Raw genomic sequence first — 107,126 nt, forward strand, 5'->3', positions numbered from 1 at the left:
TAACAGCTACTTTTAACTGCTGAGCCATCTTTCCAGTGCTTTGTTTGTTTGTTTGTTTTATGTTATGTATTAATTTAATCTGAGAGTACGATACAGTTGTAACACTGTCTTTTTGCAATCTCTGATAGATATAGACATTAATAATCCAAGAGCACTAATGTTATAGAAAAAAGAAATAAAAAGAGAAAACAGATCCATAGATGTTTCCTGATAAAGAGCACAGTACCATTACAGAAGTAGCTCCATCCCTAGCAGCCCCAAGTCAAATCTGAATCAAAGTCTATTCAAATATATTCCATGTGTCAGCAATTTATAGAAAACACAGAGGATATTAAAGGGTGTTGTAGAAGTAATAATAATCAAGATTCAGAGCATGCACCTTATAGAACAAAGCAATTCAGTCTCCTCCATTGAAAACGGGGCAATGGGAGAGGTGTATGAGAAAAGAAAACCTTAGAGAATATTTCCATATCCCCAGTCTCTAGTAGTGAGCTGTTTTGTTGCGTATAACTGTCCGTGACTCCCAGAATCCAAAATGACATTATTCAGCATCTCAATGACAAAAGGTTAGAGTATCAGTTTTATATTGGTCATCATTCAAAACTTCTCTTAAAACTGCCCACATTTGTATCCCTAAAGCCGAACTTTGAAACCCTGCTCAGATACGTCTGCCTTATGAAGCATTAGGGGCGTCTCTCATACAAATAAGTATCACACAGGGACATACTTTAATCACAGAGAAAATTATACCCACAGGAAAATTCCATAACATAAGAGAAAAATACCAAAAGACAGTTTCTGAATGCTATTTCAGCATTATTAATTAATTAATACCAGCACAATTAACACACACAAGTATTCTATACATAAGGGTAAATCATAATAGGTCAGAATACCTTATCATCAAAGTTCTGCTATGAGACAGAATCAAATTTTCAGGGCCATCTGCCCAATCCAGGCCATGCACTCCCTGCCTAAGGCAGTCAATACACAGCATCCCCCAACTGTAGCCACAGGTTCAGGAATCAACATCTGACTATCACTGTCAAAGAGGCATTAAATGTGTTCATACTTAAGGGACAGAAGCAATTAAAACTGTGAGGCTCTGAGATCTGAAGCTGCTGCCGACTCATCCCTAAGGACAGAACTTGTCAAAGAATGCAACCCAAGAGGAAAGCAGAGCTCATAGATGAAAGAAACTCTAGCCATCCTTTCATGGCCTAATTAAGTAAATGAGCATTCTATTATGATCCCTCCATCAATTAGTTGCATGTTTACCAGTTTGGTAGAAGCCAACTTCACCTTTTGACACAACTGAAAATTTCCTAAATTATACTAGGATACGGGATATATGACAGCAGATGTTTACCTTAGCAAACAAAGGTCTGCCAAGCATTATTCCAGTCCAGCATCCCACAGTGGGGACATGGGAAGATAAATCACAGAACTGTTATGGTCATGATGCATTTGGAGAAAGAAGCTACCAGCATTTAGCAACTTTGTTCCTTACACGAGTATCTGCTATCATATCAGAATTAGGTGGAATTAAAATTATGCCTTTAATTCTAGCACCAGGGAGACAGAAGCAGGTGGGTCTCTGGAACTTTGTGAGTTTGAAACCAGCCTAATCTACAGAGTAAGATCCAGGACAGCCAAGATCTCTAGTGTTGCTGTAACAAGCCATTACAAACTGGACAACTTAAAAGAACGGAAATTCATCTTCTCAAAGTTAGGGAGCCAAGAATTCCAAACTCCAGATGTCAGCAGTACCATACTCTCTCCATAACCTCTAGGAGAAATTCCATTCCTAGCCTCTTCCAGCTCTTGGGTCTGTTAGGCATGCCTGGAGTGTGGGCTGATTTCTTAGAGCTGTGCCTTCAGAGCAAATCTCTCTCTACTGCCTTCCTACAAGGATTAAGATCTACTTAGGTAGTCCATGATGACCTATCCATTTCAAGATATGTAATTCTACCTACACAAGATGTTTTCTAAATAGAATATGGACATACTTGGGGGGGGAAGCACTCAGCCCAGTATAGTAATTAATCGTTTTATAATTCCATTTCTGAACATAAAGCATCTTCATGAGAAAATGGTCTTTGGCAAAGGGGTTCACAAACAGCTTACAGGCTAGGAGCACCTGAGAAATTCCCAGTGTAGCTGGTGACTGAGGCCGACCAAATTATAATGCCTGAGCATAAATACCACACGCCAGAGACAGACAGCAGTGACATTGGGAAGTCACACTGTGCACACAGTAGTTCTTTGTTCTGCATCCTTTCACCTTGAGTTCAAAATTCTTCAGTTGACAGTTTTTTCTGTCAAGATCATTCAACAAGCTGTTAAGCCTGACAACCATATTGAATAACCAAGAGCCACAAGGTAGTGGGAAAGAACCAACTCCCCAAATGTGCTCTGACCACATATGCACCACAGTGCACATACCCACACACGTGTAAGACATAAAAAAATACAGTAAAAATAATTAGGCCTTTTCTTTATGGTATCTTTATCCATATGAAGTAACTTTTAAGAAGAGAAAAACATCTTCGTGTGTGGGATTATTTTTTAACATACCTGAAAGTAGGGACCAGTCCACCCTTTTCAGGATCAGTCCACCAGTCACATGATGCATTGGGCACTGACTCTCCCACCCACGGCTCCAGCAGGCAGGCACTCAGACACAGCACGCTGCCTCTCAGCACTCCCCAACTCACGACCCACATGCTGCCATTCAGCACATTACGCTCCAGCACGCACACCGCTGCCTGCAATCCCCACAGCAGGCACAGTTGGTGTGGGAGAATTGTCTGTATTCTGTCAATCATATTTTAATAAAACGCTGATTGCCAGGCAGGCAGTATAGGCGGGAAAGCCAGACAGGAAGTAGAGGTGGAGCAAAGAGACTGGGAGTATTCTGGAAAGCAGGAATCTCCCTCCGCAGTTCTGCCCAGACCACCGGAGAGGAAAGATGTAAGCTGCCCCGCTGGAAAAGGTACTGAGCCATGTGCTAACGTAGATAAGGATAATGGGGTAACATAAGTTATAAGAGCTAATAAGTAGCCTGACCTAATGGGTCAATCAGCTTTATAACTTATAGAGATCTCTGTGTGATTGATTTTCTCTGGGACTTGCCGGCTATGGGGTACTGGGCGGGAACAGATACCCCAACAAGCCGGTCCGTCATGTTACACACAGTCCGTGACTCGCACTGACAGAACACTTTGGGTTTTCTCTTTATCCTGGTCACCAACCCTCAGAACTGCTTTGATTGCCTTAATAACTGCTCTTAATTTGTTAAACAAAGCATATTTTTCAGTACCTAAGTAAGCCACATGTGCTATTTGCTCTCAGCCACACGGCTGCAACTGTGACACCTGCTGGCCGAAAACAATTATTACACCTACTCCAATTCGTTGCAATTGCCTTACAACAGGTAAGATCTGAAAAACTACAAAAATTATTGATAACATAACTATCCAGGAGTTCAATAATTATTTTGTTTATGCTATGGATGGTATTCTGCAGGGCTTATGTGATTTTCCTTCTACAACCCTTTATTTTATTCTAGGGGTTAGTTTTGTTTTTCATATTATCTCATTAAGAAAATGGTTTGGTAACAGGGACAAGAATGAGGCACTTTTAGAAATGATACAGTCTTTACAGATTAATAATGGACAGCTAGTTGAAAAGATCAATACTACAGAGATGTATAGCATCAATTTGACAGAATTATCTGAAATAATTTGTGCTGTTGAATTTAACAAATGGAATCTGTTGGAAAGTTATAATAGATTAACAGATAAGGTATCTCTCCAGGAAAGTAATATGCATGCCATTGAAATTATGTCCAAGAATTAGATATTATCTTTAGTGGACAAATTTGATTCCTTGGAATCCTCAATGAAGGTATTATGATAGAACACTGGACAGGAGAGTCTGACTATATAAAAGGCAGTAGTAAAAAATTTGAAAAGATTGAGAAATTTATCAAAACTGATGAGCAGGGACAGAAGGTACAAGGTTCCTTCTTACAACTCTCTGGCCAGAACACTAAATAAGAACTTCAGAAAAGCCCTATTGACTACTCAGAGACCATTTGCAATTATACAAAGCAGCAATCTTGAAACTTAACCATCATTTTACTTTTACAGGATTCCATAGAAAGAATATTGCACCCATGACAGCTGGAAGCAATTCTAGAAGATGACATCCCTCTCCCAATGAAGTTTGTCCTTAGGGTTTGGGATACCATTTAGGGGTTGATTATTGCTCATATAGGGTTGGGGATTGGAGTAGAAATTATGTAGGCCCAGAGATCTCAAAAAAGAGAGAGGGAGGAAAACTAAATGGGATAATAGGTAGATTAGTGTGAACTTACTCACACTAATAATAATAATAAAGAGTAATAGAGTGAATTATTGTGAGCTACTATTTATGGACAATTTACCTTGGTATAGATGTTTGTATATCAATACAAGTTCAAATTATATTTGTTTTATTAAATGTGGTCTTATTTCTGTTTATAATATTTGTACACTTGTGCAAATTTATTTTGTCAGGTTGTCTGAATGCATGTTTCTACCTCTGTTTTAGACATTTTTTATATTGATACAATTTTAAGATATATTTATCATATTGCATTATACATTTCTACCTCTGGTCAATACATTGTTTACATTTTGAGGTCATTGCCCTCTTTTACTGCACAGTTGTTTAAATATTGTTTAATATTCTGATATGAAGTCTTATCTTTAAGTTATATAGGTATTACGTATTATAGGTTAATAGTCATTAATATCTGTTATACTTTTAGTCTAATTAGATTCCTTAGATACATAGAGATTGTATTCTACATAGATAGATAATCTTCAACCACTTCAAAGATCTGTAAAACATGGCATTTAAATAACTTAGGATTCTGATGACATAAGACACTGTTGCTCCTGGCAGCACCAATCTATTCCCAAGAGAATGTTGAGCACCAACAACACTCCACTTGGAGTTTGTTTTCTTCTTGGCACAACTGGCCTTTGGGCAAGGAACTGCCCATGCCTCAACCATTGACAAAGTGCACAATGTCTGAACTGGACAAGCAGGATATAAGGAAAAAGACTGTCAAACCTTGATAAGACAGAGTAAGACAGTTCTGAAATTTTTCCTGCCTCTAAAAATGGTCTGTCAGTTACTCTAGGCCTTAGCTAAAGTTGGTTGCTTTAATATTGCAAATGAGATTTGGTGATTCCTCAGGTAGCCAGTTGTTTCTGTCATCTACTGCACATTTTGGAAGCTGCTTAATGGCACTTCCTGCCTACTCAAGTAATATTATCTCCCTTCTCAGTCCTTCAATGGAGTTGAAGATTAGATATTCATAGTTACCTTTCTCTTATGATCTAGCCAAGCCATTTCCAATACAAGACTTAGACTCCTTAGGATAGAATGTTTATTAAAACATTTAGCATATGTTCCTTGCTTAATATTGTTTATGCTGGTTGTAATTCTAATCTTATACTGGCTATCTGTTCCTAGTGTATATAGTGTTGTATTGGGTTTGGAACTCTCTTATTTAAACAAAAGGAGGAGGTGCTATGGGAGCTCCTTTAGCCAATAGCCTTTAAGATACCAGCCCACTTGGGCATGGTCTCTTATACTATAAATGCAGCTAGAAAGTGTGAAGTGTGGGTTCTTTCTCTTTCTCTCTCTCTCTCTCCTTCTCTCTCTTTCTCTCTCTCTCTCACTTCTGGCTGCTGGATTCAATTCCTGTTACCTGTTCATGCAGAACACTGTGATCTGTGAGTCTACCCCAAAATAAATAACAATTTATTATATGTAATTCTGAGCTAGTGTGGGATTATTCTGCAATTTCATCATCTTTCATGAATATTTGTTTGATTTCCCTTTGCTCATGATAATTTATCAACCCCCCTTGACCCAGAGACAAACAGATTTTCTAGGTCCTGCCATATATGTCTTTGCTAAGGACCAAAGGAATATGTCCTAGATTTAATTTCTTTGAAGAACGTGTTTTGCCTATTGAATTGAATGTTATTTTCAAAGAATTATGATAAAAGGAAGGATCAAATATTAGACATTTTAAGTTTCATAAGTATTAGCCCTAGGAAAGAAAAGGGAGAAATGGATTTTCAAGTTTCTATTGTGATAATATGGAGAAAATCTATTTATATTCCCCATATTTCAATAATAGAGATGGATTGGGATTCTTTCAGATGAGGTCAAAGTCTTGAGGAAGAAATTAGTCACTGATCCAATGACACTGTATAGCCAGGAAGATTGCTGTTTTCTCTAATAAGTGTAATGTAAACCAGCCACATAAGGTAGCCCTAGGCACTGAAAGTGAAACTGTGACCTAACTTATTTATGAATATGGTTTGAAGATGATGTGATTCCTCAAAAGGCTTGTGTGTTCAAGGCTTGGTCCCCAGCCTCTAAGTTAGTTATTTGTTAATGCCTCAATACATTCATACTGAATGGTCTAGTGAGGCATTGCTGCTTAGAGGAAGTAGTTTGCTGGGGGCACAACTTTGAAGGGCATATCTTATCCTTTCCTGCTCCCCTCTTACTTTTCTCTCTAGACCGACTTTCACCACATACAGCCACCACCATGATGTTCTTCCTTGCTTCAGGCCCAAAAAGATAGAATCAACCAAATGAGAAACAAACCTCTAGAACAGAGGGATAAATCCATCTCTTTTTCCTTTTAAATAGTCTTAGGTACTCATCATGGTGACAAGAACAATGAGCTAACATATCATCCCATTAACTTTTAAATAAAATTTACTATCTTTCCACACAAATATTTGCAGTAAAAGATTCATCAGTATGCATATCTCCTTACATTGACTCTAAGTCCCCTGCCATAGCCCAAAGTCATTGCATAATCTAAAAGACTGAGCAAATTAGAACATAGCAAATGTTTAAAGAACAATTTTTATGTAGATTTTCAACTTCTCAAACTGATTTTTCCCTACAGTATAAGCCTGATACAACTAATGAACTATTATAAGCTAGCTCATGTGAACATATATTACAGTAGGCTGATATGACTTTTTATTTTATACTTTAATATGTGCTGAAAACTTTAATCAACCCCATAGAAATTGCTTCCTGTGCTCTTGAGAGAGCTGGCGGGAGATGGGGCGACCCGGCTGTCCTAGTAGCCTGACAGAAATCTAAACTGAGACAGAGCTAAACAAACAGTCCTCAGAAAAACACAGCCTTCTGCTGCTCATTAGGCATCCCAAGGCCACTTCTGCTGACTCAGCAGACCTCTAAAGCTCCTTTGGCTCAGCAGGTGCTCCTCAGACTTCTGATAACTTAAGATAGCTCTCCTTACCCTGTTGCTGGAAGGCCCCTAACCATTAGGACCTTCCACCATTCAGCCCCCATATTAATCTTTCCTCCACCAATCAGCCCCAGGTTAATTCCTCCTCCCTGAAATTCCCCTAACTCTGCTTAAAAGAAGCTTGTGACCTTCTTTGGGGGGTCACCAAATGCCACCCCAATATTGGAATTAGTAAAGCACTCTTGTTATTGCGTTCGTGGACTGTTGGTCTTCTTTTGGGGGCTTCTCTCAAACCCTAACACTCCAAAAACTCATAGCCAAAGGATACAAGAGGCTCATTTTGTGTAGTGTAGTTTTCTAGTAGTAGGATATCAAGAAGATCAATGCCATTCATACAGCAAAGATTAATTTGAGTCTTGAGTGGTGATCAAGAAAGTTTCTGGCAAATAAAATCATTAGGAGAAAGAGAACACAGATATAAAACTGAGCCGCAGCAGCAGATAGCCGACAGTTGTCTGCTTCATTTTTAATTATTTTATTATCTTATTTTCTTCAATAACATCCAAACTTCCTTTAGCAATCCATTCTTCTTTGCTCTTAGCTTGCCGCAGCTTAGGGATCCTGAGAAATGCATTAAACTCCTGGGTTAACAGACAAGAAGACAGCTGCTTATCACAAGAGGTATGTCACAGAGCACACATTTCCTGGTGCCAGTGCCAAAGCCCCTTCCCAACATGCAACAGCAACAGATCCTAGCAGTGCATGGTGTGTTACAAGAACCAAATGTTTCACAATGATCAGTGGACATACTTTCAAAGGAGAACTGTATGTGGGTTATGCAATTAGTCAGCTAAATGCCACCTGGAACTGCAGATACCAACACAACAGTGACCATAAAAACAAAAAGCCAGATCTTCATCCGGTACGACAAAACCATACCTTAGAAAAAAAGCATGGACACTTTGCTGAGAAATTTTATCCTAGACAGCAACTTCCACACTTTAAATCTGAGAAAGAGCCAGCACTCTGAAGAATGAGCATCCATTTCAGAAATAGGCAGTTCTTCACTGAGGTAGAACATACAGTGTCTTCCGCCTGCTGTCAATCACTTATTCATGGGTCAGGTCACTTTCAAGCTATCTCAATGACAAGGTAAATGTGCATCTCTGGAATCAAAGCATCCTTTCCTTTATTTCTGATGAAAAAGCAAAGGGTAGCACTTGCATCTAAAAGAGGTAACTTTAGGATAAATAATATAAATTTCTTGTTGGCAATGTGGGCAACAAGCTGAGAGAGCTGATTACCTTTAGAAAAATGAATCATTCAAGTAAAGTTTTTCAAAGTCTTGGACAGATTCATGAATGAGAAATGTCTCAGGCAAGGATGCCATAAAACAGTAGCCTAAGACTAGGTGGCTGAAATGACTGAAATGTCACTCTCTCCTCTCTGTTCTTGACTTTGCAAGTCTGAGACCAAAATGTCAGGATGGTTAGGCTCTGGCAACAGTCCATTTCCAGGCTTGCACATGGCTGGCTTCTCTGGTGTCCTTATGTGATAGTAAACCCCTCACTCTTCCTTCAGACAGGCAGACAAAGCATATATACAGATTTTATAAAGCTGTCTTACAACTCTTCTGATCCTGTGCATGAGCACTGTCTTAATCACTGTTCTACAGCTACAAAGAGAAACCGTGACCAAGGCAATTCTGATAAAAGAAAGCCTTAACTGGAGGCTTGCGTACAGTTTCAGAAGGACAGATCATTATTATCAGGATGGAGAGTATGGCAACAAGAATGGCACCGGACAGTAGCTAAGAGCTACATCCTTATCTGCCAGTGGGGCGGGGGGAGAGACAGACTGGACCTGGCATTGGGCTCTTAAAACTTCAAAATCCACCCCCAGTGACACAATTTCTCCAAGAAGGTCATACCTCCTAGGCCTTCTAATCCTTTTTAAATAGTGCCACTCCCTGATGACTAAGCATTCAAATACATGAACCTATGAAGGCCATTGTTATTCAATCCACCACAAGCACCTACCATCTAGCTGCATTTTAATTCAATCTATTACTCTGTCTGCCATCATACTTTGAACTGTCTCTTTTAAAGGCTGTAAGGCAGAGTCCCAGATCAACAACATATAAGAGACAGATGTGGCCAAATTCTGCCTGAAGTTTCCAAAATATGTACTGTACCGAAGATGTCCAGGCTCCTTCCTATTACCCTCAGTGGCCACATTTGTGTGGGCCAGGAATAAGCTTGGCATGGAAGGAAAGGGTTTGAAAAGGGTCTGGAAAGGGTCTGGTGTGTCCTCTGGTTTCCTCTGACCTCTCCATCAATTTCTATGGCCCAACTGGCTCCTTCCCCTTTTGCCAATATTTACGCTTACCCTTGCACTATAAGCTACGTGTTGGCTTGGATGCCGAAGGCCTAGCAGTCTCCTCAGTTTACCCAGTCCTAGAAGGCTGATGCATATAATCCTCCCCAGCTGCTGTTCTGCATCCAACGGTTCTACTGTGGCTTTCCCCCTTCCAAACCCCTCAGCCCAGAGCAAACACCTTTGCTAGCCCCTTACCAAATTCTGTCCTTCCATAAAAGGATCCTGGAAAGTGCTGGATCTTGTCTGGACTGCCAGTTAACCAGTTATAAGCTCTTTGCTTAGAAAAGTAGGAAACACAGAATGCACAGAAAGTTAAAGGAGAAAAGTACCTCAGCTCTATTCCCAGCTGCCTTTTATTACAAAGTACGTGACATTTATTTATTTACTGGGGGACAGAGAAGCCTGTGCACGCTGGAGCCCATGTGTGGAGTCCAAAGGACAACTTATGCAGGTCAGTTCCCTCTTTCCGCTATGTGGGGCTCCAGAACTTATGAGGGTCAGTCTTCCCTCTTTCCGCCATGTGGGACTCCAGAACTTATGCGGGTCAGTTCCCTCCTTCTGCTATGTGGGGTTCCAGAACTTATGCGGGTCAGCTCCCTCTTTCCACTATGTGGGGCTGCAGAACTTATATGCAGGTCAGTTCCCTCAAGAACTGCGAGGAGTAGAGGAAGCCTTGAGTGACTGAATAAAAGTTGGATAAAGTCCTAGGTGACTTGTATTGTTGACACGGGCACAGCCAGTTAAAGCCCAATGCTTCAGACCCATGGGAAGCTGGCAAAGTTTCCCCCTGGGTCAGGTCTGGAAAGTTGGACAAGTCCAAGTTTGAGTGCTACGAATGATTAACCAGTGTGTTCAAAGACTAGCAACTGCTGCTTCTTTTATATAGACACAATAAAGCTTATTTAACCATAAAAATTAATGAAATTATGTAATTTTCAAGAAATGGATAGAACTGGAGACCATTATGTTGTGTGAAGTAAGTCAGACTCAAAAAGACAAACATCGCTTTAAACTCTCAAATATATGGAGTCTAGATTTTAAAATATACCTAAAAAATGAAAGAAGAAGAGACCATTTAGGAGAGTGATAGGAGAGAGACAAGGGAAATTAAATGAGGGGTAAGATAAGAACGGTATAGGCTGGGCATGGTGGTGCACACCTTTAATTCCAGCACTCAGAAGACACAGGCAGGTGGATCTCTGTGCATTTGAGGCCAGTCTAATCTAAAAAAAGAGTTTTGTAGGACAGCCATGACTGTTAAACAAAGAAAACTGTCTCAGAAAAATAAAAAAAGATGAGAACAGTATAATGCAATATGTGTATGAAATGCCTTAATGAAACTCATTGGTCCCCAAAGGGAGTGGCACTATTAGGAGGTGAGGCCTTGTTGGAGTAGATATGGCCTTGTTGGAAGTGTGTCACTATGGAGGTGGGCTTTGAGGTCTTGTATATGCTTAAGCTACATCCTGTGCCTCAGACTACTTCCTGTTGCCTGTAGGTCAAGATGTAAGAACTCTCAGCTCCTTCTCGTGCACCATGTTTGCCTGCATGTTGCCTTGCTTCTTGCCATGACGATAATAGAATAAATCTCTTAACTGTAAGCCATTCCCCGTTAAATTTTTTCCTTTATAAGAGTTTTCATGGTCATAGTGTCTCTTCATACCAATAGAAACCATAAGACAATGGTGTACACTAAAATATTAGCAAAAATATAAATCTTCCCTTAAATTTTAAGGAATTGTGTTGTGGATCTGTAAAACATGGAGAAGGAACAGGGAGATTTCTGAAAATTCTCTTATATCCAAAACAATATTGAGAATATGCCTTTCCACTATGGAGCCTTTTCAGTGTCTACCCAAAAAACTGCGATGTCTGAAAATGCATGCAACAGCACCATCTAGTGAGCAGAATGTGGAAACACTGGCAACAATTAACCAAGGTAAATGTGAATTAAGTTTAACTTCCTAGGCACTATTCAACATTTTGTAGGTTGTGAACCCGCTAGAGAATCCATAGAAGTTATGGATCCTTCAGAAACACCAAAGACACAGCAAAGATGTTTCTACACATGGTTTACGGAATTACTGGCCTGAATAGCTCCCTTCCAGCATCCGTGGGCCAATTTAAAACCTTCCATGAAACACATGATTCTAATCATGGGGCCAATAAAAAGGATCCTAGAATCACACATATCTAATGTCTTTTCAAATAAATCTGGTCATAATCTAACGCTCCTGTTTCAGGGATAAATGAATTAAGAAGGGTGACCTTCCATGGCAGAAAAGGCCAGTTCCTGCTTTTCTCCCTACTTGGAAATAAGGGTGCCAGCTTGATCGCACATTTGTTCTCATTAGCCTTTGGGTTTTGAGAAAGGATGGCAAAAGCATATAAAGTGAACAATGGCTGAAGAGAGAGGAATAGCAGCAGCAGAGACCAAAGGCAGCAGTTATGGGGGGGATGCTGGACTGAACTTTCATCAGTTCAAATTCCATCTCCACCAACACTCATCCAATTACTATCTGGCTTTTCAATCTCATTGATTGTGGCCTGCTTACATCCTTCCAATAGACCCTTTTACTGCTTAAGTCAAAACCTGACAGTTACAATTAAATGACACCAGAACTCTTGATGGATATGTGCACTAAATATTGATGTTTGGTTGTTGTTTTGGTTTTGTTGTTGTTTTGTTTTGTTTTGTTTGAGACAGGTTTCTCTGTGTATCCCTCCCTGTCCTGGAACTTACTTCATAGGCCAGATTGGCCTCTAACTCAGAGATCCGCCTGCCTCAGCCTCCTGAATGCTAAGATTAGAGGCCTGTACCACCACATCCAGCTAAAGTTCTAGTTTGCTGGCTGTTGCTGTGATAAAACACTAACCAAAAGCAACTTGGTGAGAGAGAGGAAAATTACTTGCTTTACAGGTTACAGTCCTTCGTGACAGAATTCTAGGCAAGGACCTGGAAGCAGGAAATGAAGTAGAGAGCATAGAAGGATGGTGCTTACTTCCTCCTCCCATCCCCATCTTGCTTAGCTTGCTTTCTTATACAGCCCACGCCCACCTACCTGGGTATGGCATCACTGGCAGCAGGGTGGAGCCTCCTTCACCAATCAGCAATCAAGAAAATGGACTTGCTAATCTGATAGAAGCATTTCTTCAATCAAGGTACCCTTCTTCCAGTACTATCAAATTGAGAATTAAGATTAACCATCACAAGTAGATCTCTAATTGAAGAGAACATACTTTAGAGGTTAGAGAGATGTCTCAAGAGTTAAGAGCAATTGTTGCTCTTGCAGAGAACCTAGGCTCACTTCCCGACATTCACAACCATCCATAACTCCAGTTCCTGGGGATCCAGCTACTTCTCATGACCTACCTGGGCACCAGGCACACATATGGTAGATAGATATATTATGTGGGCAAGTACTCACACACATAAAACAAATAAATATAAAAACACATGGCATATTTTATCATTTGTTTAAAAACATGTTAGAGTAAACAATTTAAATTCCCAGAAGCCACTTCTCAGAAGATGAGAGCATAGGGAGCACGCTGACACATAATCCAGCCTCCCTTACATGTTAAACCTACATGTCACATCTCAGTCCCTAGATCTAATCTATTAGAATCCCAGTCTTCATGGAACTCAATACTTTATATATCTGCATACTAGTATGGGGCCTAATTATTAACCAAGTTATGCTATATAAATCCATAAAATAATGTCTTGTAAAAAGTAAGTCCTATGACTGAATAGGTGACTTGCCTCCCAAGCCTGGATCCCTGGATGACATATACAAGCCACACGCAGTGGGGATCACAACACTCCTATGGTGAGATGGGCGAAAGAGACAGGACAGTCTTTCAGAGACACAATGGTCAACTAGCCTTGAGTATGTAGCTAAGCAGCAAACACGGTGGAAAACACAGCATTTGGGAGGCAGAAGGAGATGGATCTTGATGAGTTTGAGGCCAGGCTGGTCTACAAAATGGGTTTCAGGACACCTAGAGGATACCACAGAAAAACCCTGTTTCAAAAAATCAAAAAAAGAAAAATAGAGTGGAAGAAAAAGTTAGTCCTAACAGTAGGATTTTTTTTTTGAAGATTCACTAATTATACAGTGTTCTGTCTGTATGTATGTTTGCAAGCTCGAAGAGGGCACCAGATCTCATTATAGATGGTGTGAGCCACCATGTGGTTGCTGGGAATTGAACTCAGGACCTCAGGAAGAGCAGTCAGTGCTCTTAACCTCTAAGCCATCTCTCCAGCCCCAGTAGGATTTTTAAAAAACAAATTACAATATGAAAAAAAATGTTTTAAACATGATGTCTTTTTTTCAAACCCAAACAATTTCCCTGAAGAAAAACAATTGCAGGATCTGAATTATGTGCAGAAGCTGAAAATGTTGATTATACAGAAGAAAAATAATAAAATATTACAAGCCAGAGTAGAAATGAAAAGGGATGCCTGAAAATAAGTACTGGTGCTGGTTAGTCTCTTGCCAATTTGATGCAAGTTAGGATCATCTGTAAAGAGAAATCCTCAAAGGAGAAGAATCTCTCCATAGAATTGGCCTGTAGGCAAGTTTGTGGGGACATTTGCTTCATGAATGAAAGATGTGGGAGAGTCCAGCTGTGGGCAGATGGTTCTGAGTTGTACAGAAAACAAGCTAGTGAACCATGGGAGCAAGCCAGTAAGCAGCATTCATCTGTGGCCTCTGAGTTCCTGCCTGAACTTCCTTGAATGGAGAATTGTGATTAGGAAGTATAAGCTAAAGAGGCTAGAGTTAATGCCAAAGCAGTGTTTTAATTAATACAGTTTCTGTGTGGTTAGGGTTAGGGTTAAGGTTAGGGTTAGGGTTAGGGGTTACAGATGTAATAGGAAGAGCAGGCTGCTTGTCGTCCCGACAGCCTGGCTAGCTTAGCCCCCAAAATAACCACACAGAAATTGTATTAATTAAAACACTGCTTGGCCATTATCTCTAGCCTCCTGTTGGCTAACTCTCACATCTTGATTTAACCCATTTCTATTAATTTGTGTTCACCACTAGGTCGTGGCTTACCAGGAAAGATTTAGCATGTCTGACCTGGCATCTCCATGGCAGCTCTCTGTCTGCCCTTCTTCCTCCCAGATGCTAGGAGCATCAAATGAGAGAGAACATGCAATATTTGTCCTTTGGCATGTGAATTATCTCACTTGATATGACCCTTTCCTAGTTCCATCCATTTGCCTTCAAAGTTCATGATTTAATTTTTCTTTACTGATAAATAATATTCTATAGTGTGTGCCATATTTTCATTATCCCTTTAATTTAAGAATATTTAGGTTGTTTTCATTTCCCAGCTAATTGTAAATAGAACAGGCTGAGCAAGTGAAGTTCGACAGTGAGTTATTTGGGTATATGCCAAGGGTGAAAGAGCTGGGTCATGTGTAGATTTGTCTTTAGGTTTTTGAGAATTATCCACACTGATTTCCAATTTGCAACTCTACCAACTCTCACCAATGATGACAGAATCTCAAAGTTATCTTGATTTGCATTTTCCTAATTGCTAGAGGCAATGGATATTTTGGGGGGGGTGGAGAGATATTTCTTAGTCATTTTCTTCCTTCATTTGTGAAATCTCTGTTCAGTTGCCCAGTCCATTTTTTAATTGATGATTTTTTTAATTCTTTTTGTTTGCTTGTTTTTTTTATGTATTCTGAATATTACATAGCTGGCAAAGATTCTCTCCCATTCTGTGGGCTTCTCCTTTACCTGGTTGATACTTTCTTTAGCTGTGCAGAAGCATTTTAATTTTATGCAGTACTACTTGCCAACTGTTGGCCTTAAATCTTGTGCAAAAGAGTCCTATTCAGAAAGTCCATTCCTACACCTGTATCAGGTAGGGTACTATCTATGTTTTTGTCTAGCAGCTTGAGTGTTTCAAGCTTCACATTTAGGTCTTTGAAGCATTTGGAGTTAGTTTTTGTGTCAAATGATAAGCATAGGTCTAATTTCATTCTTCTACATGTGGATATCGAGTTTTCAAGCACCATCTGTTGCTTTCTTTTCTCCAGCTTATGTTTTTGAAATCTTTATGAAATATTAATGGGCCGAAGGTTTATGTATTCATGCTTAGTTCTTCCATTTTGTTTTATTGGTTTACATATCTGTTTCTGTGCCAGTAATACATGGTTTTTATTGTTATTGCTCTGCAATGTATCTTAGGATCTGGAATGCTAATTCGTCTGGCATTGTTCTTTATGTTCAGGATTTTTTTTGCTTTGTTTTCTTTCCTATCTGGAGTCTTTTGAGTATCCATATAAATTATAGGATAGTTGTTTATATTTCTGTGAAGAATGAGATGAGTATTTTGATTGGGATTATATTGAATCTGTAAATAGTTTTTGGTTAAATCATTTTCACAAGGTTAATTCTGTCAGTCCATGAGCACAAGAGGTCTTTCCACTTTCTTGTGTCTTTCCTTATCTCTTTCTTTAGAAGTTTACTTTTCATGTTAGAGGTCTTTCATTTCCTTGATTAGGGCTATTCATTCATATATATGTATATATGTGCTCCTTCTGTTTCTATTTTATTTTGAATAATTTAATAAGCATTAGCTGCAGATCTTCTTTGAAAGTCCTTGTAGAATTTTGTTGTGAATCCATCTGGCCCTGGGCTCTTTAACTGTTCGGTGATTTGATTAAATCTAGAAATTCACTTCTTGTTTTATTTTTAGATTTTCTAGTTTAATGGAATGTAGGTTTTTAAAGTATTTCCTTATAACAGTCTGAATTTTTTTGGTATTTGTTGTAATACTTCCCTATTCATTTCTGACACTGTAAATTTAAGTCCCCTCATTCTTTCTTTTGGTTAGTTAAGCCAAGAGTCTGTCAGCCATGTTTATCTTCTAAAGATCCAACTCTTAGATTAGTTGATTCTTCATATTGTGCTGTTTCTTTAATTTTTTAAAATTTAATTTTTAAACATTTTTTTCCTCATTTTATATACCAATCCCAGTTCCCATTCTCTTCCTGCCTCCTGCTCCCTCCACCTCCCCAACCCCATCCACTCCTCAGAGAGGGTAAGGCTTCCCATGGGGAGTCAACAAAGTCTTGCACATCATTTTGAGGCAGGACCAAGGCCCTCCCCACTATATCTAGGCTGACTAAGGTATCCCTCCAAAGAGAATGGATTCCAAAAAGACAGTTCAAGCAGTAGGGATAAATCCTAGTCCCACTGCTTCACAGACTGCCCCAGTCATACAACTGTCACCCACATTCAGAGGGCCTAGTTTGATCCTATGCTGGTTCCCCCACTGTGAACCTGGAGTCAGTGAGCTCCCATTGGCTCAGGTAAGCTGTTTCAGGGAGTACCCACATCATGATCTTGACCCCTTTGCTCATATTATCGCTTCTCCCTTTCTTCTGGACTTTGGGAGCTTAGCCCAGTGCTTTGCTGTGGATCTCTCAATTTGCTTCCATCATTTGCTGGAAGAAGGTTCTATGATAACAATTAAGGGAGTCATTAATGTGATTACAAGGGAAGGTCAGTTCAGGCACTCTCTCTACTATTGCTTTGGGTCTTAGCTGAGGTCATCCTTGTGGATTCCTGGGAATTTCTCTAGTGCTAGGTTTCTTGCTAGTCCCATAATAGCTCCCTCAATCAAGATATCTCTTTCCTTGTTCTCCCTCTCTGTTCTTCCTGCATTTTGACCATCCCATTCTCTCATGCTCTCCTTCCCCTCCACTTCTCTCCTTGCCCCTTTCCGCCCTTGTCTTTGATTTGCATTTCCCTGATGGCTAAGAATGTTGACCAGTTCCTTAAGGATCTTTCAGCCATTTGAGATTCTTCTGTTGAGAATTCTGTTTAGATCTATACCCCATTTTTAATTAGATTAGTTGGTACTTTGATGTTGCAAATGGGACTTTGGGTGATTGCTCAGGTAGCTAATTGTCTCCATCATATATTGCTTGCTTTGGAAGCTGCTTGATTGCATTTCCTGCCTGCTCAAGTAATATTACTTCCCTTTTAGGACTTCAATGAGGTTGAAGATTAGATAATCATAGCTATATTCCGCTTATGATTTAGTCAAGCTTATTTCCAATACAAGATTTAGACTCTTTGGAAAAGAATGTTTATTAAAACATTTGTCATGTGTTCCTTGCTTAATATTGTTCATGTTGTTTGTAATTTTATACTTGATATTTGTTCCTATTGTATATAGTTTTGTATTGGGTTTGGATTGATCTTGTTTAGACAAAAGAGGGAGATGATGGGGAAAGCCTTGTTAACTAATAATCTTTAAGGGGTGGAACCTAGTTTAGGCGAGGCTTTCTGGCAGTGGGAGATAAAAACCTGTGCACAACCTAGGTATGTTCTCTGGGTAGCTTTCCCAGTGGTCAAGCAGAGCCTGGATCTTCCCTTCCTGTTTTGTGAGTTTTCCCCTTATAATAAATATAGTATAATTGTTTTATCCTTAGCTAGCTTGATTATTTCAACAGATAGATTTTCATATGTTGAAATTCCTGCATCTCTGAGATGAAGTCAACTTTATCATAGTGGATGATCTTTTTGACGTGTTCTTGAATTCAGTTTGCCAATATTTTATTCAGTATTTTTGCATCAATGTTCTTGAGGGATATTGGTCTGTAATTCTCTTTCTTCGTAATGTCTTTGTGTGATTTGGGTATCAGGGTAACTGTAACCTCATAAAAAGAATTCAAATGTTCCTTCTGCTTCTATTGTGTAAAACAATTTGAGGAGTACATGTATTAGCTCTTCTTTGAAGTTCTGGTGAAATTCTGCCCTAAAACCATCAGACCCTGGACTTTTTATGGTTAGGAGACATTTGATGACTACTTCTATTTCCTTAGGTGTTATTGGTCTATTTAAATTGTTCACCTGGCCTTGATTTAATTTTGGTATGTGGTGCCTATCCAGAAAATTGTCCATTTATTTTAGATTCTCCAATTTTATGGAAAACAGAATTTTGAATTATGACCTAATGATTCTCTGGATTTCCTCAGTGTCTGTTATGTCCCCCTTTTCAGTTCTGATTTTGTTAATTTGGATGCTCACTCTCTGTCTTTTAATTAGTTTGGATAAGAGTTTGCCTATCTTATTAATTTTCTAAGAACCAACTCTTTGTCTCATTAACTCCTTGTATTGTTTTCTTTGTTTCTAATTGATTGATTTCAGCCCTCAATTTGACTATTTCCTGACATCTACTCCTCCTGGGTGAATCTCCTTTTTTTGTTCTAGAGCTTTCAGGTGTGCCATCAAGTCACTGGTATGAGATTTCTACATTTTCTTTATGTAGGCACTAAATGCTATGAACTTTCCTCTTAGCATTGCTTTCATAGTGTCCCATGAGTTTGGGTTGTTGTGCATTCACTCTCATTGAATCTAGGAAATCTTTTATTTCTTCCTTGACTTGATTCAACTGAGCACTGTTCAATTTCCATCAGTTTGCAGACTTTCTGTAATTAGTGTTGTTGTTAAATTCTAACTTTATGTCATGATGATCCAATAAGATTCAGGGGATTATTCCGGCCATTTTGTGGTGGTGCACGTCTTTAATGTCAGCCCTCGGGAGGCAGAGACAGGCAGATATCTGTGAGTTCGAGGCCAGCCTGGTCTACAAAAGCTAGTTTCACGACAGGTTCCAAAGCTACAGAGAAACCGTCTTGGAAAACAAAACAAACAAAATACAAATAAACTGGATTATTCCAATTTTTTTTTGTATCTGTTGAGGTTTGCTTTGTGACCAAGTATGTAGTAATTTTAGACAAGGTTCCTTGGATTTATGCCCTGATTTTTACTATGTTTTTCTGTCTACTGGTTTTGTTGTTTATAGACAGGGTTTCCCCTCATAGTCCTTGCTGTCTTGGAATTCACTGTACAGATGAGGCTGGCCTCAGACACACAGAGATCTGCCTGCCTCTGCCTCCTGAGGGCTGAGATTAAACGCATGCACCATCACACCTGGCTTCAACTGGGTTTAGATTTGGTTTCTTCATTTTCCAGATTGTCTAGTAACAACATTAAGTCACTTATAACTCATTCTGATTATTTAATGTAGGCAATTAGGTCTACAAATTTCCCTCATAGAACTGCTTTCAATGTGTCCTATAAGGTATTTTGTGATATGTTTTCATTTAGCTCTTTTTTTCCTTCATTTCTTTTGTTCTTTCTTTCACCCATTCATCATTCAGTAGTGAGTTGTTTAATCTCTGAGTTTGTATATGTACTAGAGATTTGTTTGCTGTCAATTTAAGTTTTATTACATGGTGTTCGGATAGGCCATAGGAGTTATTTCAATGCTTTTGAATTTGATCTGTTTTGAGTGCCAGAACTAAGACTTTATCTTGATGGATATTTCCTGTAATGAGTATAAAGTGTCCTCTATTTCTTCTGATTGATTTTAGTTACAAATCTGTTTTGTTAGATATTAGGAGAGCCAAACCCACTAGATTCTTAGGTCCATTTGATTAGAAAATTTTCCCCAACTCTTTACTCTGAGGTAATAAATGTCTTTGAGGTTCAGGTTCATTCTGCTTGTAAGCCTTTTGAGCTTCCTAGTTATTGGATTTTTCAATTCCATCTTCATTTCACCCTGAGTTCTCTTTAGTAATTTTTATCACTTTACAGAACTCTTTATTTATTATTTTCCTTAAGTTATTTCTCCTTCATTTTATTGAGTTGTTTCTTTGTGTCTTATTTTAATTCTTTGAACTGTTTCTTAGTGTCTCCTTTAATTTCCTTGAATTCTTATGTGTCCTGGGGTTCAGATGGTTAGCTTTCATTGGCAAATATTTTGACAGGACTGTTGGGTTTTAGAGAAAATAATGGCTCAGTCTTTCATATTATTTGTATTTTTGCAATGAGATTTAGACACGTGAACCTTTCTTTGTTAGTTCTAATGTTGATATTAATCAGGAAAGTTAGGGCAGAAGAGAATATGTGGATGTGTTGGACCTAGGGGTTGGAAATGACTTGAGTGAAATAAAGTCAGATAGACCGAGAGGACTGAGTTGATGTATAGGATGTGCCTCCTGGTCTAAGGCTGGAGTGATGGGGGTGGGATTGGATTGGGTGGAGACGTTAGGTGTACCACAGGCAGGAGTGGCAAGACTAGGCCAAGGCAGGAGCACTGGATGTGAGATCAGAGCTAGATTTGCTGGGCTGGGGAGGGTCAGAGAAACTCACAGGCCTAGACCCTGGAAAAAGATGTGGGAAATCTGGCTAGGTGGAGAGGCTGGATGTGATATGGGAGGGACCTGGAAGATGTGACAGATAGGGAAATTTTGGAAGCCATGCAATCTAGACTTGGATCAGCATATGAATACCTGTCCGGTGGGTTTCCAAGGGGCAAGGAACCTGTGGAAATGGACTCTCACATGGCAGGGACCACAAGTCCATTGGATAGGATAGGAACTTGCAAAGTTAGTGCAGCTTGCAGGCTCTTTTCTCTCCCATTATATTGGTGATTCTTTGGGCAGTTGTTAGTTTTGTCAGTCACTCATGCAACTGCTGTAGTTTTCCATTGAAAACCTGTTCTTTTCAAATATTTTTCCCTAAGATTCTAACAGGAGGCTAATGTTTCTCAATTCTCTTATCTGGAATCACTAACTACAACTCCTAATTCTGAGAGTTTTACTGACTCAACAGAAACAGATATGTATGAGAAAACCACATTTGGAACACTAACCATCTCTCACAGTCCTGGAAAGAAGAGTATGACATGCATACACAAAATAGGGGGAAAACCCTCAGGAATACACACAGTGCCAACTGTTGAGGGTAAGTTCCCTGGACATCAAGCATATAGAATCAATGATAATATCAGTATATTCTGATGGGAATAATACAATGTAAAGTATGGGATAGATAGACCCATCTTTACTATACATAGGAATTTGTACTGGTGGAAAAAACTGTGATATGCGATGGGAAAAGAGTGCTTTATCAAGGTCTGCCTTTTACAGAGAGATTGAGACATGGGACCCTCTTGTAGAAAAAGGAACTATATAAAATATATATCTTGCAACATGAAATAACTGTTTGGATTGGAATATTGTCCTTAAAGCATCGTGCCCATGTTTATTACTTTTAACTTTGTAACCGCAAGAAGCTGCCACTTTTGAATAGCTAATTTGTAGCTAACCGAGTTTATGCTAAAGTATTTTTAAGGCTTTTTGTTGTTGTTGTTTTGTTGTTGTTGTTTTTTCGAGACAAGGTTCTCTGTAGCTTTGGGCCCTGTCCTGGAACTAGCTCTTGTAGACCAGGGTGGCCTCAAACTCACAGAGATCTGCCTGCCTCTGCCTCCTGAGTGCTGGGGTTAAAGGGGTGTGCCGCCACCACCACCCAGCATTTTTAAGCCTTTATACTCAACAAATTCTTAGATTTTTGCCACTGGAAGAGCAGGTTATTGATACACATGAATATTCTTCAAGGTAACTGAAATTCATTGATATATCAGAAAGCATTATCAATTATGGCTACTTTAGTCTTAGTACCAGAAGTATGTCTAAAGCAAGCTTCAAACAAGACAAATATAATGATTATCTTGTAAGAAATTTAAAATGTTACATGGGACAAGGGAGCTCCACTGAGGGAGCAGGCCTAAGCCAGAGACCTCTGTGGGAACAGGCCTGAGCCAGCAGCCCAAGGCAGTAACCTTGACAGGAGCAGGTACAATGGAGCCACCACTGAGGGAGCAGACCCAGCAAGAGACCTCTGCGGACCAGGCGTGAACGACCTCTGAGGGAGAAGGCCAGAACCAGCAACCTCCCCTGGAGCAGGCCTGAGCCAGCAACCTATGCCAGATCAGGTCCAAGAAAGCAACCTCAGCAAAAGCAGCACCAAACAAGCATGGAGATAGGAGCAGGCCAGAATGACGTCCAGAATTGCAGAGCAACCCCCAGAAACACTGAGTGACCTCCGAGAACAGCGAGTGACCTCTGGGGTGACTGGAACCTTGGCTCTGACTGCATCACAAGAAACAACCATCTGAGCCTTAGATCCACTGGTACCTGGAAGACTGATCATCAGCAACACAGCCGCAACTACACTAATAAATGAAAAATAAAAATAGACAAGGTAAGAACACAGTCAACACCACAAAGAGCAACGTGACACCAATAAAAACTAGTGGCCCTACAACAGAAAAACATGAACAAGCAAATAAAGATGAGAAGAAAAATAACCTAAAAAAAAAAAAAACTTCTTTTTTTTTTTTTTTTTTTGGAGACAAGGTTTCTCTGTAGCAGACCAGGCTGGCGTCGAACTCATAGAGATCTGCATGCCTCTGCCTCCCGAGTGCTAAGATTAAAGCTACCACCTAGCTAAAAAATAACTTTAGGAGAATGTTTGAGGCCCTTAAAGAGGAAATGAAAAATTCCCTCAAAAAAAGAAAAAAATGGAGTGATCCCAAAAATTCTACCAAGGAACTTCTACAACTCATAAACACTTTCAGTAACATAACAGGTTACAAGAATAACTTAAAAAAAAAATCAGTAGCCCTCCTTTACACAGATGATAAAATGGGCTGAGAAGGAAATCAGAAAAACATCATCCTTCACAATAGCCACAAATAGCATAAAATATCTGGGAGTAACTCTAACCAAACAAGTAGGGAGACCTGTATGACAAGAACTTTAAATCTTTGAAGAAAGAAATTGAAGAAGACATTAATCCACACATCTATGAACACCAGATTTTTGACAAGGAAGCAAAAATTATACACTGAAATAAAAGAAAGCATCTTCAATGAATGGCGCTGGCATAATTGGATATCAACATGTATGTTGGGCCTCATGAGGCCAGGGCGTGAGGTCCGTGTAACTTCCTGAGCCTAACTCAAGTTTGGTGACCTGTCTCTGGCCATAACTTCTGCATATGAGTGACTCAGCTCAGTCCGACCTTAACCTGCCTCTGCCCAGCCACTGCTAACATGGCAGGATATTACTGGCCCTTATTCCTTACTCCACCTCACCCAATCCCAAGACTCCTATCACAACTCTATATAAGCTTCTGCCTAATACAATTAAAGGAGATCCTGCTTCGACAGACTCCCGACTCAGTGCGTTTCTCTCCAGTGGCCACGAGGGAGGTCTGAGTCATCAACACTCACCATCTCGATCAGTCCCAGGGAGAGATCAGTACCAGCTCTGTCTCAGCCCTATTTGCCAGAGAACCTGGCATTCTAGAATGAAAATAGATTCATATCTATCACCATGCACAAAACTCATGTCCAAATGGATCAAGAACCTCAACATAAAAAAAAAAAAAAACTCACTGAACCTCATAGAAGAGAAAGTGGGAAGTGCATTTGAACACACTGGCACAGGAGACCACTTCCTAAATATAACCCCCAGAAGCACAGACACTGAGAGATACAAATAATAAATTAGGACCTCCTGAAACTGAAAAGCTTTTGTAAAACAAAGGACACGGTCAACAAGACAAAACATCAGCCTACAGAATGGGAAAAGATCTTCACCAACCCCACATCAGACAGAGGGCTGATCTCCAAAATATACAAAGTACTCAAAACTGGTCATCAAAAGAACAAATAATCCAATTTAAAAAACGGAGTACAGACCTAAACAGAGAACTCTCAACAGAGAAATCTAAAATGGCTGAAAGACACTTAAGGAAATGCTCAACATCCTTAGTCATCAGAGTAATGCAAATCAAAACAACTCTGAGATTCCATCTTATCCCTCTAAGAATGGACAAGATCAAAAATTCTGATGACAACTTATGCTGGAGATGATGTGGGGTAAAGGGAACACTCTTCCACTGTTGGCGGAAGTAGAAACTGGTATAGCGCATTTTGATATCAGTATGGTAATTTCTCAGAAAATTAGGAAACAACCTTCCTCAAGACCCAGTAATACCACTTTTGGGTATATACTCAAAAGTTTCTCAATCATACCACAAGGACATGTACTCAACTATGTTCATAGCAGCATTATTTGTCATAACCAGAACCTGGAAACAACCTAAGTACCCTTCAACTAAAGAATGGATAAAGACAATGTGGTACATTTACACAGTAGAGTACTACACAGCAGAAAAAAATAATGATACCTTGAAATTTGTGGGCAAATGGATAGATCTAGAACACATCATATTGAGTGAAGTAACCCAGACCCAGAAATACAAATATTATATGTACTTACTCATAAGTAGCTTTTAGACATAAAGCAAAGAAAACCAGCCTACAATGGTTCACAATCCCAGAGAATCAAGACAACAATGAGAGCCCTAAGAGAGACATACATGGATCTCTAATCTACATGGGAAGTAAAAAAAGACAAGATCTGCTGAATAAATTGGGAGCATGGGGACCATGGGAGAGGGTTGAAGGGGAGGGGAGAGAAAGGGAGGGTACCAGAGAAAAATATATAGCTCAATAAAAACAATAAAAAATAAAATAAAATGTCACATGGGAAGGAGGAAGGCTATAGTACACAATATCTGAACAACTTCATAGAATTTCATTTAATAAGTATATTTAAAATTCATTTCTTCAAAAGACAGCATTTTAAGTACATTCAAATTATATTCACTCTACCAACAAACTCATCATTTATTTATAAGGCTAGATATTAGAAAACAGATGAAAATTTAAACAAGTTTTATTTTTTGAAAGTCCCTCCAAATTTAGTATCTTGAACATTCTACATATATACTTGAAAAGAAGTATACGTTAGAAGGAAAACTAAGTTTTCTGAATAGGAATAGAAATGTAATACACATACAATGAAGCATAATTCACTTTGGCTCAGTTTATAGGTATGCCTCAAAGTGTGTGAGTGAGTGGGTGGATAAGTGTGTGTGTGTGTGTGCACATGTATGCATTCATATATTACATATTTATTTACATAACACAATTTTTAGTACAGGCAAAAGTCACAGCATATATAGTAAAGCAATGTACCAATATGTTTTCTGAGAGAAAGTAGAAGAGTTCTCAAGATTTCATGCTGATCCATGATTTTCCAAATCTTTGTTCTCAAATATAGAACCAGACATTTGTTTTCCTTTTATCTTTAAATTAAGTACATTTTATAATAATGACTCAAATGCCATGAAAGGTACCGCCAAGCCTGCTCTATTAGAGCTCAGTAACAAAGACGTGTTTGTTGTTTCTGTCCTGTCCTTCTGCTCTCTCTAAGTCTTTAAGGAAATCTTTAATATGTGGAGGAAAAGACATCAAACAAAGTTATTCTGAGATGGTAAAGAAATATGAGACTTGGTATCCACACAGACTTAGAAAAATAAATGTGGATTTATATGAAACAGGTGAGAAAAAAAGATTGAAAAATAAATGGAAGAAGACAAAGAACTGTGGTCCTTGTGAGCTTTAGTTTCAAAGATATACAGCAACCAATCTACCAATAACTGCTGAGCATTTTTTAAAAACTTGTATAAATTTCCATAAATTTTAGTTTTTCTAAATTGGGTTTCTGTAGCAAAACAATGATGCCATAATAGTAATAGTGTGTGATGGCTGTTTCACGGGAAGGAGAAGAAGAAAAGAATAGGTATACTGTACATCAGTGAAAAGGGGCAGGGTCAGAAAAAAAATTAAGGCTGGTCTGATTAAAGGCAGGGAGAAACTACCTTTCTTTAGATTTTATCTCATTCTTTAATCAGAGAAAAATAGTATCTCATTTGTTTACTTCTTTACTAAAACCCAGACTAAAAATAACAGAATGAATAGCCCTTATAAATACACTAGTTCTAAAACAGATAATTTAAATGTTTAGTTTTTCTGGTTGTCTAATGATAAAGCTAAAAGTTCACTCTTCTAGAAAGTTGCTTAGATGTACCGATATATTTATGCCTTTCCTGAATTAAATAGTCAGCAGTAAGAGTTTGGCATTGCTGGGCAGTGGTGGCATGTGCCTTTAATCCCAGCACTCAGGTGGCCGTGGCAAGCAGATCTCTGGGAGTTCGAGGCCATCCTGGCCTACATATAGAGCTAGTTCCAGGACAGCCAATGCTACACAAAGAAATCCTGTTCGGAAAAACCAAAACTATCCCCTCCAAAAAATAATAATAATAATAATAAAATAATAAAAAAATAAAAATAAAAAGGTTGTCATAATCAACTGAATATTTTAAAGAAATCTTTACATTTAAATTAAATTAAAATAAGTGCTGTTATATCAAATATCAAAATTACTATTTCGTTATCAGAAACATATAATTAACATTATATAGTCATTGCCTAAAATCATTACAAAAATTTAAATGATCTTTTTCTCTACATGAAAATGATGATTCTGAAGGAACACACTAAGTTACAAAACCCATTCACAACACACAACACCTCATCAAGGTTTTCAACAAGTCAGTGCACTCAGTAGTTACAAGAGGCATAATGCTCTTCCACAGCCAGGAGTTCTGAAAAAGTAAAAAAGAAACGAAAAAGGTAAATAATCTGAAAGGCATCCCTAAGGATAACAAATACTGCAAGTAGTCCCCAAGCCAAATATCGGCTAACCTGAATGTTAATGTCAATCAGCTGTCGTTTTCTCTCCCAACGGAAGACGTTCCCATAACTGGAGCAACTGTTCACCAACCTGAGGTTCTAGCTCCTAGATAAGTCATAAGTTAAAATAAACATTAAAAAATGGGCTGAGTGTTTTTTTTTAAATCAGTAAAAAAAAAAGTGAATAAAAAGGCAAAAAAAAAATCACTTTAAATTTCACATTTAGAAAATCAGATCATGTTAGTATCAAACAAAGCAGTACATACTATTTCTAATTCTCTGCTTTTAGAGATAGAGTTGATATTCAGATTTAAAATTTCTACTTAGTGTGAAAAATCTTGCAAATTTTGTAATGAAATAGTAACAGATTTCCATGTAATCAACAAATTTGACTTTAATTGGAGATTCCGCAGAAGCACTCAATTTGAACTTGTGAAGGTTTGAACCTAGATGTTCTGAGGCTTTCTCCCCAAGAAAGCATCTTAAGTGATTACATATTCCTACAGTAGAAATTATTTAAATTAAAATTAATAAATTAAAATATTATGATATGAATAAAAAGAATGCCACTTTTTCATCCTCCTGTGGCATGGATGATACTCTAAAGATTACCTAGAAAGAAATCAACTCTTTCCCAGGGTAGTTTGAGGTAGTAAGCCACAAAACTTCAAATAAATTACTGGATATAACGTTCAAGTAAAACAAACCCCTGAACCTACTTTCTCCCATGTAAACTGGGATGAATAGCTTACTGCACTGTTAATAAGAAGAGATTACATTATGCTACTAGTACAATAATTTGGCACTATTCATTAATTCTCATCATATTGCTAGTTTAAATGCACAGATGCAGCATCCAAACAGCAAAGGTGGCAGAAACAAAGCAAGGCATTAGAATTAAAAGGCTACTATTTATACAATGTGCTTAAACAACAGGGATGCTGACGATGCTGTCAGCTTGAAACTGCAGCCAAATCACGATGATAATCTGCTTCGGTCAATGCGCCACTAATAAGACAACAGAAAACTCTATGAAGTGACTTAGGAAAGATTTCATACAGCAAGAAAACTTTAAGAAAATGTCTTAGAAATCCATAAGACATTTGCAAGCAGACTTTTATGCTCTTTATAAATCAAAACTAGTTTTGTTCATGTGTATATGGCATATGCAATTGATATTAATACATATTCTCCTCTGAGCAGTAACAACCAAAAAAAAAAAATCAAAAGAAAAAACTTAAGATGCCAGCATATACCTGCCCATCTCTGCTTATCTGCACTTTCTTGTTGTCATTCCAAGGATTGAGCAAATGGTGTGCAAACTGAAAGGGCAGGCTTTCTTTGCGTATCCACTCTACTTTAAATACTCCACCTAGTCCAGCTGAACCCCAGTCCTGGCTCTTCTCTCTTCCTATCTCAGAAGACATCCTAGAAAATCCCTGTATAAAAAAAATGAAAGGAAAAGGAAGCAAAGATGATATTAAGATGTCTGTATATTTCTGATAGGGATAATAATAATTTTAAAGAATTTTAAATAAAAGATACAATGTTAAAATAATACAAATTTATCAAGAACCAAAAAAAACCCTTCTTTATCAAGCTTTGGAAGATAAAAAAATTCTAGCCTAATGTAATTTCAAATATCAATAGTTTCTAATGTATCAACAGTTGAAAGCCAGCATTTATTATATAAAAATAATTATCAAACTTGTAATTTTTATTTATGAATACTATAAATATGAAATAATTCAATAGTTTAATTCAATGATTTGCAAGTTAAGTCAAAGGTAGTTAAGAAACCATCTCTGAGAAAGAGATGGCTCAGTGGTAAAGAGCATTAGCTGGCTCTTCCAGAGGAAGAACCCACCGCCCATATGGTGGCTCAGGACCATCTATAACTCTGGCTCCAGGAGAGCTGATTCTCTCTTCTGACCGCTACAGGTACTGCATGCATGTGATGCCCAGACAGACATTCAGGCAAAACACCCATACGATAAAACATAATTTTGAAATTTCTTTTAAAAAGAAGCAGGTCTTTTCATTGTTCATAAATTTTCAGTCCACATAAACATTTTACAAAGGCAAAGTTTTGCGGCATTTCATCCACTACCAGATGCAAAGCTGCTGTAAGCAGGAAGGATGACTCATCTGGAAACACTCTAAGTCAAGGGAAAGCACAGTTCTGTCACTCCCTTGCAGAAATGTGAAATCAACCTCACTTCCAGTCACACCACAGACAATTCCATTATGCCCCAATACAATAAAATGCTAGGATTTGGTTTTGGTTTTCTTTGAATTTGAGAGTATAACATACAGGTAAAACAAATGCCATTTTATTGATTCAGGATGGCTCACCTGGAAGTGTCCAGATCCTTGAACAGAAAATACCAAGTAAACCATGCTGCTCTCCCAAAAGGCTCGATTTAGCTTCCGTTCATTACTAGGAGTTGTAGACCAGATACCCTTCTGTTGAGAAATTTCCAGGTTTCTCAGATTGCTACTCTTCATTATGAAGTAACGAACAGGCATGTTTGGTCTTGGTGAAGGAGATTTTGAGCCCTATAAAAGAATGCATACGTTCTTGAAAGGTATTTTGACCTTTCAAAGCCAGTAGGCTCTCATAAATAACATCTTCACAAACACATAAACTTTACCAAATATTCAACAAATGTAAAAAGTTGTCATGCTTTAAAACCTTTACAAGTCTTAATCAAACTGAGGTTAAAAAGCCAAAATGAAGCACTTATTTCCAAGTATCCAAAATGCCTTGCATCAAGTGAGGAACTTTATTAATTTTATTTTACACTTAGAATAAATTTTCAGAAAATGTTTCTAAAATTTACCAATTCTAGTAACAAAACTAAAATTGCTCCAGTTTACTGTCTGGAGATTTCAAGACAACAGGGGGGATCAGTTCAGTACTCTCACTGAAGCTTAGACAACAAAGTGACTAGAGTAGGCACAGCAATGTAAAACGGAGTTGCATAAAGAGCTCCAGAAATTGCAGAAGGGTCTCCAAAAGTGAACAGCTAGGCAGTGATCTGACCAAGAGTTCAAAGAAATGTGCCAAGAGTAGGCAAAGAATGGATGGAAAGCAGTACACCAAATAATTCCCATGTCTTCCACATGGATGGGAATACTTGATATCCTCAGCCAGAGCAGACACATTATAAAACACAGTGTACCTGCCCTTAGAAGGGTCAAACCTAAGTACTAGGAAAAAAACTAATACCAGAACAAAGATCGCCCAGGACCCTACTGTAACACTTCTTTCAATCAAACCTCAAAGGGATTAAACTGGCAAGATAGCTCAGCAAGGTAAAGTGCTTGCCAAGAAAACATGATGACCTGAGTTTGATCCCTAGAACCCACGGTGGAAGAAGAGAACTGATTCCTGACAGTTGTCTTGGCATGTGAGTGCACACATGTACATGCATATACACGACCACACACACAAATAATTTTTATAAGCTAAAAAGTATTAAACTAATTGTAACTAACCTAGATAAAATAGAACAAAGTCTAACACTATTCAAAGAAACACACACACACACACACACACACACACACACACACACACACAAACAAACTAGAAGCCAAACAAGTTGATAAGAAATGCAAAGAAAATAAAGGCTAGGACCCATAGCCAGGAAAAAAAAAATCAATACATATAGACTCACATGGCAGATTTCAGAAACAGTAGACAAGAATGGTAAAACACCTATTATAAATTGAACAATGTTTAAGAAAACTAAAAAAAAAGAATACTAGAGAGGCATTTTTTAATGGCAGGAGATATTAAAGACACATGGGGAAACGAGACAAAATAGTAACTGCAAATAATAGCATTACAAAAAACAAAAATAGTTTACACTCAAAATAAAAATGTCACCAAATGAAGTGATAGCAATAAAACTACCTAAAATGAAGCCAAGAGGGAGAAACGATTAGAAAAAAAAAAGTACCACAGAACTAGAAAATACTGAATGTCTTACATATACATAAACAGATGTAAATACACACATAGACATTTAGCAAGAATTCCAGAAAAAAGGGGACAAAGGGTAGATATGAGAAATAATAGACTTAGATTTTCTAAGAACAGATGGAAATTACAGATATATAAATTAAAAACAAAGAGGACCTGAAGAAGCACTATCAAGATCCAGTTCCCCAAAATCAGTGATTAAGGAGAAAATCCTAAGTGCAGCTAAAGAAAAGCAGACATAATAGGGACTAAGACATGAAAACGATAGTGAACCTCTCAGTTCCTGCGTTCTAAACACTTTTCCTTACACCCACAGTAAGGGTAGCGCTCATGCCACATCAAAGAGCTTTTGGTAGTAGTCACAGGCTATTATAGAGATCCACAGCTGGTTAAAATGCAAACAATAGCCATGGGATTCCCAGCCACAAATGGCACATATACAATGCAACACCTATCTCTAAAGCTCAAGGAGTATCACTAGAGGGGACAGAAAGATTCTCAAAGTAACAGGAGACCATGGTACCTGCTGATAGATATTGCCTTATAGACATGACAGGGAATCTGCACCCATGAAATCTCAACAATATGGTTACTCAAACAAGGCCTGCAGAAACAAAGCACTAGTTGACATGACTATGTAGAAAGGGGGTAATTTTGCAAGCCCTTGCCCCTAGATGAAGGGCTATGGGCAATCAAAATGACTGATAAATGAAGGAGAATCAGTTTTCTTCAGGGACCAAGCCCCTGATAGTTATGCAATCCCAAGTGGTCAACTCTAGCAGAGTAAGTTATGTGTCTGTAGGTATATGTGTACATATGTGTAACATTAATCATAGAAGAGAACATGAATGTAAGAGGGAGTGGGGTGGGCACAGAAATTGATGAACAAGGAAATGTTAGGGATAGAAATGATTTAAACATAGTACTCTTGAATGAAATTCTCAAAAATAATTCAATTATAAAATGGCTTTACTGGCGAGTTCTACGTAAGCATAAGGAATAAACAATACCAATTCTACACATGGATTTCAAAATTGTGAAAGTGATTATTTCACAACTAATCTCATGAGACCAGCATTAACCTGGTGTCTTAGTTATTGATCTAATGCTGTGAATAGACACCATGACCAAGGCAACTCTTAAAAAAGAAAGCAGTTAACTGGGGGTCTGCTTACAATTTTAGAGGTTTAGTCCATTAGAATCACGGTGGAGAGCATGGCGGCAGGTAGGCATTGCGCTGAAGTAATAGCAGAGAGCTTTACATCCTGATTCAAAGGTAGCAGACAAGAGAGAAAGAAACTGGGCTTGGGGCAGTCTTTTGAAACATCTAAGCCCATCCCCAGTGACACACTTCCTCCAATAAGGCGACACATTCTAATCTTTCTAATCCTTCTCAAACAGTCTGTCCACCAAGTGGGGATAGGCATTCAAATATATGAGCTTATGGGGGGTCATTGTTATTCAAACCATTACACCTAGTTTCAAAACTCTACAAAAGTATCACAAGAAAAAAAGGGTACTAAACAATATCCCCCATGAACAATACTGATGACAAAAATCCCTCGCAGCAAAAGTTTTGATTCAACAAAATCAAATCCAGCCATATACAAAAAGGCTGGCATGCCTGAAGCACTGTGGTGGTTTGAATATGAATGATCCCCATACGTTCATATATTTGAGTGCTTGGGTCAATAGGGAAGGGACTCACTTGATAGGGATTAGGAGGTGTGGTATTGTTGGAGCAGGAGGAAGTATGTCACTGGGGGTGAACTTTGGGGTTTCAAAACCTCAAGCCAGGTTCAGTGTGTATATCTCTGCCTACTGCCTACAATCTAGATGTAGAACTCTTGGCTACCATGTGGGCCTGTGTGCCGCCATGCTCGCTACCATGAAGAAAATATATTAACCCCCTAAAATGTAAGCCAGCTCTAGTTAAATACTTTCTTTTTATAAGAGTTGCTATGGTCATGGTGTGTCTTCACAGCAACAGAACACTAAGACAAGTAAAAGTGTCATAAAATGAACAAAATCTACCATCTACAAATGATTCAGACAAAACATGTAGAAAGAACACTAAACTTAATTTTGATTCATAATCAAAACCAAGAAACTAGATCTAAAAGGAAATATTTATAGTTACAGTACATCAAATGGTGAAATGCTTAATGACTTCCTGCTAAGACCAAGGCAATGGTTACTTTTCCCAATACTTATACAACATTTTACAAAAAGGTCTTTGTCAGAGAAATAAGGGAAAGAGGAATAAACAGGAATTAGATTGAAAAGAAAAACTTGTGGAAAGTAAAGGTAAAAATTATTGGAAAGTAAAATTACATTTATAGATGTAAGTCATGAAAAAGGCAAGGAGATACACACACCTACAGTCAGAGCTGTTTAGGAGAAAAAAGTGACAGGTCAGAAAATGAACACTAACTACAAGTCTCATCACACTCTATGTAATCAAGACAGTGTACAACCGACAAAAGAAAAACACTTACCAATGAAACTCAGTAGAGTCCAACAAAAAGATCACATATTTATGATCAAAATATTTATAACAAGTCATTTAAGGAAATGGTGATCTTTTTGGAAAATGATACCAGAACAATTATATAAATATGAAAAAAAATTAATCTATGTGACAAAAAGTGACATGAAATAGTATCACATACCTAAATGTAAGAGCTCTAACTGTATAATTTTTAGAAAAGATAATATTTTTGTTATATTAGATTATGCAAAACCTCCTTAGTACATAAAAAGTAAGTCATAAGTAAAAAAAAAAACTGACAAAATAGATTCAGTCAAAACTAGAAACACTACAACCCCAACACTAGCAGTCTGATCTCTGTGAGACAAAGAACAGCAGCCTAGTCTGAATAGCAAGTTGAAGGTCAGCCAGGACTACACAGTGAGAACCTATCTCAAAGCAAATCAAATAAAAAAAAAATCTATAAACAGTTGTTCTTCAAAAGAAGGTTTTAAAAAAGCTATAGGTTATAGAAGAAAAACAAAACATGTTAAAACAAATGCCCTGAATATATACAAAATTCGTATAACTTAATTTAAAAAAAAAAGTTAACCAGGGACCTCTCAGGGAGTAGGCCAGAACCAGAGACCTTTGAAAGACTAGGCCCAAGCCAGGGACCTCCCCGGGAGCAGGCCGAGACCAGGGACATTTATGAAAACATGACTGAGTCAGCAACCTAGGCCAGAGCAAGCCTGAGACACCAACACCACAGAAGAAGAGCAAACCTCAGGAGCACTAAGTGACCTCCAAAAACACAGAGTGACCAACAAGGTGACTGGAACCGTGGCCCTGATTGCACCACAAGGAGCAACCATCTGAGCCTTAGATTCACTGGCACCGGGAAGATTGATCACCTGAGAAAGAGACAGCCCCAACTACACCAAATTAGAGGAAAAGATGGGTAGACAAGGTAAGAACACACATAGCACCATAAAGAGCAATATGACACCAGTAAAAACTAGTGGTCCTACAAGAGCAAAACTTGAATAATCAAAAATAGATGAAGCAAAAGAAAATGACCTGAAAAATAACTTTAGGAGAATGTGAGAATGTTTGAGGCCCTTAAAGAGGAAATTAAAAAATCACTCAAAGAAATAGAGGAAAAGACAAACAAAAAATTGAAAGACATCAACAAATCCCTTAAAGAAAATTTAAAAAAAGCTATCAAACATGAAAGAAACTATTTAAGATTTGAAAACTGAAATAGAGACAAAAAAAAAAGTCAAGGGAATTATAGAAACAGAAATCATAAGAAAACGATCAGGAACCACAAATGCAAGCATAAACAGCAGAATACAAGAGATGGAAGGGAGAAACCCAGGCGCTAAAGATACAATAGAGGAAACAGATTCATCGGGTCAAAGAAAATATTAAATCTAACAAAAGCTTAGCACAAAATAGCCAGGAAATACGGGACACCATGAAAAGACCAAACCTAACAATAATAGGAATAGAAGAAGGAGAGGAAATTCAACTCAAAAGCACAGAAAATATATTCAACACACTCATTGATGAAAACTTTCCCAACCAAAAGAAAGATAGGCATATGAAGGTACAAGAAGCTTACAAAACACTAAATAGACTGGAACAAAAAAAAATTCCCCTCACCACATAATAAAACACTAAATATACAGAATAAAGAAAGAATATTAAGAGCTGCAAAGACAAAGGCCAAGTAACATATAAAGGCAGACCTATCAGAATCACACCTAACTTCTCAATGGAAACAATGAAAGCCAGAACACTGATACAAAAATAATAAAATACTGGCAAGCGAATCCAAGAATACATCAGAAATATCATCTACCATGATCAAGTCAGCTTCATCCCAGAGATCAGGGATGGTTCAACATACGAAAATCTGTCAATGTAATCTACCGTATAAATAAACTGAAAAATAAAACCCACATGATCATCTCATTAAATGATGAAGAAGTCTTTGACAAAATACAACAATCCTTCATGATAAAGGTCTTGGAGAGAGCACAGATATAAGGAACATACCTAAACATAATAAAGGCAATAAACAGCAGGCCAACAGCCAACATCAAACAAAATGGAGAGAAATTCACAGACATCCCACTGAAATGAGGAACACGACAAGGTTGTCCACTTTTTCCATATCTATTCAATATAGTTCTTGAGGTTCTAGCTAGAGCAACAAGACAACAAAAGGAGATCAAGGGGATACAAATAACAAAAGAAGTCAAACTCTCACTATTTGCTGATGATATGATAGTTTACATAAGCGACCCCAAAAATTCTACCTAGGAACTTCTACAACTCATAAGCACTTCCAGTAATGTAGCAGGATACAAGATTAAGTTGAAAAAAATCAATAGCCCTCCTTTATACAGATGCTAAATGGGCTGAGAAAGAAATCAGAAAAATATCGTCCTTCATAATAGCCACAAATAACTTGGAGTAACTCTTATTAAACAAGTGGAAGACCTGCATGACAAGAACTTTAAATTTTTGAAAAAAGAAATTGAAGAAGACACCAAAAAATGGAAAGATCTCCCATGCTCTTGGATAGGTAAAATTAACATAGTAAAAATGGTCATCTTACCAAAGCAATCTACAGATTTAATGCAATACCCATCAAAATCTCAGCAAAATTCTTCAGACCTCGAAAGAACAGTACTCAACTTCTTATGGAAAAGTAAAAAACCCAAGATAGCCAAAACAATCCTGTACAATAAAGAAACTTCTGTAAGCATCACAATTCCTTGCTGTGGGAGCATATTCTGCTCCTTTAGCCAATAGCCTTTAAGATACCAGTCCACTTGGGCGTGGTCTCTTATAGTTTTAAAAAGCCTGCTCTCTTGCTTCTGGCCTTTCTGGCTGCTAGCAAGACTCTGTTTCCTGTTTGCACTCAAAGGACTGTTGTTTAGAATGGTGATCTGTAAGTTTTTCCCCTTAAATAAATAACCCTTTTTATAATCAGTAATTCTGAACTAGTGTGGGATTGTTTTACGACATCAATTCCTGGCTTCAAACTCTACTACAAAGCTACAGTACTAAAAACAGCCTGGTATTGGCATAAAAACAGACAGGAAAACCGAATCGAAGACTCAGATATTAATCCACATACCTACAAACACCTGATTTGTGACAAAGAGGCAAGAAATATGAAATGGAAAAAAGAAAGCATATTTAACAAATGGTGCTGGCATAACTGGGTATCAACATGTAGAAGAATGAAAATAGACCCATATCTATCACCATGGACAAAACTCAAGTCCAAATGGATCAAAGACCTCAACATAAAGTCGGCCATACTGAAACTTACAGAAGACAAAGTGGGAAGTACACTTGAACGCATTGGAACAGGGAACCACTTCCTAAATATAACCCCCAGCAGCACAGACACTGAGAGAAACAATTAATAAATGGGACCTCCTGGAACTGAAAAGCTTCTGTAAAGCAAAGGACACAGTCAACAAGACAAAACAACAGCCTACATAATGGAAAAAGATCTTTACCAACCCTACATCAGAGAGAGGACTGATCTCTAAAATATACAAAGAATGCAAGAAACTGGTCATCAAAAGAACAAATAACCCAATAAAAAAAAATGGAGTACAGACCTAAACAGAGAACTCTCAACAGAGGAATCTAAAATGGCTGAAAGACACTTAAGAAAATGCTCAACATCCTTAGTCATCAGAGAAATGCAAATCAAAACAACTCTTGAGATTCCATTTTACACCTGTAAGAATGGCCAAGATCAAAAACACTGATGACAACTTATGCTGGAGAGTTTGTGGGGTAAAGGGAACACCCCTGCATTGCTGAAGGGGGTGCAAACTGGTATATCCCCTTTGGATATCAGTATGGTGATTTCTCAGAAAATTAGGAAACAACTTTCCTCAAGACCCAGGAATACCACTTTTGGATATATATCCAAAGGATATTCAATTGTACCACAAGGACATATGCTCAACTATGTTCACAGCCGCATTTTTTGTCATAGCCAGAACCTGGAAACAACCTAAATGCCCCGCAACCGAAGAATGGATAAGGAAAATGTGGAAAATTTACAGCAGAAAAAAAATAATGACATCTTGAAATTTGCAGGCAAATGGATGGATCTTGGAAACATCATATTAAGTGAGGTAACCCAGACCCAAAAAGAAAACATCATATGTAATCACTTATAAGTGGCTTTCAAACATAAAGCAAAGAAAACCAGCCTACAATTCACAATCCCAGAGAACCTAGACAACAATGAGGACCCTAAGAGAGACATACATGGGTCTAGTCTACATGTGAAGTAGAAAAAGACAAGATCTCCTGAATAAATTGGGAATAGGGAGACCATGGGAAAGGGCTAAAGGGGAGGGGAGATAAAGGGAAGGGAATGAAGAAAAATATATAGCTCAATAAAAACAATAAAAAATTAAAAAGATAACCAATAAAGACCAGCATAAATGAATAAAAATTTGAATAGATAATTCACCAAGGACTATATACAGAATGGTATGTGAACACAAGACACTTGGGAAATGGAAATGAACACGACAAGGAACTGTCACTATATAACCCACCAGAATGACTAGGTTATAAAATGAAAATTCTTGCCAATATAAAACAAAGAAGTACTTATACATTGTTCCAGAAAATAGGAACTTTTTCAGACATTTTGAAAAGCAGTGGGGAAACTTCTTGCAAAGGTAAACAAGCATTTACTATACAACCTACAATCTCATTCTTAGGTATCCAACACCAAATAAAAAACATCTACATACAAAGGCTCCATTCTAATATTACAGCATCTTTAGTATAAATACAAAGTAGAATAACACAAATGCCCACATCAACTGATAAATGAATAAACAAATCATGAAATATCCATACAACGGAATACTACTCAGAGAAAGAAAAAGTAATACACAGGCCTACATTCTTCAGTATAGGTGATTTCAAAGCACTGCATTAAGTAAAATAACTAGACACAAAAAGCACGATTCCACTTACAAGCCACTTAAGAAAAATGAGCAGGGGTTACTGGTGCACTAGGGTAGCAGAAATGTTATGTATATGACTATAGTATCATTATAGTTATATACACTTGCCAAAATTTGCACTATTGTTTAGTTTAAACTGATCATCTTTCTATTACTTATATTTATTAGTGTGTGTGTGAGGAGGGGCATGTTCATATCACAGCATACTCGTGTGAAAGTAGGAGGACAACCTGCAGGACTCCATTCTCTCCCGCCACCATCTTGGTCCCAAGAATCAACCTGAGATCATAGGATTGGTGGAAAGCAATTTTACTCACTGAGCCATCTCAGTGGCCCATAAACTAGTAAGTTCTTTCAAAAATATACCTTAATAAAGTGGTTTAAAATACCCCACAAAATAAGACATAAGAATAGAAATGTAATCTTTCTTAGCAGGTGTTCAGCAGACATTGTTCACTAACACATAAGGATCTCATAAATACTTTCTTATCTATGTACTAGTAACACAGATAAAAAGAAACATGTCCTGAACATGTAAAGCCATTCACATCATCATTTTTTAAAAGTTTTCACTTCCATATCAAAATTTTATATCTTCTATATTTTATTTTTTGATTTTTATCTTGTTTTAAATAATCATTGAAGCACAGAAAACACCTAAATTATAAACCAAAATTATTATCAAGGTGGTATTTTTGTTCTAACCAAAAAGTTCTATAGAAATAAAGAAAAAAAAATAAGCTGCATGTCTGTCTGCCATTAATAAATAATCAGATTTAAAATACACTAAGTGCTAGTAATGAGAACACAGGCCACAGTAACAAAAGTCCAAGTTTTATAATTCTGTATAACTATGTAGACGAGATGTGCTGTGAACCCACTGCTGATCACACAGCCCACGGGCCCTACCTTCCCTGAGGATGGAGGGGAAGGACTAGCACAAGGACTGGGGTAACTGCTGCTGTCTGTAGATTTCACAGAAGATTGATCTGATCGGTCATCAGTGCTCCGTTTAGGATGTAAAATTCCTCTGTCTTTGTACTTCTGGGGTGGATGTAAGGCTGGAGATGGAGATTTCATCAGTACTCTTGAGCAAGAAGGAAGCACAGGTCAGTTATACATGAGTTTATAGTGCAAAGGGAATGCTATTTCAATCCAAAACCCCAATGACATACAATGTAAATAGTACTTTAAGGGAATTTCATTTTTCTATTTATATTAGTAAAAAATAACGAACTAGAATGGGCTAGGAGTGTAACTTAATAATATAAAACTTACCTAGTATGCCTGAAGTCTTGGGTTTGATCTCCAGCACCCCAATGAACAAATAAACAAATATGTAAACAAATATATATATATATGAATGAAACAGTTAAGGGGTGGGAAGATGGCCCAGTTAGTGAAGTGCTTGTTGCATGTTGAGATTTGAATGCAAAATGTCCCCATAGGCTCTTCTGTTTGACAACTGGTACTCAGCTGGTAGTGCTGTTCAGGAAGGTTATGGATACTTTAACAGCTGAGCCTTGCTAGAAGAAGTAAGCCACTGAAGACAAGCTGCCCTGAGGCTTTATAGCCTCGCTACCCTTCTTGTTCTTTAACAAAATATGACCAGTCAACTTTCTGTTCTCACATCCATGCCTGCCATGCCTTTCCTCTCTGTTGTCATGTCTTTCCCACTATGGGTTCTATTCATCATGGAAATGGAAGTCAAAATAAACCCTCTCTCCTCTAAGTTGTCTTTGTCAAGTATTTTATCAGAGCAACACAAAAGAAACTAATCTACCATGCAATTATGAGGACCTGAACTCAATCCCCAGTACCAACATAAAAAGCTGTTATAATCTTTTTATTACAATAAATAATGTGTGTGTAATCTCAGAACTACGGGGCCAAACAGGGGCAAATCCTTGGATCTCGCTCTCTAGATAGAGAAAGAAGTTAGGTCTAAGTTCACTGAGAGCCCTTGTCACAAAAGTGAAGGTGGAAAGCTACTAAGGAAGATCTCCAATATCAATTTCTGAAACTGGCACACACATACATATTTGTGTGTGCACAAACACACACACACTCACACACACTCCAAAACAACAACAAAACAACCACAGACTATAGGATACATTTAAAAAATGAGGTAAAACCACATTTTGAAAAAATCAGAAACAGTGTTGTGTAAAGCAGACTTAAAAGTGACAAAGAGACTAAATCTATATACAGGAACAACACTAAATGAGAATACACCCTGTGCATGACACTGGACTTTACTTGCTAAATTAAAACGTTATCTTAATGAACTCTAAGATTCTTCTAAAATTCTACAAATACCATGTTATTTAAGTTTTTTTAATTTTTAAAAACTGTACAGTATGTACTGTAGTACAATCAGACAATATATTCTGGTTTCAGTGTAAAGTTTTCAATACCATCTAAAAATGCTCTTGCTAAAACAAGGGATATAATCAAACCTTGAAGTTAACCACGAATTTACACAGAATAAACAGAGTATAAGATTTAATGATGCTGGCTGAAATCAGACAAGTCCAATATATTGGACATCTCACAGAAACACTGACCTAATTTATTCCAAAAGGTCAGGGGAAATACTCCATATGGCAATTTATTAAAGAAGCTTAACACCCTACCTATTACAAACCCTGGACTCAAATGAATATACAACTGACAGTAAGTGGGAAAATTGCGGTTTTGCAGGAATGAAGAAAATAATACCTGCTTTCTTCACTGTTGTTGCCCACACATCGAATAGGCACTCAGTGCATCACTGAATAGGTAGCTTGTTCTTCTGTAGGAATGCTAGCTAGAGGTACTGACAGTACATAATGATATACAAAACCTGATCCTTAAAGAGTACTGCCAGCATTTCCTATTCAGCATGTCTAGGAAAAAATGTCATTTGACATGTGTCCACTAAAATGGATCACTTTAGAATTTATTATCTTCATAAGAGACCTTAAATTTATGAATTCTGGGTATGTAACATCTTCAGTTTTTTTCTTGAAAGAATGACCTTACTAAATAATTCACACTCCTTTAGTACTTACAAGAGATATCTTAAAATAATAAACTCCATTTTATTGTGATGTTTTACATACACTACATTATGTGTGACTATGAAGTAGTATAAACAGTTCATTGTCCTAGAGAAAACATACCCATCTAAATAACATGCCATATTCACCTTTCTGCAGTAGTGGATCCATCAGCAAACTCGGTGTCAGCTGAACTTTTCCTACTGTTATTGGATCTCCAAGAGGAAGCCAAAGGAAGTTCTTCTGAAGACATGGGTCTTGGCCTCTGGCCAATTCCAGATGGTTGCTGTAAACCTGCAGACTGTTCTTCAGTGCTTAAAACAGCTATAATTGCTCGTATAGTAGCTTCATCGACTTGAGACCAAGGTTTAGATGGAGCTCTCATTCGGCGTAAAAACAAGCTATGCCATTTCTGTCTGAGCTGCAGCAATAAACTGGCAGCCTGTAATCAAAGCATCCTCAGTTCAAATACAAGTAAAATGTGTATCATATATGTAAGAATGTTCTTTACATTAGTTATGGTCTGTAACTGTTTGTATAAGGAACTCTCTTACTTCAATATAATTTTCCATTCCTTTTATTCATTCTGTTACATATATGAAATTTTTAGCCGTCATACTCTAGGCACTATAGACACAGACGGAAACAAATAGCTTAAAAAGGCGACAGTAAACACTGCAGGTGGTAGTGTGTACTTAATACTGGAAAATAAGGTAATAAGTAAGGTAAATAAGGGAAAAATGACTTAGACTATTCATATTATACTTTAGCATCTACAGAGCACCAATTGGTGGCGGCCAGCATGCAAATGGATGCATAAGAAGGCCTAATCTAGAAAGAGACTTGAGAGACATAAGTGCCATCAGTTCTAAATCTAAAGAGAAATAAAGTTATCAGGAATGTGTAGAGTGAGGGTGAAGAAAACAGCAAGGCACTTGGAAGGTGAAATTTTAGTTAAGGCACAAGTACCTAAAATTTAAAGCAAAGCACACATGTAAAAAGAACTGATTGTAAAGGAAGAAGAATGAAAAAGGATTGACTTTATTTAAGACAAAGAATTTGGAGAGGGTTCAGGAGGGAAAATGGAGAGGGGCAGAATTAGAAAGGAGAGGTGATACACAATAGTGCTAAGTGGGATATAACATGGAAATGCAGCTTCAGTGAAGGAAAGGACGGATGTGAATGGGAACCAGACTGCAGTATGCTCATGTGATACATACATGAATAAATGGAGTGATGATTAACAGAGAGCTAGCCAGTGCTGACCACTGACAGCTCAGCTGTGCCCCTAGATGAACAGAGAATGATTATAAAAAACAGACCCGGAATAATGAAAAGCTGGGTCAAAGAAATTTTAAAATTAAAAAACAAAAATTTATCTCTCCCAATTCAGTTATGAAAACAAAATGAACTCATTTTTCCAAGAAATGGCAAAAATAAATGGTGCCCTGTAACTCAATACTCAACAGTTACATATCCAAAAATACTAAAATATTACTACTGTGGCTTAAGATGGTTTTGGTCCCTCTCAAAATTTAATGTTGAAACTTTGTACTCAATGCAACAGTACTGGGAGATGTGATCTTCAGAAAATGACAATGGTTAGTTAGATATCCTTCTAAAGAGAAGACCGAGTCTATGTCTTATGTCTTTCAGCTTCCCATCATACATGGACACACCATTCTTCACTGCTGAAGACACAGGGTTTAAGCTGCCATCTGGTTAAACAAAGTAACCCGCACCAGCACCCTGATCTTAGACTGAGGACTTTCTGATTTTCAAAAATTATTCAGCTCACAGAACTGTGTTACAGCAGCACAAACAGAGCAGACAACAGTCACACATAATGCAGGGCTGCATCTGTGCTGTTCTAGTCCTCGGACAGAAGGAAAACCCAGTGTGACGGAGAATGCATGAAAGCTCTATGAAAACTGAAAATCAAGCCACAGGTATTTTCTAACATTATGGGATCAATATTAAAGATAAAAATTTTAACATGCTACTTCAATTCATATTAATTACAAAAAATATATGTCCTATTAAAAAGCAACTTACCTCTGGCTCTAGTTTGAAATTAAGCCACTCATCAAGTTTCAAAGCAGCCAGATTAGCCGTGGTTCTGTCCTCCATTTCACTGTCACTGCTGTCATTGGGAATGCCATCCGCTGTCACAACACACATGGAAAAGTTCAATCACTTTACTTTCTTACAAAATAGCACAACAAAAATTCTTATGTGCAAAACTCCCTTTTACAGTCTAACAATTCATTTAGGAAGTTCATCTAATCAAAAATATTGTGTTTAATCTAAATATATAAAATATGGGCCAATAAAATGGCTCAGCACTAAACAAGCATGACATGTTGTTTGATGTCCAGAACCACAGTGGAGGAAAAGAACAGACTCTAGAAATATGCCCAATCTTTATAAAAGCTATCAATATTGCTTAAGCTAATATAAGGTATTGTTTGATAAAACATACTGAACTTCCTGAAAGAAAACAATAATTAAAGTTAAAAAAAGAGCTGCTGCATTCAGAAAGGAATACAAAAAGACAAAAGCAGGGACAATTATCAAAGAATACTTTAGCAATATAAAGGCAACTAGTTACAGGTAGGTCCTTCATTGACAGATACTGAATTTATTGGTAAATAAAAAAACTAAATGAGTGTTCAGTATAAATGTAATAAACAGTTACATTAAAGAAAATAAAAGAATATACTCAAAATTTACATAAAGATTCCAAATTTAATAGGCATTTTTAAGCATTCTAGAAAATGATACACAAGTATTATTTAATAAGTGGTACAAATAAAGGAGAAACATTCCCCAAAGAAGAGAGGGAATACATTAAATCAAATCTACCTCATTGAGAAAAATAAATCTAAAATCCAAGTTAAAAAAATAAAAATAATATTCATGGAAGCAACAGAAAAATTACACTTTTTCAGCTCTGAAAGTAAATAGTATAAGATTAATCAATCTGAATATACAGTAATTGAAACAACTTTTGTGTGACAAAAAAAGGCTAATACCTTTAAAGCTATAAAGCCATATTCCTAGGTTGGGAGGATTAATACTTTAAAAATACCTATACTGTTAAAAGCAATCTACAGATTTCGATGCAATATCTATCAAAATCTCAAGGACATTCTTTATAGAACTAAAGAAAAATATACTAGAAGTCATATGGAAACACAAAAAACTATGGGCACCAAAGGACTTTAAGCAAAAAGAGGACAGCTGAAATTTCAACATTACTTAACCTCAAACTATACTAGGGAGCCATAGTAGTAAAGACAGCATGGTACTTTCACAAAGACAGACTTGTAACAGATAACCAAAGGAATGTAACAGACAAGCAAGCCAGGGATAAACTCACACAGTTCTGGACAATTACCTTCTGACAAAGGTAACAACAACAACAACCAAAAACCACTTGAAAATAGAAAGCCTTTACAGCAAATCTTGCTTACAAACTTGGTATCTACTTGCAGAATGAAATTAGATATGTATCTCTCATTCTGCACAAAAATCAACTTAAAATGAATCAAAGATCTTAACTTAAAACAAAAACCTCTTAGAATATTAAATAAAAAAAGAATAACAGGGAAGGCACTTCAAGACACCTGCAGTCCTAGAGAGAGTCCCGACAGCGCAGGTGTGACTACACACAATCACAACTTCCACATGCCAAGCAAATGACCAGAGTCAGCAGACAGCCTTCAAAAGAGGTAACTTTCTAAAATAAATAAAGAACTTAAAAAAATTAAACACAAAACAAACTACTGCCAATCAATATTGGCTAATAATCTGAACAACGTTCTCAAAAGAAACAGCACAAACAAGCACTAAACAGTTTTAAAAGTGTTTAACATCTAACTATCAGACAAATGCAAATAAAAACTACACTCAGAGTCTATCTCACCCTTGTCACAATAGGCACCACCACCAAAAACAAACAAACAAACAAACAAACAAACAAACAAAAAACAATAAATGCTGGCAGGAATGAACAAAAAGAGGAACCCTTATTTAGAAAGACCACTGTGGAAATCAGTATGTTGGCACCTCAAAAGTATAGATTTAGTATACGCCCAGTTATACCATCCCCTTTGTATGCTGTCAATATTATTGGTTAATAAAGGAACTGCTTTGGGTCTATAGCAGAGATATAGAGGAAAAGAGCTAGGCAGGGAAAACTAAACTGAATGCTGGGAGAAAGGAGGTGGAATCAGAGAAAAGCCATGTAGCCCAGTCGAAGACAGACGCCCAGAACTTTTGCTGGTAAGCCACAGCCATGTGGCGATACACAGATTACTAGAAATGGGTTAAATTAAGATATAAGAGTTAGCCAATAAGAAGTTAGAGCCAATGGGCCAACCAGTGTTTTAAATTATATCATTTCTGTGGGGTTATTTTGGTTCTGGGTGACCAGGATGAACAAGTGGCCTTCCTCCAACAGCATTCTTCTGTAGAGATGTGTTTATATTATTCTTTTCACAAGGGTAAGGAAGTGGAATCAGCCCCATATGCATCAACAGATAATAAAAAATATGGTACATAAATACAATGGAAGTCGTTCAACCACAAATAAAAATGAAATCTGCAGAAAAATTAAATTTGCAGAGAAATCTGTGCAACTGGAAAACATTTCGTTAAGTAAGGTGAACCCAGGCTCAAATATCAGTCTCTACGCAGATCCTGGCTTCTGTTATCTAAATGATAGTAAATGGATAAAGGCCATGAAACTAGAACTTAGCCTATTTGGGGAACCAAAAAAACTGCCTTGATGGGAAGAGGATATGGGAAGACAATACAACAAAATGGAAGGAGAAACCAAGGGACAAAGGGGGGCAGAGAGATGGGAGGGCACTAGGAATGCAGAGAATCAATGAAATATGTATGAAGCCCCCATATGGAAGTCAATATTCTGTAAGCTAATTTATAAAATAAAATAGTGATAATTCTTAAAAATTAACATATAATTCAAGTTTTATAGAAAAATAGCAATATCTAAATAAGCAAATAGGCAAAAGATGAAATAAACTCAATTAATAAGAAAGAACTGTAAGGAGATTTATCTCTTGAAAAGAACAGAATCAAAAGGACAAATGAAATCTTTAATGTTTAAAATAGCATTCTAAACACTAACTCCTAATAATAGACATTTACTCTGCATGGTCTGGGTATAAGGAAGAGCCATAAATAACATTGACATGTTTTTATCAAGTAATTACTTGTTAAATTTTAAGCCAAGGAAACTATTAAATGAAAAAAATGAAAGATGTCAATAAACCAAAAATCCCACCATAGCAACTCTCTTAGGAGTTACCTGTCCTACTTTTTTAGTTTGTTTGTTAGTTTGTCCAAATTTTTTGAAATGGCATCTCATTGTGTAGCCCTGACTACAACTCACTGTGTAAACCAGACTGGCCTTGAACTTACAACCATCCTGCTGCCTCTACCACCCAAGGACTGGAATTACAAGGGTATACTACCACACTGGGTTCCTATCATATAAATTCAAAACTCACCATGAAACTCAATCTCCTCTGAACCAATCATGTCACTGACACTATTCTTGATAACATCATTGATAAAGGTCTATTGTCAAACACAATTTACAATTTTCAGTCTCAATCTTTATCTTTTCATTCAAAGTAACGGTTAACAGAGCCAACCATTCTTAAATCATATTTACCTTCAGTACTTTCTTCTTCTTCTCTAAAAACATTCTCATGCCTTTAAAATATTTACAGTCTGGTAGTCTTGAAATGTGTACATCCCGATGCATCTTTTCTGAACTCCATGAGATACATATAACCAAATGCCTTCTAAAAACTCTTCACTATTATGGAGTCCTAAACATCTCAGTCTTAAGCATATTTAAAAAGACCTCTTGATTTTTAACCTATGTAGCTTCTAGGTTTAATCTACTCCTAGTTTTAGAATCTCAAATGCGTAGCAGCAAGGGTTGAAGAGATAGCTCTATGGTTAAGAATGTTTGATCCACAATCACAATGCCAGAGTTAGGATGCCAGCACACATATAACATGCCAGGTGTTCTGGCCACAAGAGAATCACAGGGCCTTCCTGGCTTCCAGCCTAGCTGAGAAAGCAACAAGTCGCTGGCTCAGGGAGAGAGCCTGCCTCAAATGACTAGGCAGAGTGGGTGACAGATGAAGACACCTAATGCCATCTTCTGACATTCCCCTAACATTTGCACATTTACCAAAACAAAATAAATAAAAAATGGGCATCATTATCTAGCAACCTACTATAACCAGAAATCTGGAAACGTATAAAGAATAGCATTAGAAAAATAATTAAAATATATAAGCAAAAAATATTAAAAATATTTGTATAAAAATGAGAATATCAGTTACTTTTCAAATATTATCTTTATTTATATGATCATTTAAAAAGAAACCAACAAAGCCAGGTGGTGGTGGTGCACGCCTTTAATCCCAGCACTCGGGAGGCAGAGGCAGCAGAGGCAGGTGGATCTCTGTGAGTTCAAGGCCAGCCTAATCTACAAGAGCTAGTTTCCAGGACAGGTTCCAAAGCTACAGAGAAACCCTGTCTTGAAAAACCCTAAAAAAAAAAAAAAAAAAAAAAAAAAGAGTAAAATAACCCAACAACATGTTAACTGAAAATCACTCATCAAACGTGGTAAATCTTATTCCTGTCTTAGTGCCCCAAATATGCCCTAGAGCATTTCCTAGTTGTCTCCCTATACAACTATACCTTAGTACTCCCTAACTATCTCATACAAAATACATTTCCTAGTTGTCTCCCTATATCAAATATAACTCAGTATTTTCTATTTCATGTTATAAACAAACCACATATACTTTCATATTTTTATGTTATTGGTTTATCTCAAACAGATTTTTACTTCTTCATACTCCATTTACCTCTAAAGGATGAAGGTTCCTGAAGAGCATTACTTGCCAGCCTTGCTGGTCCACAGAACACCAGGACAGTAACAGGTGTGACTGCTGAACAACACCTGATATTAGCAATCCTATGGGCTCTGGTCATCTCATCATAAATAAGCCAATCTGTGGGCAAGGCCTGAATCGCTGCAGCCTGACCATTGGCTGGAGGAATCTATGAAGACGGTTAAAACAAAGTGTTAATTACTTAACTTATCGGGAATACTTTTAATTTCTTTAGTGAAACAGATGATGAACTCTAGTAAAAATTAAAGCAAGCCATTGATCTTCTGGTTTATCAGATTTTCTCACCACATTTCCAATGTTACCTCTGCTATTTCTAAGATTTAATGTTTCATTAAACATTAATTTTTGGCAAATTAATTTGCTAAAGCATAGGTAGTTGGAATACTGGAGTTTTTTTTATCTTCAACTACCTAAATTTGGTTCACCACAAGGTCTAAGAGCAATAAAAATGTTTTACCTTTTTATACTGAGGCTGACTGAGAACTGAAGTGGGATGAAATCGTACTTTTTTTTCCTTTGGCCCTGTCAATACTACATTCTCTCTGTCCACATGGACTAAATTAGGATACATGCCTGCTACCAATGCAGCTTTAACAACGGCCCAGTTCTCGGAATTTGTGTTAACATCTCGAATGTCACCACCACCTCGTGCTCTAACAAAACCTGGATGGACAAAAAGAGCACACCAATCTTCTCTACTATGCAAAGGCACTTTAACAATTGTGTACATTTGGCAACAAAAACTATAACCTCCTATAAAGCTAACAATATCCAACTCCATCATCAATACAATCCATTCTAGAAAATGTAAAGTATAAAACTAATAGAGTAAAGTTTAGATCTGCTCAGGCTAGATTAAGTACAGTGTTTACTGGGACAAGATCTCATTATGTAATTCCAACTGGCCCTGAATAGTTCCTCCTGTACATTTGGGATGTCAATGGACAGCTATTATGCCTGGCTTCAACTGCACATTCTTCAGTAAAGTCATCATCAGTTGTGTTGGTTAGCTTTTTCTCAACCTGACAAAAGCTAGAGTCATCTAAGAAGAGGGTACTTCAATTGAGAACATGCTGTCATCAGACTGGCCTGTAGCAAGTCTCTGTGGCATTTTCTTGACTGCTGATTGACGCAGAAGGGCCAGCCTACTGTAGGCAGTACCATCCATCCCTGGCAGGTAGTCCTGGATGGTTTAAGAAAGCAGGCTGAGCAAACAATGAAGAGAAAGTCAGTCAGCAGCGTTCTTTCATAGCTTCTGCTTAGTTCCTGCCCTGACTTCTTTTGGTGATATAACAACTGTTAGCTGAAATAATGTTCTTTCCACCCCAAGCTGCTTTTGATCATGGTCATTATCACAACAAAAGAAACCAAACTAAGACACCTGCTATTAGAAACATTCTCCAAGTTCACAATTTGAAGCCCAAAACATTCTTTTTACTTGTATGTTTTCATTTTCTCAAACATCAACTGTAGAAGTATAGTTAAGTATGAATGCTGTATGCTTAAAATTCAAAAATCCTTCATACTTCCCCATATTCAAACCAAACTTAAATTCTCAAATCTCTGCTTTCCTTGAATACTTCAGCAAACCTATAAATCCAGATTCTGATACTACTGACTATCACTTCAGTTAACTATGTTATTAAGAAAAAAACAAAACAACAACAAAAAACCTTCAAAGAAGCAATTCTAAAACAAAACAGTAACATTACAGTCTTCTCAGAAAAGAATTAAGTACCTTCAAGCTATTTCCAATCATTTTAGTGCTCTACAACTATACACACAGTAGCCATATCAATCTACTTACATTCTTATAATTGCTATTTTATACAGTTAAATAATTTCTGGTTGATAGAGTCAAAAGTAAATATAACAATTTATTAAATCTAAACTGATCTTTAACAAAAAATATAAATTGCTCATTGTCAGCAGTATCCAAAGGTTTACAGACCATGTCCATAGAGTTTACCACTACAACCTGTGTAATGTTTTATTTTATCAATAAGGAAAAGTTCAGAATATAGAGAAGAGTATACACTCATGAATACAGACACATAATGTGATATAAAAACTACAGAAGCTGGCATTACTTGAAGTTTAGAAACATGAAGGATAAGCAGGTGTTCTACATAGGAAACCTTACCTGATGCTCTAAGTTGACCAAGCAACTGTGTTCTCATGCCTATAATGATTTCCATAGTAGCTTGTGAGAGAAAATTCTTTTCACAAAAAGCTCGCTCCCAGCCATCACTTCGTGCTTTCTGCCATGCCTACAGAAACAGAGTATATACAAGGCGCGTATACCAATCACACCTAAATGAGGTAACAGAGCAATGCCACTGTATCAACCACTAAAGTATTATTCTAACAATTTTTTTAAAGTCTAAGATTTTATAATCAAATTAGACTTGTCATTTAGTTTATACACAACTGCTATCAAGTCAGTTGAGTTTACAAAATTCCAATGAGAACTGAACATCAAATGACTCAAATGACCAACTCTGTAAGAGTTATCCTCATAGATATAACTATGAGGATATAACTATGTTTGGCTGGTGTAAAGATAGCTAGTTTCATTACACATAAGTGAGAGGCTTTCCAATTATATTTCCACTAAAATACTTTTATATCTAGGAATCCTGAAACTCATAATAATAATAACAACCTCTACGTTACTTTACCAACTGTCTAGAAATAGAAAGTGGGCTTCTGAGGGCTGGAGAGATGGCTCAGCAGTTAAGAGCACTGGCTGCTCTTCCAGAGATCTTGAGTTCAATTCCTAGCAAACACATGGTGGCTTACAATCATCTCTAGTGGGATCTGATACCCTCTTCTGGCATAAAGTCATACATGCAGATAGAGCACCAATATACATTAAATAAAAAAATTTAATCCTTTATTTTTTAGGTGGGATTTCTAGAAATCATATATACAATATAAAAATCTGGCCTTTGAAAATATGCTATCCTGGCTTGGAATATAACTGAAGGAAAGCTGTATCTTATTTCATCAGCTTTCAAAAGAGCTGGAAAGAACACAATATAGGAGGAATTCTACTCCAGATTTCTGATTATTACTTAAGTATCTATAATATCTAATATCTGAACTGAACAATCCATCATTCAATAATAATCATAAAGGAGCTTACAATTGTTTAAATTACATATGTTAGAAAAATACTGAATGCCTGAAAGGGCGCTTTCCATACAAACAAAGAGAAATGTAAGAATATAGAAAGGCACAGCCTCTAATCAAGAAATTTTAAGAATTAAAAAAGATATTTTTAAAAATAACATATTCTTTCCTATATATTTAAATTTCTAAATTATACTGCATTTCTCTCCTCAGAGGTTACTTCTGTTTTATCATTTTCTTTACTCATTATCTCACTATTATTTTGAAAAATTTTAGATTATCTTTTTTGTTTTATAAAATTAAATTATTGGCATACTACCTAAAGTGCACAAGGAAAAGAAATACTATAAAAAAGAGAATTTTACAAATACTAAATTGAAGATAATTTTCTTCCAGTCTTTGTTCTGTGTCCTCTAATTAGCAGACAGTCATTCCAAATAATAATTTTAAGAGTATTTCTTGGCAAAGTCATGACTAAACAATAAGCAACTTTTAAACATGAGATACAATTATATACATGCATAGTACAGCACATATATAGAAGAAAATAGGGGTGACAAAATAGAGATAAATTGGTCGTGTTAACTATAAGGAGCAATCACATATTTTTTTAAAAAGTAACTTTCTTTTTTTGATATATATTATTTGATATTAAAATATAGTTACATCATTTCTTTCATCCCTTTCTTCTCTCAAACTTTCCCATACACCCCTTCTTACTCTGTTTCAAATTCATGGCCTCTTTCTTCATTAATTGCTACATACGTAACCTGTTCTGTCTCTATAATGTTATTTGTATGTATATTTTCAGGACTGAGCATTTGGTACTCTAAGCAATTGGTATGCTCTTCCCTGGGGAAGAATATTTCTTCCACTCTCAGTATTTCTTAGTTACCTATAGTTCTTTGTGTAGGACTGGGGCCTCATGGTCTTTTCCCTACCCACTTCTGTTCTACTGACAAAATGTGACTTCTGAGACTGGAGAAATGGCTCAGTTGTTAAGAGCATTTGTTGCTATTGTAGAAGACCCAGGTTCAGGTCTAAGCACTGACATGGTGGCTCACAACCCTCCAAAATTCTAGTTCCAGAGAGTTCTTCTGACATTCAGACACCAGGTACACATATGATGCACATACATACATGCAGGAAAAACACATACATAAAAATAAATAAATCTTAAATAAAAATAAATAAAATGTGGTTTCCTAAGTAAAACAAAAATAACGTTATATAGTTTTTTATTTATTTTTGAAACTGCTATACTTGCCCCAAAATGTACTTAACACAGTATGCTTAGCAATAAACAAAAGTAACAGTACCTGGAATGCTCTGAGAAGTGCCATGTGGTCACTGAAAGTCCCTGCAGTGAAACGTTTCCTACAAAGCATAGCTGCACGTTTTTGAGAGGCCTGGGTAGGCAGTACAAAAGGGTCGCGATAAGCTAGCGTACAGGCAATTGTTAGGATGGGGTCCAGACACTTTAAAACAACAGCACACAGGACCATTTTACCGAGATGTGGCTCTACTGGCAAATCAGCCAAATGATACCCAAGCTCAGTCAGATCTTCCCATGCATCCATTGCATCTATTGTCTAGGTAAAGGAAGAAAAAAAATCCAATTTGACATAACCCAGAATCATATATAGTTAAGCGAAAAACTCATTAAGTATAAAATAATGCAAATAATTCATTTGCTGTCACATCGCATAAAAATATATTTTGTATTAAATATATAAGACTATATCTACTATTTTAATTTGAAAGAGCAGTATTTAAAGTACTGATCAACTGGCATTTTTTAAAAGAATAAAATCACTTAAATATATGCTCATTTAGCTTTAATTTCCCATTGAAGTAGAATAATTAAAACACCAACCTTAAGCATCTGAACAGCATTTCTTACAATTAAAGCTGGAGGCGGTTCAGGGGCTTTCATAAGGAAGTCAGCAATGGTACAATTAACTGGGGCTAACAATTTAGTATGTAAACAAAGTTCCTGTAAACCACAAGAGCAAAAAATTTAGAAAGAGTAAAAATAAAGCATTGACTTTTATTTAAAGAAACCATGAGAACGGTTTCCCAGTCCCACAGTAGCAAAGTCTCAGAGTCAAAGGAATAGAAGGGACATCTTCAATGAAGTATGTGTTTGTAATACCCTCAATCAACTTGTATCAAAATGACCAGTAACGCCTTCAATCAACTTATACCAAGATGATCACTGCCCCTTCTGGCCACATTTTCTCACATAGCTTTTACCCACAAAACTAAGGGAGTCACTATCCAAATAGTAAGTCATTGTTCTCCTATCATGCTCACTTCAGTCTATGATCATTCCATTCACCAAATATTCAGGTGCTTTCTACATACAGGTACTACGTAACAAGTCTGAGAAAGAGAGGACAGTGCTTGATCTTTCGGAGTTTATAGGAGAGGGAAAAACAGACCTCACACTACTTCAGCAAATAACTTAATTATAAGTGTGATAAGTGTTGTGAAGAATACTGGGTGGGGGCAGAGATAAATTATAATCAAGTTTCAGCAAGAGCAGGAAAAGTTAAACAATTTCCTAGGAGAAGAAACACTTACACTGAGATGTCAAGAGTAGGAATAGCAGTGTACCATAAAAGAAATAAAGGGGGGCTAGAGAGATGGCTCAGAGGTTAAGAGCATTGTCTGCTCTTCCAAAGGTCCTGAGTTCAATTCCCAGCAACCACATGGTGGCTCACAACTCTCTGTAATGGGATCTGGTGCCCTCTTCTGGCCTACAGGCATACACACAGACAGAATATTGTATACATTATAAAATAAATAAATATAAAAAAAGGAAATAAAGGAAAGGAATTTGGAAAGGGATTAGCACATTAAAGCAAAAGCTATACACAAAAGAAATAAAGGCAACTTTAAAAACACACTAAATATGGTATGAGTAGAAACATGAGGATGGGGGATTGGAAGGACTTGAAGAGTTTATTTAGTAATTTAGGTTTTACAAATTCTTAATTATATATAAAAGGAACAGTAAATCTTGCAAAAACATTGGGTATCGAAAATCATCACAGGGGTATGGATGTCAAAAACATGATTCTGTATGCTTTGAGTGATTGAAAGCAAGCATGCATACTAAGATACTAAAGAATCAAAGTGGGGGCTAGAGAGATGGTGCTGTGGTTAAGAGCACTTGATGCACTGACGTGAAGTGGGCTAAGTTCCCAGCACTCACATCAGATAGTGAGTATGCTCATACACAGACACAACATGCACGTAAAATAAAAATAAGATAAATAAGTCTTTTAAAATACAGAATCAGACTGATATTCTTCTAGTAGTTTTGCACGAAGGCAGAAAACTCAAAGAAAAAGAATTAATGAAAGTTTGAAATCTCAGTGAATGTTTGTTTGCATCACCTTTGCAACTTAAATAATTCGTTTCTAATCATATCTAGAATTTTCAAAATCCATACTATGTACTTGAGACTCTTAAAATGCTACAACACACACACATACACACACACAAAACACATGGTCCAATAATTTAAATGCATTCCAATAAATATCTGAAGGTTCGGTAAGATTTGTATAAAAAAACCTTTTTTATGGATGTATCCCCCTTCATAAAATTTAACTTATGATTTCATTTTGTAAACTGATTAATTCAAGCCCAATCTGTAGAAACTGAACTGGTAGCTGTCCCTTCACCCACAGATGAAGGCTTAGAGCTGTAGGTCTACCTGCAAAGGCATTCTCAAGAGCTCTGGAGTCTGAAATTCCAGCATGTTCTGAAATCGGAGTCTACTAAACAGACGGAAACAAATTCCAGGTCTACATCGTCCAGCTCTTAAAAATAAAACACAAAAATTCAGATTCAGATAAGGAATAAGGACAATAATAATAAAACTATAAACTAATGCAATTTAGAAGACTGGGAAATTAATTAAGATCAAGACATCTGAGTTCTAATCATTATTTACCCTCTATGAATACTTTTAAAAGGTGTTTTGTGCTCTGGTACTCCATACTATCATTTTAGTGAGATAGATTCACAAACAATGTTCTCTACAGTTAAAACTAAAAAAAAAAATCAAAAATTAGTACCATGAATTTGAAACTAAGTGAAATTCAAAACACAAATGCTCAGTAATTTAAATTTAATCAATTTCACTGAGATGTTATCAAGCTCTATGTTCAGATCCACTGATTAGAATTGTACAAATTATGAATTACATAACAATATAGGACTGGCATTTATCAGAGTGGCATACAATTTCTTTGAAAGCATCTGAAAATATGATGACATAAGTCTCCTTTTAATTTTTCAAGTCAGGGAAATAGCTAATGTCCGGGATGAATGATAGAGATACTTCCAACCTTATGGAGCTCACAACCTCAAAAGGATAAAGAGAAAGGAAACAAGGAAGGGAGGGAGGAAGAAAGGGAAGGAGAGAGGGAGGGAAACATGAAGGCTACAAAAATCTGATATTCTTGAACCATTCTTTTTTTCAATTCTTTACATATGTTACACTCCAACTGTTATTTCCCCTACCTCCACTCTCCTGGTCCCTTCACATACCTCCCTCTCTTCCTCCTTCTCCATTTCCCTTAAAAAAAAAAAAGGAGGGGGCTGGAGAGATGGCTCAGTGGTTAAGAGCATTGCCTGCTCTTCCCAAGGCCCTGAGTTCAATTCCCAGCAACCACATGGTGGCTCACAACAATCTGTAATGAAGTCTGGTGCCCTCTTCTGGTCTGCAGGCATACACACAGACAGAATATTGTATAATAAATAAATAAATAAAAGAAAAAAAAATTAAAAAAAAAAAAGAGCAGGCCTCCCAGGGACATCAACTAAACATAGCATAACAAATTACAATAAGACTAGGAACAAACCCTCATATCAATGTTGGACAAGGAGACCCAGTAGGAGGAACATGGTTCCAAGTACAGGCAAAAGTATCAAAGATAGCCCCTCACACCCACTGTTAGGAGTCCCACAAGAGCACCAACCTACATAACCATAACACATATGCAGAGAACCTGGCTCAGGCCCATACAGATTCTGGAACCACTCCTTTCCACATCAATTACTTCCTAACAACATGTTCTTCAAATTTCCTACCCTGTCAGCCTTCCCTATGGAACTTTTAGCCTTTGCCCACACCCTAAATGCTTATGTCTTTCTGAGGCTAGACCACAGTCCTATGCTCTTCATACGCTGTCATCACATCATCTGAGGGGATCTTACTTGTTGTCCTTTAGCTTCAACTTCTATCCATCCTAAATCTCCTGGTGTTATTTATAGGTCTACACTTCAGAAACTTCTTGGAAAGCTCCACCTGGACTTTCTAGTCAATTAAATTTCAAGACAGCCAAAATGTAATTCTTCTTCTCAACAAAAGAACCTTTAACAAATTATCTGGCAACAGTAGCAACAATGTCTAATTTCCTAAAACAGAACCCTAGGTAACACTTAACCTTTTTTTTAATTTAGTGTGTGTGTGTGTGCCTGAGTGCAAAGCATGCCACAGTGCACATGCATTGGTCAGAAGACAATTTTCAAGTGTAGGTTCTCTCCTTTTACTATGGGTTTCCAAGATCAAATTCTGGTTTGCAGACTTATCTGATATGGCAAATGCTTTCACGAGCCTTTTTGCCAGCCCAGCAGTCTTGATTCTACTTGATTCCTTATTCCCCAACCCCATGCGTATTTAAAAATCCTCAATAATACTTCTTCACTACATCTTGAATTACCCAGCTTTCTGTTTTCACCCTGCTATAATAATCCTGCCTATTGTCCCTCTTTTATGGAAGTGAAAATATTAATGAACCCATTCTCCAAAATGCTGCTTCTTTTAGAGAGCACAAACACTGAGAAGATGGCTCAGCAGTTAAGAGTGAATACTGCTTGTACAGAGGACCCAGCTCCAGGAGATCAGCACTTCTGGCCTCCACAGGCACCTACACACACGCACACTTCTTTAAAAAGAGAGAAAAATAAAACTGGTCGTAAGGACTTATTCCAAACTTTCAGCCTAGTCTTCACCATCTTTTTCAAACTAAACTATACAGACAACTTTCCTGTTTATTTCGTTCACAGTCCTACCTGACTAGTTCCTTAACCTTTCAGGAATGTCTTCCTGTGGTTCCCCCTTTCCTTTTTTTTTTCTTAAATTCACTCATAACTCCTCTAAAAGCATAATCCAGTTACAGCAATAGTACTACTCACAGTTCAACACGGATTATAGTGTTTATTTCACCTTAAAATTAACTACCATACTTTAGTCATTACTATTACTCCATACTTCACAACAAAGGTTGCCACCTGGTATGTACTGAAAATAGAACGAGATTTACTAAGATTTCTGACCTGCAATAATATACACTTAATATTATAAATCAGTTCAATGTATCAAGCCTGACATAATTATAACAATGTCTGACTTTATTGAGCTACAAAGCACAGAAATCATGCCTTAACGCCTTTAGTATACAAGGTATCTTTTCTTTTGATATTTTTGAGTCAGGACACAGCTGCTGCCATTGCAGAAGTAGGCATGTAACTGTGTTCAGCATCTCACTATTGATGAACACTACCCAGTTCCCAGATCTTTTGTTATAATGGTGTAAAGAACAGTCTTAAAAACATCTTCATGTCGCCAGGTGGAGGTGATTCCAGCACAAGGGAATCAGAGGCAGGCAGATCTCTGCAAGTCTGAGGCCAGCCAGGTCTACAAGAGCTAGTTCTCAAAAAAAAAAAAAAAAAAAAAAACTTCATGTCTCAAAAAAAACTAAACCAAAAAAAACAACAAAAATCTTCATATACATGTAATAAGTAAAAGTAAGATATTAAGATACACTGTGAGGCATGTATTATATAATAAAAAAGGCTTAGAAATAATTTTAATTTAGGTTCTGAAGAACTCATACCAATATAAACTCCCATTAACAAAATATTTAAGTCAATGTTTTTGTCTCTATGTTCTATTCAATAAAACATGTTCATTAGTCTCAAACTGATTAAGAAAAATCATACTGCTTCATTGATTTGTATTCATTTTGATATACATGAAGTAAAGATGTTTTTTGAGACTGGTCTTTGCAACATAATAAAAGATATGGGAACTGGGTAGTGTCCATCAATAGTGAAATGCTCGGGTAGTTGGTTACATGTAAAGGCAGCAACTAGGAGATATAGACAGAAGGATTGCTAGCTCAAGGACAATATGTGAAACAATGAATTAGCAGGACATGTATAATCTTCATTCTGATAAACCATTTTGGCCTGTACTAAAAATTATTTTAATTATAAAGATCTTACTTGTATTCTGAAGAAATTATTCCTTTGTCTTACATTTTAAATGTTCATAATTTTTGCTCCCTTTAAATGGCTTTTATCTTAACATGAATTATACTACAGTTTCAATTTTTTTCTCTTGACTATATTCACACACACACACACACACACACACAATGCTTCCTAGATTCATCCCCACTTCCTGCCTACCCAACCTTGTTATCTTTTCTTGTAACAAAACAAAACAAACAACAAAAGCCTTTAAGATCAATTTGTGCTGTCCAAGTAGTCTCAGATATCTGGTCTTCCACCAACACATCGTCAACAGAGGCTACACTCTTCAAGAAAACTGTCTCTCCCTCTCCCAGTAGCTAACAACTGTCAATAGCTCCACAGATACAAGTGGAACTATATGCTCAACTGCCCTCTCTCTCCACACTGGGATTTGGTCTCACTTGAGACAGCAATATAGCCTAAATTTAACTTCTGAAAATGTATTCCAAATGTGCCAGTGAGATAGTGCAGGGATTAAAGGCACTTGTGACCAAGCCCAGCAACTTAGTTCTATTCTCAGGAACCACATAGTAGAAGAAGAAAATTAATTCCTGAAAGGTATTCTTTGAATGCCACATGTGTGTCATAGCCTCTCTCTTTCTCTCTCTTTCTCTCTCTCTCTCTCTCTCTCTCTCTCTCTCTCTCTCTCTCTCTCACACACACACACACACACACACACACACACACACACTAACTAACTAAAAAAAAAAATACTACATTGTAAGGAGCCGCCAGGATGTCGCCTTGGCAAGATAGTGCCAGCGGTCCTACAGCCTGGAGGTATACAAATCTTTTGCTGCTGCCGCACTGGCCAGAGTGCTTGGGGCCTTGTTTTGCATTTCAGAGCCTTGGTCCTGTGGCCTTGGGCCCTAGCAGAATGGCATCAACCAATCAGCATTCGAGCCTCACCCTAGAAAAGCTGCTGCCTTTGGGTCCCCCCCCCACTTCCTCTTTCGCTTTCTGCTCTCTCACCTTCTCTCTCTCCCTCTCTCTGTCTTTTCTCTCTTTTCCCTTCCCTCAATTTTCCTCAACCGAGGGCTCCGAATAAAGACGTGATATGGGAAGTAATCTTGATTTTGTGGCGGTTCATTCCTGCTGGTCAGGAAGCGCGCCGCACTACATAAATAAATAAATGAGATTTAAATATTTTTAGCTAATTAATTTTAAAGTACCAAACAATTCGCTTGGCAAAGACAGTATAAAATTATGACTAATTCAACGAAATGCCCATCAAAATCCCAGCAAAATTCTTCAAAGACCTTGAAAGAACAGTACTCAACTTCATTTGGAAAAAGCAAAAAATCCAGGATAGCCAAAACAATCCTGTACAATAAAAGAACTTCTGGAGGCATCACAATTCCTGACTTCAAACTCTACTACAGAGCTACAGTACTGAAAACAGCCTGGTATTGGCATAAAATCAGACAGGAGGACCAATGGAACCGAAGAGAGGACCCAGATATCAATCCACACATCTTTGAACACCTGATCTTTGATAAAGAAGCAAAAAATATCAAATGGAAAAAAAAAACATATTTAACAAGTGGTGCTGGCATAACTGGATATCAACATGTAGAAGAATGAAAATAGACCCATATCTATCACCATGGACAAAACTCAAGTCCAAATGGATCAAAGACTTCAACATAAAGTCAGCCATACTGAAACTCACAGAAGACAAAGTGGGAAGTACACTTGAACGCACTGGAACAGGGAACCACTTTCTAAATATAACTCCCAGCAGCACAGACACTGAGAGAAACAATTAATAAATGGGACCTCTTGGAACTGAAAAGTTTCTGTAAAGCAAAGGACACAGTCAACAAGACAAAACAACAGCCTACATAATGGAAAAAGATCTTTACTAACTCCACATCAGACAGAGGTCTGATCTCCAAAATATACAAAGAATTCAAGAAACTGGACACCAAAAGATCACATAATCCAATAAAAAAAAATGGAGTACAGACCTAAACAGAGAACTCTCAACAGAGGAATCTAAAATGGCTGAAAGACACTTAAGGAAATGTTCAACATCCTTAGTCATCAGTGAAATGCAAATCAAAACAACTCTGAGATTCCATCTTACACCTTAAGAATGGCCAAATTCAAAAACACTGATGACAACTTATCCTGGAGAGGTTGTGGGGTAAAGGGAACACTTCTGCATTGCTGGTGGGAATGCAAGCTGATACAGCCCCTTTGGATGTCAGTGTGGTAATTTCTCAGAAAATTAGGAAACAACCTTCCTCAAGACCCAGTAATACCACTTTTGGGCATATATCCAAAGGATGCTCAATTGTGCCACAAGGACATGTGCTCAACCATGTTCATAGTAGCTTTGTTTGTCATAGCCAGAACCTGGAAACAACCTGAATGCCCCTCGACCGAAGAATAGATAAGAAAAATGTGGTACATTTACACAATGGAGTACTTCACAGCAGAAAAAAATAACAACAGCTTGAATTTTGCAGAAAAATGGATGGAGCTAGAAAACATTATTTTGAGAGAGGTAACCCAGGCACAGAAAGACAATTATCACATGTACTCACTCAGAGGTGGTGTTCAAACATAAAGCAAAGAAAGCCAGCCTACAACCCACAATCCCAGAGAACTTAGACAACAGTGAGGACACTAAGAGAGATTTACATAGATATAATCTACATGGGAAGTAAAAAGTAGAAAAGGATAAGATCTCCTGAGTAAATTGGGAGCGTGGGGACCTTGGGGGAGGGTTGAAGGGGAAGGGAAGAGGCAGGGAGGAGAGCAGATAAAAATGTAGAGCTCAATAAATATCGATAAAAAAATAAATTCCAGAAGACATAATAGAAAGAACAAATTAGCTTAATTAGTTATATCAGTAAACAAATTAAACATAGAAATGTAACTTAAGAAAAATGGGGATGCATAAGGACATTTAAATGTTACTTTTTTCATGGTAAGCATCCATAGATTAAATTTTATAATATTTTACGATAGACACAATTTTACTGTCTAGAGCAATGGTTCTTGATTCTAGCATTTGTTTTCTGAAATAAAGCCTCACTGTGTTGTCCGGAAAAAAATAATCATGTTGAAAAAGAGAAGAAACTAGTCAATTGAACATATGAACCCAACTTGCCACCTTCAGAGCCTCTCCTGTGAGTTATTGTTTTGCATCATTGGCGTAGTCATAAATGTTGACTTTTATTTAAAAAATAATAAATAAAATAAAATAAAATTAAGACTAACGTGACACTAATATATAAAAGGAACATTATACAATATGCAATTTATATATTATTATCAAACAGGCAGGTAAATGAATATAGATTATGCATGTAATTATAACATAAAATATACATTACCTGCCTTTGCGCTGTATGGCACTAGCTTTGGAAATCCATACCATTTTTAACATTGTAACAAAATTCAGTGCATCAAAGGATTTCTGCAATGTTAAATCATCTCTATGTTAAAATATGGTTGGTACTAATGAGAATATATACTATCAGCATATTTTAAAATGCCCAAGTTAAACTTAAAGGCCCCTCTTGATTAATTAGAAGAAACTGATTCTTTTTTTCTGTTTTGTTTTTGTTTTATTTTGTTTTTAAATCCTAACCAAAACTTTCCCTCTCTCCCTTCTTCCCAATCTCTCCACCTCCTCTCCCTACCCCATCTACCCCTCCTCCACTGAAGAAACTGATTCTTAAATGCTCACACTTGTTGGATATAAACATTATAATGAAAAACAATGGGCAGCAAACAAAGCTTTGAAGATCTACACAATCCCCACGTTGTGCTGTGTGGGGCATTTTGCAATTCTCTCCTACAGTTTAATAACAACTGATTCTCACAGGATATCAAGACTTTATTATGACATCCATATGGCTGCCTAGAGATTATGAGAACATGGATGCCACTAATGGATATCCTAACATGGAGGAGGAGAGCTTGCAGGGCCTCAACCCTAGAGGCATCTGAGGAATGCAGAGAGCAGGAGAAATGGTCTTTCTTGGGCAAAAATACACCCATTAGTTATCCAATATCAAGTGGTCAGCCCTGAGATCACATGGATACAGGTTACACTATATACACTGAGCAGACTGGATTTATAGATTTAGAAATATATATAAATAAATAACAAAGAAAAAGAGGACATTTTAAAAAACAAGTGAGGGCCAGGGATGAGTCAGAGAAAAGAAAGGGAAGAAATGATGTGATTTTCATGTCAAAAAATAGAAATTATTATAAAAAACAAACAAAACAAAGTATAAAATGAAAAATAGGATTACCTGGCGATTTTTTCTATCATATTTACATCATTCTTAAGAAATATGAATGACTACAAAAAAATTGCCAAAATACATCTCAAAGAGTAAATCTCTGGAAGAATGAGTAATAATTACCAAAGTAAACACCTCTAAGTGAAATAACACCCTGCTGAGTCACTCAGAAATTAACCTTTCTAATCAGTACTAACACTAGACTTCCTCAAATGGGCAAAAGTGAAGATCTGCTGTAGAAGTGGTTTTAAAAGTATCCCATGCCCTTGCTTTCTCTTGTATAAAATTAATTAAATAGAGCAAATACAAATGCATTCTCTAATAAGTTTAGTCAAGATTTTTAGAAAGTATGCTTCTTAGCTTATAATATTTGTTTCATTTATTAGTTTTGCATGTATAATACTTTTGATACTATCACTGTGCTAAAGTCATGGTTTGATAACACCTAAAAGAATTAATTTCTAAAATTTAAATAACATTAAGAGCAATACATCTGCACTCTCTGCTTTTTCCTTTTTGAGACAGGTTCTTGCAATGTAGCCCAAGCTAGCCTTGAACTTTATTTAGCTCCTCCTGTCTCAGCCTACCCAGTACAGAGAGGGCAGGTATTCAGCACATCTGAAAAGTCTTGGTATATAAAGAATCATCACTTAGCTTTACTAACACTATTATAGCTGAAATAGTTTACTCTTCCTTTATGATGAGTTTGATCAAAACCTACAATAAATTTTATTCTCTGTAAGGTGATACTAAAATTACATTGAAAAGATGAATTTTTCACACTAAAATGATTACTTATATCCATTTTATCATTTCTTCCGTGAAAAATTAATTACCTCTATCATTTGATCTATCAAAAGTTAGTGGCACTGGGAATTATTAGTCATGTTAATACTGAAAGCAAACAAATGCTATCACTTATTTTTGAGAGAAGAAAATTTTTTGCAAAGTGTCTAATAGTAAATATTTTATGCTTTGATGTCTTTGATGCAATTTATGAATGGCTACAGTAGTTTGAAAGCATCAAGAGACAGTTAATAAAAGAATAAGAAAAAAACTCTTTTTGCACAAAGCCGAGAAGTGATTTCCACTGTTGGCTAACTATTGGGATGTTCACCCTAATTTGCACTGCTGTTGGTTTGGATGTATGTGTCTGTGCATGTGTAAATGTGTAGGGAAATGTGCATCTGGAAGCATGAAGTCCCAGCATACATTTTTTTCAATTTTTAGGATTTTGCTTTCCTTTGTTAATCAAGTTTCTCTTGATCTAAATACCTTTAGAACACCTGCTATATACACACATACACACACACACACTATATGTAAAGCATTAGGTTCCATCAATGAATAAGAGGGCTATAACCCATCCCCAAATATAAGAGGAAAACAGAAAATATGTAAATCAAATTGCCACTATGTGACGAATTTTTACTGTGCATATTCTAATTCTTTACTTTTCTACTACTAGTTAGTAAGTAGAAGTGAATCTTCTTGACTCATTTGTTGGATCACCAAAATATACCCAACATACTAAATATAAGGTAGAACAATTTAGTAAAACAATATTTATTATGCTAAATTCATCTATAAAGAAATTTGCATCTAAAATGAAGTTTTACTAAAGTAGTTGTTGGGCTGAAACTCAATCTTCTTCATTTGGTACAAATATAACTTATTCACACATACCTCCTTCACCTTACCAGAATCAATAACAAAGACAACATCATTGACAGTGATGCTTGTTTCAGCAATATTGGTGGAAAGGATCTGAAATGGAATGTTATTTTAAGATTAATATGAAAATAGACCAATGAATAACAAAAGTAGAACATAAAAGATTTTATGATACTTACTATTTTTCGGACACCTGCAGGTGGATTTTTTAATACCTTCTTTTGATCAGATGTCTGCATATTTGAATGGAGCATAAAGACTTGATATCTATTACAATTGAGAAGAGAAAATGAACTATAGAACCTGTTTGTTAGCTTGAGCAATTAGCTTGAGCAACAAAGAATCTGTTAGCTTGAGCAACAAGTACAAAGTTTTATAGTTTACCTATGTGTATTGTCAGCAAACCGCTTGTCATCAAACAGGATACGATCCCTCAAACCAACAATTTCATCATATCCAGGTAGAAAAATTAATATTGCACCTTGGAGAAGAATATTTTTAATAGTTAATCTTCTGAAATCAGACATAATCAACAAAACTCATTATAAAGAATAATATGATGTGATTTCACACATTGGTACATGATTATAAAAGAACTACTATCCACACATCACTATCAATAGAATTACAGAAAAATTTTGACAACTAAATACGAATTTTTCAACACAGTTTGCTCCATTTCTTTCAGACAGTACTTACCAGCATCACAACTATGGCAGATATTGTATAGAAGATGCATGATCAAATCCAAGTCTACCTTTTCATCATCAAAACTATGATGGTAAGCTTTCAACAGCTCTCTGTCTTCTACACTGAGGTCATTTCCATTTGTTTGAACCAAAGAACTTTCATCTAGATTTCCAAATTCCAATGAAGCACTAAGAAAAATACCAAGTCAGTTTTTATACAAAAACAGAAAGGAAGGAAGGAAGGAAGGAAGGAAGGAAGGAAGGAAGGAAGGAAGGAAGGAAGGAAGGAAAGGAAGAAAAACTTAAAGACTGAGTTTCCCATTATTTCCTCTAAATTTTCAATATGCCCTAAGGAAGGGGTCAATTTATGTGTTGGTTGCAAGCATATTTTCATGTTAAATTGGATAAGTCACAAATTTGATAAAAAATATCACAATCTAAAAACACTTGATCAAGAAAATGAATGCACTAATGACCTACAAATACATCAAAATGTTTAGCATCACTAGTCACTAAGGAAATATATAGCAAAACCAAAATAGCACCATTGCACAACCAAAAGGAAGGTTAAGGTCAAAGACACAGTTAAGTACGGGAATGGTGCAGAAATACCAGAACATTCCTAGAATAAATATAGATTATTACAGCAATTATGGAACACTATGACAGTTTTCCAAAGGATAAACACAGTGTTAACTATATTCCCTAGAAATTCTACTCCTATGTACAGATAAAGAGCAATGAATGGATGAATGGAAGGAAGGATAGATAGATATCTGCATTAACTGTCAATTTAAAGATCTGTGTTCATATTCATAATAGTCAAGAATAAAATAACTCAAATATTCATAAATTGACAAAGCATAAACAGTGGCACATCATCAGAAGGGACTATTTGTTGGAAATTAAAAACATAAACTTTAAAATAAGTAAGATAATAAAAAGAAAAGAAAGTTACAAAAGACTATATATAATACAGCTCTATTTACATAAAATTCCAGAACAGACAAAGTTATAGAAAGAGGAAATAAATTTGTAGCTAGCCTAAGAACTGGGAGAGTTAAGTGGAAAAGGAAGTAAATGCTGATGGACACCATTTTTTTAATGTGATAAAAATGCTCTATTATTGACTGCAGTGACACTGAATATTTAAAAAATTACTGAATGTGAGTCATATGGCATATGCAATATTTCAATAAAACTTTATTTTATAAAAATATTATTTACATTTTTCTTAATAAGTTGTTTATAATTGCTCAGCATTAAAAACGATGATGATAATAATAATACCTCTATGTAAAATTCCATACTTAAAACCAAATTGCTTATGTGGTTTTTCAAAAGTTAAAATCAGGATAAATTACTGAAATAAATAATTTGCTTCTTTGCTCTCTATATAAAAACATAAACAACATCTATCATTAAAAATTATCAATGACATTTCTAGGAAGTTCAATTCTGCCCAATTCTCCTCAGTTCAGCACTCAGGGCCTACCAAATAGAAAAAGCAACCAAACAAGATTGTTTTCAACAGGGTAAATACAAAACTGTATTTTGTGAAATATTTTGAATGTTCAGTTTTGCTTAAAATTGTTTATTGTTTCACATCAACAAGTAAATGAACACTTTTTTGTTTAAAGATGCTTATATCTTTAACTAACAGCTTCCATAATCTAGGAAATATAATAAAACTTCAGTATATGTAGCTTTCTTACATGGGTTCTAGAGCTCAAAGTCAGGTTCTCATTCTTGTCCAGTAAGCACATTACTAACTGAGCCATCTCCCCATTCTCGACATAACATGTTTAACTGAAAATTTCCCTTCCAATTTTGCAGAATTTTTAATTAAGATAAATATAGTACAATATGTGTTATTAACAATCTGAAAGAAAATTTTTATTATTATAAAAAATAAATCTCTCGGTAAAAGGCTATAAGTAGCTTACCTGTTACAGAATATATGATTTATAAGGCTAAGATTTTTTTAAAAATAGAATTCATTTTAAATAGTGTAAGGTTTTACCTATAAGATTCTAGAAGATCCACAATTTCAGTTTGTCCAAAGTGCTTAGCCCAATCTAAAGCCATCCTGTAAAATTCAAAGATACCAAACTGAGAAACATCTTATAATTATGTAATTACAAATTTTCAAATTACAAATTTTTCAAAATTATGTAACTAGTCATCCATGATTATTTATTTACTCATTAGAGATGTATCAGTAATTATTATACAATAGATTTTAAAATAGGGACAATCATAAGTTTTTGTTTGTTTGTTTGTTTTTTGAGACAGGGTTTCTCTGTAACTTTGGAGCCTGCCCTGGAACTAGCTCTGTAGACCAGGCTGGCCTTGAACTTGAGATCCACCTGCCTCTGCCTCCCTAGTGCTGGGATTAAAGGTGTGTGCCACCACCACCCCAATCATAAGAATTTTTAAAAGGCATGTGCAACTATATCATGACATACAAAGAATGGACACAGTCTAAAATTACCAGCCATTTGATGCTTTACTGTGGACATTGGCTCCCATACTAATTAACTGTTCTACTTGACTCGTAAAACCCCGTCCCGCCGCAACCATCAGAGCCGTGGCACTGGTCTCACTATGCCTGTAATCAACTAAAAGAAGAAAAAGATAAGATGTTAAATTCCAAATGTTAAAGACTTTCATTGTTTCAGTCAAGTAGTAGAACTGACTAACATAATTAACCTGGGATTTGTTCCTTCATTTTTAAATGACAGCAACATTATATAATCTTTATCCCATTCAGAAAGAAATCTAAGATGCTCTTGTATAAAAAGGGTAGAATAAAGACTATCACTGGAGGTATAAGAAGAAATTATTTAATGCTTACTTATATAATTAAGAAAAGAGAAGGCTATTGGCTTGCAGGATCCTTAAATAATAATTTTTTAATCTATATGTTGCCATGTTCACTTAGTAACAAAATATTAATTCAAAACTTAATTTTTCATCAATAACTAAAAATAAATGTTCTTAAGACTTCAAGCCAAGTTCTTGACACTTTTCCTCACATAACTTAAGATACTATAATACAAAACTCAAGGAAATAAAAACTCACTAAGAGAAATAAACACTACATACTCTGAGGACCATTATCAAAATACCTAGTAATTAACAGAGAAACCAAGAAAGATAGTGAAGAGTCATAGTTAAGTTTTTAAAATATATTATCAATATTTTAAAACAGTATTTCTCAGATTTTAAACCTCTAAAATTTCAAGTAGGATTACTAAATTATGCAGATGAATATTGAAATAATGGGGGAAAGCCTAGAAAACAGCATGATAAAAATGTCTCTTTTTAAAACAAAATATTACTTCTCAAATGAATTTTTAAAAGTATAATGAACTTTAAAAATGTGTATCCACAGAGGACAATACATTTACAATGAATAAGAAATCCTAAGAGATCATTTTTATGAAGAGGTCTGTTGACTAGTAGATATACAAGATTATGACTTAATAAACCATACCCAAATATTAATCTAAATGCTGTCACCACAATAGCTGATCCAGCCTCACTAAATTAGTAAACCAAGAAAGCTCATAACATAAGGAACAGAACTTTTAAAATTGTTTTTAAAACAGCAGTACAAGTCTACCTTTAAGATGAAATCCTCAAGGGATAAAAGGAATTATTTACACTTAACATAATTCAAAACAACAAATACAAAACAGAAGTAAATATAATGAATTCCTATGTTTAAAAAAAATGAACTAGAATTTTCAAAAACAATATGAGTCGTCAAGATATTGTAGTAGACAAAGTGCAATAGATTGAATTAATATAGGTAAAAAAATTGTAATTTTAAAAAGAATATGGGAGCTAGAGAGATGGCTCAGTGGTTAAGAGCACTGACTCTTCTTCCAGAGGTCCTGAGTTCAATTCCCAGTAGCCACATGTGGCTCACAACCATCTATAATGAGATCTGGTACCCTCTTCTGGGGTGCATGTACACATGTAGGCAGAATACTGTATACATAATAAATAAATAAATCTTTAAAAAAACAGTTTTTTTTAAAGAAATTAAGCTGAGGACCAGAGAACATGTGTTTATATTTTTTTTACATTTATTTACTTATTTATTGGGGGACACATGACTTGACACCTGTGTGAAGGTCAAATGATTAACATAAGGAAGGAGTCAGTTCTCTTCCACCATGTAGATTCTGGGATCAAATTCACATCCTCAGGATTTACGACCAGCCTCTTTATCCACTGAGCCATCTCCCTAGCCCCAGCCACAGTTTTTGAAAGTGTTTATAAACTAAAAGTATCCAAAAGTAGTGAAAACCAGGGAACTAAGGGACTAGATGGGTCATGTTAGGAAACAAACAACAAAGAAAAGGTGTTGAAATAAAACAAATATGGTTGGCTGAAAAAAAGCTTAAAAGCAATTGGGGATACAAGGATCATACCTAAATATAATAAAAGCTATTTACAGCAAGCCGACAGCTAACATCAAAGTGAATGGAGAGAAACTCAAAGCCATTCCACTAAAATCAGGAACAAGACAAGGCTGTCCACTCTCTCCATACCTCTTCAATATAGTGCTTGAAGTTCTAGCAATAGCAATAAGACAACATAAGGGGATCAAGGGGATTCGAATTGGAAAGGATGAAGTGAAACTTTCGTTATTTGCAGATGATATGATAGTGTACATAAGCGACCCCAAAAACTCTACCAAAGAACTCCTACAGCTGATAAACACCTTTAGTAATGTGGCAGGATACAAGATCAACTCCAAAAAATCAGTGGCCCTCCTATACACAAAGGATAAAGAAGCAGAAAGGGAAATCAGAGAAACATCACCTTTCATGATAGCCACAAATAGCATAAAATATCTTGGGGTAACTCTAATCAAGGAAGTGAAAGACCTATTTGACAAGAACTTTAAGTCTTTGAAGAAAGAAATTGAGGAGGATACCAGAAAATGGAAAGATCCCCCTTGCTCTTGGATTGGGAGGATCAATATAGTAAAATGGCAATTCTATCGAAAGCAATCTATAGATTCAATGCAATCCCCATGAAAATCCCATCAAACTTCTTCACAGACCTTGAGAGAACAATAATCAAGTTTATATGGCAAAACAAAAAACCCAGGATAGCAAAAACAATCTTATACAATAAAGGAACTTCTGGAGGCATTATCATCCCTGACTTCAAACTCTATTACAGAGGTACAGTATTGAAAACAGCTTGGTATTGGCATAAGAACAGAGAAGTCGATCTATAGAATTGAATAGAAGACCCGGATATTAACCCACAAACCTATGAACACCTGATTTTCAACAAGGGAGCTAAAGGTATACAATGGAAGAAGGAAAGCATCTTTAACAAATGGTGCTGGCATAACTGGATGTCAACCTGTAGAAGAATGAAAGTAGATCCATATCTATCACCATGCACAAAAATCAAGTCCAAATGGATTAAAGACATCAACATTAATCTGACCACTTTGAACCTGATAGAAGAGAAAGTGGGAAGTAGTCTACAAGACATAGGCACAGGAGACCACTTCCTAAGTAGAACCCCAGTAGCACAGACAATAAGAGAAGCAATGAATAAATGGGACCTACTGAAACTGAGAAGCTTCTGTAAAGCAAAGGACACTGTCAGTAAGACAAAAAGGCTACCTTCTGACTGGGAGAAGATCTTCACCAACCCCTCATCAGACAAAGGTCTGATCTCCAAAATATACAAAGAACTCAAGAAACTAGACACTAAAACTCTAATTAACCCAATTAAAAAATGGGGTACTGAACTGAACAGATAATTCATAACAGATAAACTTCGAATGGCCAGAAGACACTTAAGGTCATGCTCAACCTCCTTAGCAATCAGGGAAATGCAAATCAAAACCACTTTGAGATACCATCTTACACCTGTCAGAATAGCTAAACTCAAAAACACCAATGATAGCCTATGCTGGAGAGGATGTGGGGTGAGGGGAACACTCATCCATTGTTGGTGGGAATGCAAACTTGTGCAGCCACTGTGGAAATCAGTGTGGCGGTTTCTCAGGAAACTGGGAGTCAACCCCCCTCAGGACCCAGCAATTCTACTCTTGGGAATATACCCAAGAGATGCCCTATCATACTACAAAAGCATTTGTTGAACTATGTTCATAGCTGCACTACTTGTAATATCCAGAACCTGGAAACAACCTAGGTGCCCCTCAATAGAAGAATGGTTAAAGAAGGTGTGGAACATATACACATTAGAGTTTTACTCAGCGGTAAAAAACAACGACATCTTGAATTTTGCATGCAAATGGATGGAAATAGAAAATGCTTTACTGAGTGAGGTAACCAAGACCCCAAAAGAGGAATATGGTATGTACTCACTCATAAGTGGATTCTAGCCTTAATTAAAGGTCTTTGAGCCTATAATTCGCGATCCTAGAGAAGCTAAATAAGAAGGTGAACCTGAAGAAAATCATATAGTTATCCTCCTGGATATTGGAAGTAGACAAGATTGCCAGGCAAACTTGGGTGCATGGGGTGGGGGGTGGAAGTAAGGGGAGATGGTTAGAGAGAAGGGAGGGGGGAGGATTGGGGATAGCTTGGGGGAATGGGATGGGGGTGAGGGAGGAAGGATGGATATGGGAGCAGAGAGGTATATATCTCAACGAAGGGAGCATTTTAGGGTTTGCAAGAGACTTGATTCTGGAGGGGTTCCCAGGCCCAAGGAGAGGTTCCCAGATTGTTCCCTGGGCAGCAGAGGAGAGGGTGCCTGAACTGGCCTTGGCCCATAACCATACTGAAGAATATTTTGCATATCACCATAGACCCTTCATCTGATGGATGGAGATAGAGACGGAGACCCACGTTGGAGCACTGAACTGAGCCCCCAAGGTCCAAATGAGGAGCAGAAGGAGGGAGAACATGAGCAAGGAAGTCAGGACTGCGAGGGGTGCGTTCACCCACTGATACAAAGGGACTGATCGAATGAGAGCTCACCAGGGCCAGCTGGACTAGGACTGAACAAGCACGTGATCAAACCGGATTCTCTGAATGTGGCTGACACGGGGGCTGACTGAGAAGCCATTGACAATGGTACTGGGTCTTGTTTTGTCTGCATGTACTGGCTTTCTGGGATCCTAGTCTGTTTGGATGCTCACCTTCCTAGACCTGGAGGGAGGGGGGAGAAACTTGAACTTCCCACAGGGCAGGAAACTCTGACTGCTCTTAGGACTGGAGAGGGAGGAGGAGAGGGAATGGGGGGAATGGGAAGGTAATGGGAGGAGGGAAGGAAATGGAAATTTTTTATAAATAAATGAATAAATAAAAAGAAAAAAAAGGGAAAAATTGTCTTCACAATCTAGAAAATCTGTCAGGCATAAACACATACTAAATCTCTTATCACACCAGAAGCAGAAAAAGAAGGTATGTATGTGAAAAACATATTAATTGAACATATTAATGGACAACTGAAAATACCCTCAAGTAAGAATGCTGCCAGGTGGGGTGGGGCCCTTTTTAATTCCAGCACTTAGAAAGCTGAGGCAGGAAGATCATGAGACAGCCAGAACCTCTCCAAGAAGCAAACCATCAAACCCACAAGAAAAAAGAAGAAAGTAAAAGAGGCAAGGAATTTCCTGACACCTTCCATATTAGACATGACTATATGGTACAAATGTTTAAAGGTAGGATTATTGAGCAAATATTTGATCACTTATTTTGAATCCTGTGAACCCACAGAAGAGTAAAGCAGGCAAAGCTCTGTCCTCACAAAATTTACATTCCAGTGTAGGACGGTAGTGAGCAACAACAGCAGCAGGAGCAGCAAGAACAATAAATGACAAATAATCAAAGTAAAAAAAAAATAACAAAGTAGATTAACAAAATAGTAAGAATGGGGTACAGTCTCATTGACCAGAAAAAGCCTCTCTGAGAGGCAATAACTAGCCAGAGGCCTAGATGAAAGAGGCCATTGAGTCTATAGTCAGGATTCCACTTAAACAAAATAAATAAAATTAAAGGACTCTATCAACACATACAAGGAAATTAGGCCCAGTGAAACACCTTAGAAGTGAAAGACATCTCCCACCCAGACTGAACTGAGAACTAAGTTCCATTCTTAGAACCTACATGGAGGAAAGAAAGAATCAACTCCTGCAAGTTGTTTTTGACCTTCACACATAACCCACAGCATGTGTGTCCTCCAATACAAATACAAGCACACTATGTAAAATGTAATTAAAAATATTAAAAAGAAAAGCAACTCATGTTGCTAAAGAACAGTGAACAAAAACAAGAGTGATGGAAAACAAGATTGGAAAGGAAGGTGTTGGGTCAGCTACTTTTTTCTCATTATGATCCAGTACCTGATAAGAAGTTAAGGGAACAGAGGTTTATTCTGGTTCTTGGTTTGAGAGTTTACAGTCCATCCTGGAGGTAAGGACATGGCAAACAGTGGCAGTGGCTCATGGGCTTGGTGGCAGGAGCATGAGATCACTTGCTCACACTTTACAGACCAGAAAACAGCATGACAGAAGGCAGGGCTGGGCTTTAAAAGCCTCAATCCCACCCACAGTGTTCTACTTCCCCCAAAAGTTCTACCTCCTAAAGCTTCCACAACTTCCCAAGCAGCGCCACCAGCAGGAACAAGTGTTAAATACACAGGTCAACAGCGATATTTACATTTAAAGACATCACAGATTCAGTCATAGAAAGGACTTTATTTTCTTCACAGTATAATCAGAAGAAAGGGAAAAGTAGACCAGTGGGATTTTGGATAGATAATCTGATCCCTCTAAGGAAAACACAATTTACTGACAAAAGAGAAATAGTTGGTGGATTACTACAACAGTCATGGGACATCATCTTAAAAAATAAATTTAAAAACTTAAGGGTCTAAATGATACTTAAAGCCACTGTTCTAGCTTCAGTTCTGCTGCTATGATAAATATACTGACAAAGAGGAACGCAGGGAAGAAAGGGCTTTTATTCCACTTACAATTCCAGACCATGGTCCATCAGTTTGAGGAAGTCAATATTAGAGATTTAGTAAAGAGTAGAGAAAAATGAATAGCTAATGTTGTTTTTTAGTTGTTTTCAGTTTCAATTACTCACTCTTACATAGTTCAGGACCCTCTACCCAAAGCCCACAATGGGCTGGGTCTTCCCATATCAATTATAGCAACCTCCTGCAGACCAGCCCAATGTAGACAATCACTCTCTTCCCAGGAGACTTGAGAGTGTGTCAAGTTGACAATTAATGCTAATCATCATAGCCATTAACAGATGAGATCCATCTAAGGAGTGGATGTAAATAAAAAAATAAAATGAAAGCCTTAAAATTGAGGACCATGGACTTGAATGTGAGGGGAGAGGGAGGAAAATTTTGTGCCAGGAAAACCAAGAATTAATAGATTTTTTTAAAAAAAAAATGAAAAAAGGAAAACAAAAGCCAGGCTGAAACATCAAAAGCTGAAGATAAAGAAAATGTTTAAAAAACAAAATAGTCAATAATCACAACAGTAACAAAGCTAAGGATTTAGATAAGAATATTTGACTTCTAAAGCATTCCCAGTGCCGATTTTCTGTGACCATTCTGCCTGCTAACTAGAAGCCTACAGAATTACAGACTGGATGTCTGGCTGTCAATAGCCATGAAAGTCAACTAATAAAACAGGACGACAATTCATTAGTGAAGACATATATCACATGACATCAAGTATGTAAGTGTATGTGAATCAGAACCTGAGCCCATACAAAGGTAATAAAATCATCATTTACTAGATGACTCTAAGCATCCCAAAGTTATTACCTATCTTTCATCAATCTCAAACCTCTTTGTGACCCTAATTTTTTTCCTACATCATGGAGTCAAGGACCAGATTGCATGAATGTATACAACACAAATACAAAAACAATTACATGGATGTATTACAACACAAATATATAAAAACATTTCTGTAAGTAACTGTAATATCTGTGAGGACCTAAAGGAAATCACTTTAGAGATATTAACATATTCAAAACAATATAAAGCACTTGAAATAAAATTATAGTAAACAATATGCCACACATACTTTTTATATTATACTCTATTTGTATCACAAATAATGGCAAGAGAAATTGTTTTTATTTAAATAAACTTACCACTGACATTTTCAGTTAAAATAAGATGAAAGACCTGAGCAAAAGCATCAACATCTTTATGTAGCCATATGTCAGAAAGGCAAGCATCCATTTCTTTGATTAACCATGGTTCAAGGCAATTCACATCTTTTTCTGTCTTTTGAAAACAAAAAAGCAAAGATTACAAATTATCAAACTGCTTACTATTTGCTTACTACAAGGAAAGTAAAATGGTCACAATCATCCTTAGAATTAAAAAGCATACAATATCCATATACTATTATAGCACAAGTCTCTAATTTCATCTTATAAACATTATTTTTCATAATACTGTATTGATGTAGGATTTCCCTCTATATGCTGTGATTACCATTAACGAATAAAGAAACTGCTTTGGACCCATAGTAGGGCAGAACTTAGGTAGGCAGGGAAAACTGGACTGAATGCTGGGAGAAGGAAGGTGGAGAGAGGGACACCACGGATTTGCCCCCTGGAGATAGATGTGCTAAAGCTTTGCTGGTAGGCCACAACCTCGTGGTGACGCACAGATAAATGGAAATGGGTTAAATTAAGATATAAGAGTTAGCCAATAAGAAGTTAGAGCTAATGGGCCAAGCAGCGGTTTAATTAATACAGTTTCTATATGATTATTTCGGGTCTAAGCTAGCTGGGCAGTGGGAAACCAACAAGTGACCCTTATTACTACAACTGGCACACCAACATTGTGGACTAAATCCATGTAAAACCTGAGAGGGCTTGAAAAGAAATTATAAACACACACACAAAATAAACAAAGTTTAGCCGCATTTATTTTTCAGCTGGACACTTGTCACAGCTCCTTTAAGAGAGGCTTTCCTGATTCAAATATAGCAAGAAAAAAAAAAAAGCCACACCATTTTGAAATGCCGGCATTCTGGGTCGTGCTTCAGCACAAACTCTGACCCCTTCAGGCAGGCAGTCTGGCTACAGAGCATCTGAGTGAAGTGTGTGAGTAGACTGCTACAGCTTGCTTAGTGGTGACATGGACTGGCTGTGTGCCTGAGAATGGGGTAGTGTGCATGGCTCTCAGAGGCACAAGTGGCTCCACCATGCTGGCAGTACCATACATATCATAGTAATGGCATAGCTTAAGTTTTAGACTGAGCAGGCAGGCAAGCAGTACCATATATACTATAGTAATAGTGCTGCTTAAGCTTTACGAAGCGCTTAGCATTTTAAAAATTGCTCCTGGAAAGTAAAAAAATTACAGATATGCAATAAAGACAAATTCAGATGGAAAAGAACTCTAAATGAGCCACAGGGTTGGATAAATGTGTGTTGGATAAACATTTAAAAGGGTAAAGTTTTAGAGTAAAAGGAATAAAGAAAAACAAGACATATAAAAATGGAAAATTCATAGAGTCTGGATTATGTATATTATTGTGATTTCTTTTTTTTACTGTTTTTTTACTGTGAGAGGCATTTCATTATATGGGCTGCTAAGCTAAACCAGTATGTATATTATAAAGGTATCCTGACTTCAGAATTTGGGTCTAAGGATATGGTTTTTTGGAAAAGAGGTTCTTCTCTTTTTCCACGGAGGATGAGAACCTGTGGATTGCCTCCAGACTGTTGTGGTTTGATGGAACAAGACCCCCTGAAAGGTTGCCTTGAACACCCCTTAAAAAATTAATTTGCCCAATAAACAGCAGGAAGGAGTTTAGAGAAACTACACCCATATTCCCAAGTATTGTTTTTAAATATTTCTTTATATTTAAATGGGGATGTGATATAGATATGAATAATTTGCTTTGGTATGGATCTTTGTTTATTGGTACAAATTTAAGGTCAATTTTGTTATTCAGTATATATGTATTTCTGATCTTGATTAAGGTATTGTGTTTGTGCAGCTCATTTAAAAGTGTAATGTATAATTAAGAAATATAGGTTAATAGATAATCATCTATAATAGTCAAGCTTGTAGTCACGTTAGGTTTTCTAGATATATAATTCAGTTAGATAAGTATTCTTCAAATCTTTCAGAGACCTTCAAAATATGACATTTAAATGTTTTAATAACTAAGGACTTTTTACAACATGAGACACATCTGCTCCTCGCAGCACCAATTACTTTGAAAGGAAGATGGGCATTGAAGAGGTTCCTTATGAAGTTTGCTAGCCATTTGGGCAAGAAACTGTTCCTGCCTGAACTGCTGAACAGGACATGCAAGACCCACAGAGAAATGACTGCTGAACTTGCCTAAAGGTAAGATGATCCTTTGGGATTCCTACTTCATGAAAAGTGTTTGCTAGACATTCTGCAGGACAAAGAAAGTGACTGACACACTGCAAATATAGGTGGAACTGTCTTTGAAATTTCCTGATATGTGGAAAAGTCTGCTGGATATTATAGACCAATAGGCTGAAGAAGGATGCCCCCACAGTACAGAAAAAACTTGGGTGACTGTCCAGGCAGTGAGATGTCTGTCAATTCTAGAGTTTTGGAAGTTGCTTACAACGTACTTACTATTTACTTAGGTAATATTATATCCTTCCGGCATCTTTGAAGGAGTTAAAGAATTTTCAGTTATAGTTTTCCTTAGATATGATAAAAGATAAAATAGATATAACTGTAACTCTTGTTTGATACCTGTTTTATTATATGTAATTTTACTATGTTGAAGTTTAAACCTTCCTGTTTATTTAAACAGAAAATGGGAGGTGATGTGGAATTTCCCTCTGTTGTGATTACCATTAATGAATAAAGAAACTGCTTTGGACCTATAGCAGGACAGAACTTAGGTAAGCAGGGAAAACTGGACTGAATGCTGGGAGAAGGAAGGCAGAGAGAGGGATGCCACAGAGCCGCCGCTGGAGATAGACATGCTGAAACTTTGCTGGTAGGCCACTACCTCATGGGGATGCACAGATAAATGGATATGGGTTAAAGTAAGATGTAAGAGTTAGTCATCTAACATAGAGACATATAACATATGACATATAGTCATCTAACATAACATAAGAAGCTAGAGCTAATGGGCCAAGCAGTGATTTAATTAATACAGTTTCTATGTGATTATTTCAGGTCTAATCTAGCCAGATGGCCAGGAACCAACAAGCGACCCTTCTTACTACACTACATTTTGATACTACAGTCATCTTTTATCTGAAAGTGAGCTTGTCAGCAAAGTACTAGCCACATGATTTTGCCACATTAACTAATTGTGCTTCTGATGGTAAATGTACCTACACAGCACTGGTTTCTTTTCCAGCTACATCAGAAGAAACATCATCCTAGAGTGTAACACTAATACCACTGTCTGCTCTCCATCAAGTATATCAGAGTTTCTACTGGCATGGAGGCTCTCACCTATAGTCTCAGCAACTCAGGAAATTAAGGCAGGAGAACACAAGTTTCAAAGCCATCTTGTGCTACATATCAAGTTTCCAGATAACATGGACTGTCTCAAAAGCCCAAAAAGAATTCTTTTCCTATCCTAACTCCCCCTCAAAGGAGTTATGTTAGCAGAGAAACAGATTATACCAGGCCTTAAAAGTTTCTCCTATAATATCCAACTTGGTTCTTAAAACCACCAGTTTACACAGTCAAAATGCTAATCACTGACTGGAAAAATTGCTCAGCCATTAAAAGCTAGGATTACTGTCAAATGCTGATCACCAATTCAAATGGATCTTCCCTACACTAAACCATTTTAAAGCATCCTTTAGGAGTCTCCATTAAAACTCAGGCATAATTCTTCTAGATTCATCAAAATTTAAACACTAGTATAGAATGTGAGCAACCCCACATCTCATGGGGGAAAAAAAGAGCTAAGTTTGGGGCTGGAAAGATAGCTCTGCAGTTAAGAGCACTTGCTGCCTTGACAGAGAACCTGCATCTGGCTCCCACCAGCACTTACATGATGGCACACAATCACCTGTAAATCCAGTTCCAGGGGATCCCATTGTCTCCTATGGGCTCTGAGGCTATGTGCACTGATATGCACACACATGCATGTAGGCAAAACATTCATACGCATAAAATAAAAATAAACAAACCTTTAAAAACAGATAAACTATTCTTCTAAAAATAAAGTTTGGACCATGGGTATTGATCAAGAGTAAAGAGCTTACAAAGCCCTAAATTTAATCACCAACCCTTTTTTAAAAAGAGGTAGATTACTGTAGATTCTGAAAATATATTGTAGAGCAAAGTAAACTAAGAGAATTGCCCCCACTAACAAAGTAAAAAGAAAAATAGTATAACCTCATTAAAGTTGTTTAATCCACAAAATTTTTACTCAAAATATCATTACAAACCAGTATATTAAAATAGCATCTTACCAGCTGACTAAAGACAGCATCACCTCCATCATCTAATAAATCATACTCTTCAGACACACTTGCAACAGCTCTCTGCCTCTGAGAATCTGGCTTGAAAGTATTCTCTTGAGCTGAGTACCATTCTGTGAGTGTGGTCTGCTGTTTCTCTTCTAAATTATAAAGGAAAAAAAATAAGTAGATAAGTCCTTTCCTTTTGATAATGTGTTCGTTTGTTTCAAAAAATAAGAAACAGGGCTGGAGAGATGGCTCAGAGGTTAAGAGCATTGCCTGATCTTCCAAAGGTCCTGAGTTCAATTCCCAACAACCACATGGTGGCTCACAACCATCTGTAATGGGTTCTGGTGCCCTCTTCTGGCCTGCAGACATACACACAGACAGAATACTGTATACATAATAAATAAATATTAAAAAAAATAAGAAACAAAACCAAAAACCTAAGTGAATCTTATACTGCTTGAGAGCTGGCTTTACTTTGGAGTTACTCTTACTAAATACATTGGGTCTTTCATCAAGTTGTGCAACATAAAGACATATGAAACTACATAAAAACATTTGTCTACGGGGAAGAAGTTTGCTTCTAACCCAGAGTTTCAAGAAGAGCATCTTTCCCCATAATATACCTACTGTTTAAATCAATGACTAATATCCATATGGCATTTTGTAAAAAATTATTAAACTTATCTCAAATGTTTCACATACAAAAAAATCAGAAGTTTTAAAAGTTTCAACATCTACATTTTATAATTTGCATGCAAGCAGTGATGACCTCTGCAATGACAGAGAAATCACTAACTACATATTCAAGTGGAGAATCAATAGTTGTGTGCCCCTGACCATACACAGTAAACAAAGAAATAAGAGTACAACCAAGTATACTATAAAAAGGAAAAGAAGACATAAATTCTAATTCACACACAGAAACACAGTATGCCACTGTAAGAATTTCTTAAAGCAAATACTGATAAAAATGAAAGTAAAGATAAAAATCATATAATAATACCAGATTTGGAAATCTTGCTGGGAATAGAGAACATGCTGTAAACCTAGTATTCACTAAGTAGAGAAAAAATATTAAGCAAGCTCAGGCCAACGTGAGCCATGTCATGACCAGGCCAAATGAGATCATGTCTTAGAAAATAAAAAGTTGGAAACCAAAATTTCAAGAGAGCTAAGCCTGCTGTCATCAATCAAGACACTCCTTCCACTCCCTCCCATTAATGTCTTAATTCTACCTATTGAGGTAAGCTATGGGAGCAACCACATATCCCACTGCTTTCTGAAAACCCTGACTAGGCCTCTGGATTCAGACACACTCAACATCCTCAATTTCAACATGTACTTTAGTTCCTTTTCACAGATCATAACTTCTGGATATAAACCAGAATACAAAAGTATATCCCAAAGGTTAGAAAGATGGCTCAGCCATTAAGAACAATAGCTGTCATTCCAGAGGACCTGAGTTCTGTTCTCAGGACCCATGGGGAGGCTCATAGTCAGCTGCAACTCCAGTTCCAAGGGATTCTATGATCTCTTCTGGCCTCTGCAGGCACAGCATGCACATGGTATACAGACATACATGCACATAAAACACCCCACACATATTTAATAAAAATAAATATAAATAAATAAAATAGCCCCTTAAAAAGTCTATTTAGGACAAAAGTATCACATAATTTTATCTAATTATATGCAAGAGAAAATGTTTTCAAGTATCCTTGTTCTCTAAGCTAAGACTACAGCATTATAAGAAATAAATTTTAACAATAATTTTCTTGCTAAAATCCTTACCTCGTTGCTTTTCCTTTTTGTACTTTAACATTTCTTTGTTGGTATATCCAGTAGTTCTTAAAATATCTTCCAGAAACATTTCTTTTACTTCAAATGGTCTTCCCTGTACTAAAGAATAAAAATGTTTAAATATCCAATTTGTATCCTATAGATAATTCACAAAAAAGTAAGAATTCTCACATGTAATGAAGCATCTCAAAATATACAAAACTGTTTCACAGTGTTTTTTGAAAGTTAAAAGTCACTGTTTGCAGTGACTCCCGGTACTTGCCATTAACTGCAACGCTGCTCTGTAGACATGTGACTAGAGGGGACAACTGATTTCACATTCTAGCAAGTGCTCACAAGCTTTCCCCCTAGTATTTACTACCTACTTGCCATGTGCCTGGTATCACATTAGAGACTGGGAGTACCATGTTAAGTACAAACAGTGCTACTTCCTACTTCCATTTTGGTACACAAAGCAGGGAACACCAGAAACATGAAAAAAAAATGTAAACAGAAACATATCCAATGTCCAACAAGAAAGTCCTATAAGAAAGAAGTATGGGATATCATGACAGTGTACTACAGGTAAGTGACCACATCAAGAAAAGATTTTTATGAGACATTGGAGAACAAAGACATAAAATAACTGCACTCCACAGAAGGTACATAGTATGTGAGGAAAACACATTATGAACAAAGTCACTGCGGTGGAACTAGAATGAGGCTGTTTTCAAGAAACAGAAAGGAAAGCAGAATAGGAGAGATGAGAAAAGGATAAAGCCAGAGAAACAAATGCAGTCACATTAAGGGTCTTTGTCTTGAAATAAAGGTCACTCAAAACTTAAGAGAGTGGTCAGCATCATCAAAATTTGCCTTCAGAAAGGAATGCCATAGAAATAATATGGAGAATGGATTTTTCAAAACAGAAGAGTAGAACCAGACTAGGCAGTGACAGGAAAAGAAGAAAACAGGTTAAATAAGAATAGTGATAGTGCCGGACGGTGGCGGTACATGCCTTTAATCCCAGCACTCGGGAGGCAGAGGCAGGCGGATCTCTGTGAGTTCGAGGCCAGCCTGGTCTACACGAGCTAGTTCCAGGACAGACACCAAAAACTACAGAGAAACCCTGTCTCAAAAATAAAAAAAAAAAAGAATAGTGATAGTGAACACTAAAAAACAAAACAAAAATCTTAGATGGATTATTGAAACGGAAAGTAAAATAAAGAGAAATCATAATTACATTTGTTATCAAAATATTTGTTTAATCCACTATAATACCTGGATATATGTCTTGCCCTTGTTTCTCTGAGTAACAAGGAAAGCTAAAGAGAAATATGTTGGCCAGTGAAAATTGCAGTTTCTTTCCATGCTTATGAAAGGAGACAAGCAAACTTTGAATGAGCACAGGGATAAATTCCATGTGCCTAATATTATTAATTATTAATATTAATTAATAAAGAAAATATTATTAATATTATTAGATAAATGTACAAGTTTGAGACTTAGGTGACTCTAGATATGAGTCTAGATATAGACAGACCCAAGATATGCAAGACAAAAAGAAAAATCATAATTTATATTTTAAGTATTCAGTTTAGGACATATTAGAAGTGATGTACCTATAATATTTCTACATTCAAAACTCTGGAGAACAATCATCAGTATACAATAGAAAGCAGGAACCTCAAGCATTTAAAAAAAAAAGCTTCCAGGGAAATTAAATATACATCCACAATAGCTAGTAGAGTTGCAAAAAAGGGCAGGGAGAGAGAAGGGAAAAAGAGTGAACAGAAACAGAAATGAATTAAAATTAAGAAAACAAAGGTAAAACAAAAATACCAACATATGAGTACATGCACACAAAGAGAAATCCAGAGAGAAAAGTAAGAAAACACTGTAATGTAGGATAAGATTCAAGAAGCAATGATCCCAAATAAACCGAGATCTGAGAATTAATCTCTCTCTCTTTCTCTCTCACATACATACACACACCTCTCTCTCTCACACACACATACACACACACACACGCTAATGTGATGCAGTGTAGAATATATATATATATATATATGTTGCCTAATATCTAAATATTTGGCTTAGTATTTAAATGCCAAAATAATATTGCTAAGAATTCCCAAATGGGACCCACATGATAGGAAAAAACCAATTCCCACATTTTCCTATAACCTCCACTCAAGCACTATGGCATCTACGCACATGTACGTGCACACACACAGAACAAAATGTAATTTAAAATAAGAATGATGCATGAACAGCTTCTAATAATTCAAAAATGTAAATCAATCATCCTTTAGAAAAACTTATATAGTGAATATTAATAAAATAATGATGAAAGGACCTCAGTATATGATGGCAGGCTAGAAGATGCCTTCCTGCAACCCAGTGAAGGAGAAGTACCAAGACAAGAAAATCAAATGAGGAAGAGCTTGGGAAACATACAAAGGGAGTCATAGTATGGCTGAAAAGTGCAGGGAAACAAAACAAAAAATAAGCAAAAAGGATGCATTGTTCTTAGCATATGGAAGGGAAGCAGAAGTCTCTCCAGAAGGTAAACTAGGCAGTCCAGGAGAAAAGAAGCTACAATGTTTATCTACAGAACTTGGATCCAGTTGTAGGTATCGCTGAGACAACTGATTTAAAAAGCAGGACAGGTCAGGAGTAGACAGGGGTCCCCCAGCTTAGAGGTGGTGGGTCATACTAGGAAAAAATCTATTGTTTAAAACTAACATACATTAGAGTCCTGAGACAAGAAGTATTCAAGACAGGGAACCTAGATTCAAACTGCCATAGTCTTAGGGTTAAAGACAATATAAAGAGGCATTTGGGCCCAATGATGACAAGCCAAAACGTGAAGGAAGTTAAGAGGTACAGCTCAAGCAGTACAAGGAAAGGAAGCCTAATGTACCAGCATTAGAATAGACCTCACCAACCAAGAATAAGTCTGGAGTTTGACAACCTCAAGCCTGGGATCAGCAAGAAGATCAACATGACAGTATAGACAACTGTCCCCAGAGATCAGGCAGTGAAGTGCAGAAGCTACAAAACAGTGTTTGAAGAGAAACACAGGACTAAAAGCAGCTTGCTTCTTTTTAAGGTTCGATAACTGGATTTGCTACATAGCATCAGAGAGCTACCAATGCAAAAGAGAGGTCAACGTAGAGAAAGACCACTATGAAGCCTGTCTCACGGAAAACATAAACGAATATCCTCCACTTCAGAATATCTCCCAGTTTCTGTTTAAATAAACAAATATAGCATTATCACACTTCAAAATTTTACTTCAAAGAAATTATAGAAAATAACTGATAGTCATACTATATATCACTGGACAACTTCCAAAATATCTTATGAAGAGATTCACATCCAAGGCAGCACTAGAAAGTATTAGTTTCAAAGTTGGGTGTTTTTGCAACAAATCTCTTAATTTTGTAAGTAAAAAATCACTGAACCGATCCCTTTCATGCACTTCATCCTGCAATGAATAGAAACAGAAATGAAACCATGGATCAGGTAAAACACTGTGGACAACTCGGTCTTTAAAAGAAAAACACTGCTAAATTTACGTTGCTAAATTAAATAAGGAAAGGCCAACCAATACCACAGAACATTTGCAGTATGTACAATTTAGATATCATACATTAACAACTTATTGTAGATGACAAAGTATTGTCCCTTTTCATACAGAATGTAAAACCAAAAAAAACCTATAAAAATTCTAAATTATCTCAGTCTATTAAATACAGTCTTAATATAAACAAAATCAATTTATATATATGGTAGTATACCCTTATAATCTCTGTCACTCAGGAGACTAAAGCAAGAAGACGGCAAGCTAAAGGCCATCCTAAGCAATACAGCAAAATTCTTTGTCAAATGAAGGCAAAAGCAAACAAAAACCTGTGTATACATACCTGTTAGCACTAGGGAGCAAGTGAATCCTTTAGTTAGGCAAGATTTTTCTTAAAGGCTATTTAAAACTATTTAAGGCTTATTAAAGGCTAAAACAACTTATTCTAATTTTTTTTCTGACAGAAACTAGAAAACAGCTTAGAATACTTTAATGAGGGTCATTATTACTTTACAAGTAGCTAATTAATTCAGAAATTTAACCACAAAGTTAAGACTATAAAGTATATAGCTACAATTAGGAAATCTGTGACATTAAAGCAGTAATTAAAAAGCTAAGTATAGTGACTAAAAAAAGTGTTTACCATTTCCAGAAAATTCTAGATACATGCATTACTTTCATAGATGAAAAGCATATTTTCAAAAACCTCTTCTCCTGTTTATCTCTCCCGTGACACCCAATGATAAGAACACCTTTATGCAATGTAAGACATAGTCCTAATAATTACACCACCAAATTACCTTGAAGAGAACCCACTAAATACAACAGTTCATTCTCATCTTACCCTATTCTTAAAATATCATTATTTAATTAAATATTAAGCTGTCTCAGTTATACATGGCAAATTCAACAATAGTCTTACCACAATGACATGGGTCACAGTTGACAATGTGCTATCACCTGCCATCAATGTACGAAGCAATACCCCATTAGTGCAAAATGTCAAAAGTGTCTTTGGAGAAACTCTATTTAAAAAAATCAAAATAAAGTACACAATTACAAATCTTTTACATAATCAAAATACAGTTACTTTAAATGCTTACCACATACACTTTAGCAAATAATACAAATAATATTTATATTATTATGAATATTATTGGTGTACTATTACATGTGGTTTGTTAGAAGTTACATAAAATACATATATAATGCCTGACAATCACAAATTTCATCAAAAATAGCTTTTAAGTAAGTAAGCTATATACTTTGTTAAAGAACTTAAGTATGTTTAAAATTTAAAAATTTTAGTTCAGTTAAAAAAATTACAAGTGAAAAAAAGTTTTCAGTCATTGCTACAAACCAAGAAATGCTAACACTTGTTAAGAAGGTATTAGTAAGTATTGCAGTATGCTAAGCATCCTTGGTCTGAAAATTCAAACTCCCAATTGTCTAGCTTCAGAGTTTAGAACATTCCATATGCTCAACCAGTAAAGTTTACACTGATATCCACAACCCAAAAGATTCTAAAATCTGATTACACATGATCCCAAGCATTTTGGATAAGGGATACTCAGTTGCATATTATCACTAAAACTGAGTCACTATCATATACTGAGTTCCTATCCAAACTTCTCAATAGATTACTGTCCCAGACACTAGATGGCGTAGTAGCTCATTTTGTAAGATAAAATCTCAGCAAGGTCAAGCAGCTTGTACTTGATCATAACACTGTAAAAGGGTTTATATCTATAGCTCAGGTGCACAAAACCTCAGTAAGTTTAGATATAAAATCAATATCTGAATATAGATTTACTGGTAGCAAAATTATCACTTAATTTTTTGTTTTTTTGTGATTTTTTAAGTTAATTTTTTATTTTTAAATAAAATATAATTAAACCACTTCTCCCTGCCCTTTCCTTCCAGCAGTCCCTCCCATGTTCCCCCACATTCTCAAATGAGACACCCTTATTTTTATTATTGTTACAGACATGTGTACAAATAGTTAAACATAATCTGCTAAGTCCAATTTTGCTGTTAATGTTTTCATAGTTTCAGAAAATAGACTACTTAATCTCCCTCTCTCCACAGTCACTCACTGCTTGTGTTCTCTGTCTAAAGGTGGGACCCTTGACACTTCCCCCTCCACTTAACATCATTATCTAATCCTCTATTTTTAGTCAAATGTATGTATTTAGCCAGCTTTAAACATGTTGAATGGTGGAAGACTGTCTTTACCTGCTTTCTAATCGGATCTGATAACCAATTGTTTGACCAATTCTTTCCCTTCTCTCGGCGGCAACTCTTTCAGCCACAGCAATAGCAGCTAATCGTCTTGGCTGAGTACAAAATATTCGGCAGGGAATGCCATTTTTAAAGCAATCATCTAATAGGAACTGAGGAATCTAAAATAAAAATTTTAAATCATTATGAGATAGCATTCACTTTGTATACCAGAAATATTAACACAAATCAAATTTCAAAGTCCCATAACATGTCAAGACATTAACTAATCTTCAAATCAGTAAGTCTCATGACTACCAATGAGAAAGTGAATTTTAAGAGATTTTGTTTACAATGAAAACTAAAATTAAATATTTTAAATCAAATCTAACAAAAAATACTCAAGGTAAAGAAGACCTTCAAATACTTCTGAAAGTCAAAATAACCAGACTATACTAAGAAATGAATCCTGGATGGTAACAACCACTACGGTTACTTCCCTCCAAATTATCCTATAAAGACAACGAAATGACAAAGTTCCACTATGATTTTTTTTTAATAGTGAAAATTAAGAAATAAAAATACTCACAATACTAGAATTACAAATACTTTTTCATAATAAAATTCAGGAGCGCCACACATATTTTATTATATAAATAATATATATATAATAATATATAAATAAGAAATCTTATTGGGGCTAGCAAGATGGCTCAGTAGTTAAGAGCACTCATTGCCCTTCCAGAGTATCTGGCTTCATTTGATTCCCAGCACCCACATGGCAGTTCACAATTACCTATAACTCCAGTCCCAGAAGATTGAGACCTTCTTCTGGTCTCTGTGAGCACTGTAATCATATGGTACATAATGATACTGATATAACCCAAACCCAAAAAGACAAGTGCTGTAAATTCTCTCGCATACATGTATACTAGCTTAAGTGTGTCTAAATTTGAATACCAACAGAAGGGAGGAAACTAAGGGCAATGAAGGCGGGTAGTTTCAAGAAAACCGGGCAAAATACAGGGGGAAAGGGGAATAAAAAAAATAGGAAGAGTTCAACTAGTGTAGGAGAGCAGAAGGCAGCATGGTAGGAGTGTGGAGAGAAAGAACTAATGCTAAAAACCTCTAAAAATGCCACATGGGAACCTACTGTTGTAGGAGCTTCCTGAAAATCCATACACATTATATAAAAGGAGTTTAAATGGAGTTGCCCTATAATGGGAGACACAAAAGGTTATTAAATAAAAAGGCCAGTAAGGTTACATCTTTTTGAGTTGTTGGTCAGTGGGGTCCCATAGATCCACCCAAACACTACAGACTATTGCCACTGTTCTTGGTTACCCTCCAGAACCTGGTAGGAACCTACTGCTGAAGACACCACATACTTGAGTCACAGAACAAGAAACATCAAGATGGTACTAACCTGAAAGCATCCTCCTTACTGACTAGCTTACAGAGTGCTGAAGGTGTTATGCATACTACCAGGGAAGAAAAATAATTAATAGTCTTAACCAGATGTGAGCCTGTGAGCTATAATAGCTATGGCCTACCAAGATATTCCACTTGAACAACAGTGGTGTGAATATTACAGGGGTAAAGCCACCCATTTCTGACTGGATTTAAAGCCTGCTGCACAAGACAGAACTCATACCTGGTACTGTTAACTGAGCCAAAACCCTGGAGCTGGCTAGGACATACGCCCTAGGGAATAACACTGAGTAAGTAATATTATTTTGCTCAATGGATATAGTAATAAATTCTCCATTTTTAACTTTATACTCATAGATCAGTACATCACTAAACCCTCATTGGAGAAGTTTCATTACACAGTATAGGGTAATTAATTAATACAAAGACTTATAACTGGTCAATGTTCAGAGAATAAGAGACTATGGAATGCTCAGCTCTAAATGGGACAGCAGTATCACATCCCTTCCCCCAAGGCTCAGGAATCATTGTAAACAGAACAGAAAGACTGTAAGAGACACAGGCAGCAGATGTCTGCAGCAAAACAGCATTTGTTTACTTGTCAGTGCCACTGTACACATGAACTCATAGTAGCTGTGACTGCATGCACAGGATCTGCACAAGATCCGCACAAAATCCCAGCATGGGTAGAAGGACTCATGAAGTTCCAGCAGTAGCTGAAGAGCTATCGGCAACTGGTGGCTGCTGGTGAAGGGAAAGACAGGGATACAGCCCCTGAGCGGCATAGTAAGTGAACTGAATGGATTTTTTATGAGTTCATGAAGTTGGGAAGAAATCATGGCAAGGGATAGGAGAGAATCTGGAAGGGAGAAGAAGGTTGATTCAATTAACATGCACAAAATACATGCATGAAATTCTCAAACAAAAAGATGAATAAAAAATTCTTTCACTTTCTACGTAATAGCCTCCATATCACTTACATTATGAATATAAAAAAGGGAAATATTCAAAAATACTTTATTTCCTGAAACTGGCTAATAGACTTCTTTAAATTCTGTCTAGCTTTGTGGTTCACAGAACAGAAACATCAGGAATCTTTAGCATTAAAGTAAATCTTAACACTAGGTGCTAGTTGGTACTATGTGGCATCTTGTAGAGATCATCTCTAAACCTCACCCTAAAATGAACTAATTATCAGTACCATTTTATGAATGGAAACAAGCTCACAATGGTTACAAAGTCAGATGAAGTCTTCACGTCTAATTGATAAAATTACAGGAATCTGAACTCCAGACCCAGCCTCCTTCCAATATAATAAATCACATAACTTCTGTTTCCTTGAAGACCAAAGGCACTGGTTTAAATAATAAGGCAGGGTGTGGCAGCACACTCCTTTCTTTAATCCCATCTCTGTGAGCTCCAGGATAGCCAGGACTCCATAGATAGATCCAGACTCAAAAATCAAAAATAACAAAACAAAAAAGTAATAATTTGAAAGATTTCCTTTCTATAAATTCTCTGTAAGCATTCAGCAACAATTTATGTATGAAATAACTATTAGTAAAATAGCCAGTTTTTTAAACACATAGTATAAATTTGATATAAAACTATAAAATGGAATAAATTATATTTTCTTCAATAAACAACAAAGAAAAAACTAACCTGTGTAGTCTTTCCAGACCCAGTTTCTCCTACAATCAAAACTACTTTATTCTCTTTTATTATTTTAACAATTTCTTCTTGTTTCTCAAAAACTGGTAAAGACTGCCTGAAAGCATCAAATTCGGACTCTCCCCTTTTCACAGGAACTTGAGGAATGCCATTGTTAAGTCGCCCACTTGTCTTGCTCATTTCTCGGTTTTCTTCAAAAATGAATAAACAGAAAGTTTATGATGTACGTTGAAACGATATATTGAAAATGAAGCCATATAATTTCATATGCTTCTTTTGGATGTTTCTTCTCTACCCAGTGCCTCAACTACTGCCCTCCTGGACATATCATTTTATAGGCAACGAGTTTGGCATCAACTACACAGCAAGTCTTTTTCAAAAGTATTTCCAATGCATAACAAATAAAAGTAAATAAAAATTAATTATTCCACAATCACCAAAACAAAACATAATATTACTCACATAAATTATTTTCAGATTTACTATAAGTTTCTATCAGTAATGTCAGAGAAAATTAAAACTTTAAGCAGGAAATAATGTACATTATAAAATCTGTTACAGATAATGCAACATTACAAAAAAGAAAATAGTCTACATGTTTAAGGTGAATTTAAAATAAATATACAACCACATGATTCATAGAATATTATCTGAAAACACAAAGTTTTAATGCTTAACAAATTTTCCAACAGAGCATTTGGCCAATATCCACATATAACTAAGCAGGTGTCGTAAAGAATGCATTCTCCAAACAGCTCAAACTATTTCTGTGTGTCCACACTTAAGAGACTCTCTTTAGGGTTCAGGTTATAGCTTAATGGCAGTGTGCTTGCATAGTACCCATGAGCCACACAGTATGACAAAACAATCAAAACTTTAAAGATAAACAGTTGTTCTTTGATATCTATGGCCATGTACGGCTTATGAGATGTAAACCTATTTCTTAGAAAACAATAACTATGCAAAGACTACACTAGGCAGTTAGATAACTTCATCACTTTTAAAGGTATTTTTCTGAATAAAATTATGGCTTCATTTTATAACTTACAAACTATCTTTGAATAATTTAACATACTGAAGATTCTTCTCCAGCCCTTAGCAGAAACTAAAGCCCCAGTGTAAACTCGTACTTATTAACACATCAAGACAGTGACAGACAAAAGCCCCAGACTTTGGAGTGGAAGCTCAGTGGTGTTTATTGGCTAGCTGAATAATCACGAAGAAATCTTCACCCTTCTGAGCTCCAGCTTCTCCACGGCTCACAGTCTGACCTCTGTGAGTAGATTGCTGCTGTGAGGCTATAGGAGTGAGGGCACCACCAAGCACAGGGGAACTGTTTGTTCAATGGACAGTAGTCATTACTACAATTTTTAAAAGTCTTGGTTTGATTGCATAACATGCCTTAATACTTTATTCCAAATTTTTCATAATTCTTTATCATTTTTATCATTTAATACATTATTAAAACTAGAAAAAAAATGTACCATATTAGTTCCAAAAAACAAATTTAAGGTAGGAAAAAAATCACCAAGTAAGAGGGTAAATAAGGAAGCTCCCAGAAAATACATACCAGCTTCAACTGCAAACACATTTCCTCTTTCTGTTTTAGGTAGAAGTTCAGTACGCTCTTTATTGGTGACAGGAAATCTCTGAATTAGGCTTCTAACAGCATGCTTTGTATTGTGAGTCAAATTACAGGTCATCATTGCATGGGCTGTTTCTGATCCATCTTTCTTCTTTACAGTTAGGTACCTATTTGCTCCCTTTCTGAATGTTAATAGAAATAATATATTTACTATATATAGTCAACTTGTTCACATATGACATATGCCTACATAGAAAATAAATCTCAAACAAAACAATAAAATTTTTTAAAATATTAAAATTCCCCCAATCAACAAAGATAAATAGAGCAGTCACAAAAGTTATCTTCAATTAATCAAAATGCTACAAACCCAATTTTAAAAAAGCAATAACAGAAGTAAAAGTCTAATACATCCATAAATATTAAAATTTGAATTTCATAGACTTTGGTAGATAAACCATCACCAGTTAATACATACTAGGAAGAACATAAAGATGGGGGAATCTAAACGATATTGAAAAGGTGATGGCCAACTGTTGATGCTAGCATGCCCACAGCATGCTTTGAGGTGGGTTAGTAATGTTTCATTCCCAGGAGAGCCTGTTAAAAGAGTCACTTTTAAAAGCTGAACCAAACCTGTGTAACACAGCACTGCGAATGATTACTTCAAGCACATACTTTATAAGTAAAAAGATTTTTTCCCAAAGCTTATGATATACTCTTCAGCTCAAGTTCCTGGCTCTAAGCCCAAGCTAATAATACCTACTTTGAAGGACTATTCAAATTATTAAGAAGAGATATATAAATTATAGCATCTGTCACAGAGCAGGCTTGAAGTAAATAAGAAAAAAATCATATCTTGCCGGGCAGTGGTGGCACATGCCTTTAATACCAGCACTCGAGAGGCAGAGGCAGGCAGATCTCTGTGAGTTCGAGGTCAGCCTGGTCTACAAGAGCTAGTTCCAGGACAGGCACCAAAGCTACAGAGAAACCCTGTCTTGAAAAAAAAAAAAAACACCAAAAAAAAATCATTTCTTAAAATTACCTAAAATATTTCAAACATTTTCATTTGTGTATATAGCTATCATATAAAAATGAGCAAGAGAACCACAAATATGGTGAAAATGACATTATTGTATAATTTCCCCAATTTTCATTACATTTAAATTCTGTCAACAACATCTTCTCCACAAGATATTAAACTGAGGCCAGACTCGTTGTCAACCCTGACAACCTGAGTTCAATTCTGGGAACCCACATGATGAATGGAGAGAATCAACCTCACAAGTTGGCTCCTGACCACATGTGCTATAGCATGTGTGTGCCTGCTTATGCCCTCACATGCACAAATGATTGCAAAAATGTAAAGAACTGTAGTTTTAGCTGTATCTAAGTGCAGCCCTTACATTACCAACATTTAAATGTCTGCATTTCCTTATTGAATACCACAGTGAATGGTAAGTTCTCAACGCTGTCACCTACTCTCTAAGTGCTTAGTAATACCTTAAATAACAGGATAAAGAACAGTCTAGATTAGCCGGGTGTGATGACACACACTGTATTCCCAGCACGTGGGAGGTAAAAGCCTGATAAATCATGGAGTTCAAGGGCAGCCTACGCTACCTGAGACTCTGAATCAGAAAAAAAAAGAATAAAATATAACTTGGTCTAGAATTTTTATTTCCACAGTAAACTGGAATTACTAAGGTCTAAGCATGTTCTCTATAGTAGGTTCTTCCCTTGTATTGTTCTGCAATGTCTGAAACTTCAGCTGGCACAGAAGCAACTACTCACTCTTCTGGGCTGCTCATCTCATAAATTCTTATCTACAGAGAGGAAATAATGCTGAAATGAAATAAGCACGAGAGAAGTCCGTAGGCTGACGTCCATTCAGTACTACTCTTCAGTTAATTAACCATACGACCAAAAGTACATTGTTTTAGTTCTCTAAAGCTGTATGCTCGTTAACAAAACAGCGCCAACATATCTGTGATAGCAAGACATTTTCATTTTCTTTAAAAATTATCTTGGAAATATTTATGTTTCAACTTTAAGTATTTTTTCTCTGAAATCACCCATAATTCATAAATATATGTCAGATACTGGTAGAAGCTGTGGTTACAAAATTGAGTAAAACATACTACTCTTTCCTGAAGTTCACGTCCAAACTGATATATCAAACTGAAACTACCCTAACAAAGACCACCTCGATGTATAAAAATAATTCAAATTAAGCAGGTTCAAGTTTAAATTACCACTGAAAATTTAGTTTCAACACATATAATAGAAAGATAATAGCTTGATAAAGATTTTATCCTTGGTAATTACTATTCATGCTTATACATTAGGCACCACAAAGACAATTATATATATATCTATATATATATATATATGATATCTGCGGTAAAATATTTTTGTAAGAAGGAAAATAAAATGAAATTAATGCAAGTAGAGACTTGTATTAATATGAAACTAAAACACTGCGATCCCCTATCATGTATCTTCTCCAGCATACCTGATGCTATGGCTTTGATAAGATATAGAAGTCCCCTTTCCCAAACAAAATTAGAAATCAGCTGTCCAGGTAGAGGGCTGTTAGATAAGTGAATTTCCTAAGAAAGTTGTAAAATAAGAGAGAATCCCATATGCAATTATTAAGCATAAAAGTAAATGCTGAGGTGAGGACCAGCAAGATGGCACAGTGAGAAAAAAAAAGCCATCTTGTCCAATTCTGACAACCTGAGTTCAACCCCAGGAACCCACAGTAGAAGGAAAGAACTGAGAATGTACTCCTGAAAGCTGTCCTCTGACATCCACGTTCACAGCCATGGTATGTACATGCAAATATAAACACATACAATGTAAGTTAACTAAATTCAAAGTCAATGTTAGGGGAGGGAGGAAAGGAAGACATTCAAAAACACACATAAACTCACAGATAGGAGAAGTAAGTCTGGTGCTCAATACCAACTAGTGTTAACAAGAAGGTATATGTTCTTAGACAGTTACAAGAAGATCCTAAATGCTCTCATCATAAAGAAATAGAAATTCTGTGAGACAACAGATGTGCTAATTACCCTAATAGCCCTATTGCATACATGGAATAAAAAAAATCACATTATACTCTGTGTGTGCATAATTATTGTCAATTAAAAATTAAAGGGGTTGGAAAGACGGCTCCACGGTTAAGAGCATTTGCTGCTCTTGCAGAGGACTGGGGTTCAGTTCCTAGCATCCATATGGTGGTTCATAAACATCTGTAACTCCAGCTTTAAAGGATCCAATACCCTCTTCTGGCCTCTCCAGATATTACATGCACAGGGTGCACAGACATACAGTCAGACAAAACATCCATAACCATAAAATAAAAATAAATAATAACTCTTTAAAGGAAAAAGCCTTCATTGGCTTACCAAGCTGGATTTCAGTGTCATCTTTAGTCTGTCCTAGATTCTCTTCCTGAGTGAATAAGGGTACATGTGTTGTATCACCCCAAGGAAAATCTACCACTCAACAATCATTACCAGGAATACCAACATAACTCAATTGCAGGGCCTACTCTAGACTTAACCTAGAAAGAGTACCAGAGGAGCCTGTACAACAAAACTTGCATTAAAAAAAAAAACCTCTAATTCTCACAGTTATATCCCATGTTCCCTTCCCATAACTTGCAACTTTTCATTCAAGAATCTATCCTTTGTCATGTCTTCAAGAAGTTTCCTCTGCATATGTGCAATGCAGCTTTTAATAAATCAATCCCTTTCTTATAGTTGGGTGTAGAGGTACATGCCCTTAATGCCAGCACTTAGGAGGCAGAGACAGACAGGTCTGAGTTTGATGCCAGCTTAGTCTACAGAGTGAGTCCCAGGACACCCAGGGTTACACAGAGAAACCTTATCTCAAAATAAACAAATAAAAGAAAATTTAAAATAAATAAATAAGCTTATTTATTTTTCTGACAAATCTGCCACCTACCAGTTTAATGGTAAAGAACCTAAGATGAATAATGGAGGCTATATTCACTTTTAAATTTAAAATTTTTTCAAACTTATTTGAGTATATGTAAATTCAGGGGTTCACATGGATGTCACTGGACAACTATTTGGAGTTCCTACTTTCCTTTCACTTAGTCGAGGTTGGGTCTCACTTGTTATTTTTACCACTGTGCAAACCTCTGGCCCATTCTGCAGTCTCCCTCTCCCTTTCACCATGAGGGTCTAAAGTCGTTGTTTTAACCAGAGTCGGCTTTCTTTTCTCTCTTTTCTCATAGTGGGTTCTGAGGATGGGATTCAGGCTGTCAGGCTTACGGCAGCTCTCACAGGATGAGCCGCCTCCCTGGCCTCAACTTATTTACATATCTACATATCCTATAATTAAGAACACGGACGGTAAAACAGAAATAATGGTTAAATGTAATCAGACATATTTATCCATTTCTATAGTACATAACTGTAAAAATAAGAAAAGCTGTAAACTTACCCTTTACTTTTAGAAACTAAACCAAGAGACTGACTCAGTCGGTGAATAAAGGCTCTTTCCGTACTGGTCAAAGAAGAAGGAAATTCCATTTCTACACAGGAAAAAAAGATTCCACATACAGATAATTATAGGTGTAAAACATGAAAACTACATGTAAGTATACAGTCAAATTATGCATCCACGTGAAAATATATTAATTCAGTACCTCATGTTTAGTAGGATTCTGATTAATTTTTAATATTTATTTAATTGTGTGTGTGTATGTATGTGTCTCAGTGTATATATGTGCACAATATGTGTGCAGTGCCCTCAGGTCAGAAGAGGTATCAGATCCCTTGGAACAGAGTTATGAATGGTTCTGAGCCATCAGGAGAGTGCTAGAAGTCAAACCTGGGTCTTCTGCAAGAGCAGCCGGTGCTCTTAACTCCTAAACCATTTCTCTGACCCAAAATTCTGATACTTTTTAAGCTACAGACAAAAACCTAAATATAATAAAGGACTCTGAAATTCACCACAGATTATTCATCTGTGTTGAAATCTTGAATTGACCTAATAACTATGGGCATATTTGACTAATTTAACTTATTCCTCTTTTGCTTGACACAATTTCTTTTCTTCAGTAATGATGTAAGCTCAAGCATTAGAAATTCTCAAGCTAAAACTTCTATGTCTCTGTTCTTAAAATTGTGCAGTGCTCCTACTCACTATTTCACACTGGATTTGTTGGGACATTTCGCCAAGGCATTGCTTCTGTCAAATATATGTTCAAAATCATTTCATTTACCCTTCTGAACCATTAAGCCTCATCAGCAAGAGGTCTCCTATTTAAGCCAGCAAATCAGAATGAGCTATGAAGACACTACGGGTCACTTCAGTACTGTATTATGAGGACCGCGGCAAATAAGTCTCTAGCCTGATGAGGTGTGAAACACGCTTAAAATGTTAAAACATGTTTAATTTGTGTTCGATATGATGCTCCTAGAATTTCAAAAAAGCCCTTTATATTGCCGGTGTTTTTACTTATCTATTCCATTTCCTTCCGCTCCTTTGAAGACTCTGCAGCTTAAAGTAAGGCTACACCTTTTCAATAATAATGAGGAGGAGGAGGACGTTGGTGATGATGGCAGGGGCTTATCAACTCCTTAAAAAAAATAATGTTGACTTAGCAGTCTAGGGCTGCAGAAAAGTACCCGGGAGAAGAGAGAAACTCCCACCCGGGAGCAACTTAACCTTTTCACCTTCTGCCTTCGCCCACCCTGCTCCATAACCCGCCCGACCCAGAAGGCATCCCACTCCACGAGCGACAGTCAGGCGACGACAGGCGCGGGTTTCACCTCTGCGGCCCGGGACGGGCCTTGGGGGGCGGGTGTCAGGCGGCCGGGTCCCCCGTCAGGAGCCTCACCTCGCTGGTCACCATATCGGAAGCGCTCCAGAGCGATGTTGACGGCGATCTTCACCTCCTCGTCGATACGAATGTCTTTGAGCCCCTTGGCCCGGCCGCCGCCTCCAGGACCACACGAAGCGGGGCCGCCGCCGCCGCCGCCGCCGCCGCCGCCGCCGCCGCCAGGAGCAGGAGGACGCGGCGAGACGCTGCTCGGCCTGGACATGGCCCTGAGGAGAAGCTCGCTCCGCGTGGGAGCGGCCAGGCCTGCTGCCAGCGGGCAGTGACAGAGACGGAGAGAACCTGTGGGACCGCGGCCGGCCGACCGCTCGGCAGGCAGGCAGCGCCGCGGGCGGTGAACCGGAGAGCTCCGCTCACTGGAGCCGTGGAAGCGAAAGCGCCGGCACCGCGAAAGCCCAGGGAAGCCCGGGGCGCGAGCGTGATGACGTCACCGCAGGCGCGCCGCTCGTGACCCCAGGACACCCGGCCGCTGGCTCGGCCGGTGTTGCGTTAGGGAATACGGTCCCCGGCGGGGTGGTGCGATTCTCGCGCCCCTGAGGCTTTGGTTTTTAGTATAATTTAATTGGAGGACTCATTAGTCAGTTATCCACTCGTTCGTTTAATGCTTCACTCCTTCAGAGAGGGCTTCTTGCCCAAGGATAGACTCACAAAACGAATGCTTTGGAAGCAAGGGTTTTCCCGCCTTTCTGGGGTTCGTGATCTAGTGGGAGCAGAATACCATGAGTAAACCAACTGGCTTAATTCTGAATAACGAGTAACTCCTTAGTATGTATCTCTCGTTCTCAGACAACACGAAAACGTGGTTATCTGAAGTAAAGATTTAGCTGTGTTCCACCTGGCAACCCTAACTGCGAGTGACAACAACCAAAAGGGAAAAAAAAGTAATTTATGTTATAGTTATTAAGTGTCCACAGTTTGAAGGAACAGCCAGCCCATCGTGGAGGCAGAAGGTATAGCAATGAGAACAGCAATGTTTTTTGTGGCAAGATTAAATAGAACCTTCTCAACAGTTGGGAAGATTATGAGAACTCCCATTGACTCAAATAACATCCTGCTATCATAAATCTAATTCCAATGTTCTAAATTGCTTCCATTCTGTATTACTATTGTCATTCTCCAGAGAGCAACCAAAATGATCGTTTTCTTGTTCTCAAAATAGGAGGCAGAGAGTAGTAGCGTGAGTTGCTCCCCACTGCAGTTAGAACAAGCCGTGGATTTCTAACTACAGCGCTCAAGACCCTTGGTGGAACAGCTTGTGCCACGCTTTCACCCTCATTTTGCTCAGATGCACAAAATGAAGTTTGTTCTGTTTGGTTTTGCTTTGATGGCTTTTGTCTCGGAGAAGGCAGTCTTTCTCTGAGAATTTCACAAGCATGTCTCTGTAGCATAATTTAAAACATGATTCCGTCTCTTACATAGACATGCTTTCTAATCTTGTGTATTATTTGCCACATTTGAAAGTATCTTATATGCTCTTGCCAAAAGTTCTAAGCCCCTAAGAACACGAATGTCACCTTGTTTGTCCCATTGGCACAAGTAAGGGTTTTTTTTTTCTTTTTCTTTGAGGGAACAGTCCATCATGCCCCAGAGTGGCATAGTGGTGAGAAGAGCTGTGTTGTTGTGGCAGGAGTGTAGGAGTGTGAAGCCGCTGGTCACATTCCCATCCACAGTATAGGAAGGAAAGGGGGATGGGTGTTGCCACTAGGACTCACGTTCTCCTGTTTTAGCTAGGGCCGAAGTCAACGGTGTGTGCTGCCCACATTTGGGTGAGTCATCCCACCTCAGTTAAACATCTGTGGAGATGACTTCACAGATATGCCAGGAGTTTGTCTCCTAGGTGATTATAAATCCTGTCAAGTTGATAGTCAGGATTAACCATCACACCACAGGAGAAGGCCTCTTGCAGGTGCGCCCAGGAGTGTGACAGAAGGTCTGTGGGACACTGAGGGCTTACTGTGTCTCAAGTTCCTCTCTTTTTTTTTTAAATAGGATTTTTAAAAGGATATTTAATACATGTATTCTAGTTCTGCTTATCATTTTACATACAGCATGTGGGTGGAGACACACAGTGTACATATTTACACAGTGCATAACTTCCCATGAGGTAGGACATTTGGACATGATTAGAGGACCGTGACTTGGTGACAGAATCTGGGGGTGGAGACTAAGTAGAACTTTGGATTTCTTGGTTAGGGGATATGTGTGTTCTATGAAAAAAAAATTACAACAATTTTGTTTAAAGATTTTAATTTCTCTTATGATTCTAGACTCAGGCAAAATCTTGGTTCATGAAATAGAATATGTCCACTTTATGAAAACAGAAGAACTAGAGAAAAAACAGATCGGTCATTTTAAAATGACTGCCTTGAGACAGAAAGTGAGGCGTGCTACGATAGGAAATGGACTGGCTCACATAAGGTGGCTTATTTTTGTTGTTGTTTCTTCCGTTGAGACAGGGTCTTATGTTGAGCAGGCTAGCCTCAAATTCGCAGTCCTCCATCTTAACCTCCTGGTTGCTGGGGTTGTAGACATGCCTTACTTTTGGCGTTTCCGTTTCCTTTGTTTATTGACTGATTGATTTAGGGTAAACATTAGAGAAAATTTTCACAGGCCGACTGGGAAATTTGACCAGCTCTCTCACTCCCCACCTCTGCTTTCTCCTCTCCTTCCTGCTCCCCCACCTCTTCTTCCCTTCTCTCTTTACCTCTCTTTCCCCTCTCCCTCTCAAGATTCCTCAGAAAACCAGAGAACAAGATAGCTTCACTTTAGTGTCATACAACTTCATCTGTTCTTGATTTCTGGTTTGTTAGATTCTGCTGCAAGAACTTAGCCCCAAACAATGTTTTGTTGTTGTTGTTGTTGTTTGTGTTTTGGTTTGGGTTGGGTTTTCATTGTCATTTGGCATTGTTAATGATGTCAACAAATTGCAATGCTCACCAACAAATGTGTTCATTGTCTTTGGACATTTTATTAACCCCATCTCCCTTGCAGTTAGCTGTAAGCCACGTGACTCAGCGCTATCCATTGGAAGGCTGGTGGAAACAACATACACCACTTCTGGGCTTTCCTTCCATCATTGCTCCATTTTCCGCTTTTCCTGGTCAGCTGAAAGTTCTTCGACAGTGATAAGGACACCCTTTAGAAAGATGCTTGTAGTGAGGAGCAGCAGGCAGGCCTGCTTTTCATCCCGCTCGACTCCCGCACAACTAGCTTAGCCCCAGAAATAACAACACACAAATTGTATTCATTTAAACACTGCCTGGCCCATTATCTCTAGAGAGTTAGTTACTGGCCAACTCTCACATCTTGATTAGCCCATTTCTAATAATCTGTGTAGCACCACGAGGTGTGGTTTACCAGGAAAGATTCAGCATGTCTGACCTGGTGGCTGGCTCCATGGCATCTGCCTCATTGCCCTCTTCCCAGCATTCTGTTCTGTTTACTCCGCCTACCTAATTTTCTGTCCTATCAAAGGGCCAAGGCAGTCTCTTTATTAACCAATGAAAATAACACATAACAGAAGGCCCACCTACATCATTTCCCCTTTTTCTATATAAACAAAAAAGAAAGGCTTTCACTTTAACATAGTAAAATTACATATAACAAAACAGTTATCAAGTAAAAATTACAGTTACAATATTTTATCTTTATCATAATAATGGAAAACTATAACTATAACTAACCATTCTTCAACTCCATTAAAGACTCCAGAAGGATATAATATTACCTAAGTAAACAAGAAGTAAGCAACTTCCAAAACTCTAGAAATGACAGAGACATCTTGCTGCCTGGACCGTCACCCAAAGTTCCTCTGTACCATTGGGGCATCCATCTTCACCCTACAGGCCCATAGTATCCAGAGACATTTCCATGAAGCAGGAAATTTCAAAGGCAGTTCAGTCACTATCTGCTGTGTCCTGCAGAATGTCTCACAGACTCTTTCATGAATCAGGAACCCCGAAAGATCATCTCACCTTTAGGCAAGTTCAGCAGTCCTCTCTCTGTGGGTTCTCTGTGTCCAGTCTATGCAACAGTCCAGGCAAGAGCAGTTTCTTGCCCAAATGGCTAACCAACTCCATAAGGAGCCTCTTCGATGTCCATCTTCCTCTTGAAGTAGATTGGTGCTGCCAGGAGCAGACATGTCTCATTGTCATGAAAAGCCCTAAGTTATTAAAACATTAAATGCCATGTTCTGTAGTCTTTGAAAGATATGAAGAATGCCTATTTGAAATATATCTATGTACATCTAGAAAACCAAACTAACATTACTACAAGCTTGACTATTATCAATGATATCCATTAACAACCTATATTTTTAATTATACATTGCATTTTTAAATGAACTACACAATCACAATACCTCAATCAAGATCAGAAATATATATACATATAACAAAATTGACCTTAAAATCCATACCAATGCAAATTATTCTTATCTATATCATATCCCTCTTTAAATGTAAAAGAACATTTATAAGCAATATTTAGAAATATGGACATAGTTATTTCTCTCCAAACTTCTTCCTGCTGTATAGGGGCGCTGTTAATCAGGTCTTTCATGGTATAAACTGTGTGCTAGATTCATCTCAGTCGGCAGTTGAGCAAAGTAATTTCTTGAGGGTGTTCATAGCAACCTTTCAGGAGGATGGGGGTCTATCATACCATATTGGGATAGAAGCAATCCACAGGGTCTCATCCTCTGTGAAAACAAAAGAAGAACTTTTCCAAAGCATCATAACCTTAGATCCAAATTTTGAAGTCAAGGTATTTTCAAAATATCTGTCTTGGATTAGTTCAGAAGCATTTATAAACAAATATCTTTTAGCAGCTGTTGCTCCTTCCTCAGCATTCAAACAATTTAAAGAGAGCATAGTAGCATACAGTATCAAGATTCTCTGCGTATTTTCCATCTTTATGCGGCTTTATTTTAACCTCTATTTCTTTTATTTTTACTTTTAATTTTGAGACAGGTTCTGTGTATATCTTTGTCCTGGAATAACTCTGTAGACCAGGCTGTCCTTGAACTCACAGAGATCCACTTGTCTCTGCCTCCCTAGTGCTGGGATTAAAGGTATGTGGTACAAAACCTTGAACTCAGAGATCTGCCTGTCCCTGCCTCCCAGGCATTGGGATTAAAGGTGTGTGCTACCACACCTTGAAGTCACAGAGGTCAATCTACCTCTGCCCTTTGAAGTCAAAGAGGTCAATCTACCTCTGCCTCTCAGGCATTGGGATTAAAGGTGTGTACCACCACACCCAACTACTTTCTTTCTTCCTTTTTTACCCTAAGAACTTTAACATTTATCCTGCACATATTTTTAACACATAGTAAAACATTTAGAGGTTTTCTTTGTCTTTGAATATCTCTTTACTATATATCTCCCTTTTTCTGACCACATGAGCCTTTAATTTACTAAGCAATATGGAGAGCTGCAGCTTTGACAGTTAGATCCAGCCCATTCCTTAGCTTTCCAGCCTCATGGCAGAGGTACCACTGGAGCCATTTTTATTGCCACAACTCTGTGGCGTTTCAAGGTCCCTGCCAGCAAGCAAGCTGCAGCATTCTGCTCACAGACCACAAATCCTCCATAGTCGGACTGCCTGCCTGAAAGAGGCAGAGTTTGCCCTGGCAGGATGGCCCAGAAAGCCAGCATTTTAAAACAGCACAGTTTTTTTCCTGTTATGGCTGAAAACCCGAAAAGCATACATTCAGCTTTTCATCAACACTGTTTAAGTGTTTCATGGCAGGACCTCTTAAAGGAGCTACAAAGTTTTGCAGCTAAAGCTGAGTCAGGAAGCCTCTTTTAGATGAAAGCATTTGCTTGCCTCTAGCAAGCAGAGCAGACCTGAGAAATTGCTGCTACCGAGAAAACATGCTTTACTCTACTCTTTTTGGGCCAATCAGTTTATAATCTTATGGAGTTTTGTGAGTGATTTTCTTTGGGACTTGCTGGTTGTGGGGTACCGGGTGGGACAGATACCCCAACAAGCCGGCCGTCATGTTACAGATGCTGCCTTCCGTGATGACTGAGATAGAGACTCCTTACCTACGCAGTTTGATCTGAGTGAGAACTAACACTAGACTGTGGGAGCCACTGAGATTGTCGGGAGTGTTTGTTTATAACACTGCATTGTTGCATAAATTGCTCCTGGTGAATCACACTTCCTTGTACTCGTATCTTTCTCTACTTATACTGACTCTGTTCTTAGACTCTGAACTTACCTTTCACCAGCATGATATCAGTGAGCAGAGGTTTGAATGATACTTAGGATTTCATATTTAACCTCCTTGACTGTGAGGCTTTCTGCTTCCACCAGGTAAAGGAACTGAGGCTAGCCCGTAAAGGCTTACAGACACACCATTAGTCAGCACCAATGGCTAGATATGTGGAAGACAATATATTAGAAAAATAAAGCCTTCAACAAATTTCAGAGAGGGAAGAAGTCAATAGAGCCATATGTATGACTCAAGGTAAGATCTAAAGGCTCTTCTGGCCACACATCCCAAGTTTCTTTGCTCACAGAATACATTGGCAAATGAAATGCATATTACATTGAGTAATAAGTAATAGGTTTAGGTTTGATTCATTGCATATCAGCATGCAATAGTGGAGTGCTCTATCAAGTACTCCAGATGGTTCTCTTCTGTCTGTGAAATTAACTGGTGAGAGTAAAAGACTCTTAAGATAGAATCACACCACTTTTGTTATTGCTGTTACTGTTAGGGTCCTCAAATCATATCACCCCACAAAACAAAGACCACCATCACATATGCATGTGGCCAAAACATTGTTTATGCCAGTATGCAGGCATCAGCCACACAACAGAATGCTGGCAACCCCAATGGAGCATGCAGGCTTCTTTTATAGGTATCCAGGACAGGATTAGTTCATCCTGAACATGATTGGATGGGGCTCATCTTCCTGATTTAACACAGTACAGAAATCAGAACTGAGACAGAAACTGAGACCTAACAGTACAGAAACTGAAACTTTACTGGAATTCAGGCCTAGTAGAGGCTGGGAACAGGAGAAGCCTAGCTGTGGAGGTAATCTCATTACAGATATTTTCTTCTATGCTTTGTCCCCTTACCACCCACTTTTTAAAGCCCCTCCAACCCCTTCTTATTTAGGTAGCTCATTTGAGGTCTTCTATTTCAAGGATTGGCATCCTAGGTTGGTGTTGGCTCCCTAAAACTTGAAGAAGGAAAGTCACATAATAGTAAGCAAGTGAGTTACTTAAAAGGACCCTGATCTAGAGTCTCATTAGGAAAAGCAACAACAAAAAATTTTGTAGGACTTGGGAGGCTAAAAACCAATGCAGAAGCTCATAAGGACTTGCTGCTGTTAGGGTTTGGGTGTTTGTCATCACCACTAAAACGCATGATGAAGTTTCATCTTCATTATAAATTATTATGACAATAGAAACATAATCCAACTTTAATGTTCAGAGGTTGGGCCTTTACAAGTGATTAGAATTAAATAAGGCCATGAGAGAGATGACCAAGGTTGACTACTGGTGGCTTTACAAGGGTTGGGGAGTGGACATGTTTTAGTTATTTTATTTTTCTGTTGCTGAGATAAAAGCATCACAACGAAAAGCAGCTCAAAGAAGAGTTTCTTTTGGTTTGGAGTACCAGAGGGCTAGATAGTCAAAATGGCAGGAGCAGAAAATGGGAGATTACATCTCAACCACATCTAGGAAGGAGAGAGAGAGGGGGAGAGGGAGAGGGAGAGGGAGAGACAAAGAAACAGAGTAGGTAGTGAGGCCAATGCTATAAACCCTCAAAGACCACCCTGGGTGATGCACTTCCTCCAGCAAAGCTGCACCTCCTAAAGAGTTGGTAACTTCCCAAACAACCTGGGGACCAAATGTTGAAATGCATGAGCCTATGAAGGACATTTTTTTTTTCATTCTAACCACAACAGGGCAGGAGGAGGATTAAGCATACATGTGGACTCCCTCTTTCTTTATTTTTTCTTTTTTTAACTTTCTTTTTGTTTATTCTTTGTGTATTCTGCATTTATGTATCTCAATCCCATTCATTTCCCCACCCCTTCATGTCCTCCCTCTGCCCTTACAACTTCCCCCACAAAATAAAATAAAATTTAAGAAAAGAAAAAAAGGAAAGATCTCATGATAGAAGCTGCAGTGTGACACACTGAGGCACACAGTAAGCCCTTTCCTCTGTATATCTTTACTTGTAAATGCTGCAAAGAGACATTGGTTTGATTCAAGCCTATGGTTTCTGCTACTTCAAAGCTTTCTCTGTAGCTTTGAAGCCCGTCCTGGAACTAGCTCTTGTAAACCAGGCTGGCCTCGAACTCACAGAGATCCCCTGTGTCTGCCTCCCAAGTGATCAGATTAAACGTGTGCACCACCACAGCCTGGCTTCTGCTATGTTATTGCTGCTGAGCTCTCACTGGGAATCCTCTTGGATATCCTGTTGTTGCCCTGTGTCATGAAGATCCTGCAGCTTTGGGTCTACAGGACCAGTCCCTTCATGTGTACCCACAGATCATAGGTGGAGTGCATGTTGGGGTGGGCCAACTCACAACCCAGGATCTGAACCTGGATAGTTGCAGGTTGGTCAGCCCACCATTTCTCCCCCACCCTCACCACCAGGGTGAGTTCTCCAGCATTTCCCAGGCTAGTTCACCCTTGCAGCAATGAGCAAGGGGTGGGGTGGGTTCTCCTGCTTTCAAGCCCTCAGGTTGACTGTCCCACACTTACTCCAGAGGGCCAGTTGTGCTGTGCTG

General features: G+C 37.1%; 1 protein-coding gene across 1 annotated transcript; it reads right to left on the bottom strand.

The window, feature by feature from the left end:
• Nucleotides 1-25,153: 25,153 nt before the first annotated feature.
• On the bottom strand, nt 25,154-98,762 carry Ythdc2 (YTH N6-methyladenosine RNA binding protein C2). Its single transcript, XM_048419245.3, has 30 exons — nt 98,368-98,762; nt 96,966-97,056; nt 92,472-92,668; nt 90,893-91,092; nt 87,815-87,981; nt 86,502-86,604; nt 85,327-85,483; nt 82,006-82,113; nt 80,218-80,366; nt 75,916-76,051; nt 68,274-68,400; nt 67,803-67,868; nt 65,790-65,968; nt 65,475-65,571; nt 65,270-65,357; nt 65,103-65,183; nt 62,496-62,578; nt 55,538-55,643; nt 53,687-53,806; nt 53,130-53,402; nt 50,819-50,945; nt 49,133-49,338; nt 48,628-48,823; nt 43,763-43,872; nt 41,857-42,149; nt 39,573-39,750; nt 29,531-29,734; nt 28,432-28,614; nt 27,188-27,281; nt 25,154-27,087 (listed from the first exon to the last, which is right to left on the bottom strand). The coding sequence occupies exons 1-29, from the start codon at nt 98,570-98,572 to the stop codon at nt 27,201-27,203; spliced, it is 4,311 nt and encodes a 1,436-aa protein (XP_048275202.3). The 5' UTR covers nt 98,573-98,762; the 3' UTR covers nt 25,154-27,087; nt 27,188-27,200.
• Nucleotides 98,763-107,126: the final 8,364 nt, after the last annotated feature.

The sequence above is a fragment of the Myodes glareolus genome, chromosome 13 (assembly GCF_982192425.1).
Source record: "Myodes glareolus chromosome 13, mMyoGla1.1, whole genome shotgun sequence".
Classification (NCBI taxonomy): domain Eukaryota; kingdom Metazoa; phylum Chordata; class Mammalia; order Rodentia; family Cricetidae; genus Myodes; species Myodes glareolus.

Excerpts from the sequence above, each read along its gene's own strand:
- Ythdc2 (XM_048419245.3), bottom strand. The coding sequence starts at position 98,572 with ATGTCCAGGCCGAGCAGCGTCTCGCCGCGTCCTCCTGCTCCTGGCGGC. Across the intron at positions 65,969-67,802 it reads GATCTTCTAGAATCTTATAG|TGCTTCATTGGAATTTGGAA; the intron begins GTAAAACCTTAC and ends TATTTTTCTTAG. Across the intron at positions 55,644-62,495 it reads GCCATACAGCGCAAAGGCAG|AGCTGGACGATGTAGACCTG; the intron begins GTAATGTATATT and ends TTTATTTTTAAG.